The sequence below is a fragment of the Lynx rufus genome, unplaced genomic scaffold, assembly GCF_022079265.1.
Source record: "Lynx rufus isolate CCGP_SWC_20201006 ecotype Redwood Valley unplaced genomic scaffold, mLynRuf1.p SCAF_7, whole genome shotgun sequence".
NCBI lineage: Eukaryota > Metazoa > Chordata > Mammalia > Carnivora > Felidae > Lynx > Lynx rufus.
The window spans coordinates 16457467-16594843 of record NW_025814889.1 but is presented as its reverse complement, the minus strand read 5'-3'; the positions used below and the strand labels follow the sequence as shown (position 1 = coordinate 16594843).

The 137377-nt window shown below is 40.6% G+C and overlaps 1 protein-coding gene across 1 annotated transcript; it reads right to left on the bottom strand.

Annotated features, from left to right (window-relative positions):
* Positions 1-24822: 24822 nt before the first annotated feature.
* MRC1 (mannose receptor C-type 1) lies at positions 24823-116569 on the bottom strand. Its single transcript, XM_047066300.1, has 31 exons — positions 116333-116569; positions 111620-111779; positions 109385-109786; positions 105487-105660; positions 101281-101445; positions 93789-93902; positions 91245-91391; positions 86806-86991; positions 77836-77993; positions 75869-75979; positions 67542-67657; positions 65419-65567; positions 63083-63282; positions 60658-60785; positions 60054-60141; positions 57608-57752; positions 55750-55791; positions 54465-54628; positions 52738-52805; positions 50849-50949; positions 49782-49924; positions 49287-49401; positions 45014-45180; positions 42047-42149; positions 37764-37996; positions 34983-35148; positions 33861-34010; positions 29029-29142; positions 28184-28348; positions 26918-26959; positions 24823-25773 (listed from the first exon to the last, which is right to left on the bottom strand). The coding sequence occupies exons 1-31, from the start codon at positions 116567-116569 to the stop codon at positions 25523-25525; spliced, it is 4704 nt and encodes a 1567-aa protein (XP_046922256.1). The 3' UTR covers positions 24823-25522.
* Between the last annotated feature and the right edge of the window lie 20808 nt (positions 116570-137377).

The following is a 137377-nucleotide window of genomic DNA, read 5'->3' as shown; positions in this document are numbered from 1 at the left end:
TAAATGGATCCATTTTATAAGTCATTTCAAAAATTCACCTTCCCACTGGGCTTTGATGAATCCTCATTTATAGCTTGCTTTCCATGTCATTGGTGTCTTTCCATGATTCTCTCTGTGGGAACAAAGCTTTGAGGGGCAGACTTTGCTGGGCTCCCACCCTCTATCCATCCGCCTCCCTTTTCCAGGCTCCCGAGAAGTGAGGCACGTGACATAGCTGAAGTCCGCTGGGGACAGCAAAGGGAGCGTCCGGAAGGCAGAAACGACACTGCATGTGGCCCCAGGGACTTAAGGAGCCGGAGGCCAAGGGCTGGAGCCAGAAGCCCGAAGAAGGAGCCTAAACAGGAAAGTGATCAGCTGAGTCACGAGTCACGGTGGGAGCCCCCGGTGCCCTGTCCCTGCAGTTTGGATTGAGTGAAACCGCTAAGCCCCTACATCTGGATGTCTGTGAGGTCCCTTTTGCCAAGTCTTCCGTTCGTCTGTGCCAGATGCAAACACGGGTGCCCCTGGAGACAACAATGATCCGCGTTGTCATCTTTTTCTGCTTCGTGAAGTGACTTTTTCAGACACGGAAAAAGCTAACAGAAGCGGAGAGCGGGTTTGAGGAGGTCCAGTGACCACTTCATTTCACAACTCCTTTTCTGACTCACTCTGGGTGAATCACTGTGTCAGTAGGTGTATTAGTCATCTACTTCTGCATAACAGATTGACACAGATTTAGACCATAAACAGGACACATTCGTTACCTCACCATTTCTGTGGGGCAGGAGCCCCGACATGGCTGACGTGCGGTCTCTGTTTTCAAGCCTCGTCGGGCCGCGACCCAGGCATCGGGCAGGGCTGGGGTTTCTCTTGAAGACTTGCCCGGGAAGGATGGCCTGTCAAACGCGTGTGACTGTTGGCAATCTTACGAATTCTAATCGCAGAGGGACATTTCCTATTTCACTGGTCAGAAGGGAATCACATATCCCACCCACAGGGGGGCAGGGGAGACGGGTACCGTAAGGAGGTGAACACCGAGAAGTGGGGGTCATGGTGGGGCATGAGTTGTTGAAGGGAAGGGCACAGGCAGCTATGTAAGTAATTATGGCCACTTAACATTCCGAAAGGCTGTATTTTTCATCCATGTTCTTTGCTGGGGAAGTGGAGACACTGGAACTTCTTACAACATCTTTCTCGATCTTCTGGCCACACCCCAACTTTACTTGTTTCCAAGCCCTCCCGGGGTTAGCCACAAATATTACGCAGGATATATTCAACATTTAACATTTACTCAGCATCTTGAGCGCCAGTCTAAAACACGGAATTTTTTCCTTTTTAATTTCTTATTTGCTTGTTCCTAAAACGAAGCTCTAATCCTTTGTAATTTGAGACGAAAGGGTATTAAGGTACACAACCGTCGAATATATTTTTTACTCCACAAACCCAAACCGTTGCGGTTTCTAGAATATTTTTAGAAAAATAGCAGAATCCTTATTTAACATTTTATCCTGCTTTTTTTTAAGGTGTTTTTTTTTTGTTTTTTTTTGTTTTTTTTTTTTAGTTTATTTACTTGAGAGAAAACATAAGAGAGAGCAGGGGAGGGGCAGAGACAGAATCCCAAGTGTAGAGCCTGACATGGGGCTCAGTCTCACGAACTGTGAGATCATGACCTGAGTGGAGATCAAGAGTCATCTGGGGGCGCCTGGGTGGCTCAGTCGGTTAAGCGTCCGACTTCGGCTCAGGTCATGATCTCCCGGTCCGTGAGTTCGAGCCCCGCCTCGGGCTCTGTGCTGACAGCTCAGAGCCTGGAGCCTGCTTCGGATTCTGTGTCTCCCTCTCTCTCTGCCCCACCCACTCGCATTCTGTCTCCACCTCTCTCAAAAATAAACAAACATTAAAAAACTAAAAAGAGTCATCTGACTGAGCCACCCAGGGGCCCCTTTATCCTGCTCTCAAGATTAAGATGTTGGTGTTAAAGGATAGACATCAGAATTATGTGATGTGCTGAAATTTCTGTCTGTTGAATACCCTTTAAGTTAAAGACAAGTTTAAAAAGTTTTGAACTCAAATATTGCCAGAAAGGATGGTTCGACATTTATGTTGATTTAACTAATGGCATTCACAAGAATTCTACAAAATAAATTGTTCAGTACTTCTTACTTGGTGGATTTCCTTCTCGGTATGGAAAGAGAGCTTTCCAATATTTATCCCATCACTAGGCACATTGTATAACAAGAAAAGCTAGTTTTAAACATTTGTGTATAATGTTACATAGATCATAACTGTGTCATATGTCTATGGTAAGAATATTACTATAAATTAAGTATTAATAGTTCCCCACTGGTGGTAGGAATATATAGGTGATTTTTCCTTCTTTTTTCTAGATTTTCCACATTTTTATAGTAAATATGTGTAATTTTGCACAGGAGGGAAAAAATAGTCATTCTTAAAAGAGGATTGGAATAAATCAAAAATTTTCCTTTTCTAAATCATGCATTTGTTTCAGCGTCAAAGCTCTCTTGTAAAAAATTTGGGGGGGGGGGCGCCCGGGTGGCTCAATCAGTTGAATGTCTGACTCTCGATTCCGGGTCAGGTCATGATCTCACGTTCGTGAGATCGAGCCCCACGTCAAGCTCTGCAGTGACAGCACAGAGCCTGCTTGGGATTCTCTCCCTCCCTCTCTTTCTGCTGCCCCCCTCCCAAAATAAATCAATAAACTTTTAAAACTTTTCATTTAAAGGAGGGCATCCTAATACATAAATGCAAGAAGAGTAATGATTGTGTTTTGGTAGGATAGCATTTTTTAAATTATTATTATTAAGTAAAACTCTGCTCTCTAACATGGGGCTGAAACTCGCAACCCCAAGGTCAAGAGTCTCACGCTCTACTGACTGAGCCAGCCAGGCACCCCCTTGTTTGGGAAAGTACTTTTTATTGTTTGTGGAACTCCACAACAGCTGAGGGCTCTTTGCAATACTTTGAAAACTGCAAGCCAGGATGATTTCTAGAGTTAAAGCAGGCTGTGATGGTAACAGGAATCAGAGAGACATGGCGGGGGGGATGAATATTGGCCCCAGGTAGGATATTTTATGGATGCTTTGAGCCTTCTCCTAATTTTTTAAGATGGGGGTATCACCTGCTTTTCTTGCATTTTCGTACCGGGCACAGCTAGGAGCTCAGTAAATGGACCGTCATCAATCTGCAATTATTATGCAAGCTCTACAGTACAATTCCGTGAAAAGTTCCCCTCCAGTCCCTCTGTCTTCGGCTCCTTTTCCAGGACACTTTCCTTCACTTCTCTTGCCCTGAGCTTCTCTAGGTTCTAGTATTCAAGCTATTTTCTCAGGGCCGTCAGCGCCCTTTCTCCCCTCTACTGCCAAATCTATAATTTGTTTGGTTTGATTTTCCCTAAGACCCAGCTCAGATAACACGTTCTTTTACATTTTTTTTAATGTTTATTTATTTTTGGGAGAGAGAGAGAGAGAGAGAGAGAGACAGAGCGTGAGTGGGGGAGGGGCAGAGAGAGAGGGAGACGCAGAATGCGAAGCAGGCCCCAGGCGCTGAGCTGTCAGCACAGAGCCCGACGCAGGGCTCGAACTCAAAAACCGTGAGATCGGGACCTGAGCGGAAGCTGGACGCTCAACTGACTGAGCCACCCAGGCGCCCCAACTAACACGTTCTTTTAAATAAAGGCCCCACAATTCCCATGCGGTAGTAGTTTTGGCATCCTCTTTGCATTGTGAGACTTTGTTTTTATCCTACTGGTCCCAGGATGTGGTGATATATACGTCTGTCTTATCTCACCCATTACTGGGCCCGGGTCTTCATCATTTTTGTAGCCCTAGCATCAAGAACTGCATGCAATATGTAGCAAGCACCCGGGAATGGAAAATGGCCACCATCAGTGAGCTCTGACGTAGCCAGCAGCCACTTACCTGTGTTGGTTAGACCGAAGACAGCTACCATTTGAAAACAAGGAGGAGGGGAATCACCATTTTGGGAACCTATTGCTAAATGTACAATCATACAATGATCATGCATGAACCAAACTCCTATGTGAGAGAGAGGGCAGGCTCTGTGAACGGAAGATATCGGGAAGATACCAACTTCAAAAAAAACCTTTTTTTTTTTGACGTTTATCTATTTTTTGAGAGACAGACCCACAGAGCACAAGTGGGGGAGGGGCAGAGAGCGAGGGAGTCACAGATTCCGAAGCAGGCTCCAGGCTCTGAGCTGTCAGCCCAGGCCCGACACGGGGCTCAAACTCACCAACCGTGAGATCATGACCCGAACCAAAGTCGGATGCCCAAGCGACTGGGCCCCCCCCCCAGGCGCCCCAATACCAGCTTTTAAAGTGTTCATGAGTTCTGACGATGGGCACAAGGCACTTCAAACCCATCCAGAAATTTTTCCCACAGGATGTTAAAATGTAAACCATTGAGAAAAGAGAACTTAGTTTCCAGTGTATTTGTTAAACCTGTGTATCCAAGATTGAGGACAAGCATCACTTTTCCAAATGGTTTAAATCCATCCATCAATAATTACCCACAAAGCTGTTGACAGCTGGACAGAGGAGCACGCGTGCGCGTGAGACATACGGCTTCTCTTCATTTTCTCATGTCAACCTCGGTCTGACTCTGAGCCTCCAAGCATGCTGGCTGGAGGGAAATTCCATCCTCAGGTGGGGGAAAGGTCCCAGGTCAAACATCAGGGAACCCTTCCAGTCCTTGGGGTTCTCTGGTCATCGCTAAGAGTCTCCTTATCCCCACTCCCGTGGTCTGCTTCTATTTACTGCCTCTCTTGCTTCCACTCTGCATCCTTGCTGAGACTGGAAACCCCTCTGTCACTTCTAGGTGCTCCCCTGAAGTCGTGTCACCCAGAGCACCACAGCAGGGCCGTGAGCCAGGATCCGGTTCTCACCGGACCCGATGCACGAGTAGGCGACATTTCCCTTCTTTTTCTCCCTTCTCTCAAGAATGCTTTCTTCTCTTCCCTTATCCTCTGGGAACCCTGGCATACTCTTTTTTTCTTTTTTTCTTTTTAATGTTTGTTTATTTCTGAGAGAGAGACAGAGCATGAATGGGGGAGGGTCAGAGAGAGAGGGAGACGCAGAATCCGAAGCAGGCCAGGCTGTGAGCTGTCAGCACAGAGCCCGACTCGGGGCTCGAACTCACAGACCGCGAGACCACGACCTGAGCCGAAGTCGGACGCTCAACCAACTGAGCCACCCAGGTGCCCCCTGGCATACTCTTTTGGATGAAAGTTAGCTCTTATGAAAGATAAGAGGACCCTTTGATATCAAACAGGTCTGCCTTCTCCGTGCAAAACCCCTGAGGCCGAGAAGCACTAAGATCCCAACCTCTGGTTCAGAATAGGGCAGGACACATAAAGGGTTGATAGGGAAAATAATCCCAGAATAGTCAATGTGAGAAAGCAGAAGTTGTCCTTGCCATTTGTTGGAAAAAAAAAAAAAAAGGATTCCCTTCCGAGTAAATGTTCCAGAAATAATTTCCAGAAAACCTTTACATCAACACATAATAATGCAGTTCAGAGAGCACCCGTTCAGAACCTGCTCTGTGAGAGTTACTGTTACAGCTTACGCGCAACACGAAGACCTATACTGTCGGATCTTCCAGGCGCTAGTCCTGGTGGGAGACCTCGGCCCACCCCCAAACATCGATAATCCAAATTGGTTCAGGATACGTCCTGTGTTGTGTGTGTGGGTGGAGGAAAGTACTTCATTCTTAGTGGACCACCTCCGGTGAGAAAAATAACCCCATCCAGGGATTTCCTTTTTTTTTTTTTTTAAGTTTATTTATTTATTTGGAGAGAGAGAGAGAAAGAGAGAGATTGCACACACGAGTGGGAAGGGGCAGAGAGAGGGAGACAGAATCCCAATCGGACTCTGCACCATCAGTATGGAGCCCGATGCGGGGCTCAAACTCACAAACCAGAAGATCAGGCCTGAGCCAAAATCAAGAGCCCGACGCTTAACCGACTGAGCCACCAAGGTGCCCCTAGGGAATTCCTTTTTAATTAAATTTTGGAGAATTGAAAGGAAAATAAAAGAGATCGTCTCAACTAGGGGTTTGTAAAGACTGGGAGCTAAGAAACGGCGCAGGCTCACCCTAAGCAGTGGGCTCCCACCTTGCTTTTTTGCCTCCCTAACTGCTCCCCACACACTCTTTCCTGACCACCCAACCCTCCAATTAGCGATTTCTCTGAGCTTTGACTCATTCCATCCTTTTCAACTTTCTCAAGTCCCCTCTGACCTCAATACGTACCTTCACGTCTTCCTGTAAGTTTCTTCCATCGTGCTTCCTTCAATAACAATTAAAAGTTCTGTGTGAAATCATTTGTCTACTGATTTCTTTTCCTGGGTGCCTGGATGGCCTGCCTGGGATTCTCCCTTTCTCTCTGACCCTCCCCCAGCTTGTGCGCACGCGCACGCGCGCACACACACACACACACACACACACACACATTCACACACGCCTTCTCTCTCTCAAAATAAATAAACTTCAAGAAAAAATTCAGTCTTTCCTACAGGCCTCCAAGGTCCACAGGAGGAAGGACTGTGTCTTCCTGTCACTTCTGTATCCCCGTTTCCACACGGTGCCTTGCATATAGTGGATGCTGAATAAATACCTGATGAACGAATAAATGAATACTTGAATGACTGGCCCAGAGGAGGAGAGGTTGATTAGAACTCTGTGATCCCTGTGTGGATAAAAGAGAATGGGTGCGATCAGGGCACACTTGCTGCTGGGAAAAAGGGAGGACAGCTTAATAGAAAGTAGCTCAACCACTGAAAAAGAAATAGTCACAGTCAAGACGATAAAGTGCTAAACGGAGAAAATGATATCATGGGGAGCCACGCTCTGATCTCTTATTCTACTTAGCATCCTCCTCTTCTAAAGATGAAAAGATTAAAAAAAAAAACCCAAAACAAAAAACCTCCAGCTAATACACGGGCCTCACTTGCCAAACTGAGCACCTTTGTGCAAATAGTTGCTACGTTCCAGGATTCCTACTGTGAAAGGTACATTGCAAACACCTAGATCGGACCTTCCTTGAACTGGAGGGCATTTCTATATTACAAGGAGAACCCTTGTTGGGTCCCATAACTGCTGGTAAGAGCCCTGGATTCAGGAAAGTTGAAGCCTCAGCTTGACCTGGTATCATTCACATAGTCCATGATGTGAATGGTGCCCCCCAGGGGTGTGCAGTGCGGTGGCCCTATTCACTACATTTTGGAACTGCCGATTTAATTAATTTCCCAGAGAAACAGAACCAATAGGAGATATATAGATAAAGTTTAGATAGATAGATGATGGATAGATAGACACATACGTAATAGAAAGATAGGCAGACATTGACTGATTGATTCACTGGTTATGAGGACTTGGATCATATGATTATGGAAGTTGAGAAGTCCCAATACATCTAGTCCAAAGGCCTTAGAACCAGGGGACCTGGTGGTATAAGTTCCAGTGCAAGTCCAAAGGCAGGAGAAGACTGATGTCCCAGCTGAGAGATTCTCAAGTAGAGAGAGTGAATTCCTCCTTCACTTTTTTCTATTCAGACCCTCAGCTGACTAGACGAGGCCCACCCACATTTAGAAGGGCCATCTGTTTTACTCTGCCCACTGATTCAAATGCCAATTTCATCCAGAAACACCCCTCACCGACACTTTCAAAAACAATGTGGAACCAATTACCTGGGCAACCCATGGCCCTGTCAAGTTGACACATAATATGAACTCTCCTGTCAATATAATATTATTGAAACCCAATTTCCTGTCAAAGTAGAACTTCTGGAAACTCGGCTTCTCTCTGAAACTATATAGCATGTTCCATCTGAATTTCTTTAGATTTTAGAGTTGAAGAGAGTGTGAAAAGATTAAGGCTAAGCTAGGGGAATACCGGAGGTGAGGGTGCTTTGGGATTACGTCAGAAATCACAGATGGGGTGCCTTCATGTAGACCTAAAACTGGCTCTCATCACCCAGTTTCTAAGATAATACTGTTCTTATTTTTCAAATGTCATTTGAAAAGAACAACAGACTCTGGCAAACTTCGCTGAGAATATCTTGTCCTCATTGATATACATGCATTACCCAAACTGAAGTTCGATCCAATCTCCTCATGGTGGTCAGGAGTGAGTCAGAAGAGAATATAATGAGCAGCCCTGGGAGTTAAGAAAAAGGTTTCAGGCAGGTGTACATTCAAATTCCAGGCTCGGTCATTCATAAGATTCGTGAGCTTGGTCAGTTTACTGGATATCTCTGAACTCCGAAGTCCTAATCTCTGAAATGCAGACGATGATATAGTACCCATTTTGTGTGAGGATTAAATGAGAGAGAAAGCACATGTAAAGCCTAGCACCTGGCACTGAAAATGTCAGGTGAATATTACTGTTATTATTATAAAAGCCCGGGTTTTGTTAGAATCCTTCCTTCTCACTCAACTTCCCATAGATCGTCCGTGACTGCCCAATCCTGGATTGATTTCCAGCTGCTCTCCATCAATACCTTTTGTCAGGCTATCAATATATAACAAGACTTCTGGTTAAACATCGTGTATGTTCATCTCTGAGCTGTCCTCCAATGTAACTGTGATAATGTAATGCAATTATATTGACCATCGTAATGACAATAGAGGATTTTTTAATAAAAGAAGCACAACCCTTCAAATAAGGAGAACAGAGAAGGGATGAAAGTGTAAAAAAGAAAAGAAAAGAAAAGAAAAACTTTGGAAAGATGAAAATGGATGAATGGATATTCGTGTGTGTGTGTGTATACACAAAAAGTTTTTTGTGTATACACAAAAGTTTCTTGTATATTCTTCCAGAGAAATGCTGTGCGTATATGTGTGTGTATGCGTATGTATACACATTTGTGCGTGTATTTATAGCTTATCTCTAGAAGAATATACAAGAAACGTCCAACAGTACTTGCCAGCGGCTGAGGGATGGGGGTTGGAGCATGGGGAGTGTGGGGGTTCCCCATCCTCTTGAATCTTTTAATTTGTGCACCCTATATATGCATTATCTATTCATTCATGATGGTGACGATAAATGTAACAAATACAGTGAAATACCTCACTTGTTGTTCTCAGTGCTGATATTTGCAATTCAGCCTGAAATCCTGAAGATCACACCCCACCCCAATGCCCCAGGGAATAGTCATCCTGGAGAAGGAGGAGTGGGTAGTGCTGGGAAACAAGCTGTTCTTGCGCCCCCCCCCCCCCCCCCCGCACTATGATCCCCTGCTCTGGGTCGCTGTCTCTGGAAATACTTCATGCTTTGCTGATGGCGACTCGGAGTCATATTGACTCTCCCTTTGGTTTGAACCAGAATGCTACCTCATGGCCAGTTCCATTCCACCCTGATCTAGTCCACTTTTCATGACCTCTGCTCCCTCTTGCCCAGGGAGGGAGTTCAGACAGATAAAAGTCCTGTTGTCCCTACTTCCTTTCCTTTTTCATTTCTTTCAAAGTCAGCTTACGGACTCAAGAGCCAGACTGCCCAAGCTTCATTTTCACCTCAGCCACTTGCTGGCTGTGTGACCTTCCACGACTTTCCTAAACTTTCTTTCTTTTTTTGTTTGTTTTTAATATAATTTATTGTCAAATTGGCTAACATACAGAGTGTACCCTGTGCTCTTGGTTTGGGGGTAGTTTTGGTGGTTCATCGCTTCCATACAACACCCAGTGCTCATCCCAACAGGTGTCCTCCTCAATGCCCATCACCCATTTTCCCCTCTCACCCACCCCCCCCACCAACCCTCAATGTGTTCTCTGTATTTAAGAGTCTCTTACGGTTTGCCTCCCTCCCTCTCTGTTTGTAACTATTTTTTCCCCTTTCCTTCCCTCATCGTCTTCTGTTAAGTTTCTCAAGTTCCGCGCATGAGTGAAAACATATGATATCTGTCTTTTTCCTAAACTTTCTATCAGTTTTCTGTGATGAGAGGACAAAAATAGAAAACTTGCCTTCATAGAGCTGTTGTGAGAATTTACCCGAATTAAATTAAATAACAATACAATCAATGACTTGTCCATGTCATATTGGAAGTCTCAATGAGCGTTAGGTGTTACATGTATATTTACATAGTATCATACTCAGATATATATTGAGCATGCCTACATCACTATGTGCTGCTTATATAGTGATGAATGGAGCATGATCACTACCCACCATCACAGCTTGTCAGAGAAAAGCAAGCAGTCCAACAGAATGCAGCAGGAACGTCTATGAGAAAGGTGTATACACTGTCTTCTATGGGAATCCCTTACCCCATGGTAGGCCATGAAAGGCAAGTTGACTTGAGCACTATAGTAAAACAGAGAAGTCCGTGTGAAATCAAGTGAAGCAGGGAGGTTAGAAATATCCTTGAACAAAATGATTATCACTGAGCACAAATTGCCATCCAGCTTCCGCTCCCAAGGATGCCTCTGGTGACATATAAATAAGACCTTCAAGGTGATGCCATAAGGAGTCACGGCTTATTCTGGCTCGTTAGCAGCAGACAGAAGCCTTCAAGCACTTCCTTAGTCTAAGGGGGTGGAAAGTTGCTTAATAGGTTAGAGTTTTAGTTTTGCAACATGAAAGAGTTTTGGTTATACAACAATGTGAATATACTTACTACTGAACTATACCCATAAAAATGGTTACAATAGTACATTTTATGGTATGTGTTCTCTACCAAATTCTTAAAAATGAATGGAAGCATGGATTTAAAGCAATTCAACTGGGTAGAGGTGAAGGTACCCACTAATGTCTTCATATCTTCCTGCTGGCATCTATCCACTGCCCTAACTCAATGTTTGCCCAGCAAGGAAACTCCTCCCACCTGCAAAGTGCTCTTTCGATACACAAAAGAAAGAGAGGGGAAAACATTGAAGAGACTGCACACTGGAGGAAGCTGGATGCTTTATAAATATACTTTATCTATCTAGGCCCCATCCCTAGAGATCTGATTGAATTGGATTAGGGAAGGGGCAGGACACTGATGCTTTTAAAAGCACCCTTCCCTCCCCCCCAAGTGATTTTCACAGTGACTCTAGAAAACTCTTTTTCTTTCACTTGGGCTTTGGGTTCCATAAAAGTGGATCCCAGGGAGGCTGTATTTGGTTGAGTATAGGTGACTCCCTGCTGACTCTTACACTTTCGTTCTCTCCTAGGTCCGTTCATGTACTCAACTGTACTGAAATCTTTCCCTCCGGTAACTTGTGCCTGATCTCTCTTCTCCTTCACCAGTCTTCTTGAAACTGCTCTTACCAAGGTCACAAATGACTCTTAAAGCTAAATCCAGCAGACAGCTTTCCACCCTTGTCTCGGTTGACAAGTGGCAGCATTTGGTAGAGCCTACCCCTCACCCCCCTTCCTTCTTGAAGTGTGTCCTTTGATTGGCTTTCAGAATATTCTAGCAGAGTCCTCCCTCTCCTACTGCTTCTTTTGAGTTTCCTTGTAGGTTTGCATCCTGCTCCCCAATGTTGATATTAACATGCCCCTGGATTCTGCCTGACGCCCTCTTTTATTATTTTAGTATTTAAATCCTTCCATTGGTTCAATGGTGTTAACAAACGTTATTGGGCACCATCATGAGGCAAGGACTACTGAAAGTCCCAGAAACTCATCAATGAATCAAACTAGATATTGGTTCCTGCTTTCATTACACTGGGGTAGAAATAAAAGGGAAATATTAAAGAATTAGGAGTGTTTTGGAAACAAGCAGGAGGCTGGGTTGAAGAACAACAGGATGGGAGCCTAGCTTAATGAAAATGACTTGAAGGATCTAATGGGTCTAGCTCTTGAAGCTGGGAAGAAAGCACATTCCAAGTGGAGGGATTAGCAAAGTCCCTGAGGGAAGAGAGTGCTACTTTCTGACATGCTGAGAAAGGATTGGTGGGCTAGTGTGTGGGTGGTGAGCCTGTGGCAAGCCAGCGACAGATCATATGGGTCCTATCGGTCATGGTAAGAAGGTTGAGTAGTCTTCTAAATGAAATTAAAAGCTATTGAAAGGTATTGAGTTGTGGAGTGACATATGACCCACATTTTAATAAAGTCACTTGCTGCACACTGGAGGACAAATGGAGGACAACAGAAGCAGAAATATGGAGATCAGGTAGCAGGCTACTTTTGTATTTCAGGCAAGAGATAATGGTGGTTGGACTGGGGAGCAGCCATAGAAAGAGGGAGACATGGACGAGTCCAAGAGCTTATCTGGGGAGAATTGAATAGACATGGTGACAGATATAGAGCGTGAGTGAAAGAGACGAAGTAAGAATGGCTCCAAGTTGTCTAGACTGAACGACTGGATAGCTCATGTTGCCATTCACAAAATGGAGCACAGAGTGGTAACAGCATGGGGGGAAAGGCTGTGTTCTATTTGGTTAAATCCGAGGTATGTGTGAAATATTCAAGTAGACCAGTCAAGTAGACATGTTAAAAGTCCCAAGCGCAAGTTAAGGCTAAAGATACAAATTTGAGATTTATTAGCATGAACATGGTATTTATTCATTCTCATGCTTACTTCTTTTTCCAGGATCTTATTTTTCTTTTCATTAAATGACTATTTACAAAAACAAAATCAACTACTCACCATACATTTCACAGAAGTCCTAACTAGAATGGGTTATAAATACAACACTATATCAAAAGTCAAGATCCACAAGAATTCTCTCTTTAGAGCTGATCAAGTTGAACAATGACCTAATAAATTAAGTCCATGATCAACTTGGGATCACTTACACCTATGTTGACAGAGTTACTACCTTTTCCTGGCCTATAACATGATCTTTTTTTTATTTCAAAAAGAGGAGGAAGTTTTTTTTATTATTAAATTTTTTTAATGTTCACTTATTTTTGAGAGAGAGACAGAGTGTGAGCAGGGCAAGGGCAGAGAGAGGGAGACACAGAATCTGAAGCAGACTCCAGGCTGGGAGCTGTCAGCACAGAACCTGACGCGGGGCTCGAACTCACAGACCGCGAGATCAAGACCTGAACCGAAGTCAGACGCTTAACGGACAGAGCCACCCAGGCACCCCAAAGAGGAATAAGTTTTTAGTAATAAATTAATTTCAAAACAAATGTACTAAGCATCTGGCATTTCTCTCAAATTGCATCAAAATAACGTACAAAATAATACCTTATTTGGACTTAAAAGAACAATGAAGAAGGAGAAATGTCCCCCAGATTTCCAAGCACACTTAATATAGAAGTAGTTCTTTGTGTAAATGTCCTTCCAATAATGCCTTCTTAATCTGTCTAAAGTCCATTAATTAAGTACTTTGCTGGGTGTAGTGCTACTTGTAGCCTTTAAAGGTAAATATGGTAAGAGAAGTTAAAAGGGTCACAAAAGGTGGGATCTGCTTACCATTTGGAAGCTTTGTGACAACAAGCAAATATTGCCCAGTGGATCTGGGCTATCTTGAATTTGTTGTTGGTATCTTCCGTATTTTTACAATCTGTCAAGACAGTACTGACTGTGGCCTCAACTCTAGATTTTTCTGTCTTCAGTCATCAGTATAATATCTCAACCTCCTTCCTTCAAAATTGTAAGCTCATAACGTGCACGCGATTTGGGGTGTGGCCTTCAGCTGCATGGTCAGCACGGATGGTGCCTTCATTTCTGACTCAGCTCTTCATGCCCTGATGCGATCACTGATGCCAGAGACATGAATCCTTAGGGGTGATGGTGTTGGTCATCCCTGTGGAGGTTGTTTTGGCCTCAAAACATAGCTTTGGCTCTTGAGTTCATAGTTTACACAGTTGTCACTTTTCTCTTTGGCTTTTTACAGCATTTTACTACTGGATGCATTACTATCAGATACAATGGAAACTGAAATACCATTAAGTGAAGAGAACAAAGTGAGAGCTAAAAAAAAACACCCCAACAAACCCCCAGCACGATCACGGATGTTGAAGGCTACCCAGGTATCCCTAGCGGTCCTTGAAGCACTACGTTGCCTTAGTCTTTTTGAGTGCCTTAGGGTCGGTGGTGGCCACTAAAGCAGCTTAGGTTGGCCGATCGCGAGAACTCTTGGAGGAAGAGTGACAGTGTTCTTTCCACCAAGAACATAGTCTCATTCTCCTTAGGCATTTTTTAAAACATCTGTTCCTTTTTTGTGTGTGTCTAGGTCCATGTGATATGTATTGGCAGAACTATCCTCTTAGCTAAATCGTTTCTTACGAGAGAGAGAGAGAGAGAGAGAGAGTATTTTGTAAGCGTTTCTTTGATATCCTGAGGCTTGGCAACTGTGGAATATGTTCGGTTGAAGACAGTCCAAAAGGACACAGCGGCTTGGATACTCGAAAGGTCAACTTCAGGAGGGGTTACCTGATGCCACCCTGGCCTCCCCAGACCTGTTCTCCTGCCTCCTCTCGGCCCTCATAGAAACCCATGAGTGCTGAGATGTTGCTGTGTGTCGGGAAGGCGTTCTGACTTTTAAACAAAAACAGGGAGGAAGCGAAACAAGCACGATGACTGCACACATCTTGAGGGGGAGCTCGGAGGAAAGCTGTGGCTTCCGAAGTTCCAGTTGGCTGAGGCTCTTTGGAGATGATGCCAGATTCTCTGTTGCTCGGCAGGGGAGTCTCTGTCAGCTGCTCAGGCAGAGCCCCCAACTGGATCTGCTTCCTTCGTTATGCCCTGCAAGCTTGGCCTAGGGGGTCCTCCCGGGGTGAGGAGTGGCCCCGTGGGTGGTGGAGGCGGGAGTCCCGCCACCTCTGTGGGACACACGCCGCACGTGCTGGAGCCAGACGGTTGTTCCCGGCAGGGCTGCGGTCCAGCTGGGGAGGCGGCCCACAGCAGAGTCACGGCCCCCGTGGGGTCCACGGGGTATGGAAACTTGACTCTTCTGACGAAAGCAATTCTTGCACAACCCGTGTCTAGTCACAGCCTATTGATACGCGGGAGCAAAGGCCCAGAGAGAAGTCCGGACGCTCCAAGGAAAAAAATCAAGACTTCTTATGGAGACCCAAGATCAACAACACGGAACGCAGAGGGACTGTAGAGATTTTGCTCATCTCTTAATCTAGTATTTCCCGAAAGGAGTCAAATCTTGCCTGATGGACAAACTGCCATTTTCAGAGAAGTGGATGCCTGGAGACTGTCAACCCCAATCCTTCCTTCTTCTCTGTTAGAAACTCCAAGTCTCCTCCTCTCTCCCCATAGCTCAAGAGCCAGGACCTCTGGGTTTTGGAATTAACCCCTAGGGTGGCACATAGCAATCGGCCGAACACACTTCAGGACTATCTGGAATTCATCTGGATTACATGCCATTGTGTCCAGCATGACAGGAACTTAACCGGTTTCCCTATCACCTTCAGAGCCAAGAGTTTCTCTGATTTCCAGAAAATTGAGGGGAAAGAAGAGACAGAACCCTCTTTGAAATATTTCTTGCAATTTTTATCAAAGAAACTGATGAGGTTTCTTTTCCCTTTTAGTTCTCAAGGAGCTAAAGGTGAATTACAGAGCTATGATGGTCATAGCATCTGAAGATTTTCATTTACTTCCTTTTCTAACGTGAGCAAGCCCTGACCCACGACAACTGACCTTTCCATGAGCTGGGAGTCTCTATAGGGATAATTTTCAGTTATCACCCATAGCAAAGGTAAATGGTTCTTTTCACAAAGATCTAGGGTTCCGTCTAGGACCCCACAGTAGTTTTTCCCTTCCTTGAGCTTAGACCATAAGACTGGATAAGAGAGACAAATCGTCAACTCATACATATTCATTAAGGGTGATTGTGAAGGGGGTGTAGGAATTGTAAAAGGGGATGCAGTGGGGGCATGTCTCAGACCATTCGGGCTGCTCTAAGTTCTGGAGGCTGGGAAGTCCAAGATCAAGTTGCCAGAAGAGTGAGTGTTTGGTGAGAACCTGTTTCCTGGTTCACGGACAGTCGTCTGCTTTCTGTGTCCTCCCATGATGGAAGGGCCAGGGAGCTCTCTGGGGTCTCTCTTATAAGGGCGCTAATTCCATTCACAAGAGCTCCACCTTCATCACCTAATCACCTCCCCGAGGCCCCCCCTCACAACACCATCATATTGGGAATTTGGTCTCAACATCCGAATTTGGGGAGATGGGACGCAGACATTCAGCAGAGAGCAGAGAGTATGAGGGAGCTTATGAAAGGCAGTGCAGAGACGTTTTAGCATCTAGAGTTCCCGGTTAATTAGCAGAGAGAATAGAAAAAAATAGAGAGCTTCGGTGACCTCTCATGCTGTCGGGCTAGCCTGCTTCTGCCTCCCGGATTATGTGAGATTTCTAACAGCTTTGAGGAAATGCCATGTCAATGCAGAATGATTCTGAAATAGAATGCTCCTCAAAATTGTAGCACGAGGGCATCAGAGTCCCTTGGGATTCTTGCTGAAATGCAGATGCCAGGACTCGGATCGAGCTCTATTTAATCAGAATCATAAGCATGGGCCCAAAGGAATCCGTATTTTGAATCAACCCTCTAGGGGGGTTCTTAGGCCCATCAACGTTTGAGAACCCCCTGCCAAAACCCCACATCGGGAGCCAGCCCAGAGAGTCTTGAACTTTCTTGCCCTTAAAGAAGAAAAAGTTAAGTCTCCAGAAAAGGGAGCGTGAGAGCTTTGTGGCATTCTCTAAAACTCCTAGAGAATTGCCTGTATATGCGCTGTAATCAGACCCATGAGGAGAAAGCTGTGATAGGAAAGGTGTTTTCACTCAACCCACAGAGCGAGTTGAATGAGATCAATAATCGTTGCCAAAATCTAATCGTGCGGAGCCGCCATGAATAACGTTAATGTTTAAAAGCCCCCACAGCACAGCCAGGATCTCCGGCCAACTCAGGGGGCCTTTCCAATGTCAATGCCACCTTTTGATTAAAGCAACTGCCTGTCAGGGGGCCTTTCCAAATCCGAAACGTTATTTATAGAATGCTAAAGAAGTTCCAATACCAAAATATGTGTTGCACCAGTTTGCACAAAATCACCAGTGGAAGGAATCTCCTAAAACATTTTTATGATAATGTCTATTCAGGCTTGACCAAAAACAATGTTTTAAGGAAAGTTTCTTATTTGACACTTGGACACAACATAAATCCTCTAAGAAAAACCAGAAGTATGAAAGGGCAAATGACAATATTACTATTTTTGGTGATATCTTCTTTTTGGTTAAAAAAAAATTATATTAAGGGCAGCCATTCTCCATCAGGAAATTCACCCACTGCCCTCTGCTAATTTTGAGAAATATGTGTTCATGCTGTCAAGAATTTTGACCTACTAGGGAATCCTGAAGAATAACGAACAGCTTCAGGGGCGCCTGGGTGGCTCTGTTAAGCGGCCGACGTCGGCTCAGGTCATGATCTCACAGTTTGTGAGTTCGAGCCCTGCATCGGGCTCTGTGCTGACAGCTTAGAGCCTGGAGCCTGCTTCGGATTCTGGGTCTCCCTCTCTCTCTGCTCCTCCCCCATTCATGCTCTGTTTCTCTCTCCTTCAAAAATAAGTAAAAACATTAAAAAAATTAAAGAATAACGAACAGCTTCAAACGTGAACTATTTAACACGATTGCTTCATTTATCCAGTTCCTGAAGTCAGCTGGGGAGTTTTTGTTTGCCAAGGTCTTGTCAAGCTGCCAAAGCCTGAACACCACAGATGCTCATCTCATGGGTCTGAGACGAGGCCCAGCTGATTACAATGTGCAGCCAGGGTCGAGACGTCCATTTACAGCCAGCGCAGTAGGTTTTCCCTAAGACACCAGCGGAAAATAAATGCTCGCTAATATAGGTGACTTACATTCCTCACAATTCAAGCGTTTCTAAACTAAGGCAGGATTTTCCACCTCCAGTCTTGTTATGGAAACAAGCCAACTGTTCCAGGCCTCCCCGAGTTATCTGATCTAAGTCTCCACGAGTCTGTAAGCCTAATTCTTCCCGAGTCTACAACAGTAACTCTGAGTAAGAGGGAGTGTCATTTCTGAGGACCTCCTTAAGTTAGGCCACGTTACCTACGCAGCTTTGATTATGTGTGTTTAGGCAACGAAAGAGTAAGACGTGTTGTCCCCCTTGGTTAGGTCACCTGGGCCGAGCCTGACATATCAAGGTGCTGTGAACACACATGAAGTAAGGTGAGGACCAGCCAGAAGACTGCCTGCTGTGAGTATTTGAGGGCGTGATCCCTAAATTCTAGTTCCTTCTCACATTCATCCCGCTTTACTCCATATCTGCAACCAGTGGTTTCTCATCTCAGTGGTTTTGCTCAAGTTTTCCTCTGTCTGCCATCTGTTCCGACCTTCCCCCCTCCCCGCTGAGATACTTTTTTCTCATCTTTTTGGTTTTTTTTTGAGAGAGAGAGGGAGAGGGCATCCGCATGTGCTTACCCAGGGGAGGGGCGAAGGGAGAGAGAGAGAATCTTTAGTAGGCTCCACACCCAGTGTGCACCCCAACCCAGGGCTCCATCTGACGACCCCGAGATCATGACTTGAGCTGAAATCAAGAGCTGGATGCTTAACCAAACTGAGCCACCCATGCGTCCCTGCTCTTTTTTCTCGTCTTACCAGATTGCGTTCAGGTCTCCAGTCCAGTGACACCTCTCTCAGAAACTACTCCTGACATTCAGAATGGGTTCTCTAGTGAGGTTTTCAAATGAAGCCTAAGTTTGGGGGCCCTCACTTGCATGGTTCCCTGCCACGCCAGTGGACCAGGCCCTAGCAGCATTTTCACACTGAGGTTGTGTTTCTAAAATAAGATGGGTAGAAGTAAGATATTCTAACCCTAATTATTTCAGACTCTCCACTTCAACTACCCTTCCAATGACCTCTTCTCTTGTGTCCAGTAGCGTGGGAGTGACCTTGGGCATTTGGGGGAATCAGGGTAAAGGGACCTTGAGTTTGGGACACATTTGGTTGGTTTAATGGAATAATATATTTATGTGGTTGTCAGTATAGAAATGGTATATCAGTTAGGGTTCAGCCAAAGAAAGACAGCCAGTAGGAAACGTTAAGATGAGAGATAATGGACAGACAGATGGATGGATGGATGGATAGATAGTAGATAGGGAAACATCTACAGAGACAGAAGAATTGGCTCATGTAACTGCAGCAGACTGGATAAGCAAGTGTGAAGGCCACAGGGCAGGCCATCAGTAAGGGAAGGACAGGAGCAAGCTGGAACCCCATGGGCCAAAGCTGTCTTCTAAAAGCAGGAGTTTGCGCCCACCTCGTACCCCGGGGAAAGCCTAAGTCCAATTTTGAGACCATTTAACTGATTAAGTCAGGCCCGCACAACTGCAAGTCACCCGATCAGGGACTTTAACGACTTCTGCAAAATCCCTTCACAGAGCAGCTAGATCCATGCTTGATTAACTGAGTACTGTAACCAGTGAGGCCGCCGCGTCAAACAGCCGCCTCACAGATGGCTTCTAGGAACGTACCTACCATCCACTGTGCCCAGTCACCCTGCCTTGCCTGGAAGGTTGGAAACCAGAACTCATTCAGCAGCGTGAGCATAGCCTGGTGTACCCAGGACCCAATTAAGTGGATTTAGAGAAGAAACAATGTTTGAAATATTTGAAACCAGAAACCAGTCTGCAGAAATTCCTACAATTACCACAGGGCAAAAAATTGAAGTAGAATTTCATTTCTCATCAAAGCCAGATCAAAACGGAACACTAAAGGGGCGCCTGGGTGGCTCAGTTGGTTAAGCGGCCGACTTCGGCTCAGGTCACGATCTCACACTCCGTGAGTTGGAGCCCCGCGTCGGGCTCTGTGCTGACCGCTCAGAGCCTGGAGCCTGTTTCAGATTCTGTGTCTCCCTCTCTCTCTGACCCTCCCCCGTTCATGCTCTGTCTCTCTCTGTCTCAAAAATAAATAAACGTTAAAAAAAAAAAAAACGGAACACTAAAATAATGCAGCATGTACAATATGAAAGAAAGCACTACGCGGCTTTCCTTTTTTCTCCTCTTTTGCCGGGAATGTGGAGCACAGCTCTATCCAGTATACTATGTTACCTGTAACTTGGAAACACACTTTTGGAATATTCTCAAAGCAATTGAGAAATTCTTCCATAGGTACTGGCACATTTGCATGTATAGAAAATATACCTTATCTTGTCGTTTTAAAATTTGTTAAAGGATTAGAATAGAATGAAAGTCAAACGAATGGAAATGTGAAACAAAGAATCAACCAATAGAAAATTGAAATCGAGAAGTTTGAAAATTTCAAAATAAAACCAGTAGAAATTATTCTGACATCAGGATGGAAATACGAGCAAGAACATTTTCTGATTATTCCCAAAGCAATAATTTATTAACCGGAAGAGACTAATGTCAGGTTGAAGTAGTGAAGAGACTCTTAGGTTATATGGTAATTTAGTTAATGAAGAGAATGAAGAGAACTGAATCATATGAGCATATTAGAAAAAGATTTAAATTTTTAGCTGATTTGACACAAAATACCAACCTCCCCAAACCTTCATAATATGCCATTATAAAAAATGTCAACAAACTGATTAGTGATTATCATCAGATTCAAAGGTATTTACGACTACTTGTTGTGCACACACACACACACACACACACACAATAAATGCCCTGAAGTATTAGTGCTTGAATATAAATGAAATTCCAGAGGTTTTCCCATATTCGACTATAACCCTGAAGTTTATACTATATTATCAACAAGTTATATAAAGAAACCTCTTAAAACTATCAAAGAATTGTTTTAAATTCTGATCTATCATGCTGAAGACTTATCTTCTATTATCTTTCTATTCCTTACATAAAAAATATCACAAAACCATTGCCATATAAAGGGGTGTGATGGTTAATTTCATGTGTCCATTTGGCTGGGCCATGGTGCCCTGCTCAAGCATTACTCTGGATGTTCCTATGAAGGAGTTTTGAATGACATTAACATTGAAATCAGTGGACTTTAAGTAAAGCAGATTACCCTCCCTAGTGTGGGTGAGGCTTGTCTTATCAGTTGAAGGCCTTAATAGAACAAAGACTGACCTTCCTTGAATGAGAGGAATTCTGCCAGCAGACTGCCTTTGGACTCACACTGCAACTCTTCCCTGGGTCTTCAGCCTGCTGGCCTATCCAGTACATTTTGGACTTATCAGGCCTCCACAATTGCATGAGCCATTTCCTTAAACTTTCTCCATTTAGATAGATGATAGTTAAGTAGATAGATAGGTGATAGATGGATAGATAGATAGATAGATAGACAGACAGGAATATCCTATTGGCTCTGTTTCTCTGGAAAACCCTGAAAAATACAATGGACAATAAAAAAAATGTTATAGGCTAAAATAAGTCCCCACTACCCCCACCAAATTCAAATGTTGAAGGCTTAACCCCTTAGACCTCAAAATATGACTGTATTTGGAGATAGGATCTTTAAGGAGGGTATGAAGTTAAAATAAGGTCTTTATTGGGGCGCCTGGGTGGCCCAGTCAGTTAAGCATCCAGCTTCAGCTCAGGTCTAGATCCTGTGGTTGGTGGGTTCAAGCCCGGCTTCCGGCTCTGCTGAACAACTCAGAGTCTGGAGCCTGCTTTGGATTCTGTGTCTCCCTCTCCCTCTGACCCTCCCTCGCTCACACTCTGTCTCTCTCTCTCAAATAAACATTAAAAACAATTTTTTTTAAAATAAGGTATTTAAGGTGTGACCTAGTCCAATCTAGCTGGTATCTTTATAAGAAGAGGTAGGACACACATAGAAACAGCAGGGACTCCTGCACGTAGAGGGCCAGCCATCTGCAAGCCAGAGAGAGAGGCATCAGAGAAAACCACCCCACCAGGACTGTGAACTTGGACTTCCTGCATCCAGAACTGTAAGCTGTAGGAACTCTGAAAGAAAACAAACTACCAGTCTGTAGTACTTTCTCGGGGTAGATCCTAGAAAACAAACACAAAGTAGATCAGCAGTTAATTATTAAAACTAAAGTACAATTATCCTGAATTTATGATGTTCGTTGTACGTGCCGACTTTTAAAAATTTGTAATTTCTCATGACTTCTTTTCTCATTTTGAATGATTTTTCCCTGTTGTACTACTTTTTTGTATTATTTTTCTTCAAAAGTGCCCCTCCCCACCCAAGGCAACTCCTCAGGCCCACGAAACCTGGCTGTCACACTGCTGAAACCACGTCTGCGTCCGTCACTGTTCCACTAATATCTTCCGTGTATTTCAAATTGTCATTATGTGAGGGGTTGGATGTGCTACCTAACCTTGAAGTCATCATTTTACAATATGTACATATATCAAGTTATTATGGTGTACATCTTAAACTTACACAATGTTGTATGTCAACTCTACCTCAATAAAGCTGAAAAAGTATCTTAGGCGTATTTCTACTAGCGCATTCCCACATCGCTGTAAAATGATCTGTGTCTACACCTCCGTTTGTGAACGGGCACTGGTCCTGACCCAGATCTGAATCCCCAGGAGTTAGCTCAATGCCTAGCACATGTAATAGATGCTCCAGAAATATCTGCCAAATGAACGGGCAGATACTCAGACAGATGCACTAGCGAATACGGAAAAGTGAATTAAAAGTCTCCTGGTGTCTACAAATCTCAGCTTTAGTTTTAGAGTTCAAGTTACAGACTATTCACATGGTATGAGCTCAACTGGGGAAAAACAATATCCTTAAGGATCTTCCACCTGCTGGATGCTGATGCAAACCTGAAGCAAGTGCAAAGCCATCGAGGAGAACGCTTAACCATTTACCGCCAGATAGAATTTCTGGTTAAGACGCACAGCTCAACTATAATAATCAAAACCAAAACTGCATACAACTACTCTTCTCCCCCCTATGTTTCTCTCCCCCACCCCCAAAATACCCTTGATAGTTTAGTATTGTGTTTGGATACATGCGTAGATACAAATGACCTAACAATTTATGTTTGAGGGGATAATGTGAGTGGGACGTATAAGGCTCAGCACTCTGCCAACTATGGAATGTTTCTTGCAAAGGTAAGACATTTAAGTCTGAGATACATGTTTGAAGCCCAAAATGTTTTCTGTGAAGATGCAGCTCTCAGTTATAATGAAAAGGACTTGTGTCAACAATGTTTAAATCATGCTCACTTAGGGGGTGCCTGGGTGGCGCAGTCGGTTAAGCGTCCGACTTCAGCCAGGTCACGATCTCACGGTCCGTGAGTTCGAACCCCGCGTCGGGCTCTGGGCTGATGGCTCAGAGCCTGGAGCCTGTTTCCCATTCTGTGTCTCCCTCTCTCTCTGGCCCTCCCCCGTTCATGCTCTGTCTCTCTCTCTGTCCCAAAAATAAATAAACATTGAAAAAAAAAATTTAAAAAAAAAAAAAAAAAAGAAAAAAAAAGAAAAAAAAAATCATGCTCACTTAGGTACTCCTCCTTATTCAACATTTCTAATGCTCTCTTGTATCTTGAGAGATACAAATATGTGTATTAGGAAAGGGCTATTATAAAGAGAGAATATGTAGTATATATATTAGGAATATATTAGTATATATATTAGAAATATATATAGCATTTCTATATATAGCATTATATATAGAGAATATATATTATATGTTAGGGGAATATATATAGCATTCCTAATATATATACTAATATATACACACACTAACATATATAGCTTATATATGTACTATATATATATATATATATGTATATTAGGAAAGGCATTTCTGTAGTACAGTTCACTACACACAGGTGTGACACTACAGCCATCATCTCCATTAGAACTTCTTCAAACTGAATATGGTTCATTCTCACAAGAAAGGAAAAGCAATTTGTTTTCTCGTGTTTCAGGGATGAAAGGGAATTGTGTGTGCTCAGCAACCTTTTCCACAATTGCCTCCCTCTCACTTCCTATTTCTTTCCACCTGTTACTCATCTGAGTTGGGGTATTAGAAAGTCCATCCTGTCCCTACCCAGTGTTCTGCTTCTTAATCTTTTTTGAACTACAGACTTACCTGAAAATCTATTTTCTTCCCAGAAAAAAAAAAAAAAAGGCACAAACACAAATTGGTACAATGTTTTGCATGCAATTTTTTGGACATTCATAGACCCCTTAATGGCATCCAAGGAGTCCCATCCAGAGACCCCAGGTAAGGAGCTCCCGCCTGTTGAGCAGTCCCTTGAGAAAGGGAAGGATGGGCTGATAGTGTAGTCCCTACGTGAGATGCAAAACATCCTGGTATTACACCATGTATGTGAAGCTTTATTTAGGGAAAATTTTTCTTTTTTCTTTTCTTTTCTTTTCTTTTCTTTTCTTTTCTTTTTTCTTTTTTTAGAAAGAGAGAGAGAGAGAGAGAGAGTGTGTGTGTGTGTGTGAGCCAGGAAGGGGCAGATGGGGTGGGGAGGGGGGCAGATGGGGTGGGGAGGGGGAGAGAGAGATTGAGAATCCCAAGGAGGCTCCATACTCAGCATAGAGCCTGACATGGGGCTCGATCCAATGACCCTGGGATCATGACAGGAGCTGCAATCAAGGGTTGGATGCTCAACCAGCTGAGCCACCCAGGTGACCCTAAGGTAAAATTTTTAAAAGCAAAAAGGAATTATTAAAGTGACAAAAAGATATTTAGAGATCCGATTCTCAGTAACAGTGCCTTTGGTTGTGGACTTCTGAGTGGCATCAATGTTATAGGTGAAGATCTGGGGAAATTATGTAAGTCACCATGAGAAAAAATTCATTTTGTACATAATGCTTTAGCAACACGTCTTTTCCAAACAGATGGAGGGTCTAGTTTAAAGAATTGATCGAGTAATAAATTGTTTATTTTCAGAGGAAAGACCAGTATAAAGAAAATAGATAAATAAGTCACACTTAAAAGAAAATTTACATTTACCAAGATCACCAAAACACAAATATATTATAAATAGACCTTGTCTTTGATGTTTATTTCACATTATCTAAGTACACCCAGTTATGCAAATTTACATTTTTATTTCACATCTTTGCATTCCTGATATACATATAACAGGACAAAGAACACATTTGCAATATTCCGCCTTGAAAACCCTGCTAGGGGAAAACAGGTTCCCAGCTGCCTCATTCTTTCTGCACATGTACAAATGCAATTCTAAATAACTGATGTAAAAGTCAGGATTGGTAAGAGGAAAATGTGACTAAATTTTTATGCTACCTGAAACAACAAAGAACAAGTTACGTGTACTTGATTTTCAAAATGTTTTTCTAATTACCGAATTATTATTCAATAGGTAACATTTCTTTGGGAGCACCTTAAACTATTTTCGGAAGCTTAGGTGTTTGGGGTTCTTCTAATCACTCTGTCACAGGCAGTCGACACTACCGACACACAAGTGAGGCTTAAATGTGTTGGCATTATGGTGTTGTGTGTTCACCTAACATATTTTTAGAAGTGGTCATCAATATCATTACCTCTCTTTCACGAAGATACCTTGCCAGACTAGAAAATGAGCGATTATTTCTTCAATTAGGCAAAGGAAAAGGACAGGCCAGTGCAATACAGTACTAATTGTAAAGGAGACAATCACATTGAATTAAAGAACCTTAACATTTTAGTATAATGTTATGAAATTCAAATATATCGAAATCACATTATGAGACTAGATGCCTGCATGTTCGTTCTGTTCGATGTTGCCCACGAGATCTTTTGTATCGCTAGTTCCTGGACTCAACCTACTGTTAAAATAGAGAGTGTTTTCAAAAGTGTTCTCTTGAGGTAAGTGCACACGTCTCTTCTTGTAAAAGAAATATGCAGCGAGGCCAGCACCTGTTACGATCAGGAGGACCACAATGACCACGACTCCTGCCATGTTGGAAGCTGGTTTGGAAGGGTCCATCCTCCTGGGGTCAGCTGGAAATAAACAAACTCATCAGGATAAAGATGGAGGGAGGCCAAAGGTAGAATGCTATGAAGAACAATACAACTTTCTTTTTGGAAAAACTAAACGAAGAATATATATTCTTTCATTTCAAATGTTCTTTGACATTTGTCAGAGAGAAATGCAGGACATGAACACAGGAGTCCAGGTAACATGAAGGATTATTTTAAACGTTAATATTAGTATTCGGTTGCAAGGATATTTCATCTCTTAGTTAATCAATGTTTTAAAATATTTATCGCTGTTTGAAAATAACTGAAGGCTGATGACAAATACATCATACGAAGATACATAGACTAGCAATAATAATGATGATTTTTAAAAAGCAAGAAAAGGGGCACCTGGGTGGCTCAGTCGGTTGAGCATCCGACTTCGGCTCAGGTCATGATCTCACGGTTTGTGAGTTCGAGCCCCGCATCAGGCTCTGTGCTGACCGCTCAGAGCCTGGAGCCTGCTTCGGATTCTGTGTCTCCCTCTCTCTCTGCCCCTCCCCTGCTCATGCTCTGTCTGTCTGTCTCTCTCAAAAATAAATAAACATTAAAAAAAATTAATAAACATTTAAAAAGAAAAAATAGGGAAAAGAGAAAATCGGAATAGTGGAAATTTGAAATCATGAGTATAATTAAACAAATAGCACCCGTAAGGCTAATAAGGAGGTGGCAGGCAAACCCTAAATCTCACTTTGAGTTTTTTTTAGCTGCTAACACAATAAGCGAAATAAATCAGTTGTCTATAAAATTGTAAAGAGCCTTAACGTTCAGGTTGTCTATAAACTTAAAATTTAAAAGGTTGCTTTAAAAAAAAAATGAAAAAAAAAAAACCCACAAAGATTCGAGAGAAATTTCCCCCGTGGGTTCCAAAAGGTAGCTCTGCAACACAGCAATGTCTTCAATAATATCTATGGTAAAAACCCCGACCTGACTCCAAGGCCTGCTTTTCTAGAGCATCATTCGAGGAAGGCTGATGACATAATGACAAAGGTTAATGTACCCCCAAGCAATTCTACTGCGAGTACAGGGGGGGTGTGGGAAGGGATTATCATGGTTGTTAAAACAAGCAAACTGTATTGATACATTACTAATACAGATCTTAAAATTTCATAATGAATGGTCTTACCTTTTGTGGTAATTAATGCATGAGTAGGTTCAGCATCAACAACTGTTTGTGAAATAAGAAATCAATTAAATACTTATAAAAACCCATAATAATTACATGTAGATAATGAGTATTATTTGGCTCGCAGATACATGGAGTCCTCCATATTTTGTTCATGGTGATATGATATGATGCGATATGATAGGATACGATATAGATGTATCGCATAGATACATGTATGTATAGATAGGATACAATATATATACGATATACGATATAGGATAGATGATAGAGGCTACAAGACTTATACGATATAGGATAGATGATAGAGGCTATAAGACTTATGCGTATGAATGTATGTAGGTATGTATGTATGTATGTATGTATCTATCTATCTATATATATATATACATACTATATCAGCATCCTACAGTTGTAGGGAGAGTTTGAATACAATGGAAATCCTGAAAATACGATCCAGTGAGTTGCATTTGAGCCACTGATACTGACGCTCAAAATCTATCCAATCTATCCAATAATCATGTATTCTTGGCTAGATCTTTTGAAATTGGCCCACTGAAGCCTAAGGTACCACAGCGTGTTGGAATGAAAAGTAAACTAAGATTTCAACACTGCATCAAAGAGTGTGGTGTCTCAGAACAGAGTTTTAACAGACTGAGGAACTACCTAATTCCAAAATAACAAGATGTATTGGGGAGAGAGTGTTAATTTACCTAATTCATTTATTTAAATAGATTCCCTAATTAATTTTATCTCTTCGGAAGGATGTTATATAAAGTGGACTGGTGTGAAAATATTAAAGTTTAGGTAGTACCATGTCGTGGGCATATCACACTATTAATTCCCCCAAACTGTGTCTTCACAGGGTCTGCCACTTAATCTCAGAAGGAGATTTCATTGGTCTTCCACGATTTATTCTATAACAAATTCTGAGAACTCTCTGGAACTTTGACCCCATCCCCTTGGTGGGGATGACTTTGTCAACTGGCTCTCCAAACCGCTTACAACTTGACAGTCCCTATGTGTGGGTATCCCATTAGAAATGCACTGATATACCAACATCATTATGTCAGCTGAGCAGGCAATTCTCTGCTCACTCAGAGCTGCGGATAGCTGAGCACCAGGGCAGAGTGGGTTTTTCACTTACACTGGGGTAGGGCTTGCGAGGGACGTAAAATCACATTATAATCCCACACATGACGTCTTGATATTTAAAAGAAATGATGGCCTGTGAACATACGGGCCACAAGGAACATTCTTACTTACTTTTTGGTCTTTTACAAATATACCCCTTGTAGGAAGAACAGTGAATATTATTCCAAAATCCAGAAGCTGCGGATAAAGCTACACAATCATTTCGTTCACCAGAAGGATCTCCTGTGTTCCAGTTGACAAAGGAAACTGGATTGTTGTTTATCCACATCCACATTCCTGGTTGTCAAATTAAGTCAATAAAAACAGAAGTTAAAAATCACCTTTGGGTTTTTTTGTTGTTTTTTTTTCGAATAGGCTTCAAGGCAGGGAGTGCAACCCGGGGCTTGAACTCACAACCCTGAGATCAAGACCTGAGCTGAGATCAAAAGTCAGACGCTTAACCAACTGGGTCACTTATGCAGCCCTCCAAATCACCCATCTTAAAATAAATTCTACCTATTCGTGCAAAATTTCTATACATATTAAACTATAATCAATAGTTGTTTACAACCAGACTTTTAGTTTGCAAGATTATAATGACCAATTATTATAGGGAAAAAAAACCTGAAAAGAATATGTCTCTTATACAGCTTTCGTTGAACATTTATTCCTAATTAGTACAAATACGTATACTTATCCTCCCCTAATTTTTTTCTGAAGATAGAAAATACTTTTTAAAGTTTCTTAAATTAACTTAGCTACAGAAAACACTCTTTTAATTGGCAGCTTCCAAGATAGCATACATAATACATGAGTCATTTAAAATTTCAGTTCTTATCGTAAGTGAAAATATGAGTTTGAATTTTCAAATTCTTCACCAATTAATCATTATTTAAGGCAAGACTTTCTGGAGCTGAAAACTTGTTTTGCAAACACCACTGTGAAATATCTGTGATTATCATGCCGCAAAAAATTACCTTCGACATTTCTGAACAATCCTATCCAAAAATTGGTTTTGCTTTGAAGTGGCTCAACTCGGTATGACAGAAAACTTGACTCAGCAGCACTTTCAATGGAAACCAAAGAAGAGCCTGCAATGTAGAAACACACACACACACACACACACACAATGATGGAACTATAGTTAAGCAGCTAAAAATATTTTTGTAATGACAGTATTGATCTTAGAAGTAATAAAAATCACCCCAACTTCTCCACTTAAGGGACAGAATTTCAAAGAACAGACATTTGACTTCTAAGAATTTCAGTTTCCATTCTGCAAATATGATGGTTTAAGCATCATGTGCGTTACAAACACCAAATGAGTTGCTGAAGGACATGAGAAGATGAGTAAGACAATGCGTCTTTTCTCTTTTCTTGAAAACTCTGCTTTAATGTTTCAGGGGCACATCAAGCTCAACATGTGCAAAACAAAACTCACAAAATCCTTTCCTAGAAATCTTATTCCTCCTTAACTGTTTCCATGTCGGTACGTAGCGTCATCATCTTCCCATTTGCTCGAGCCTGAACCTGAGAATCACTCTTGGCTTCCACCCTTTCTAACACCAATGCCTAATCTTATTGATTTTACTCTTTGTCAGTCACGTCTGTCTGCTATTAGTCCATAACTGGAGGCCTGTATCTCTCTCTCTCTCTCTCTCTCTCTCTCTCTCTCTCTCTCCTTCGCCCATTTTGCCCAACCTTCTACCTCCCTCCCCTCTGGCAGCCATCAGTTTGTTCTCTGTATTTATAATTCTGATTCTGCTATTCGTTTATTCTTTTTTTTTTTGATCCCATTTCTGCATAGGATAATATGGTATTTATCTTTCTTTAAATTATTTCACTTGGCAAAATGCCCTCTAGGTCCATCCATGTTGTCTCAAAAAAAGCACAATCTCATCCTTCTTATGGCTGTGAAATATTCCACTGTGTGTGTGTGTATGTGTGTGTGTGTGTGTACCACATTCTCCTTATCCACTCATCTACTGGACACTTCCACATCTTGATTATTATAAATAATGCTGCAAACAACATAAGGGTACATATATCTTTTTGAGGTAGTGTTTTTGTTTTCCCTGGGTAAATACCCAATAGTGGAATTATTGGCTGATATGGCACTTCTATTTTTAATTTTTTAAGGAATTTCCATACTGTTTTCCATAGTGGCTGTAGCTATTTGCATTCCCACCAACAGCACGTATGGGTTCCTTTTCCTCTACATCTTTGCCAACACTTATTTCTTTTCTTTTTGATTTTGGTCATTCTGACAGGTTTTGGCCATTCGCCATGTCATTATGGTTTTGATTTTTATTTCCACAATGATGAGTGACGTTGAGCATCTTTTCATGTGTTGCTGGCCATCTGCATGTCTTCTTTGGAAAAAATGTCTATTCAGGTTTTCATAGAGTTTGTCTCAACAAGGTTATGGTTCAGGAGACATTATAGACAGATAGACGGATGCATTAGAAGAGAAAATAAGTACGATATGTAACTGACATGTCAAACCGAAGATTTGTTTTAGGTGAAACAACTAAAGGGGAACATGGAAAAATAGAATTCAAGCTGTAGGAACCATAGGATTTCAAGTAGAAAGAATAGAAAACCATTCCAAGAAGAGAAGGAATAAGAGAAAAGACAGGGAGGAAAGCATAGTGCTTACTCAGGAACATGGCGCACAGATACACGGACTCTCCCATGTTTGGTTTGTGGTGAGAGGAGTTAGACAAAGGATAGATGGATAGATAGATTTATCTACTGGGAGGAGCCTAGAGTGCTAATAGATGGCTCCGTTTGGCCTGACTAATCTGACCAACAGGTGAAAAAAGACTTGGGTTGGGCCTCACTGCAGATGGCAAGAGATTGGTATTTAGGGTGGTGATAAAGAACACTTGGGTTTTTTTTCAGGCAGCAGAATGATGCAGTGCCCTAGAGGAGTATTGATCCTCTAGGTATGGGATTGTAGGAAGTAAAATGAGATAGGAAACTGACAGACTGGTTAGATTACTACGGCACCAACACCTTACACTACATTAGGGTTGATTCAGCGTCAGCATTAGAGTTTATAGTAAAATACTATAGCTTTCTAATAATAACCACTAATATATTTTAAGTACTCCATGCCAGACATTTGCCTTGTGCTTTACCAGTATGATCTCCCTAAACTTTTACAACAACCGTATCAAATGAGCACTATCCCCTCTTTATAGATAAGGAACCAAAAGTACAGAAGGTAAGTAATTTGTCAAGATCCTGAAGATAGGAGAGGGTAGGGTCATGGCATGATCCAGGCCTTCTGGATCTCAAAAACCTACACTTAGCCGTGTGCCTGCATCCCATGTTACTGGGTCCTGGATTATCCCCTTGATTAGTGTTTTTATTTCACAGTCACATATTCCATGGTTTAATATATTTCAGGGATGATAACCATTTCGAAATATTTATGACATATTTTGGTAAGTGAAAGTCATTCATTTTATTTACAGGAAAACGCAGTCCTCTAAAATTGGAAACAAAGTTTCTCCATCTTCATTGCAATTTTAAAATTTCATTATTTATGTATTTATATATGTATGTATTTATTTTTAAATACTTATTTATTTTTGAGAGTGAGAGAGAGAGAGAGAGAGAGAGAGTAAGTATCCACGGCAATCCTCTACAAAAGCATTAAGAACACTGACAAATTTTGGAACCCTAAAGATTAATAAGCAGCGTGTAACAATCCAGCGATACTTATCTTAAAAAATTCGGTTTTTGTGTTAAGAGTGAGCTTCATGATGTTTTAACTTGCTCTAATTTCACTGCATTACCCTCAGCTCTCTGTTTACCTTAAAAACGAACAGCTCCCAAATCACAGTGAAAACTAGCAGCCTAGAAACCACTAGAATAATCAGAATGGCGGTGGAGCTCTTGCAAAGTCCCACTTCAAAGAATTTCCATTATTTTATCTCTCTGACAGTTCCCTGGAAAGTCTGACTTGCAAAGCTTTGGCTTTATTTGCCCCAATTCAGAGCTCTTCCAAATGTAAACGGTCTTGTCTCTGAAGGTGTTCATGCAATTATCTAACATCACAGGTGCCTGAGGCAGGGATAACAGTTGAAGAAAAAAGAATAACAAAACAGCAGCAACAACAACAACAACAAAAGCTTAAAAGGAAAAATGGGAATAAGATGTCCCTAGTGAGCTCCAAAAAGCTTTGATCCATTCTTGAGAATCTAGAAGGCCACAGACATGCACTGGGGCGTGTACATGTGCATATTTACAAAAAATCTGAGAGATTTCTAAGCTCTCACTCTGGCTAACCTTGAGGATCTGCAAGAAGGAAGTGAGCACTAAGGCAGAGTTGTCAACTATTGTATGAGTGTGGAAGCTGTCATTAGCTGACCCCCTGAACTAACTAAGCAGTAACTACCATGATGACACATGAAAAAGAATATAAACTTTACAAAAATAGTTAAGGAAAATCACTGAACAAGAAAAAAAAACAGCAAAAACAACACACTCTGTGGAATGGAAAGAATCTTATTTCCAGAGTTGTGCATCATATTATTTAAAATGTCTAATTTTCAACAAAAAACACCACAGGAAATGCAAAAAAAAAAAAAAAAAAAAAAACAACCCAAGAAAGTATGGCCCATACGCAAGACAAGGAGTAAATACCAACTGTTCCTGAGAAAGTCACACCTTCGACTTACCAAAGACCAAATCATCTATGTTAAAGAACTAAAGGAAAACATGGCTAAAGTATGAGAAAAGAGTATGAGATATGTCTCACTAAATAGAGGATATCGAGAGAGAGATACAAATTATTTCTTAAAATTCTGGAGTTGAAAATCATAATGATTGAAAGGAAAAATTCACTAGAGTAGCTTAACAGCAGATTTGATTAAGCAAAAGAAGTAACCACAAAAACATGAAAATAGGTAAGTTGAAATTATCGCATCTGAATAATGGAGGAAAAATAAGAAAAATTTACAGAGCCTCAGAGATTTGTGGGACGTCACCAATTAGATCAAAATATACATAATGGATGTCCAAGAAGGAAAAGAAAGAGAAATGGGCAAAAAGAATACTTGAAGGAATAATGGCCCCCAAAATTCTGAAATTTGATGAAAAACATTAATGTATGCATCTAGCAAGCTCCACATCTATCCGAGCTCCAAGTAAGATAACCGCAAGGAAATCCACATCCCCGAGAAACTGTCAAAAGAAAGAGATTCTTAAAATCAGCAAGAGAGAAGTGACTCATCATGTACAAGAGATCCTCCCGAGAATCGACAGTGATTTCTCAACAGAAACCATGGAGGTCAGAAGGCAATGTATGACACTCTAGATAACTCAGAATGACAATCCTAACAATTCAGAATATTAGAGCAGGACGCCTGGGTAGCTCGGTCAGTTAAGTGTCTGATGCTTGATTTCACCTCAGGTCACCATCTCCTGGTTGTGGGATCAAGCCCCACATTGGCCTCCATGCTAAGCTGTCTGCCCCTCCCCTCTCTTTCTCAAAATAAATAAATATACATTAAAAAAAACCCTACAGAACAAAAGAATACTAGGGCAGAAAGTGAGAAAGACTTATTCGGCAAATGATTATTTTTCTACTGTAATTCTTTAAAATTTTGAGGCTGTAATGTTATAAATTACATTGGGGAGGCATGATGTGGACCATCCTGTCACAATAGAAATTAACAAGAAGAATAAGCTGGTGTGTTTACATTCCACAGGATTTTAATGTACAGTGTTTTTAAGTACCATAGTAATCCGGACTAGGTGATTATGAGATTTTTCTTACAGTAAACGTGGCACCTACCCATTCGGAGACATTCCAGAGAAGCCTGGCCCCAGTTTCTTGTGTATGAAGATTCGATATAGTAGCAGTGACCATGGAAGGGAATCCATGCTGTGTGCTCAGACTCTGGGCACCTGCCAGGCAGTTGTGGAGGTTCGGTGGCAGGGATTTCTGTTAATAAAAAGACATTTAAAACAAAGCGAAGCATGAAGTTTCTCTACTATGTAGAATAAAAGATTAGCAGCTCAGGAAAATTTCATCACCCATCACCATTTTTTAAAAAAGTTCTAACGGTAATCATTTGGATCTGCCATTTTTGTTATTGGGTGTTCTTTTTAGTGATCTTTTTCTTTTCTTCATTTTAAATGTATTTCAGTAGACGCTACTCTGGTAGAATAGAAATCAGTTGCCATCATAATGAAGAATGCGGATCTATAAATATTTACGAAGGTGTTAAGTTCCTAAAAAAAGTTACCAAAAAATAATTGGCAAAGGGAGTCCCCCTTCACTGTATTCTAGGAAAATTATCACCTTCATATCACTGACTCTCATTAATCGATATGTAGTCTGATAAAATTATATTGATACAGATGTGCTGTCAACATAAAAACCAGTCATAATTGCCTGACAAATCTGACATCACATAATCTCAAAAATAAAAATTCAAAAGTTTATAAAGTGCAAATAAACTCTAGCCATGAAGAAAATTTTCTGTCCCCATTATTTGGATCTATGTATATTTGCTTATTATCAAGTTAGTCTTCTGTTATGTGAAGGAAGATGTTTTATTATCTTGTTCTTTAAAGCTATTTTTTTAAGATTTATTTCTTTACTTTGAGAGAGTCAGACACAGCGAGAGTCAGGGAGGGGCACAAAGAGAGAGAGAGAGAGAGGGAGAGAGAATCCCAAGCAGGCTCCACACGGCCAGCACAGAGCCCAATGCGGGGCTTGAACCCATGAAGCCTTGGGATCATGACCTGAGCCACATCCAAGAGCCAATGCTTAGCCAACTGAGCCAGCCAGGTGCCCCTTATTATTTTATTAAGTTAACCAGGAGACGTTACTGTTTAATGTCAAAAGTCATGTGTATTCACTTATTGAGGAAATTTCAAATCCCTTGATTGTTTTTGTGTATTCAATTACCATCCGATCTTTTGCAGAGAAAATAAAAACTTTCATTGCAATATGCTGTCTTCCAGGAGCCATCAAGATCCATGTAAACACATGCTGATTTCAGTCTGGGCTCATCAGCAGCCCAGTTAGTGTACCTCATCCTCCATTTATCAGTCCAAGCGTACTCATTATTGGTCTGCAAAGACGAAAACAACAATTAACGTGCAGTCTTGCTTCATTTAGAAAACACCGAAAGAACCAAGTGAGAAGTAAAAGTATATTTTAGACTGTGATTTGACAAACAATCTTCAACATTTGGGAATAAATCGTTCCTACCAACTGAAATTCAGTAGAGAGAGCCCTTTCTTTTAGAGAGACTCTTGGAGTTCCCCATAAATACATCCTTGAAAGCTAATTTGAAAAACACTGACTTAAAAACCTATGTCTTAATTCTATGAAACGTTTTATTTGCAGGTTTTCAGGGTGAAATACAAATTTTGTCTTGAGGACCAATAAAATATTTATTATATCAACACTAAAATGACAATAAAATTAAGTAATTTTCATTGAATTTGTAGACCTTGGAGAGAAACACTAATCTCTTCTAATCGCCTCATTGTTCAGCTGTTGAAAAAGCACACGTGACAAATGACTTAGGCAAGATCCGACAGATAACAGAGGAGCCTAGGTGCCACGCTTTCCAGGAAGATGGTCTTTCAACTATAACAAATACTTCTGGGTATTTTTTAAAAAGCACACTGGGGGTGCCTGGGTGGCGCAGTCGGTTAAGCGTCCGACTTCAGCCAGGTCACGATCTCGCGGTCCGGGAGTTCGAGCCCCGCGTCGGGCTCTGGGCTGATGGCTCGGAGCCTGGAGCCTGTTTCCGATTCTGTGTCTCCCTCTCTCTCTGCCCCTCCCCCGTTCATGCTCTGTCTCTCTCTGTCCCAAAAATAAATAAACGTTGAAAAAAAAAATTTAAAAAGCAGATTGTTCTTTTCAACTTGCACACTTAACTTCTTACTGAATTTAGTGGAACAAAATTTATGATCGCATGTAAATTAATTAACCACATCAAAAACAGTACTTATCAATAATATCCTTTGACCAGTCTAAAAGATTTGACAGGCAATGTCTAACAACAGATGATATATAATATTAATGAAATAAATGCATTCTGAAACCGAACCATGGGTCCCATTTGAACTGCATTATTTAATTTCCCAAGCCAATTACCAAAGATTTAACGACAAAATCAAAACCATGTATTACCTCAAGTTGGAATTTTGTAGTATTCTACCACATTTAATCAAATAATGCTTACGTTGTCCTTAATTCTATAGATGTAAGGAAGATAATAGTACTGTTTTCGTTATAAATGTCGGTATAGTGGAAAAGCTACTTAATCTTTCTAAAAATAATAAAACCTTATGTTAAACTCATGAAAGAATTGTGACCCTGTGCGTAAGAAGGGAATGAGTGAACTAACAAGCAAATTAATTACTAAAAAATAGAGTCAACACAGACATAAAAATGTCTTGCCTAAGTTTACTCACAGAAATCAGCATGGAACTACTTACTTTTAAGTATTCACTTCCCTACTTAGGAAATACTCTTCGCATGAAGTGTGTATTTTGATCTCTGTAGCACAGCATTAGGAGATCTACAAAATCTGACGCCAACCTACTTTCCAGTTTTATCTCTTTCCGTCCATTTCTCTCTTCCTGGTACTCCCTTCCTTATGTTCCACCGTCCCAGGCCACATCAATAAAGTCCGCTTTCTCAGAAAAACCTGCTTGGCCCTCTCCCCTGACTCGACTGATCCCTTTTCTCTCTTGCAGCACTCTTAGATACCTCTCTTTAACATTTCTGGCTTTGTCTCCTAGTAACGTGTTGACATTTCTATTTCTTCTACTAGGAAGTTTGCTGGTTGACTAGCTAAATGGATGAAGATAGACGGATCACAGGGGCGCCTGGGTGGCTCAGTCGGGTGAGCGTCCGACTTTGGCTCAGGTCATGATCTCATAGTTCGTGGGTTCGAGGTCCGCATCGGGCTCTGTGCTGATGGCTCAGAGCCTGGAGCCTGCTTCGGATTCTGTGTCTCCCTCTCTCTCTGCCCCTCCCCCACTTGTGCTCTGTATCTCTCTCTCTCTCTCTCTCTCTCTCAAAAATAAACATTAAAAAAAAAAAGACAGATGCATCAGAGGGCATCAGGGAAGACTCATTTTAGGAATATTTTAGCAACTCCATCACCACTCTTAGTTCTGTGTCCCCCACCCCAATTCTCTGGCACTGGCAACCTGCCTTTTTCTATTATGGAATAAAAGAAACGACTGCAGTGACGTTCTTCGCACAGGGACAGAAGCTTCACAACTTCAGGACTCACAATTCTAGAATGACTGGCCACAGAAAAAAAAATAAAATAAAAAGTGTCCTCATTACCCAGGAACCATGCCCCTGATCAGCTTTCTTGATTCCCATAGTATAGCTGTTAAGCGTGACACTCTAGAGAGAAATAAGTTAATTCATGAGAGCGTTGAGCTGCAGAATCTAATTTTAATATTCAAAAGCAGTGTGAAAGTTAATCTACGTTACGTGAATTTAATTCGATCTCTGACATATATCACTAGCTTGCTAGATCCTTGAAGGCACTGGGTCCTTGAAATATGAGGTCTAGTTTATGTTAGTATCGTTCACATTGCCCAGCACAGTGTCTTCCATTTCATGAGTGCTCAGCAGAATGAACAGAAAGAGAATCCCGTTTCATCACAATTTATAAATCGTGTCGAGTTGCGCACGTTTCCAGCATCTTACCAAGTTACTGTTCAGGGCGATCCACACGGGTTCATTAACTTTTTGTGTTTGCATAAATGCAAATGCATTACTATAGGGGTCCAGAATGCTAGCAATAAGGGAAGTGTGGAGCTTGCAATAATTTTCCGCCTCTTGCCACTGTAACTTTAATTTCATGAGTGAATAGTTACTTTCACCATATTTAATAAAGCCATCTGTTGGAATTGTTGTTGGAGAACCAGGCAAGGAAGAGTCTGGAAGAAAAATATTATCTTTCATTAGCATTATCAATAAGCATTATTTAGAGTGTCAATGATATACTATATCTATTACCACATCTCATTCGATTATAAAAACAATCAGAATAGCATAAATCCAAACCATCAGGTGTTAAAAATATTTCCTAAGCCATTTCACACCAAAAACCAAAGCTCTGATTTTTAATCAGTATGCCTGGTTAACTTAAATAATTTCCAAACTGCATCCAGATCATTAATATAGATATGTAATCAAGTTTCTAAATTAAAAAAAAAAAGGCTCGTAAATTCAACGATATGTAGAATCTGAGCAGAAGAAATGACACAGTTTATTCCCATAAATTAAAGAGTATATATCGTCCTGTCATTACTAATTTTTACTTTACCATCTTGGTCAAATTTCAAGGTCACCAACAATCTTCCTTCCCCTCCTCCATCTGTCCCACCCTATCCATGAATTTGCATCTATTTGTGTCTATTTGGCTCCACCCGTTAGTAAGGCACCTTCAAGAGACTGATTTAAGTTCTGGCACGAAGCCAGATACTAGTCCCCGGTTCATTTAACCCCTATCACACCATCATGCTTTATCCCCACTGATGATTGCCTACGCCCTTCACCCAGGCACCCCCACGCCTTGACCAAACTGACTCAGTGGCTGGAGTTCTTCTAAGCCACAGTCACTCTGGCTTTCTGAAGCTTTTTCCTCAGTCTTCCAGCATGGATTTCTAAATGTTGTTGTTGTTTTTTTTTTTTGTTTGTTTGTTTTTTTTAAATTTTTTTTTTTTTTCAACGTTCATTCATTTTTGGGACAGAGAGAGACAGAGCATGAACGGGGGAGGGGCAGAGAGAGAGGGAGACACAGAATCGGAAACAGGCTCCAGGCTCTGAGCCATCAGCCCAGAGCCCGACGCGGGGCTCGAACTCACGGACCGCGAGATCGTGACCTGGCTGAAGCCGGACGCTTAACCGACTGCGCCACCCAGGCGCCCCTGTTGTTGTTGTTTTTAATGTTTATTTATTTTTGAGAGAGAAGGAGAGAGCAGGAGAGAGGCAGAGAGAGAGGGAGACAGAGAATCCCAAGCAGGCTCTGAGCTGTAAGCACAGAGCCGGACAGAGGGCTCAACCCTATGAACCATGAGATAACGACCTGAGCCAAAATCAAGAGTCAGACGCTTAACTGACTGAGCCACCCAGGGGCCCTTCCCAGCATGGATTTCTAATCGCTGTTTTAGGCCAACCTAGCCTTTGTGCCACTTACTGTATAGACCCCCCAAAGAGCTTCTTTCTGTGTCCCTTAACAGATGCCCTAGAGTTAGAGGTTAGCAAATGTCAGCCTGTTGTCTGTTTCTGTAGCCCATGAGCTAAGAATGGCTTTTAAATGGTTGACAAATTAAAAAAAAAAAAAAATCAAAGAATAATATTTTGTGACATGTAAACATTATATGAAATTCAGATTTGTATCCACAAATAAAGTTTTATTGGAACACAGTTATGTTCATTTGTTTACATGTTGTCTATGATCACCCAATATCACGGCAGAATGCTAGCAACAGAGAATGGATGTTTACAGCCTAAAATATTTACAATCTGTCTCTTTACAGAAAGCAAAAATTTGTCAACCCCTGGCTAGGGTTCTAGATGTCCTTGCCTACCAATTTTGTCTTGGCTAAATCTCAGATGTGTTCCACCGTATACCAACCTAATCCACCATCTGTCTTGTCCCGTCGCTATACAAATGCCGAACGTTCTTTTGATTACGCCTGGTATGGTGACAACTTTGTATCAGCAAGGGCAGTTTTCCCTTTCTTCTGCTGTTGCTGCCACCTTGTGTTGGTAAAAGAATATCCTTAAACCAAGCGACCCAGGCCAGCACCCTCCAATGGTACAGCCAGTAGGGACTGAACAATCTTACTGTTTCCCAACTTGGGGAGGTCTGGGTTTGTCTTTACAGCACCAGAAAATCGTAGGACCACTAAAAGTGGCAAATGAGGCTCGAGGGCAAGCTGAAAAAAACAGTTTCGTGGCGGAATGTATGCAGCTAGGAAACAGCTCATCTGTCCAACTTGCTTGTTTATGAAAACATTCATGAAACAATTATAAGGGAAAACTAAAATATTGAGAGGTTATTTTTAGGTGGTTGGATTGTGGGGAATTTTTTTCCCTTCTTTACGCCTTTCTGCATTTTCTAAATGTCAACAAAGAACAGGTGTTATGTGTTTTTTAAAACAGTGGGTTTTTGTTCATATATATGAATATACATATGCATAAAAACATGAATGTATATGTGAATAGGATTATAAATATTTTCTATTTTTTTAATAAGTTTTTATTGGGGGCAAATAGTCTATCACTTATGCTTATAAGAAGAAGAAAAAGATTGTTAAAAAGCTTGTAAACCGTCATTCACTCCCGGAAGGACAGTCCCTCCTTTCCTCGACACACAGACACAGATGGCATTGTTTGGCATTTCTCGTGGCCCAAGATTCTGGTGCCATAAGGACACAGCGGAGAGAGAAAAGCTCCTGAATTAGTGAACGCTTAGGATTCCCGCGGTACTTTCCAGTCATCTGAAAATATCTTAAGTGATTTTCACTCATTGCCATGAGCTGGTCGGAGTTCCCTGATCCCCCAGAAAGTGTGGAAAAACCCATCTGATGTAGGAGAACAAACACCTTCTAATTCAAACTCTAAGAATTGTTCTTAGGATGATAGCAGCCCACGCTATCCCCTCCCTCATCTCTAAACCACCTTTCATCGTTGGTCCTCTTTCTGTGGAGCTAGATAATTGTATTCTTGTTTCACTGGAAACAGCCATAAAGTGCATACAACCATCACCTGATTCTCAGTACATATGTACATTTTCTGTTTTATTTTCACTAAATGATAGTAGGGCTTCCTAGGATAAACAATGACACGCAAAGCAGATATCTACATTTTTAGGGGCTCCTGGATGGCTCAGTTTGTAATGAATTAACTCTTGATCTTGGGGGTGTGAGTTTGAGCCCCACATTCGGTGTAGAGATTCCTTAAAAATTACAGCTTTAAAAAGAGAGAGATCTATGTTTCTTTTAAAGTTTCTTTTATTTGAGAATGAGAGAGAGCGCGTGCAAGAGAGTGAGCAAGCATGAGCAGCAGGGGGACGGAAAGAAAAAGAGAGAGAGAATCCCAAGCAGACTGTGTGCTTTCAGTGCAGAGCCTGACATGGGGCTCGATCTCATGAACCATGAAATCATGACCTGAGCCAAGCCAAGAGTCAGACACTTAACCAAGTAAGCCACCCAGGCACCTCGAGATCTACATTTAAAAAAAAATTTTTTTTAACGTTTATTTATTTTTGAGATAGAGAGAGACAGAGCATGAACGGGGGAGGGTCAGAGAGAGAGGGAGACACAGAATCTGAAACAGGCTCCAGGCTCTGAGCTGTCAGCACAGAGCCTGACGCGGGGCTCGAACTCACGGACCGCGAGATCATGACCTGAGCCGAAGACAGACGCTTAACCGACTGAGCCACCCAGGCGCCCCGAGATCTACATTTTTAAAGGCAGAGAATATAGAACCAAGGAGGCATATATGATATTCTATGTCAATGCTTCTCAAATTATGCAAGCACGACTGAGGTATTCTTACTGTGACATTTTTAAAAAGGTACAGGGAGGCAAATACCCTAAAGTTCTAACCAAGTTTGAAAAAGTTCCAGCTCCAAGTGTAATCTGCATAAAACTTTTCGGATGGATGAAGGGGCACACTCATGAATAGTTTATAGAAAACGCCACCCTTTTCATCTGTCACGGGCATCCATGGATTGAGGTGAGAAACAAACCTGTCAAGGTGCCATTCTTTAAATAAATTTTAAATAAATTTATTTATTTATTTATTATAAATTTATTTATTCTTTAAATAAAATTTTATGTTTTTAGAGCAGTCTAGTGTTCACTGTAAAATTGAGAAGAAGGTTCTCAATTTTAATATTTTCAGGGTTTAATATTTTATAAGAAATATTAAATAACCCCAGCTCTCGTGGGCAGGTGAGGTTTGGTAGAACTTACCAGGAAGTGTTTGGCATATGTAGCCCCGCCTACTGTCACACGTGTCATCCATCCATTTTCCTGCATCCCTTGATTTCCCACCAATAATAACAACACAGTCAGCCTGTACATTTATGGAGAAAGGGGGGGAAAAAGGAGTGTGAAGCAGTAATTGTTAAATCAATTCATTAATGAGCCAGAAAAATCCATCATTCCTAACCTCCAAATTTAATCATCCTATTTTTTTATATATTTTTTGATGTTTCATTATTTATTTGGGGGGGGGAGGGGCAGAGAGAGGGGAGACACAGAATCCGAAGCAGCTCCAGGCTCTGAGCCATCAGCACAGAGCCCGATGCAGGGTTCGAACCCACAAGCCGTGAGATCATGACCTGAGCTGAAGTCAGACGCTTAACCAACTGAGCCACCCAGGCGCCCCTTCATCACCCTATTTCATTTACAGTATGTTCAATTGCTCCTTACTTTCCATGCACCTGCTCGCACTTTCCATGTGGATCTCTCACAGTGAACTCTTGCTATTTTTAATTAACAACCTGGTAGATTTGGGTAAGTTTAGAGACAGGTCTGAGAAATTTTGCTATCAGAAATTCTATTAATCTCTATCAAAATTTAGCAACCAAATGTTAGGAGAATACAATATCTTCTCCACATAAATTCCCCTGATTCAACCCCCAGAATAGGTGTCCTGCTGTTAAAGGGAAATAAGTATAATCTATATTTTTCATTGCTAATTTAATTTATAAAAGCATCATTATGGATTTAGAACAAATTGCCGGGGTAGAGCTAGAAAGTTCCACATCTTATTTGCGATCTTACAGGGAAGTACGCCAGGCTGGAAAGAGTTCTCTATTCTGTGTTGTGGATATGTTTGCACTATCTAGCTTCCATAGGATGGTCTATGAGCCAAAGCAAGTCATAAAGTCATGAAATCTGCACCTGCCAAAGTTTTCATCCCATGTCAGATGAAGATTTTGACTTATCACATGTTGGGCTTCTTGAATCTGTCAGTTCGAATAATGAGCTTCAACTCCCAGGAACTCCCCGTCTGACACGTAGATGGGCCATCATTATCATCCCCATCTTCCTCCTTAGCTCTTCTCATCTTTGTTACCCTGGCTTACAGCCTGTGCTCTGCTCCAGAAAGCCTGGACACAGCAAGCATGTTTCCGCCACAAAATGCGCACGAAGAGTTCTCTCCCACCCTCTCGATCACACTGTATTTAATCCTCTCAAGTTCCTGAAGTTGTAACAACACAGTCTGTGTGTTTTGATTCCATTTCCGTGCAATCGACTTTATATTTTGCGCTCAGAAAACGTCTAGAAACAAATTCGACGAAAGATGAACAGTGTTTTTTCCTGGGTGGTGAGATTACAAATTTTGTTTTTGTTGTTTCTGCTTGTCTTTAGGTTCCCAAGACAAAAAAAGAAACTTGGGCCGTAATGATTTGTGTGTGTGTGTGTGCTTTACACAAAATGCACCTCTCATCCAGAAATTGTTCCCCGCAAATCCCCTATCACTCCATTCTGCTTCATCTTCTTAAGTTTTTAGCCCTCATGTATGTAAATGAAGATTCAAGGAATTTCTCCACAGAAAATCACTAGGTACCCTACACAGAGCTACCAAATTAATAATCACAAACACACCATTTTGATCAGATCATTTTTCTCCTCTAACCTTTTCTTGCTGCCTGTCTGACAAAGCCAAACTCACTCCTGGGGCATTTAAATTTCTCTAAATTCTGCTTTCAACATTTCAAAGTTTTCTCCTACTTTTTTTTCTGTATAAAAGCCCTGCTCTACCAGAGCTATTTACTCCTGCCCAAACCCACGTGGTGCCTTTTTCTTGAAGAGTTAACTTGCTTCACTCACTTAGCATGGCCTTCCCCAACCCTCACCTAACTTCTGGATCATTGTCTCAAACCTCTTAAGGAAAAGAGCCCTCATTGATTCTTTCTCATGCTCCTTCTCTGCATCAAATGAAAGTCTCCCTATGGAAGTGTTTACTGATTAGATCACTCCATCCCATAGTAAGTTCTTTCCTGCTAACTACACAGGGCTTTATAAGGGATCCCGACATTATACACTTGCATTCCTTACTATCTTCTTTCCCATATAAGACTTGTGGTCTAAGGGGCACCTGGGTGGCTCAGTCGGTTAAGCATCTGACTTCGGCTCAGGTCATGATCTCACGGTTCGTGGGTTGGAGCCCCGCGTCCGGCTCTGTGCTGACAGCTCAGAGCCTGGAGCCTGCTTCGGATTCTGTGTCTCCCGCGCTTTCTGCCCCTCCCCCACTCGCGATCTGTCTCTGTCCCTCAAAAATGAAATGTTAAAAAAAATTAAAAAAAAAAAAGACTTGAGGTCTAACATAAGTGTAAGCTTCTTTAAGGTAAGAACACAGTCTTTTGCTCATGTTTTTCTCAATGCCTAGTGTGCTGTTTAATATTGACCAGTTGACTATTCAGTGATACAAGATTAAAAGCACTAAAATAAAGAAACAATCATCTGTATCTTAGGTTAACGTACAAGAGGGCCTAGGGCACTGTTTGGCACATAGCAAGCAGTCTACAAATGGCAGCTCAGTCATGACAATGATGAGGATGGGATCTTTAGTCGTAGTAGGTACTGGGCATAAACCCTCAACACTACAAGCATCAAGAATTTACAAGCAGCTGGTACAAATAAAGTTGATAACTCTGGGCTCAAGTGCACATCATGACTACAACAGAGACCCAGAGTGGAGCCGGCCTGGCCATCCCTTGGGATCCCCACCAGCTGCCCCACGAGCTGAAGAGTTCTGAATTGAATTTATACTCCTTCTCTCAAGGCTGGCTCAGTCTGAAACACTTAAAAACTGCAAGAATGAACCAGATCAGGGAGAACTCTGGTAGACTGTCAAAGAAGACTCATCACTAATATGATGAAGCAGGCTGACAGTATACGGAGAGGTGACCTGAAACGGATATTTACATCTTCGTAGGACAGACTGCTCCTTCTCCCACCAGGGTAGCCTTTCCCCCAGTTTGTATAATGAACTCCTCGACCATCCGTCCACAGGAATGTGTGCTCTGAATTCACATCATTCAGCCCAGTCCAGGCATTAAACTTGGAGTCCTTCATGTGATAGGTGAGAAATGCTGAAAGAAAAGTTGCACAAGATACTTTTAAAACCTGGGGGGAAAATACTCAACATATGGAAAGTATTCAAAATACAGAATTTTAAAATACTGAATCCATGATTAACATCTTTATTATTTAAAAGTACTTACCATGAAAACAAACACAGTCTAACCTTAAAATCACTTTATCATTTCAGTTTTGTACTTTGGCAAGTTTTGCGTCATACGGGTCTAGGTTCTTCTCTGGGCCAGGGCAGACAGCTGTCCGGGCTGTGTCCTGCCCAATGGCAGTGAGGAAAGTGTGGCTCAAGCCCATCCCATGCACGGCTCTCCGTTCCATACACCCCGATCTGGGGGTGACTGCCTGCCTTCTGCAGGAAGAGGTATTGTTTCTAATTCATACACAGTCATCTTATGAGTTATCGGGTGTCATGATTTTTTTAAATAAGATGATCTAATTATAATAACTAGGGGGCAAAGAGAGCTCTTAATCCAGAAAATTTCTGAAAATGAAAACTACTTGTCAAAACGAGAAGCGTGAGGCTGTCAAATTCTCGCTACTTTGGGTTTCCGAGCCCAAAGAACTACCCAATTGAAACTCCTTCTGGGCAGCAACTGCTAGGGGTCAGGGGCCATCCGCTAAGTGTGCTTGGACCCAGGGGGGTAACTGGATGCTAAGCACTCACGTCATTAGGAGAGAAGATCTAGAACAATTCAGAGAACGAAGAACAAATGTGGCCTTTTGCTTCTTTGCCAATTCTGTGGCAGTGAGAGAGGATGGGGGCAAATATTCAGAAGCTGGAAAAGGCTGAAAGGCACAGGTGCCCCAACCCCTGTCCACTTGCCCTTCCTCACGCCTCCCACACCGCGCGGCCACCTTCCACAGCTAGCAACCTCCCAGCCAGGAGTCATGGTTGCCCAGGTGGATGAACACCGACTCTCCAGAACAATTTCCACACCCTTACGCTTGAACACGACTGCTGAATGCAAAGAGGATACTGACTGACTGTGCACTGGGGTTTTACTAAAAAATGCAAAATAGAGAGAAGCCCAAAGAGACACAACGATCTGTTTATTCATGAACAAGTAATTCCATGGAAGGGCTACTATTCCATGGTTATTCTGCCGAGTAGCAGAGGCAGTGAGTACTCAGCTCAGAGATTTTTGCTTATTTCTCAACTAAAGGTAAAAAAAAAAAATTTTTTTTCTTCCAACATTTTTCAGAGAGAGAAGAGAGCATGGCAAGGTATTTACTTTGGTTTTATTTTATTTCCTAAACAAGATCATAACCTTTCCCAACCCCAACTTGAAATAATGTGGAAAAGAACTAACTACCTGCCAGTGTTTTAGCCCTGACTTCTTTTTCTGCCAACAACCACAAATAAGAATTCAACAACGTGTGCTTGCTTTGCCAGGAATAATGTTATTTTATCTGAAAATTGTTTCCTTCTGCACGTCTCTATTACCCAGGTTCTAATTCTGTTATGCCAGGAATCAGCACTTTGTGGTTAAGAGAAGAAGTCAATTATTGTGTTTCTCCGCCGGGTAGCTAAGCCCAAAATGTGGTAGGCCAGTTAGAGAAATATGAATATTATATTCTTAAAATGTTTTTATTGTGTGCTATGGTTTGACCCTTTTCTTTCCTTGTCTGGAAAGTTGCTGCACTTGACAAAGGTTCTCAGCGAAACCCTGGTTGATTTATCATATAATATGATAATATGTTCCAAGAGAGCACACGGCAGCCTTTATGGAATAAAGTAAACATTTGAGAGAGTGCCATTTGGGTTCCTGTGTCTTTCTTCTTTCTCATATTTTCTGAGATGTACCATGATTTTGGAAGTCAAAGGATTTCAGAACCAAGAGGGAACTTAGAAATTATCTAGTGCCTCATCTCCCCTTTAACAACCCACATAAATTCATTCATACAAACATTTATTAAACATCTTTCATGCTATGTACCAATCAATATGTAGACTATATGCTAGAGTCTATAGCATCCAAATAAGAACTTTCCAATGTAAGCATTTTCACAGTCCTTTAGAGAATTCGCAAAGCAGCCCATTTAATTAGTTCCTTTTTTTTTTTAATTTTTTTTTTCAACGTTTTATTTATTTTTGGGACAGAGAGAGACAGAGCATGAACGGGGGAGGAGCAGAGAGAGAGGGAGACACAGAATCGGAAACAGGCTCCAGGCTCTGAGCCATCAGCCCAGAGCCTGACGCGGGGCTCGAACTCCTGGACCGTGAGATCGTGACCTGGCTGAAGTCGGACGCTTAACCGACTGCGCCACCCAGGCGCCCCGAGTTCCTTTTTTTTTTTAATGTTCATTTATTTTTGAGAGACAGAGCGAGCAGGGGAGGGACAGAGGATCTGAAGCAGTGTGCCCAATGTGGGGCTCAAACCCACGAACCTTGAGATCGTGACCCAAGCCAAAGTCTGACACTCAACCAACTAAGCCACCCAGATGCCCCTAATCCGTTCTAATTCTTAGAACGGCCTCCCAATTTTGAGCCTAGGCCTATTTATTTATGATTGCCATTCATTGGTGTTAAATCTTCCTTCCAGAAGCACACGGGTCCATATCCTGTCTTTTTCAGGCTGTGAAAGATGAAGGTCTTTCAAACATGCCTCACTTGCTGCCTGCGGTGCCTTCCAAATCCTCCAGCAATTTGGTTTCTTCATCTGGCTGGCCTGTCAGTGGCCAGCATCCTCCTTAAAGTGGTGGCTCACTTATTTAACTTAGTATCTATTTCAGGTAAGGTGGCCATAAAGAGACCATGAGAAAGTAGTCAAGCGTCTTTCTCTTGCCAACAGTATAAGTTTTAACAATCCGCTCTATGGATATGACGCGTTTTTCCCTTCATTGTTCTTCAAAGCAGTTGTTCACCCTTATGTTTTATTAAAAATTTTTTCTCAATTTGTTCAAAGTTCATATCTAAAAATTAGTTTTAGTGCATTTTAAAATGTTTTTTATTGATGTTTATTTACCTATTTATTTGTTAAAAAGATGTTTTTAAGGTTTATTCATTTTTCAGAGACAGAGAGACAGAGCGTGAGCAGGGGAGGAGCAGAGAGAGAGAGACAGAATCCGAATTCAGACAGGCCTGGAGCCTGCTTCAGACTCTGTGTCTCCCTCTCTCTGCCCCTCCCCTGCCCGCACTCTGTCTCTCTCTGTCTCAAAAATAAATAAACGTCGGGGCGCCTGGGTGGCTCAGTCGGTTAGGCGTCCTACTTCAGCTCAGGTCATGATCTCACTGTCTGTGGGTTCAGGCCCCACATCGGGCTCTGTGCTGACAGCTCAGAGCCTGGAGCCTGTTTTGGATTCTGTCTCCCTCTCTCTCTGCTCCTCCTCTGCTCACGCTCTCTCTGTCTCTGAAAAATGAATAAACCTTAAAAAATTTTTTTTAAATAAATAAGTAAGTAAATAAACATCAATAAAAAAACATTATAATTTCCATTTACTGCTCTAGGGGTAGTTCTAGGAGTGAAAGTAGAGAGTAGTTCTAGGAGTGAACTCTCTAGGAGTTAATTTTAACAATTTTCCATTTCACTCCTAGAACTACTCTCTACTTTGGCTCTTTGGGGAACAAACTGGCTTGGTGGAAAAAGAATAGCGTCTAAGTGGGAATAGCCAGTTTGACTCCCAACCCCCCTGCTTACCAGCAGACTGCCTGAACACAAATCACAAACGGGCTGATGATAACCTACTTCACAGAGTTGCCATTAACACTGAAAAGGGACTTTTTTTGTTTTTAATTTGAGAGAGAGAGAGAGCATGCATGAGAGCAGGGGAGAGGGGCAGAGGAAGAGAGAAGGAAAGGGGATCTTAAGCAGGCTCCATGGTTAGTGTGCAGCCTGATCCGGGTCTCAACCCCACAACCCTGGGGTCACGACCCGAGCTAAAATCGAGAGTCAGAGGCTCAACCGACTGAGCCACCCAGGTGCCCCAAAAGGGACTTTCTATGTTAAATGCCCAGCAGGCTCCCTACAGCTGAAAAATAGTTCTCCATATGTGTTTGGGTTTTCTCCCCTGCCTCGTCAAAAACCAAAATATCATTTACTATCATCAGCGGGAAAATGTTACATATCGAAGCGCATCACTGATTGTACAATGGTCTGCATACCTTGTTCTTTGTCATTGCGGATCGATACCAGATTTCCCCCAAATCCTATGCAAGCTTTTCGTGCCTCTTGCCAATTTTTTCTTTCTTCTTCAACAAATCCAAAGATTTTGAAACACTTGGAGGGAAGAAAAAAATAGGGACTAAGTCAAGATAATAGTGTTTGCCCTAAAGAAATTTAAATTATTCATGCAGATCGACGCTAAATATACATTTTCTCATCACCCAACAGAGATCCAGAAGGTTAAGTTAGTTTCATCAGCCACGGACTTCCTTTGCAAAGTGTGTTTTCTTCCTTGTAACAAAGGGCACATCTATCTGGATCCTTCAAGTATACTCTCAATTTCCACAGGGAATTTGACACAGGAACCTTCATCTATTCTTGCCTAAAATTTTCTCAAGGGACTAGGTAAGCGGAAGTTAACTTTCAGCTGAAAAGTTTGCACTGTCACTCTCCACATCGATGGATGCCAAGACTACCGCTAATTGTGTTCGTACCTTGTTATTGTAAAAATTCCAGCCTTCCTTACAACCTCCTGGGACTGCAGGCACGGTAGGAATGACCGTGGCATTGATGCTGCTATTGTGCCGCTGGCAAATGAAGGCATTTGGATAACCACAATTAATGTCATTCCAAAACCCTGGCAGAGGACAAAATAGCTAAATTAGATTTGCATATTTGCATTTAAAAACACTCTTTTTTAAATAAAATGCCTTATGTTTTGTAAGGATTCTCAGAAATGGCTTAGATTACAACACCATTTTTACACAAGTAACTAGAAAGATCTATGCCGTACCCTTTTGTTCTTTCACTTAAACTAACAATAGTTCAGCTTTATTTTATTTTATTTTGTTGTTTTATTTTAGAGAGAGAGAGCACAAGCGGGAGAGAGGGGCCGAGGGAGAAAGAGAGACAAAGAATCTTAAGCAGGCTACCCGCTCAGCACGGAGCCTGATGTGGGGGCTTGATCCCACAACCCTGGGATCATGACCTGTGCCAAAATCAAGAGTCACACACTTAAATGACTGAGCCACCCAGGCGTCCCGATAATAGTTCAACTTTATGGAGAGCTTCCTACGAGCCCAGAATAAACTTGATGTTGCAGATATGTTACCTAAACAGCCATTAACAGCTAAAGATAATAATCTAATCGTATCTAAACTTAGAGATACCAGGCATTCGTTTCGTGGTTTAGAAATATCATATCTTTAATTATCTCAACAACACACAAGTTCTGGTCACTATTCTCATTTTACAGACAAAGATGTGGACAGAGATAATGGAGACAGATAAACCCTCTGGATATTCTGCTCAAATCAAAACATAAAAAAAAAAATGTTTCCTAAAATAAGTGACAAGATAGTGTTCTTTATTAGAACACATGTGAAGCACACATTCTCCTCGCCAACTAAGCCAACTAACAGTTACGTCGCCGAGACTTAAAGTATTTCTTCTGCTTTTCTTGCCCGATGTAAGGGCACAACTTGCTACTCTTAGGCCAGGGATGTAGCAAAAGACACATCCCACCATGAGGCAGATTCAAGACGATGGTTATGTTGTCTACCTGAATTTGAATACATGGTCACACAATTTTCATCGTCGTTTGCAAAATTCGGTTCACCTGTGGCCCAAGACACATAATCCACTTTGCTTCCGTCCATCCAACTGAAAGAGAAAATTCAGGCCCTTAGCAATAATAATCCAAACATCGGGATAATTGGGTACAGCCTAGCGTGAGGGAACACCTGACTCAGTGAAGATGCACAGAGCACAGGATTGGAAGCAAACAGAAGAGAGGATTCTAGAAAGACTAGCAGGAAACTCTGAGGAGCCGGTGATTCCCGAGCCATTGTGCTCCTCTGAGGCAACCCAGGGCTTTGGACAGTCTGTCTTCTTTTCCCTCCCTGGAAGAAGCTACCTTTAGTCTTGAAGCGAGAGAGGAAATGGAGGTCCCAGTTGCTCTGGAAGTAGCCAGAAGCAAACATCTCTCGCAGTGCTGATTAGACAGGATTCCCACAAAAGAAAACCACCCATAGAGAGAGACGGAGCATTGAGACTTTCTCGTTAAGGCCCATTCTGTGATTTTCGTGTTTATTCTAGGTTTCTCCCAGGGTATGCAGGCCAATGCTTATTTTATACAAATTACAGAAATTCAGACACTGTTAGCTGGGAAGAGAGCAAGAGATCATCGAATCCGACCCTCTCATTTTAGAGATGATTAAAACGGATGCTTGTCCAGGGGCACCTGGGTGGCTCAGTCGGTTAAGCGTCAGACTTCGGCTCAGGTCATGATCTCACGGTTTGTGAGTTCGAGCCCTGCATCGGGCTCTGTGCTGACAGCCTGGAGCCTGCTTCGGATTCTGTGTCTCCTTCTCTCTCTGCCCCTCTCCCACTTGTGCTCTCTCAAAATATAAATAAATGTAAAAAAAAAAACAAAAACAAAAACGGGGGCTTGTCCAAAGAAGCATCAAACATTTCTGATCTTTAAAATTAAGGAGTGTGAGTTTGGGTCTCTGTTTACTCAAAAATGGCAATAAGGGTCAAGCGGAACATATGTGGCTAACACGTCTGCACACGAGCCAGGAAGACATATCTGTTCTTCAAACTTAGAACATGTGTATTCATGAACAAGGAAAGAAACCCCAAAAATGTGCTAATTTCCTCCCTCTCGTAGCTTTTCCTGGCCCCTGTATCTAATGGAAAACAGTACAGTCATTCCTTTGAAAGGAAAGCATTTCATGCAGTTGAAAGGGTATTTCAAAGTAGGGCTGTTAAAGCAGTGAGTGGGGCGACATAGAAGGGCGGTTTAATTCTGTGCACCAAGGATGGTCCAAGTGGGAATCGTAATTTTAACGGTAAAGTCGGTATTCATATACGCGGCACGTATCTCCTTAGCAGGTGACTTACTAACATGTGATGACATCCTAAAACAAAAATAGGCGGAGTTTTGCACGATTAAATCAGACTTTGAATTGTTTACTTGAGAATTATGATGTTCAAAATATTTAACTGGATTTTAAGAAATTCTTTTGCTTTCTTTTTAAGACGCTTTTTAGATTGAGAGCTCAGCAGCATTTTTTTTATAGATATATATATATATCTATATATATATATATGTCCACATATATATATATCTATATATATACATATATATATATATGTCCACATATATATTTGTGCAATATTAGGAAATATCCTAAAAAGTTCAAACCAAAATATATATATATATATACATCTTTATTTTTTATTTTTTTTAATATATGAAATTTATTGTCAACTTGGTTTCCATACAACACCCGGTGCTCATCCCAAAATAAGCCCTCTTCAATGCCCATCACCTACTCAGCAGGATTTTTAAAAAAGTGTTCAGCAAAGCCGAAGTCTCAAAATAACTGTGAGATATTTATCAGATCCTCCTCTGAAGCAAAGTTGCTTTTATTTTGATGTACTTACATAAACTTTTTATCCAAGCTGATCAATAAGCCAATAAAATATGCTGGTTGTGCATCATTCCTGTTTACCTAAAAGATGGAAGTTGACATATAGTTCAATCCATACTTACGTAGTAAGAAAATTCTTAAACAAAACATACTTAGTAATGAGGCAACCCATTTGGGTTGTTTTCTAAGGAGGGATTCATGCAGAAATTTTGTGGTATATTCAAAGTTACGTTTTTCATAGAAATAGAAAGAAAAATATTGGGGCACTTGGCTGCCTCAGTCAGAAGAGCATGTGACTGACTCTTGATCTTGGGGTCCTGAGGTTGCACCCCAAACTGGGGGTAAAGATTACTTAAATAAACTTTTCTAGTTTTTTTTTTTACTTAAAATTTTTTTTAATGTTTATTTCTTTTTAAGAGACAGAGAGACAGAGCATGAGCAGGGGAGGGAGGGGCAGAGAAAGAGGGAGACACAGAATCCAAAGCAGGCTCCAGGCTCTGAGCTGTCAGCACAGAGCCCAGCATGGGGCTCGAACCCATGAACTGTGAGATCATGACACTAGTCAAAGTTGGACACCGAATGAGCCACCCAGGCGTTCCTTAAATTAACTTTTTTTAAAAAAAGAAAAAAGAAAGGGGCGCCTGGGTGGCTCAGTCAGTTGAGCGTCCAACTTTGGCTCAGGTCATGATCTCGCAGTTCATGGGTTTGAGCCCCACATCGGGCTCTGTGCTGACAGCTCAGAGCCTAGAGCCTGCTTCAGATTCTGTGTCCCCCACCCCTCTCTGCCCCACCCCTGCTTGTGCTCTGTGTCTCTCTGTCATTCAAACATGAATAAACATTAAAAATTTTTCTAAAAAAGAAAAAGAAAAATATGCATACTATATATGAACCTGAATGTATAAACCAAATACCTTCAGTCATTCTCTGCAATAGCAAATGCCTATAGCAATTAGGTTGTTGGAGATATTCTTTAAAACAAAGTAATCATTTGGTATTTTGCATCTAAGGAAAGACTTTGTCCACATATATATTTGTGCAATATTAGGAAATATCCTAAAAAGTTCAAACCAAAATATATCCACAAAGATAAAGATAGGTCAGGCTACACTGGAATACCTTTGTAAGCAAATGATTTTTCATTCTTTCATTATATTCAACTTATTTTTTTCTGCTTTCCCTCTTACCTCCTTTCTGGCAAGCAACAAGGATGCCATGATGATTTGTAAAGAGAAATATTAAGCCAATACCTTTGGAAAACAATAAGCTGTAGCTTCACTGTTATGTGATAATTTTGGAAGAACCAAGATTTTTATATGAATAATCAAGCTTTACGTTTAACAACAATTTGGTCCAACTAAGATAGATTTGTAAATTAGCAATCAACCTAAACTAAATCAGAGGGTCCAGAATTGATACATAACAACTAGTTAAGAATTCTAATCTCTGAAAATCCAGTTGGTGAACTCAAAGTCATCACATATGGGTCCTTACCAAGCCGAGACTAAAAACTGCTTCTGGATGCTATGATTCTGCATTGAATATCTAAGCAATGAGGTCATTCATTTCTGTTATGGCCACCACCCACCTCTCCTCTGGCATTCATGTCTTCCCCTGACCTTAGAAACTTGAAATTTAGCCCCTCATTTGAAATTGCACCACTGGGTACAATCCACAGGTAGTGGATATTATCTTTGCTTATCACATGTCACTGTTTCATTCTTAAATTAATCATATTCTTACATATTTCCATAGAAACTTCTTTTTACTTTCACTCTGAATAGAAACAAGATCACCGAAGTTCCTCCTGCAAAATGCTCGGGCGTTGTCCATGGTCTCCTTTTCTTTGCTAAAGTAATACTGGTAGTCTTTGTAGATAACCCACCCATCTTCGGTGACTGGCGGATCTGAAAAATGAATGGAAAAGGGTGATGAATTTTCCTGCAATAAATTCAAGAATCTGGTACGTGTGATGCACGAAAGTAAAAAGGGCAGAGTAGCTTTGTCAGAGGTATCAGCAAGTCTGAGAGCCCAGAATAAGCAGGATATTTATGCCCAACACAGACTGAATTACCTAAGGGCAGAGATCCACTCTGCACCAGATCTGGAACTCTATCTTCTCCATTAAGTCCTATGTATCATCATTGGGTAAAAGAACTCCCAGTGCTACTTTCATCAAAGGGATCACATAGCAAACACAACTTACATACCTGGACCTATGACGTTCGGAGTTCAAGAAGTGAAAGCTGTGAGAAATCAGTTGCATTCTTACACACCAATAATGAAGCAACAGAAAGAGAAATCAAGGAATCGGTCCCATTTACAGTTGCACCAAAACCCATAAAATACCTAGAAACAAATCTACCCAAAGAAGTGAAACATCTTGATTAAAATCGTGGTTGATCATGATTAAAATTCAGGGTCTTGAGATGGAGCCATTATCCTAGATTATCTGGGTGGGCCCTAATGTAATCGCAAGTATCCTTAAAGAGGGAGATCTGACTGCAGAAGAAGAAAGCCACGTGACAAAAGAAGCAAGATTGCTACATTGCTGGTTTTTCAGGGTGCAGGAGGGGGGACACAAGCTAACTTTAAGGGATGCAGTTCTAGAAGGTGGTAAAGACAAGGAATCAGATTCTCCCCTAGAACCACGGGAGGAAGCATGGCCTTGCCAATTTTGGCCCAGTGAAACTGAGCTCCTGTTTCTGACCTCCAGACCTGTAAGGGGGAATAAGTGTGCTTTGCTTGAAGCCACCAACTTTGTGGTAATTTGTTACAGCAGCCATGGGGAACTAATAGAGTACTAAAGAGAAAACCTGGGCCCTTGGGTTTGATTCAAGAGCCCTTGACACAGTGTATTAAAATGCTTTGCTTTTGTGCCTATGAGCATTTGTCTGGAGGAAAGGATCCATACTCCCACAAGGTTCTCAGAGATATTAAGAACTCTGTTCTTCCTGGGTGAAGGAAAGGAAAGGAAAGAGCAAAAAAGGCTATCAGCGTGGAGATCACGAAATAAGGAAACACCTACTGTCTTGAGGAGCTGGTGTTGGCTCAGGTTTTGGTGTTTGTCCTGGAAAACAAAAGAAAACCAGATTATAAAGTGTGCATGAACTTCCGCAATCATATCTCCTTCTAATTTTCCTATTTTCGTGGGTCAAAACAGCTTAAAATGTAGCTCTTCCTTCTCTCCCTCTCTTCTACTCCTCAATTGCCCTAGCATGTTGTAGAGGAGAAGAATGAAGGCTAAGAGAATTAGTACAGTAATAGCCACTAGAAATTGGAAGACACTTTTTTTTAAAAAATATTTTTTTCAACGTTTTTTATTTATTTTTGGGACAGAGAGAGACAGAGCATGAACGGGGGAGGGGCAGAGAGAGAGGGAGACACAGAATCAGAAACAGTCTCCAGGCTCTGAGCCATCAGCCCAGAGCCTGACGCGGGGCTCAAACTCACGGACCGCGAGATCGTGACCTGGCTGAAGTCGGACGCTTAACCGACTGCGCCACCCAGGCGCCCCTGGAAGACACTTTTCAGACCCAACAAATAGTGTCATCAAAAGGGAAGAAAGGAACATGAGTTTTAGAATCAGAAAGCCTAGTTTCAAATCAAACTGGGGTTTAAATTGCCTACCTTCAACTCTGTCAACTGCTAAAAGGAGTTAGTAGTATGTGTAAAGAGGTAGGATAAATTATGTGCATTATTGGTATGTAGAAGATATTTAATAAATGTCAGGGTGACAATTACACATCTTATAATGAGCTGTGGACTTACTTAGAATTTCATTATTTGAAACCATTAAAGATACACTATTTACTTATAAAATGTTTTTTTTTCCAAAGAATATTATGTTTATTAAATGTATCTTATCCCAAAAGTTAAATGAAATATTTTTCTTTCCAAGGAGTTAATGATATATCTGGACTTCATTGGAATCTGATAAAAGGAATCAGGTTACCCAGCTTTTGGCTTAATGTAGTTAACATCTGGAAGAACAGAGTTACTAATAACATGTAAGGAAACTTACGTAGTCATTGGTAGCTAGGAGACTTCTAAAGAAAAACTGGCCACTCTTTATTCCTCTACTCTGAAAACTTTGAAAGCACTCATCTATGCAGGAGTGAGGAAAACAAGCAGACAGCACGAGAGCAACCCAGGGTCTCTAGCAGTGGAGTTGGGACAGTAGCCAAGGTTCTCCAACAGCAGAGGGCAATGTGGTTCCACAAACTGTTTTAAAATGAGGAAGATTATGTATATTGTGGTTCAAGGGAAGGTCTGTTTGTTCCTTTATCTTAACAGAAGAACCTGGATCCTCTGACCTCAATGCCTGACTTTGGATATGTGGAACTTTCTGAGTCCCAGATCATGAGTTAAAGTATACACTGATACTTTTTGACAATCATAAACATAGTGGCTATAATAGCATCAGGGCCCCAAAATGGTGTTTGTTCTTTGTGTTGAATATTTATTTAAGAAATCAACATTTAGAATATTCGGATGTTGGGAAACTTTTACCTACTGGATGGCTAACATAGGTCAGAGGGTGAATATACCAAAGAAGAAACAGCATGCGTATTACTCTACTTACAGAGTAGAACACCCACCAACTCCCACCCCTGTAGAACCTGAGCCAGAATCACAGCTCGTGGGAACTATTCTAGAGGACGTGACTGTCATCCAGGATTCCCGGGTGGCCTTTTGATCTTCTGTTCCTTTGGAACATTTATCTGTGCTCAGTGACTTCATTCTTATCCTGTGAAATGATGGCCCCTGCCAGTTCCCTTATTTGGTTATTTTGTCTGTTTGGTTCTGCTAATAAAAGGAAAACACTGGGATATCAGGAGGTTAGTTCTCCAACGTGAGATAGAATAGAGGACAGGTTACCATACCTTTTTGTATCTGGCAAATCCAGTTGTTAAGATGTTCACAGTTAATATCATTCCAGGACATACCAGAGTCACCTTTCAACTCGCCACAGTATTCAACATTTTGATAATTATTAGGTTCTCCATAAGCCCAATTTTCATATGAAACCTATGTCAGAAACATTACATTGCAATCATTAATTACGTACGTCATTTAAATCGGGCCTTTGACAATCATTTATCTAAACAAAAGAAAGAAAGGGAAGGTATATTAACATTTTTTAATCCATCCACTTTTTTTGCAATAGCTTTGTTTTGAAAGCAAGGTTTATGAAAATGGATTGGAAAGAAATAGCTTTCACTACACGGAAACTTTCAAAGATGAATAGAATATGCTATTATTATAACATTTTCTTTGGTCTTATTGATAGAATGGATCCAGGGCCTTGAAAGTGGGATTTCTATATAGGAAAAACCCAGCAAAAAAGCTCCACTTGTCAGTATTGGGTGTTCCTAAATCTCTAACCCATTCTTAAGTGGTAATATTTCAGTGTGACGTTGGAAACTTTCTCTTTATAGGTAGGATAGGGAAATATAATTAGTTTTTATAATAAAAGAAAAAGACTTACGAAATGCTGTTAACAAAGCTACATAACTCCGCCTAAAAGAACAGTGGAAACAAATGGAGGGCTGGGTGTAGAACCCCTTGCAGGTTTCAGTGTAGAATCATACCCAACAGAGTTTTAGGCTAAGCATTTTCCAGAAATATCAATATGAAATCCAAGTGTCAGTGGAGTTATCAAAGAAATCACCTTACTCAAGTGCCTTGAAAAGTTGCTGATGGGTTATAAGAGGAGGTAGAACTGAAATTACACAAAATCACTTCCTTGGATGACCAGACCACTAAATACTGCCAACACGTGTCACAGCCTCACACTTCCCCATTCTTAGGAATGGGGAAGGCTGACAAGGCCCAATGGTTATTAATGGATTCTCAAAAATTGTTTCCAGATCTCTTGCTCTATAAGAAGCTATAAAACACTCAACTTTTTATATTAAGTTTTAAATTTTAATTCCAGTATAGTTAACATACAGTGTTATATTTGTTTAGGGTATACAATATAGTGACTCAACAGTTCTATACATTATTCAGTGCTCATCATGGTAAGTGCACTCTTAATCCCCTTCACCTATCTCACCCACCTCCCTCCCCTCTAGAAACCATCAGTTTGTTCTCTATAGTTAAGAGTCCATTTCTTGATTTGCCTCTCTCTTTTTTCCTTTGCTCATTTGTTTTGTTTCTTGAATTCCACATATGAGTGAAATCATATGATATTTGTCTTTCTCTGACTGACTTATTTCAGCCAGAATTATATTCTCTAGCTCCATTCATGTTGTTACAGATGGCAAGATTTCATTCGTTTTTATGGCTGAATAATATTCTGGAATTTTATGGCTGAATAAACATAAATGTTGATGGGCACTTGGGCTGCTTCCATAGTTTAGCTATTGTAAATAATGCTGCAAAAAACACAGGGGTACAGGCACACTTATGAATTAGTGTTTTTGTGTTTTGGGGTTAAATACCCAGTAGTGCAATTACTGAATTATATGGTAGTTCTATTTTTAAGTTTCTTAAAAAGTATTTATTTTTTGGGAGAGCACAAGCCACGGGGGGGCAGAGAGAGGGGGACAGAGAATCCAAAGCAGGCTCTGTGCTGACGGGAGGGAACCTGATGTGGGGCTCAAACTCAAAAAATGCAAGATCATGACCTGAGCCAAAGTCTGACACTCAACTGACTGAGCCACCCAGGTACCCCTATTTTTAGCTTTTTGAGGATCGTCCATACTGTTTTCCACAGTGGCTGTATCAGTTTGCATTCCTACCAACAGTGCACAAGGGTTCCTTTTTCTCTGCATCCTCACCAACACTTGTTTAAAACTCAATTTCTGGGGCACTTGGGTGGCTCAGTTGGTTGAGTGTCTGACTTTTGACTCTGGCTCAGGTCATAATCCCAGGGTCGTGAGATCAGACCCCATATCAGGCTCCATGCTCAGCTTGCTTAAGATTCTCTGTCTTTCTCCCCCTGCCCCTCTCCCCCACCCACGCTCTCACTAAAAAATAAAAATAAAATAAAAATTTAAAAATACCAAACTTTTAAGAAGTTTAACTACTTGCACACCAATTTTGCATGATAGAATGAAAGCATTATTTTATTCAAGCTACCTAAATGAGTTTTCTAAAATTTTTTTTTAATCCAGCCAGTTATGCTTATACCTTGGGTGAACAGAAGTAAATTAGGGCAGGGGCAGAATAATGATCCTAGAATTGGATTTATTTTTGCATAGAAAAATGTTACTAGCTATCATAAAAACACGTTTCACCAAAGACTTGGATTAAGCCAAAGGGTAACATCGAAATAAATACATGATAAAGTGAGAAAACAATGTATCAAATCATATTACTCACAGGAGAACCATCGCTCCAAACAAAGCCCTCTGAAGGACTTCCATACGTAAGTCCCAACCAAAACAGTTCATGGTACGTCCCGGTAGCCCTGCAATTTGCAAGACATAAAGAGAGCTCATACTATTGGATGAAACAAGTCTGGTTACTTAACGAGATTTCTATGGTTACCTAATGAGACAAATATGAGAGCTAATCAAATTTGAAAGTTGTCTTTGAAACCTAAATTAGTACACAGGTAAAAAGACTCAATGACCATAAGCAGTATGCAACTGTGTGTTTGGGTACAGCCCATGAATATCCTCAAAAGGAGCCACCACTTGAGAATATATCATTATAAAGCACTGTAAGAAAGTAATTCATTTATTCACTTAATAACATGTATTGAGTGTCTTGTACTTTCATAGAGTAACTCATCACAGGATTTATATCGATAAAATTAAAGCATTTGTAAGTGAAACTAGATTAAAAAAGGTCCTATGGATTTGGGATATAATACAGCCACTCAAGGTCGCATTATGAGTCAACAATTTCAGAAATGTAAGACTTTTCTCAACATCAGAGCATCAAATAGGTAAAAGGAATATTATATACAAAAGACACTTACGCTATTAATCGCCATATTGCTTGCTGTTCCTCTTTATTATTGATACTAGCTAGATCACCACCCAGAGCTTTACAAAAATCTCGAGATTCAAACCATGTTTTCTTCTCATGTTTTCCTTTTGCAAACAGCTAAAGATGATATAGTTTCAGAAGTTATTTTATACTTCATAGCTTATCAAATCAAGAGAAATAATTATTTACTTTTGATGAGATTTCATTTTATAGAAAGACACTGCTATGGTGTAAAACAATGTAATTCTCTTGGTTGAAAATCAATGTAGGAGTACGTATTTGGGTAACAAAACATGTGGGGTGGTTTGGTTGAGAAAACCTTAGAAAATAAAAATACTTCATAGCACAGAAGAAATTAGATTAAAGTCTTAGAAGTTTGATGCATTTGGCAGAATTAATTTGGTTAGATGGGAAAAGTAGCATTGAAATGAGAAAGAAAAAAACACTTTTGATATAGGAAAAGTAAGGAAGGAAAACTTCAAAAAACAAAAATTGTGGCATAGTTTGTTATCCTGCCTAGCTTGAACAAACACCTGACAGTCTCAATATTTCATTGCTGGTGTCTTTTACAATGGCCTTGTCTTTTTTTCCTTACAGCTGCATTAAATTTTAATAGATTATATAAGTTAGGGAATATCTTGTATTATCCAGAGGGCTACAGTGAAATGGAATTTCAGACTAAGAAATACCTATCAGTACGCAAATACTATAGGAGTCTGTTGTATCCATCAACTTTTATAATTTTCATTCACTATTTCTCATGAGTCATGCTCCCCACCATTACAGGCTTGTGGGAAATGGGGTTGGCTTCCAATGGACTAGGGCTGCCCAGCCATCACCAAGCAACCCAAGGCAATCTTCACCTTGACCCTAACTTGAGCTATCTGGACAAAAGTGCCTTGAGCAAGCTTTCACATCATTAACTTCCAAGACTGTGGGCACTGCAACCTGCTAGACTATGATATAAGACTTCGTTTTCTTAAATAAATTTACTGCCACCTGAATTTTATTAATAGCTCCCACATCTTAATGTGTACAAAGATGGTCTATATATTTCTGAACAAACCTACGCAAGCACCTCTAAAACTGTATAATTTTCTAATGAAGCACATATTTCAATGTGTTGAATATCCACCAGGATAGCATCTCTACCAGAACCCTCATTCACTTCCCGGCTCTGGAGAATTCTGCCACTTCTCGCAAAATCCTGCTACAAATCTCCATAGCCTACCGCCCCCAGGTGAATGGCTGTGTATAGGACAAGCCTGGCCTTTGTGTAGTAAACCAAAAGTTTCCAGATGCAACAATGAACACCTGATTTGCTTTGTATTAGTCCTCAATTAACCCATTTCCAAAATCCTCTCTTGTCTTGGCCCAATGCATCCCCTTCTATGTAAATTATGCATTTAGCCCTGACCTGCTAATCAGGATTGAACAAGTATTTAGCAATCTCCACTGCCAGTAGTGGGAATGACTAACCCAACTACCCACACCCCTTGAGTTACAGAAGACTAAACAGCCTCATTCTGATACACATTAGTAACTCAAGTTTTCCCTCAGCCTTACCTAACTGTCTTACAAGGCACACCATGGCCACATGCGACCAAAGGGTCTGAATAAAAGAGGTCCTGGGAGTGGGACGCTAAAGAACAATATCATTAAGGGGTAGAAAAGCACATTTCTGTATGTGACCAAATCTAACTTTCTCAAGAAAGGATATGACTTACAAGAGTGAAAAAAAAAAAAAAAGACCCAAATGCATAATTCACTGAGGTTTTTGTCTGTTTGTTTTGGTCAACTTGAGTGCATAACGAGAAAATGGACAGTGTGAACTTGGAAGGTATAAAATGAGAGCAGGATATCAACTCGTCATTTAAAGGACACTGAACAGCCACGTGCCCCTACTTAGTAACGCTCTCATCGCCCATCGGGCATAACAACCTGGGGGGGGGGGCTAAATCACAACAATGGAGCATCACCTCCTAGATGACCATTTGGCATTAATGTAGACTCATTTATCAGTGCAATTACCTAAAAGCTTGGGCTCTGAGACCAGGGCAAAATGGGACGTGATGGGATAGCATGAGGGGAAACAGACATTTTCATGAAAAGTGCAAGCTCAGAGGAGGGCAAGGCAGCCTGGGGGGGACAGTGGGAGGGTGACGAAGCAGAGCACGTGAAGAAAGCTGCTGTGAGTCGTGTTTGCAGCTCTAAATGCAACCGGTCATTAGCATGTACCCGAGGAGAGCTTTTGAAAACACAGAAGCCCAGCTCCCCTTCCAGATTCAGAGAATTAGACTTTCTACAGGTAGAGCCTGAGCCCTGCGGTTTGGGGTTCCGTTTTAATTCCTCGCGTGACTTTTGAGGCTGAAACACAGTCCACGTTCTTTCTTAGCTTAGCAGATGACAGTCACCTTGAAACACAAGCTCGTTTTACTGCTGGCGCCCCATTCCTCCGGACATTTGGGTTCGGGAGTTGTTGTGGGCTCTGGTGGGCGAGTTACTCCCTCGGCCCAGTGTTTGCACACAAATTTTGCTTTCTCTTCGCATCTCAAAACATCCCACAAGCCCCCTGCAACTCCAGTTCTCATGGCGACACATCCTGCTTTTCGCCCTGTATTCAATACATAAAGGAAAATTCACTTAGCAGGAGCTACTGACGGCCGGCCCCGCTCGCAGGTCAAACCCGAGGGTCACCCAGGGCCACACACTCCTCAGGTGAAGAGAAAATATAGAGGAGAAATTACGGCCGCATTTGGCAACTCCTTTCTACTATTTTGAACTGTTGGTGACCTTTCATTTGTGTGGTCAAAATCCCTAACAGAATTATGAGCTCAGACGTCAGGGTTTTGATAGCATTTCGTGTTTCTAACATCGGGCAGGGTGCCCCCCACGTAGATACTTAATGATACAATAATTTTAGTAGAACAAAATTTACCATAATGGCAAAAACAGGGGGTTCGTGGGGTTTTTTTTCTTTTTTTAAGAAAACGTTTGTAAGAGTCCCCTCCTCCGCCCCACAGGCCTTGGAGGTCTCTCGGGACAGAAATTCATCACACACTTCAAAGGGAGACACAAGTGAGCTAGAGATTTTCATTATTCGTTGAATACTCAACTACCCTTGAACTTGCTTCCTTATCTCACAAGGCAAATATCACCACCTACTTTACAGAGTAGTGATGAGTGCCAGCTTTCAAGGATAAAAAAAAGCATAGACAATGGGGACTATAATCAGCTTAATACTTTATAAATCTGTTTTACAGGTGTGATCATTTCCAAATAGTAATTCATTCAGAAAGAACTTTGAACATAGTAGGAGTCTTTGCTGGAGTGAGATGTTCTCTTACTGTTCTTTTAACGGACATTAAGCGTCTAGAGAGAAATCTCAAAGTTCTGGGGAGGCGCATCTTTTTCAAAACATTTTCTCTAAGATCTCTGATTCCCTATGGCTCTGATTTCATCCATTTTTATTCCCTAGGGACATTCCAGGATTAAGCTTTCAGAGTCCCACTGCTGAAGGAGCAACACGAGGAAAATTAAAGAGTAGGGCCTAGAAGTAAAAATTACCATTACCACTCCGACCGATACTTAACAACAACAACAACAACAACAACAACAACAAAAGTGTATAGTCAGCTCTTATTCTCCTGCCCAGTTAATTTAAAAATAAACTGAAATCGTTGGGGCTCCTGGGTAGCTCAGTCAGTTAAGCATCTGAGTTCAGCTCAGGTCATGATCTCCCATTCGTGAGCTTGAGCCCCGTATCAGGCTTTGTGCTGACAGCTCGGAGCCTGGAGCCTGCTTCGGATTCTGTGTCTCCCTCTCTCCGCTCCTTCCCCCACTTGCACTCTCTCTCTCAAAAATAAATGAAGATTACAAAAAAAAAATTTTTTTTAATAAAAATAAACTGAAATCGTATTGTTTTCAGAACATTCAAGAACTCACCAAGAATCACACTATCCAAATTACTGTCCTATTTTCCTTATTTGTCAATAATTTGAGAATACAAATTAAAAGAACTTCTGGAGATCAGGACTTATGAAGCCACGTAGTAAATCCAGGCACTTGAGCGAACAGTCTTGCTTTAGCATTTAGCCCAGACACAACAAAACATTTGCTCTGGAGGATGTGGCATTTCTGCGCGGTGTCATGCCCCTGAAACATACTAATATTTCCACTCATCTCTGCAAGGCCAAATTTTAAATCTCTTTAATATAGCTTTAAGTTTACAAACATAAGTTAACTGTCTGGAACATCTGTGGTTATTTAGGATTTCATAAATATTTTTCAAACAGACCAATACCAGACAACTACTAGTTTTACTTCCCTGTTTTCTTAGACGACTGTGAACTAATTAGAAAATTTTAGGGGCGCCTGGGTGGCTCAGTCAGTTAAGCGTCTGACTTCAGCTCAGGTCATGATCTCACGGTCAGTGAGTTCGAGCCCTGTGTTGGGCTCTGCGCCGACAACTCAGAGCCTGGAGCCTGTTTCAGATTCTGTGTCTCCCTCTCTCTCTGGTCCTCCCCTGTTCATGCTGTCTCTCTTGGTTTCAAAAATAAATAAACGTTAAAAAAATTTTTTTTAAGAAAATTTTAAGAAAGAAAGAAAAAGCAAAGAGAATGAAATACAAAATGCCGCAAGCACAACTAATCTACGTAGTATATTTGGAAAACTACATGGAGGGCTAAGAGGCTTTGCCCAATGGACTTGTAGGGTGAATGAAAACCTCACCTCCAAGCAATGCTCATACCTGGCATATCTGAATTCCAGTGGGTGAACTGAACCTTTTCCTCAATGGTCCATTGAAAGGTGCCTTTGTTTTGTACATCTGAAAGTCCTGTCCAAAAATATCTTTCAGGCCTCAATCCAACCAAACTAGTCAGAAACGCTTGTTCATATCTTAAAAGAAAAAAATTAACTAAAATTTAGAAATGTGAATTTTTCCAAACAGCAACACGAAAAGCATGTCAATTACATGTGTGAGCTATGATTTAGTTGGTACTTCAAACATATTGTGTTTTAAGTTATATGCCATTTAAATTATGCAAATTTCTACTAAGGAAATGAGGGGGGACTATCACGGAGCTGAGTGAATAAAATCAAATATACTCAAATCATTTCTGTCCACTCCTCACCAGCCCCTCGGCCCCTCCTCAAAATCTAAGAGAATTCTGCAAAGGCAAAGGAGAAAACTATAGCATTCTTAGATACACTGTTTAAAAAAGTAGTCCACTTTCCAACTATTTCAAATGCCCGACACAGTTTCTTGGGTAAGTAAATCCCGAGATCGTAACGTTATCAAAGATGATACAGACAGAAAAATCCGTGTGGATTACCCCTCAAATTTTATTCTCTTCCCTCAGGTCTGAAACAGAAGAGAAAATTACTGAGGAATACGGAGAAGCAGAGATTCGATCTGTAGAAAGAAGTAGGAGAAGAATCACAATTTCCAAAGGTTTTCTTTGGATCTCATCTCTTTGGCATCATCTAATGACCCAATTTGGTTCGTAAAGCAACCAAAGTTGATCTTAACAGATAAAACATTAAATAATGAGGCAGCAATGTAGGCAAAAATTTTTCTTCGGAGCAAAAGAGAAGTGAAAAAAGTGGTGTTCACAGTTTCCAGGATAACGGAATGTTTACTTTTCACAATTGAATAATTTCATTCTCACAACTGTACAAAGAAAAAATGTTTAAAGTCCTCAACCCAATTTCTCCCAAAAGTCTAGAAACAAAATTTAAGCACAGAGTTACTGAGCTCCCGAATAGAAATGTAGACAATACAAAGGAAAACAAACCTAAAATATAGGGAAATTTCTGCTCCAATAAACCAAAAGATCAATAAACCAACTCATCAATTGATCAGTCAGGATCAATGTGCACTCAGTGAAGATCAGAACAGTAGCATTCTTTACCTTTTATCAGGTGTGCCTTAAGAAGCAATGAATAAAACTTATTGTATTAAAACTATGTCTTGACCTTTTTATAACAAATCAAATGCACATTTTTAAATTTCGTGGGGCGCCTGAGTGGCTCAGTCGGTTGAGCGTCCCACTTCGGCTCAGGTCATGACCTTACGGTTTGTGAGTTCGAGCCCCGCGTCGGGCTCTGTGCTGACAGCTCGGAGCCTGGAGCCTGCTTCGGATTCTGTGTCTCCCCCTCTCTCTACCCCTCCTCCTCTCATGCTCTGTTTCTCTCTCTTTCCCTCTCAAAAATAAGTAAACATTAAAAGAAAATTCTTTAAGTTTCTTCTGTGTCTAATCCAGTGCTTTGTGAAGATTAAGGGAAAAATAAATAAAAACTAAAACCTCAAAGATGTTTGGTACAGAGGTCAAAAGTTATATAAAATCTTCTACATTCATGTGATTTTTCTGGACCTATCAGTCTAGCAACACTAGCAAAGAAAATGAACAGAAGAATGTAAAGGAATAATAAAATATTCAGTGAATCTCTCTACCCTTTTTTTGGCGGAGACAGTGGTAAAGATAGAAAGTGGCATTTTTGAACCAATAAATTTTACTTTTTCTGCTTTAAAAAATTTGGTATATACTAGATCAGAAAAAAAGTTAGGCCCATAAACTATGTTCGCTAGAACATTACTTTTCTGAAATGAAATTATATGATTCATATAATAACATAATGAATGTTTGTTACTGAATATTGCTTTCAAGTTCTAAAAGGAGCAAAATATTTTATAGCACTTACAATGAAGAATCCAAATTAAGATATGATTTTCAATGCTACTCCTTCTGCAAATCATACCTCAAGATCATATGTAATTTACAGAAATTTAGAGCATGGTGATACTTAGGCTTCTGTGAAACCATTTCATTATTTGACATGCATTAAAATAGAGTTAAAATAGTTGCATACCTGTCTTCAACAGTTGTTAAGTAAGCCTTCTCATTTACGCAGGTTTGGTTTGCTTCTGCAAATGTTGAAAGTGTGTGTCCAATCAAATAGCAGTAGAAGCCGTGTCTTTTCCAGCCCTATTAATGTTATCAAGCAGATTATCGTGGATATTTATTCAATAATATTATTTTAATAATTCCTCTATCATGAAATGTAAATTGCTAAATAACAGAGGTATCTGAAGAACACAAATCTGAAAAGTTTGAAATGCAAGGACAATTACTCATGTGAATAAAACAACAGTAGAATGTTGTGCGTCATACGACAAATCAGGACACAAAACTGGGGACAGGGCATGCATTCTCTCCGTTTCTGATACCTCTTCTAACAACAGCGATGTGTGAAGTCCTCACTGGGGAAACGGAACAGAATGCGTAAGATCTCAGTATTAGAATGAGTAACCACAGGAAATAATTGGCAGAATAGCAAGCTCATTTGCCCACTGACGTCAAAAGTAGATGATGACCATGAAACTGTATCATCTGGTCCTGGGAGAATACTTATCAAACTACTGGCAGCACCATTTGGCGTGGTTCCTCTCCCATCCTTAAAACACCCAGAAATGCTACATAAAAGCATTACAATAGGGGCACCCGGGTGGCTCAGCGGGTTAAGCGTCCCAACTCTTGATTTGGGCTCAGGTCGCAATCTCACGGTTTGTGAGACTGAGCCCCGCTTCCAGCTCTGTGCTGACAGCACAGAGCCTGCGTGGGATTCTCTCTCTCTCTCTCTCTCTCTCGCTCTCTCCCCCACCCTGTGCCTCTCTCAAAAATAAATAAATAAACTTAAAAGATAACAATAAAGAAAAAAATTCCATACTTGAGCTCAAGAGAAAGAAGAGGTTGTCTCCAGTTACCGAAAATACATCGAAAACTAAAACCTAGAATGGGAAATACTCAAGCTGAGACTGTAGTTGCCCCATGGTGCACGAACCTCAGATTATGGTACTAGGGCAGGGGTACTAATCTCCATACAAATGAGCATATCAGCTCACTTGAGGCAGGGGAATGGAACTGAAGTCCTTACACGAAGATGGTACCCACTAATGGGAGCCCCTCCGAAAAAGGAGAGCGAAAAACTCTACTCACAGAACAGGGAAGTGACAGTTTCTTATCATCTGCCTGGGGTTCTAGGTGCAGGGAGAAAAGTTCTTCCATTAAAAATAAATACCAATTCTGTGCCAGGGATGGGTGCTGGTCCCGACTTGATGCCATTCGCATTGTATTAGCACGCGCAGCCAAAAACATAAAATAAATCTCAGACTACGAAAGGAGAGACTCTTAGATACTCAGGGAAGTCAAATGCAGAAACACACAATAGAAATATTTCTACAACACAGGTAATGTGAGACTAAGACATTTGAGGCTTAGGTTGGGGATGGGACGGGGACTGGTTGAATCAAAAATTGCAAACCACGTGAGGCTCACATTCAAGGAAAGTCAGTAATCGCCTTTCTGGGAAAAAAACATAAAAATAAGCATGCTTCAGATGATTTAACAAAAGAAGACAAAGGAAGAAGCAGAATCAATAATTAAAGAACAAAATGTTATCAACAAAGAACAAGAGGATGTGAACACACAACAGAATTTGTAGAAAAGAAAACCATGAAGTTAAAAACTCAATGGCCAAATAAAATATAGAAATGCAGTTTTGGAAAGATTAGTCAACTGAATGAATGTAGCAGAGTAAGGAGCACATGAAAAGACATTTAAAGAACACGGACAGAAAACACAAAATAGAATGAGAAGGTTGAAAATCAAAGTAAGAAATGTTTCAGAATCACCAAATAAAATTAATGACTGAGAATCTTCAAGATTTTAATTTTTTTTAATGTTTTTACTTATTTGTGAAGGAGAAACAGAGACAGAGCATGAGCGGGGGAGGAACAGAGCGAGAGGGAGACACAGAATCCGAAACAGGCTCCAGGCTCTAAGCTTTCAGCACAGAGCCCGACGCGGGGCTCGAACCCACGGACCGCGAGATCATGACCTGAGCCGAAGCTGGATGCTCAACGGACTAAGCCACCCAGGCACCCCATATAATTAAAATTTTTTTTTAACATTTATTCACGTTTGAGAGACAGAGAGAGACAGAACGTGAGTGGTGGAGGGGCTGAGACGGAGGGAGACACCGAATCCAAAGGAGACTCCAGGCTCTGAGCTGTCAGCACAGAGCCTGACGCGGGGCTCGAGCCCACAAACCGCGAGATCATGACCGGAGCCAAAGTCGGACGCTCAACCGACTGAGCCACCCAGGTGCCCCAATAATTTTCAAGATTTAAAAAGAAAGATACATTCTGAAAATGAAGAAGCACACTGAGTACCAAAGAGAAGAAAATTAATCCAAAGCTCAACATATTGTACTAAAAGCCTGCAGAATGGCAAAGACAATGAGTAGATCTTAAACTCAATCAGAGAGAAAATACAAGTAGCCACTTTTTAAAAAGAAGAGTTAGGGACGTGTGGGTGGCTGAGTCGGTTAAGCATCCCAGCTCTTGGGGCGCATGGATAGCTCAGTTGGTTAAGTGTCTGACTTTCAGTTTCCGCTCAGGTCATAATCTCACTGTTCTGTGAGTTCGATCCCCAATCAGGCTCCTCACTGACAGTGCAGAGCCTGCTTGAGATTCTCTGTCTCTCTCTTGCTCACACTTCTCTGTCTTTCTCAAAAATAAGTAAATAACATTAGAAAAAAATTTTTTAAAAAGCATCCCAACTCTTGATTTTTGCTCAGGTCATTATCTCACTGTTCATGAGTTCCAGCCCCATGTTGGGCTCTGTGCTGACAGTGTGGAGCCTGCTTGGAGTTCTCTCTCTCTCTCCCTCTCTCTCTGCCCCACCTCCTTCACTCTGTCTCTCTCTAAAATAAATAAGTAAACTTTTTTTTAAAGTACGGGTGCCTGGGTGGCTCAGTCGGTTAAGGGTCCGACTTCAGTTCAGGTCATGATCTTGCAGTTCGTGGGTTCGAACCCCTCACTGGGCTTTGTGCTGACAGATGGGATCCTGGAGCCTCCTTCAAATTCTATGTCTCCCTCTCTCTCTGCTCCTCCCCCACTTGTGTTCTGTCTGTCTGTCTCTCTCAAAACTGAATAAACATTAACAATTTTTTTTAAAAGAAGGATAAAAAGAAGAATTAGTCTAATAACAGGGGAATTCCAATGGCAAAAATAAAGGCCAGGAGAAAACGAAACAATATGTACACAGCACTGAGGCGCCTGAGCGGTTCAGTCAGTTAAGCATCTGACTCTTGATCTCGGCTCAGGTCACGAGTTCCAACCCTACGTTGGGCTCCATGCCAGGTGTGAAGCCTACTTTAAAATATATCATATCACACACACACACACACACACACACACGCACATACATACAGACAGCATTTTAAAACAACCTACCTAAATTATTAGGCAAGGTAAGGGTGGATCAAGACATTTTCAGATAAAGACAGAGTTTTCCACTCCGAAATCACCAGTGAAGGAATCACTAAAAGTTTTACTTTGTCAAGTAAGAATTTTAAATCAGGAGGAATAAGAGAGCTGAAAGTCTACACTGAGCAAAGGAACCAATAAATGTGTGTGTGAATCCAGGTCTAAATGCCTGTGCAAACAGCAAAGATAACTAATTGCAGGTGGGAAGTTAAAGAATGGGAAATTAACGAGATGTGTGGTTTAAGCAAAATAAGTCAGTGGAAGAAAGATCAGTATCCTATGACTTCACTCATATGTGGAACTTAAGAAACAAAACAGATGAACATAGGGCAAAGGAAGGGAAAATAAGATCAAAACGGGGAGGGAGGCAAACCATAAGAGACTCTTAAATACAGAGAACAAACTGAGGCTTGCTGGAGGGGAGGTGGGGGGAGGGGCTACATGGATGATGGGCATTAAGGAAGGCACTTGTTGGGATGAGCACTGGGTGTTATATGTAGGGGATGAATCACTAAATTCTACTCCTGAAACCATTATTGCACTGTATGTTAACTGACTTGGATTGAAATAAAATTTTTAAAAAAATACTCTAAAAAAAAATCATAAAATAAAATTAGAGATAGACTTTAAAAATAGAGGTTTATCAGTATTACATATTTAATTCTTACAAGAATCCTGTGAGATAAATAAACCTTAATGTCCCTATTTGAAACAAAACAAAACAAAAAAACGGAAGATGTGCAGTTTAGTTAATATATTGTATCCATGTAATTACCTAGCTGTGATACTATAGGCCTCACATGAGAAGTTCTCACCAAAGGTGTGGGAGTGGATGGCACAGGGGAATTGTCTGTACTCTCTTTCTCAATTTTTTGACAGTCTAACGTGATTTCCAAGTTAAAAAAAAATGTTTTAATGTTTAGGTGGAATAATAAACTTCATTTTGTTCAGGAAGCAGAGAGATGTTGATTAACTTCAAGTCAGACATGCATGTTAAAAACATAAGGTTAACTACTGAAAAAAAAAAAAAAAAGAAATAGAATCATTCCCAAACCTGTAGAGGGGGAAAATGGGATAAAAATATTCCAGAGAACTAGTGGAATGCAGGAAAAGACAAACAAGATAGAAAGAAAACAGAACAGTAAATGAAATAAAGCTCAAAATGGTAAAACAAATACAAATATATAAATGTGCAAAAAAAAATGTACACTCACATTTGCCAGTAAAAAGCCAAGAGTTCCTCAAATGAGATAAAAAATAAAAATGCAGATATATTTTTACAAGAGCCATTCGATGACATAGAACTATTAAAAAGCTAACAGGCATTTCTAGGGAAATGCCAAGCAAAAGATAGCTTCTGTGGCAATTAATTTAAAATTGACTTTCTGGTCAAAAAAGGATTAGTATGAATAAGGAAAATAATTACACTATCAAGGACTGATGCATCAGGAAGATATAATGCAGTTCAAAGCACATAAAACAAACATTGACAGAACTGTAAAGAGAATATTTCATCAAGGAGACAAAATACTAGGAATGCAGAACATCCGAATTATACAAATTGTTAAAGTTTATCTAGTCACCATATAAAGATCCCTGAACCGAACAATCAAAGATCGTTCTGTTCAAGCACACACTGAATATTTACAAAATCTGACTATTAACTAGACCATAAAGAAAGTCTCGGCAAGTAACAACAACCAAAACTGTATATAATCACAATGCAGTGAAATTAAAATCAGTTTCTAATTATTGAGAAACTAAAAATCAAACAAAATCCCCATCATAACCACCAAAACCACTCTCTCTCTCTCTCTCTCTCTCTCTCTCCCCTCTCTCTCTCTCTTCTAAATAATTCGAGGATAAAATAAATCTTAATGGAAATAAAAAATATTTGGAAGTGAATCATAATGAAAGCACTAGATAACAAAACTTGGTTTGGTTGGTCCACAGTTTTAAATTCACCTTTTATTTCTGCAAATATTTAAACACACATTCATAGTCGGTTAAGCACCTGACTCTTGATTTTGGCTCAGGTTATGATCTCATGGTTCATGGAAGGAAGTCCTGTGTCAGGCTCTGTGCTGACAGCACGGAGCCTGCTTGGGATTCTCTCTCCTTCTCTCTGCCCCTGCCCTCACCCCTGTCTGTCTGTCTGTCTGTCTCTCTCTCGCTCTCAAAATAAATAAATACACATTAAAAGAAAAACACATTCACTGGAATGTCATGTCCATTAATTCCACCATCTAAAGCACCCAGTAGTAGATTTTATAATTTTGGGTTTCAAACTCATCTGAGAGATTCCTCGTCAGCCTGGAAAAGGGAAATTCTGTGTACAGAGTCTTCACATTTGCCTCTGTCTGACATCCAGGCATATCAGCGACTCAGGACCACTTTGTACTAGATTTCCCACAAAGGTAACAACAAAGTGAAAAATGAACCTGAAATCAGGCCTGTGGTTTTGAATTCTCCAAAAGATCACGTCATCGTGTGCCCAGGCCCAGACCAAAAAAGAAATAAAAAAAATTTTTAAGTCTTGTTATCTTTCTTTACCGGTAAGTGGATTTTTTTCCTAGTCTTCCTAGCTCTCTGAAGAAGTCATGCCTACAGCAGGTATTTTTAAACTGGCCAAATTATTTAACGTCTCTGGGCTTTCATTTTCCCTTCTAATTAGGAACATAGCATTTATCCTTGAAGGTCATTGGTGGCATAATAACCACACTCAACAAACACTTGTGGATATTTTTTTTAATATTTCATATTACTACCCTAATGATTAAATTGGATTTTATCACATGTTGTAGATATGACAATGACTGGGCTATGTATATGTATACATATATAAACTATATATATATGTTACACATATATATACATATATACATATATATACATATATACATATATATACATACATATATGGATACATATATAAACTTTGATTAATTGTATAGAAGTCATAAAATTTAAGGACTATTTATTATTTCTAGAAAATTACAATAATACACACATAAACACATATGCATATGATTAGGCAAAGGATACATAAGTGCATTGGTAGAAAAACCAGTGGTCTGGGGCGCCTGGATGGCGCAGTCGGTTAAGCGTCCGACTTCAGCCAGGTCACGATCTCGCGGTCCGGGAGTTCGAGCCCCGCGTCAGGCTCTGGGCTGATGGCTCAGAGCCTGGAGCCTGTTTCCCATTCTGTGTCTCCCTCTCTCTCTGGCCCTCCCCCGTTCATGCTCTGTCTCTCTCTCTGTCCCAAAAATAAATAAACGTTGAAAAAAAAAAAATTAAAAAAAAAAAAAAAAAAAAAAAAAAGAAAAACCAGTGGTCTAAGTGTAGAGACCTGGGGTCAGGATGCTGGGGTTCTAGCCTTGCTTCGGTACCCTAAGAAAGTCCAAGCTTCTCTGGGCTGAATTTCCAGAACGTAAAAATTAAAGGGAGGATTTTGATCATCACAAAAATCCTTGATGTCTCTAACAGTCTCTGATTTTCTGTATCTGCTCAATGTTTCTTTTTTCTTAAATTTGTTAATGTTTATTTACTTTTGAGAGCAGAGAGGAAAGACACAGAATCTGATGTAGGTTCCAGGCTCTGAGCTGTCAGCACAGAGCCCAACACGGGGCTCGAACTCACCAATGATGAGATCGTGACTCGAGCCCAAATCAGACGATTTACTGACTGAGCCACCCAGGCGCTCCTGCTCAATGTTTCCTTCTAGTTTATTTGGACAGTACTGAATTGTGTTTCATGAACTCTCAGCTTTCTGGTGTTTGTTATAAGATGATCTGATCACAACATGACATGCTTGGAAAGAAAATTGGTTTCTACTTTATTTTTATCCAAGAGAAGTGAGAAAGGAAGAAAAGAGGAAGACGAGCAATTCAGCAGTTAAACAGGAAAATGAGAACCCAACACCCTGTCTTCTGTAGTTTCTTTATGCGTTTAGAAACTGCTTCACTGGGGCGCCTGGGTGGCGCAGTCGGTTAAGCGTCCGACTTCAGCCAGGTCACGATCTCGCGGTCCGTGAGTTCGAGCCCCGCGTCAGGCTCTGGGCTGATGGCTCAGAGCCTGGAGCCTGTTTCAGATTCTGTGTCTCCCTCTCTCTCTGCCCCTCCCCCGTTCATGCTCTGTCTCTCTCTGTCTCAAAAATAAATAAACGTTGAAAAAAAAATTAAAAAAAAAAAAAGAAACTGCTTCACAGAGGCCATTTGCTTCAACCTCAAAGAACTAGAAGAATTACAGGGAGGTAGAATGCCAAGTGTGATACAGGTGAGGGGGATGGGCAGTAAGATGGCGAAGCTTTATCCACTTTAACTGATGGCTGCCGGCTACTACCAGCTCGTGGGATCTCTCCCCTCCCAATGCAGCGATCTACTGAGAAGTATCCCTGTCAGACGTAGCCTTCTCAAAAATATTATAAATGGAGAAAAATGACAGGAGAGTTGGCTATCTGAAATTCATGGTTATCTTCTGGAAATGTTCCTACCACCTATGGGATCATCGACCACCAATAATACCTCAGTGACCCTTCTTTCCAGGACCATAACCCATCTGACTCTCATTACCCTCACGAGGTTCCACGGGTGTGTGGTTTTATTCTCTGTTCTAGCTCCCCCATTTGGGGTGGGAGAATTCCCCCGACGTTCTGAATCACATGCACCCATATTAGCTGTAGAGGGCACCTGAAGAAGACTTCAGGGAGAACAAATACCAAATACTACCAACAAACAGTTGAACATTTAAAAAGTTAGAACATCTGACTACCTATGACAATGATACAACACTTTCCCAGGCAAAAGTAAAGCCAAGATATCACAGAATATTTGCTGGTCTGAAATGATTGCGTATGTTCTATACTCACTTTCCGGCAGCCGCTTTCTACTTCTACTGTTCCTGAAGGTTGGGTTTGAGATTTCATCTTACAGATGTAGTCAAGAGGCCGCTCACAAGCCCTATCCGCCCAGTACCCGTCCTACGGAAAGCAAAGAGAAAAAAAATGAATGATTATCAGCTGTTTCACTCTGAGGCCATTTTCTTGTAATGGTGTCTCAGGAAAGGAAAACGAAGATTCGAGGTTCTTAAGAGAAAAATGGCATCTGTGAAAAGGAAAGGTGAATTGACACTTTATAAGTAAACAGCAAATTTGACTCCGGCTGCAAAGACGTGAAAAGCTATTGGGGTCCCAATATGTTTTGATACTATGGCTATCCATGCCACTGTGTAGAAGGATCTAGAGAGAAACTAAAAATGCTTGTAAACCCCTAAGTGATTATACCAACAGAAGGTCTACATGCAGCCTCTCCCATCAGCTGTTTTCAAGTTGACCAAGTACAGAGAAAGCCTTCCAGAAAAACTCCCTCACCCCACACACCAAACTTGAAAACGCACCTTGAAACCAGTCATCTCTCCTCCCTTTTCCAATTTGTACTGAGGAGTGTCCGCCTGGGTCTACGACTCTGCCTCCCAGCCTTCTTCAGATTCCACCTTCTCCCCCTTCCTCAACGACTGCACATCAAAATGGCCTCTCCTCTCCTTCAGTCTCCTGCAGACTCCTTCTGTATTGTCTGCCTCTGGTTCCTCGTTTCTCACTCAGTTGCAACCCACTGCCATCTGGTCCTCAATCTTCAGCCAGAGTGACAGCTATACATTGAAAAGTTGGTTTAGCCACTCCTCAGCTAAGGCATGTTTTCTCAACACTTGCCAGCTTTCCCACCTGTCCGTCCACCTCTAACTCCGTGCTTTCAGCCATATTGTCCTTCAGTTCTTTATAAGAAGGATGTTTTCTGGTTTCTTCTTCCCAGGACACACTTCTGCCTACCCTTTCAATAGTTTATACCTGCTCTTTTCTTAAGCTTTCAATTAATCACAATGAGGGGCACCTGGGTGGTTCAGTTGGTTGAGCATCTGACTGCGGCCATGATCTCATAGTTCGTGAATTTGAGCCCCGCATGGGGCTCTATGTGACAGGTCATGATCTCATAGTTCGTGAATTTGAGCCCCGCATGGGGCTCTATGTGACAGGTCACAGCCTGAAGCCTGTTTCGGATTCTCTGTCTCCCTCTCTGTCTGCCCCTCCCCTGCTCGGACTCTGTCTGTCTCTCTCTCTCAAAAGTAAATAAACATTAAAAAAAAAACAATTAATCACAACAAAAACAACCACAATGATGAAACAGCAGCTAATACTTATTGAACAACTGGTTTGGGGCAGTCACAGTACTTGTTATACACATTAACCCATTCAATCCTTACACTCACTGTTAAGCTGGGTACAATTAGTATGCCCTTTTCATAAATGAGAAAATAAGCCAGGCATCCAGACCCAGCCTCTTAACCACCGCGTTCGTCGTCCATTAATAAAAGATAACCTGATGATACTCTTCTGTCACTAAACTCCTATTTAGGCCGTGGAAGCAATCTTTTCATATTTGACATCTCCACGTAACCTACAAGAGCAAACGTAGCTCTCCAGGGACAGATGGCAGACAGTGAAACCCAGAAGAGATCTAAGTGCATCTGCTCAGAGCAACCAGTCAAAAGTTGAACCAAAGCTCTAATGTGATCAGTCACGTTGTACGTATTGCCATTTAGAACCCAGCACAGGAACAAGACGAATATGTTGGTTACTGGTTAATTTCATCCCTGCACCAAATGTTTCTGTTTCTGCGGCTTTTCTCTTCCCCTTGAAAATGTGACTTCGCCAAACAATAGAAACACAGATAGATCACCTAGACTAGAAGGAACCTAAACAATAACAATATGTAATAAGTGAGGCAGAACGGAACATACCCTGTGGCTTTTGCTAGGCATCAGCAAATAAAGTTGCCTTACCTTGCCTTTCATTACAACGCAATCTTCCTGCCTGTTGTTTTCATGGCTTGGTTCCCCCCGCAGCCATTTAGTAAATGTTACTGGGGTGCCATCGCTCCACTCAAAATACATTTGGATCTTGATGTCATTTAAGCCAATCCATAACTCATCATCTGGCTCTAAAGAGGAAGAAAAACACAAAATCAATGTACACATGTTTTCTTTCCTAAAATCAGGAGGTTATCGGGAAAGGAAGGCTCCCTGCTTTATTAACAAAAGTTCGACTCCCTTAAGATTATAACAAATAAAAGACCATTCTCTTGAGTGTTAATCTGACGTGTCAAGTACACTTTATGTTGTCAATATTAGTTTCATTGAGCAACATATTCTTTACATTGTGAAGGCAACTGTATTCTTTTATTGTACAAGTGTAACTTGTATCTCCTGGGAGTTGCTAAAATGAGGCTGAGGTTGGTCCATCATTACCCCCTGTTTTGTGAAGCTACTCTTTTGTTATAAATAACTTTCCATACAAACTGTACTCATTGTGTTGGAAATATAACAGTTTACTTATACATTAATCTATTTGACTATCATTAAATCTCATGAATGTTTTAAAGTACTATTAAAAACCACTTCTAGTTTACTTACTATGTTATTATTAAGAACATTCCAGATATTAAAGCTTAATAACTGCACTAGGAGTGAGAAGATACATAAACAAAGAAGTTGAGCTGTCTCTCCCGACATTTAGGACTTATTTATTGGTCTATAAATATAAATGAATCTGTAATCATGTTCACCATAAAATACCAGACAAACTCAACTAAGTAACAAATAAACATTAAAACAAAAATAACCAGGTACAGATACAAAATGTCATCATTTTGTTTTAAAGTTCTATGAAGAACATTATTGACCTTATCTGTAGTTATAATTCCAAAAATATTACAACTAAAATGGAACAAAATGTAAGGCCTAAGTCTTCATGCCTAGAAACATACATTTGCAAATTAAAAAAATTAATGAATATCTAATTTATTCTCTTGGAAATTTCATCATGAATGCTTGACTTCTGTCCTTTAAATGGCAAAAATAGGGGCGTCTGGGTGGCTCAGTCGGTTAAGCGGCCGACTTCGGCTCGGGTCATGATCTCGCGGTCCGTGAGTTCGAGCCCCGCGTCGGGCTCTGTGCTGACAGCTCAGAGCCTGGAGCCTGTTTCAGATTCTGTGTCTCCCTCTCTCTGACCCTTCCCTGTTCATGCTCTGTCTCTCCCTGTCTCAAAAATAAATAAAACGTTAAAAAAAAATTAAATGGCAAAAATAAAATTACTTGCCAAAGGACTATAAAGATGATGTTGTAGTAGAAAATGAGAAAAATGCCACACTAAATAGGAATCTCCCTAAATGGTTTAATCTGTTCCTCCTAAACGTTGTCTCCCAACTTGCTTTTGGAGAAGTCTCTGATTGGCCCATTGCCAGCCCCAGCAGATGTTTCCAGCACCATGAGGCATGAATGAGGGTGCCAGGATGAAACCCTTTTCCTTTCACTTAATTTGGCAGCTCATGATCTTTTGGGCAGCAAATGTAGGCTTCAAAATGACCTCATATGCCCTTTCAGGATTTAGGTTCAAAGCTAATAAAAACCTAAACTCTCCCCTCGCCCCCGCAATAAGTAAATAAAATAAAAATAAAACCCGAAACTCCCAACGCCCACAGTTAAAATAAAGTGTTAAGAGTTCCCTATAACATTTTTTCTTACTACATTGTGCACCCCCATCTAGCTTTTGTAATTCCTAAACACAGCCTACACTCTATAAAAATATATAATACACAAGTGGAAAAAGCCGTTAAACCAATTGTTACGAGTCTGTTAGGGAAGCTGTCTTAGTTGATGTAGTCATAACCTAGGTGTGCAAGTCCCAATTTCTCCACTGTATTTCCACAATCAGTATAAAAAATATCCAAAAAAAAAAAAAAAGATAATTATCTCAACTAGCTAGAAAAATTTTTCTAGGCTTTTGATCCAGAAACAATAATTTTACAACTTTTCTTTACCTTTATCCATATTATTTTCACTGTTTTAAATAAAGAAGTCTTATCCATGACAAAAAAGGGAAGGTTTCCCTAGTAAAAATTTATTAATTCCTCTTCTGAATTGAAAAGCAACCTCTGGGGCGCCTGGGTGGCTCAGTCGGTTGAGCTTCTGACTTTGGCTCAGGTCATGGTCTTACTGTTTGTGAGTTTGAGCCCCGCGTCGGGCTCTGCGCTGACAGCTCAGAACACGGAGCCTGCTTCAGAGTCTGTGTCTCCCTCTCTGTCTCTGACCCTCCCCCGTTCATGCTCTGTCTCTCTCTGTCTCAAAAATAAACAAACATTAAAAAAAACAAATTTTAAGAAAAGCAACCTTTGCCAGAGGCAGTTCAAGATGGCAGCATGGAAGGATCCTGAACTAACGTCCTCCCATGCAGACAACAAATCTATAGCTACATATGGAACAATTCCCTCTGAAAGGAGCCTGAGAACCAGCTGAACAACTACAGTACAACAAAAACTGAAATACGGGTAGGAGAAACAGAGACCTCGTCTTGCCAAAAACTCCACCAGGGTGTAGCCACCCACCCACCATCAGGAGGGTCTCACAAATATGGAACTTCTCCTCAGGGAGTAATGGGTTTGTGTCTCACACCAGGCACCCCCCACTCTCAGGATGTGTACTGGAGAGATAATGCCCCCAAATGTCTGGATTTGAAAACCAATGGGGCTTAAATCCAAGAGAACCATAGGGCTGTAGGGAACAGAGAATCCACTCGTGAAGATCTCACATGTGGACTTACTCACCCCAGGGCCCGGGGAAAAAGTAGAGCCTAGACCACATGCAAAGGAGATTCACTTGAGAATCTTAAAACTTCTGCCAGAGGGGCAAAAGCCTGTTGGAACTCTCTCCAGAGAAAGATGTTGACAGGCACCATTTACCTTCCTCCTCTACCTTGCTTGTGCTGGCACTGGTTGCCACCATTTTTGCCCTATCAATCTGATCCACTATTGCCCACCCCACCACACTGATGCTGCAGCCCTTCCGGAGGCAGGGGCAAGGGCCCCATGCCCCATGCCACTACTGCAGCCCCAGAAACAGCAGGTACCATTCTGCTTCCTCACAGCGTTTCCATGCACAGCCAGCACAAAGGATGCCCATCGAATCTTGGGCTCCGGTAGCCAGGAGGGACTGTACGTCTGGGCCCCATAAGTCTGAAACAATTGCAAGAACAGTTCAAGAAACGAGTAATGAGCAGAGCAAAGTTAAATGGTAAGATGATGCTCACACAGGGCCACCACTTTAAGACTGAGAGAGATTACTGTTTCACATAGAGAGGAAACAAAATGAAGAAACAGAGGGGGTGCCTGGGTGGCTCAGTCAGTTGAGCATCCAACTTGGGGCTCAGGTCATGATCTCACAGTCCGTGAGTTCGAGTCCTGCATCAGGCTCTGTGCTGACGGCTTGGAGCCTGGAACCTGCTTCAGATTCTGTGTCCCCCTTCTTTCTCTCCCCGTCCCCCACTTATGCTCTGTCTCACTTTGTCTCTCAAAAATAAATAAATTAAAAAAAATTTTTAAACCAGAAGAATATATTCCAAATAATTAAAAAAAGAAAAAAGAAACAAGATAAAACCCAAGAAAAAAACTTAAAGAAATGGAGATAAATAATTTACACACCCACAACATTCCATCCAAAAACAGCAGAATATGCATTCTCTTCAAGTACACAAGGAACACTCTCCAAGACAGACCACATGCTAGACCACAAAATAAGTGTCAATAAATATACGAAGATGGTATGAAACCAGAGATCAACTACAAAAAGAAAACTAAACATCTAACTTTATACCTAACGGAACTAGAAAAAGAACAAATAAAACCCAAAGTTAGTAGAAGGAATGAAATAAAAAAGATCAAAACAAAAATAAATGAAAGAGAGACTAAAAAGATAACAAAAAAGATCAATGAAACTAATAGCTGGTTCTTTGAAAAGATCAACAAAACTGACAAACCTTTAGCTAGACTCAATCATATAAAAGGAGAGAAGGTGCAAATAAATAAAAATGGCAATGAAAGAGAAGAAATTACAACTGATACCAAAGAAATACAAAGTATCATAAGATACTACTATGTGCAATTATATTCCCACAAATTGGACAAACTAGAAGAACTTGATAAACTCCGAGATATATACAATCTTCTAAGACTGGATCTTAAAGAAATACAAAATCTGAACAGACCAATTAATAGTAAGGAGAAGTAATCAGTAATCAACTTCCCCCCCAAAAAAAGTTTAGGGTCAGATGACTTCACCAATGAATTCTACCAAACATTCAAAGAAAACTTAAAACCTACTTTTCTCAACTTTTCCAAAAAATTGGACAGGAAGGAAAGCTCCAAAAGTCATTTTATGAGTGTAATATTGCCTCAATACCAAAAGCAGACAAAGATAACACACACACACACACACACACACACACACACACACACACAAAATTATAGGCCAATATCCCTCATGAACATAGATGAAAAAATCCTCAATAAAATGTAGCAAACAGAATTCAACAATGCATTAAAAGGATCATGACCTTTGGGATTTATTCCAGGGATGCAGGGATGGTTCAATATCTGAGAATCAATTAATGCAATGCACTACACTAACAAAATGAAAATACAAATCATATCATCATCTCAAAGGAGGCAGAAAAAGCAGTTGACAAAATTCAACATCCATTTATGATAAAATCTCTCAGCCAATTGGGAATAGACAGAATGTACAGTAACATAATAAAGGCATATATTGTGAGCCCACAGCTAACATACTGAATGTGAAAAGCTGAAAGTTTTTCCCTTAAGAACAGGAAAAAGACAAGGATGGCACTTTTGCCACTTTTATTCAACATACTATTGGAAGTCCTAGCCAAAGCAATTAGGTAAGAATAAAAAATAAAGGGCATCTAAATTAGAAAGGAATAAGTAAAACTATCAGGATTTGTGATGACATGATTTTACAGACAACCCCAAAGACTCCACCAAAAGAAAAAAAAATGTCAAAACGAATAAATTGAATAAAGTTGCAGGATACAAATAAATTTAATAAAAAATCTGTTGCCTTTTCATACACTAACAATGAACTATAAGAAAGAGAAATTAAGAAAACAATCGCATTTTTAATTGCATCAAAAAGAATAAAATACCAAGGAATAATTTAACCAAGAAGGTAAAAGAAAATTCTAAGACACAAATGAGAGAAATTGAAGAAGACACAAATAAAAAGATAGTCCATGCTCATGGATTGGAGAAAGGACAGTCTCTTCAGTAAATGTTGTTAGGAAAACTGGAAGCCACTTACAAAAGAATGAAACAGGGCCACTACCTTATACCATACACAAAAATTAATTCAAAATAAAGACTTACATATAAGTCTGGAAACCATAAAACTCCTTGAAGAAAATGTTAGCAGTAAGCTCTTTGACAATGCTCTTTGTAATACTTTTTTGGCTCTGACTCCAAAGGCAATGGCAACAAAAGCAAAAATAAACAAATGGGACATCAAACTAAAAAGCTTCTACACAGCAAAGGAAATTATCAACAAAATGAAAAAGCAACTATACTGAATGGAAAAAGACATTTGAAAATCACATATTCATTAATGGTTTACATATAAACTATATAAAGAATTCATATAGTTCAATAACAAAAAACAATCTGATTTTAAAATAGGCAGAGGATCTGAATAGAAATTTTTCCAAAAAATACATATAGATGGCCAACAGACACGTAATAAAAGATGCTCAAAATCACCAACCATCAGGGAAATGCAAATTAAAGCCATATGAGATATTACCCGACACCTATCACAATGACTGTTCTCACAAGGACAAGAATAACGAGTGTCTGCGAGGATGTGGAGAGAAGGGAACCCTCATGCATTCTTAGTGGGAAAGTAAATTGTTGCAGCCACTGTGGAAAACAGTATGGAGGTTCTTCAACAAATTAAAAGTAGGACTACCAGATGATACAGCAGTTTCACTTCTGGGTATTTTTCAAAAAAAAATCACAAACACTAACTCAAAAAAATATATGCACCCCCATGTTCATTGCAGCACTATCTACAATAGCCACGATATAGAAATGCCTAGGTATCTATCAATGGATGAATAAAGAAGATATGGTATGTATATATATATATGTTCCATTGCATGTATACACACACACACACACACATACACACACACTGGAATACTATTAAAGCCATAAAAAAAGAATAAAAACTTTCTAGGGGCACCTGGGTGGCTCAGTCAGTTAAACATCTGACTCTTGATTTCGGCTCAGGTCATGATCTCACAGTTCATGAGATCGAGCGCTCCTTCGGGTTCTGCGTTGACAGGGCAGAGCCTACTTGAAATTCTTATTCTCCATCTCTCTCTGCACCCTCCTCCTCTCTCTCAAAAGTAAATAAAATAAACATTCAAAAATTTGTTTCAAAAAAAGAATAAAATCTTCCCATTTACGACAACAGACAACACGGATGGACCTTGAGGGCATTATGCTAAGTGAAATAAATCAGACACAGACAAATACCATTTGCTCTCACCTATATGTAAATTTAAGAAGCAAAACAAATGAGGGGCGCCTGGGCGGCTCAGTTGGTTGAGCATCGGACTTTGGCTCGGGTCATGATCTCACGGCTAGTGAGTTCCAGCCCCACATTGTGCTCTGTGCTGGCAGCTCAGAGCCTGGAACCTGCTTCCGATTCTGTGTCTCCTTCTCTCTGCCCCTTCCCCCTCTTGCGCTCTGTCACTCTTTCTCTCCAAAGTAAATAAGCATTTTAAAAAGCCTTGTTTTTTAAAATAAAAAGCAAAACAAATGTACGGACAAAACAAAGCTCAGATACAGAGAATAGATTTGTGGTTGCCAGAAGTAAAGGCAGGGGGTTGGGGGGAGATGGGTGAGGGCACTAAGAGGTTCAAACTTCCAGTTATGAAATTCAAAAATCAGGAAGTGTAATGCACAGCACGGTGACCAGAGTCAATGCAGGTAACCAGGTTTAGTGCAGTGATCATGATGCAATGAACACACATGTGCAATCAAGGTTGTACACCTGAAACTGATAAAAAGTATGTCAATTATACTTCAATAAGAAACTAATAAATAAGTAAATAAATAGAAGCAACCTTTGCCACCAGCTTCGCTACATAACTATAGCAATAAACATATCAGCTTCTGCTATTACTGCATCATGTTATAGAAAGTAGAGCAAAATTTGCTCTTTGGGCCTACGGATTCATTTGTAACACTTTATCACCTGCTATACGTATCGTGACTTGTAGGTCGTGATATTATTCAGACCTATCAGTCTTGATCCCATTATTACCATCTAGTCTGATTTCTCCAGAATGAGTAAATATAAAATCGAGAAATGGCGCCCAGGCGGCAGTAGGCTACCATCAGGGCCTAGTGAGCGCAGGAACATAGGCGCAGGGGAAAGAATCCCATCTGGCACCGGTGTAGGAGTCCTAGTGCTTTGGGGTCTTTGCAGTCTCTCTCTGGGACGACTTTACCAATTCCTGTCTATTTGTCAACTGTTTGGTCTTTTCCCCTCGCCACGGACTCCTATCAACGTTCAGGCTCTACGAGTCAGGAAGCAGCCCTCACCATCGTCACCAGCCATTTCCTCTTGTTTTGCTGGCTGGAAATGGACAGCTGCAGCTATTTAGAAGTCCCACGGGTAGAAGCAGAAAATGACAAACATTTAATCAGCAGGTATCGCCGAACGCCCGTTACCGTGAGGTTCCTCCCCACCCACCTCCCCTTCACAGTGAGTGTCCCCAGCTCCTTCTCCCCAGTGTTTTGTTTGTTGGTTTGTTGACAGAACCAGTTTTTGAAAGCTTTGCAATATTTTGTTTAGTACATGTTCTATATAATCTTTAAATTACATCCCTAACAATGGAGGCATAAATTTCTTTAAAAGATTTAGGCCAACACCCAACCACCCCAATAAAATATCCTGGTTGTTTTGTTTTGTTTTTTTGCTGCTCAACACTGTGACAGCACTAGCTAGGTTAACAAAGAAAATAAAGGCACCTGGGTGGCTCAGTGGGTTGAGAGTTCGACTGTTGATTTCAACTCAGTTCATGATCTCACAGTTGGTGGGTTCCAGCCCTGCATCGGGCTCCGCACTGGTGGTGCAGAGCCTGCTTGGAATTCTTTCTTTCTCCCCTCTCTCCCTCTGCCTCTCCCCTGCTTGCTCTCTCTTTCCCTCAAAATAAATACACAGACTTAAAAAAGAAAGGAAAATCCAGACTATGAGATTTAGAGATGTTTCTGCTGAGAGAAAACATGGGCACAAAGAAAGAAAATACAGGGGCGCCTGGGTGGCTCAGTCGGTTAAAGCATCCAATTTCGGCTCAGGTCACGATCTCACCGTTCCTGAGTTCAAGCCCCATGTCACGCTCTGTGCCAACAGCTCAGAGCTTGGAGCCTGCTTCCGATTCTGTGTCTCCTCTCTCTCTGCCCCCCCCCCACCACTCATGCTCTGTCTCTGTCTCTCTCTCTCTCTCTCCCCAAAATAAACATCTAAAAAAGAGAGATAAGGATCTTTTAAAAAAGAAAGAAAATACATATACACAAATACTTCCAATAAATGAAATATTATTGACAAATTTAAGGTAGGCTGCTCTGAATCTGGATTATACAGGGAAAAACAGTATTTTTTAAACTACCTATTAATTGGTTACATATCAAAAGAAAAATAAGTCAAATTCTCTCTTTGTGATACAAACTCTTTAAATTTCTAAACAATGTTTTACTTTCATGCATGATTAATATTTATTGTATAAAATAATCTAACTATTAATTTTAAATCACCAAGTTTAACATTTATGATTAAATTTTCTAGTGATGGGAGGAGAGCGGGAGGAGCAAAACATATTACAGATTTAAAGGTTCTCACCATATCCCAGCTGGGAGAAGATAAAGTCAAATTCCTCGATGCTGTGGATACTGGCTAGATCACCACCTTCCTTCCTACATGCAGTCAAGGCATCTCTTTGGATTTTCTTCTCCTCTCTGTAAATCTTGTAACAGTGGCCTGCATATGGCCACCACTGGCTTGGACAGTTAGTGGGCACATCACTTTCTAGAGAAAAAAGAGTTTGGAAAACATGTAAGAGGGAAGGTTGTTCTTGTTATAACAAAATTTTCCATCATTCTATATAAAAAAACAGTTCATAGTTATAAGCAACTAAAGGTAATATTTGTTTTTCATCTTTGGCATACATATTCACAAAAGATAAACCAGGTTGGGTTTGCTTTTCAACTAAAAACTATACGAATCCATCTTTCATTTTAAAATGAAACTACAGGTACCTGAGTGGCTCAGTCGGTTAATTGTATGACCTCGGCACAAGGATCTCATGATTCGCGGGATCGAGCCCCACACCAGGCTTTGCGCTGACAGCTCAGAGCCTGCTTCAGATTCTCTGTCTCCTCCTCTCTCTGACTCTCCCCTACTCACACTGTCTCACTCTCTCTCAAAAATAAACATTTAAAAAATAATAATAAAATAAAATAAAGCTACATGTGAAACCTTTTAAAAAAAAATTATACCTACAAAGCCACACTAAGATGCAACAGATCGTCTCATTTTATCGTCAGCAAACCTGTACTAAGCATGTTATGTAAATGTTGGAGGCACAAAAGATTTGACATACAATACGTTCCTTAAAAGATTTCAATTTACTTTAATTTTGTGGACACTAGGGAGCCAATCATTCCTCAGAAGAAGGGCAATACTCAGAAAACAAGCACAAAAACTGGGTTAAAATGGGGAATAGAATGGGTGGGGGCAGAAGGGCCAACAATGAGGCACAGAGACCAACCACAGCAGCGTGAGCTGGCCACCTGTGCCTCTGCCCCAGCCCATTGCCTCTGGCTTGCTCCCACAAGATGGCATGTGATCCTGTGGTGGTCACAGGGAATTAGATTCAGAAGTCTTTCAGGCAACACCTGAGTTTGCCACAAGTTGTGTGACCTTGGGCAAGTCACATCACATGAACCAAAGTAACCATATATAATATAACCATATTAACCATACTAATATTAAACTACCCATCCTCACTGTGTTCTTCTGAACTACAGAGCATCTGAGATAACGTTCCTATAAACTGCAAATACCACACAATTATTATTTAAGTCAATAGGTCATAGTGGCCAACATCCTAATTATTACTACTAACAGTTACGGCCAAATTTCATAAATCTTGATTTCGCATTGCAAAAAAATGTACTGTAATAGTCATGAGCTGGGGAAAGTGAAGGGAAAGATGTGTGGGGGCAGAGACTCATATTATTCATCCTTGTATGCCCTAGAACCGGCATGGGCCTGCCATATGGCAGGGGTGATGAATGTTGGTCAAGAAAAAGAACGGAAGATATATGTGCTACACGGCAGCTTCGCATTACCATTTACAGAAACGATTTCAAACTGCAGTTTAGCAATGCACCTTGCTTACAGAGGGACCGTATTACCAAATGAACGTTAATTAGTATATGTGTTTGGTAGTACATGTTCTCAGATGTGCTGCCTTAGTAAATGTTCAATACAGTGAATGTTTGTTATTCATTTCATGAATCCCTTAAAGCCATTTTTCCTTAAGACTGGGACTGTCTGCCACATCTTTGTTTGAGTCCAAGATGCAGTTTACAGTAGTCATTTAAGTAAACGGTCACCCACGATGACTGCATCACTGTAACAGTAAAAAATGCACATACTTAAAAATTCTAGCCCCTCAATACAATTGAGATATTGCACACTGTCACGTTACAAAAAAAAAGAAAGAAAAGAAAAGGAAAGGAAGGGAAAGGAAAGGAAAGGAAGAAAGGAAGAGAAAGAGAAAGAAAGAAAGAAAGAAAGAAAGAGAGAGAGAAAGAAAGAAAGAAAGAAAGAAAGAAAGAAAGAAAAAGAAAAAGAAAGAAGGAAGGAAAGAAAGAAAAAAACTTAGTATAACTCTGGAGCCCTCTGGTGGGATATTTTGATTTTGCTACCTAGGAAGCTGAAAATGCAGCAAATGCTGAGGACCTCAAAAACTGAACGGATAACCTTAAAAAACATCTTAAAACATGAAGATAACCAATGAAAAGGAGTTCCATGGGACAGCCACAAAAGATCACCCGTTCCTGTAGAGCAACACCGTCCAACAGAGATATAATGTAAGCCACAAATGAGAGCCACATACATAGTTTTAGATTTGCTAGTAGCCACGTTAAATAAAAGTAAATAGAAATGGGTAAATTTAATGTTAATAATATATTTTATTTAACGCAAAATATTTTCATTTCAACGTGTAATCGATAAAAAATAAATAATGAGATATTTTATGTTTTCGCATGCTAAGTCTTGGAAATGCAGTATGTATTTTACACTTAGGGCACATCTCAATTCAAACTAGCCAGGCTTCATGCTCTCAACGGCCACTTGTGGTTAAGTGGCTACCGAACGGGGCAGTTCAGGTTTAGAGACCCAGGATTTGTGAACAAACAGGGTAGCATTGGAAGGACCAACAAGGTACAAGGTAGAACTCTTGCCCAAGAGGGTCACCAATCATGGGTACTGTGTCATTTTCACTCTCATATGCTTTTCCAAGCTCTGGTTTATTTGAATTTATAGATAAGACAGAACGCTTAACCCAGGAAATACAGAGAAATTAAAAAACCAATGTCAAAGTGAACGTTAGCAGGTGAAACAAGGCAGGTATTGTAGAGAGATAAGAATAACTTACTGAAGTCTTGACAGTATGAATGAATTTTCACAGAAAGAACAGGTATTAATATTTCCCCTTACAGATGAGGAACCTACAACTGGGGAGTTAAGAACAAGGCTAAATTCCAGAATTCTGCTTCCTGTACCAGGGAAGCATAAAACAACTATTCTCCTCTTCCCCAAAGTGGCAATTCCAAATCTTCTGAAGAACTGTATGAGCTTTTCCAAGAAGAAAGAATCATACTATTTCTCCTATGGGAGGAAGAGACGATATGAAGTACAAAGGCGACTGAGGTCTCCTGGACAATGCCTGCAGTCAAAATGGTGCCTCTGTAAATATCAAACCCAAGAACCATGACCCTTATCTGGAGATCTCGACCATATCTCTATCTATTAAAATTGCAAACACACCCACTCTCTGATCCAGCAACTCCACTGTGAGGAATGATCACATGCGTGAAATGGCACGTGTAAAAAGTCAGTCAGTCTAAGATTGTTTGTAATAATAAAAAGTTGGAAGTAAATTGAAGGTCCATTAATAGGTGACTGGTGAAAAAGTCTACATGGTCTCTCTCTGCAATGGCTATGGTGCAGCCATAGAAACAAAGAGGCTATTTATGTATCATATGGAAAGATGTCCAAAATTTTTAAGTGGAAAAAAGTCGAGAATATACGTACAGGACGCTTCCTTTTGCATAAAACAGAAAAAAATAATTATCAGCATATTTTTTTATATATTTATTGAGTAACCAGGTGAGGATAAACACCCAGGAACAGTTCTTTACCAGGGAGGAGAAATGGGTGTTAGAGGTAAGAGGTGGAAGGAAAATACTATTATTTTCTATCACTTTGTGCCTTTTGACTTTACAGCCAGGCAATGAAATTGACTTTAAAAGTCCAGGAGAAAAGTCAAGAACGCCACACTGTCCAGTTTCTCCAGCAGAATCCATCCAGCCATACATCCAGCCATACAGCCCTTTAGAGCATTAAGTGTCTCTCCAAAAACAGCTTATAGTGAAAAAAGTGTAGATTGTTTGCTTTTCGTCAAGGCAAAAATGCCTTAGTAATTTAATTCTTCTATACAAGTATAAGAGAGAGCATAATTGGATTCTTTTCCCAGAGTCTATCCTAAATGTAAAAGTAAGTTAGTACTTTTGGGATGTTTTATCCCATTTCTGTGAAGACTTCCATCTGAGATGCTAAACTTACAGCATTAGAGCCTATACGGTGCCTTAAACAGTGAGAATATAATAAAAACATCCCTTTCAGATATTTATTTCCTCGCTTGGATTCCAGTTTTGTCACATGTGCAAGTTTTATATATCCTCTTAATATCCTTTTCCTCATCTAGAATGTGTGAATAATCAGGCCTACCTCACAGGGCTGCTGTGAGGACAGAATTCTGATTTCTGTTCTTTCAAAGGCTTTGTGCATACCCGAACACCACAGCACACCCTGGAAATGTTACTGCCCATCACCAGTAACCAACAAAAAGAAATTCTGTAGGAACATCATTATATTTACTCCATAAGTTATCAACAAAACCTCTCATTTCACGCAGTTATGTAAGCTATGATTTTCTTCTTTCAGTGATAATATTTTATATACTTCAGATCAAATGGATCACTCACCAGAGGGAATCACAAAAGAATTCAAAGTTGTGTTGCCTTTTTTGCAAATATAGCCTAGCTTCTGAACACATTCCAGATTTTCCCATTTAGCATTTTTCCCAGGATTTAATGACACACAGCTTTTTCCAGGTTCTGTTGATGGACTTCCTTTGGGGAAAAGGAAAAATCACAGTGGGATTATCATAGGTAATACAAGTAAATAGCCCCCCAAAACCTCACGTCTTCATCCTTGGGATTTAATGGATCTCCATTCTGTCATCTGCTGCAAATTCACCAAGAAAGCTTTTACTGACTGACTGCAGAGCAAAAGACATGTTGCGTGTCTATTTCTTTACTTGTTGTTGGACCATTTCAATGACTTCTCTGAAATAACTTTTTCCCCCCAGAATTTCAACAAGAAAAGCTAGGGCTTATAATCCTGAACAGCCTTCACACTGGGTTTGGTTATGTATAACAGAGAGGTACTGAACAAAATACAAGAGACGTGATGCTCTAAAGCAGCCATATTTTAAAAAGGTGGACACCTACCTACCAAACAGCTAAGTAAGGCTAACTGTGAAGAGCAAACGAGAGAATTTCTGAACATGGGAAAACTTTCTCCAACTACGGAGAGGAGACAGAGAGGACGACAGTGAAGAGGAGAAAGACAAGAGGAGGAAAGCTTGGGAAGCAACATGACACAGGAAACGCCAATCAAGTAAACGCGAAACTAAGATTGTTTCTCAAGATTTTCAACCCAGTCTACCAAAGAGTTTTAACTGCTAACCCCTCATCCCCTATCTTACTGAAAACTGATAAAAGAACCAGATAAAGTCAACGTCGGGAAGGCAACGGATACAGACAATGATACCCACATCTCTCGTGCGTTTTTGCTCGTTCACGTAGGATTTTAAAACCAGTACTCTGAAAACTAGTTCTGTCTCACACCTGAAGCCAAGGTGATGAGCCACAATTTATTAATGACTCTGCTTTGTGACCTGTGACATGTATATAACCCGGACCTGGACCTCACTTTCCTTTCCTGCAAGATGAGAATCACATCACCTGCTCCGTAAAGCTTTTGTCAGAAATTTTTAGAAGTAGTGAAATAGCACACAAAGTGAACCACTGTTAGTGATAAGGACTTTAATACAGCAATTAATTGTCTGTAAATGGCTACCATGGTTATGTTGCTTGATCAAAATTTTATGCAATGACCATTGCTGATATTCCACAAGGTTTCTAATTTTAGTTGGAAGAAACTCTCCTATTATTTCAGAAGGTGATTTGATCTTGTGCCTACTACTTCTCAGGAATTTGGTGTAATTTCTTTTCCTTTCTCATTAATATTCCAGTTTCATCCCTCACTTTCACTGAAGTTATACCCCCTCTTTTCTCACTGAACTCTGGGAATGCAAGTGCAATGCAAATTAAATATTACAGTCATCACTCCAAAACTTTAAGGTAAATAAAGTGACTTGCCCAACATACAATAACTAAGCAACAAAGAGTAAACTCTATTTCCTGGAAAAAAAAATGATCGTTATTGATTGATCTGATTGAGCCCAACTGCCATTCTCCCATTTAATTGGACTTTAATCCTCACCCACAAAACTGACATCTGATATTGCCTTACAATGTTGATTTCCCATGTTGTACAGGCAAATAGAGATGACTCTAGTGACAGTCCCATAACTATGCATGGAAGGAATGCACTGGAAATGGAATTTCAGAGTTAAAAGCAAATCAATTTAAACCAATGATTAGTTGGTTAGTTCTGAGCATTTTCTGTCCTCCAAAAAATTAGAATGCTGTTAAAGTCTTGATCATCACCCAAGTGTGTTTGTGTGTGTGTGTGTGCGCACACGTGTGTGTGTTTGTTTAACAATTAAACTAAAAATTGCCAACAAAAGTGCTAATAAATTATTGTGCTAGTATAGAATATCATCATCTGTGGCTGAAATATTGTTTTAATCCAACTCTATTAGATTAACAACAGGAGAAAATGATGTTAATATAGACCTTAAGATCATTATGACAATGACAGATATGTTGCAAATATCTCAAGGCTCACAGTGAGAAATTGTCCAGCCCCAAATAATTTATATTTGCTTAATTTCATACTTTTTGTGTGTATAAATATAAATACATATAAAATCTTTGAATACACTATATAGCATTACATAGTATATATATCTCATAAGTATACATTTTATACATATGCACTTTCAATTGGAACACTGTAAAATTCAAAAATTTGATTTTGAATATAATACCTAGCAAATCAAGGATACTCAGAAAATATATACTTTCACAGAATCCTGTATTGATTTGTGTGATTATCCTCTCAGACAAATCCCTATCCTGGGAAGCAGGTATAACCGTAAGGTTTTAGTATCCACAAATCACGTTGGCAGATTTCAAAGCAACATGAGAAATGGTCTAAATTTGGTAAAGTTTCCCAATTCCTTTCTTTGAGCTCTATATGTGAGATGAAGAAGATCTCCATGGTATCCAGATAAATTGAATTTAGATGAGTTTATCCACAGGCAAGCTGAACTCTACCTGGTAACCAGTTCAAATACCGGAATGGACTCCCACCACTCCACTGCCAGCCACTGTTGAAACTCAGGCTGTTAAGTCCAATCCAGAGGCCGGAAGTCAAGGAACTGGTTAATCCTATAGAATAAAAGCAAAAACAAAAACCAGACTGACATTTGGAAAAGACAATGAAATCAAATGCACAATTAAGCACTTGACTCAAAATGTATTTGAAGGAAGTCATAAAAAACCATGCCTAACATTTCTCCTTTGATTCTCCTAACAACCTGAGGTAAGCACAGCTACTGTCTCCATTGGCAGATACAGAAATGGAGATGAGAGTGTAAGATTCTTAGTAAGATCTATTAAGATTCCTGCTGAACTTCTAGCCCAGATCTGACCAGGCTTCAATCCACCGCCTTGAATACGCCTATACGCCAGTATGAACGTGCTTTTCATTTCTCTATCATCAAACATTAACGTTTTTACTTCATTTTAGAGCACAAGGTTTATTTTGGATAAAATTCAGAGTTTTCTACTATAAAAATGTTTTTTTAATGATTGCTTCAAACTCTGTGCCAGGCCTGATCTGGGATTAAAAAAACAAGCCACAAGGACCTCAGCCCTCCAGGGTCAAATACTCTCATCTGTTACTACCTGAACGTTTTTAAAAACCACAGTTCTCTGTTCTGTCTATATTCCTTTTAGTTCGTTGAAGAGTTCATCAAACACAAAACTGTCCTTTGTCTTTAATAAAATACCAAACTCAGGTGGGTATTCTTGTCAATGGTGAGAATTACCACTTACTCTATTTAGAGCGCTGTACTTGTTCATTCAATCCTCACAAACCATGATAGTGTCTCATGACACCAAAGCCCACACTCTCCAGTTCTGATGTAACCAGCTGAACTCTCTGAAAGTCGCTACCATTTTCCCCAATTTTTCATTAGCTTAATATAGGCACACATTCGTGTGACCAATTCAAGTGAATGGAAGTTACAGCGACTCAGTGGCAAATAATCATATCTCACATTTATTACACCCACTTCCATAAGAGTGCAAATGGCTGTCTTAGAGGTCATGTGACCTGAACATTGCACTCAGTTGACTTAGCATCTGGCGGAGAGGTACTTGCAAAGGGAGGTGAAAATACCCACTTGAGGACATTGATTAGGTTGTGATTAGGTGGACTGAGGCTTAACAAACCAAACTGAATTCAATACTGGAGTTACTGAAAAGTAAACCCTATTGTGTGATTTCTTTAAATAAGAAAATAACAGCGGGATGAAATTAAACTCTGGAATGTAAAAATCAGTGAAGATTAATGCAGATTCACTCATTTATATCAAGCGTTCTGGAAACAAAGTTTGAGTTAGCACAGCTCTTGTATGCTGGTACTTTATGTACCTTGGGAGGTATCTAACCCAATTCCTTCATTTTACAGAGGAAGAACGTAGAGACAGAAAGATTAAGACACTCGGGGAGGATTAGTGGATCAGGACTGGAACCTAGGGTTCAGTGTGGTTTCTCCAGCGGATTCAATTCCTGTTTAAATTAAACTTACCTGTGAGTTACTACCCCTTCTAGATATATTACCCTTTCTAGATAACTCTAAATGTTAGGACACCTTCAAATACACAATAATGACCTAGACAGATATTTCTGATACGTGTCCTTCCTTCCCAAACAACAGCCCATGCCAGAACTCACTCTCGTCACCTGCGAAGACTCAACTTTTGGTTCTCCAAAGTTGAAATCTTACCAAAAACTAGAAATGTTTACTGTAAACTATACCAAGGAGACGACATTATCAAAAGGGGAAGTCTTTATATTTCTTTAGTCTTAAATCTCTGGGATGAGTGGCACCAAATATGACTGCTTTCACTTAAAACATAATAATAAAGCGAGAAAAATTTACTCATATTAAATCAATTTTATAATTAGTCATCTTATCAATGGCTTCCTTTTAGTTTAGTAATTATGTTTTGTGTATAGTAAAAATACAGTTATTAAAACTATTTTGAGTACCATATGATTGCTTAGATCACTTTAGGGTAAGTTAGAGAAGAAACCAACTAAAAAATAGTGTCCTACCTCATTTACCTAACAGGTAACTTATAATGTGTCAAGAGGAAATACTCGTCTACCAGACTGTGCCTTAGAAATGTCCTTCAAGGGGCGCCTGGGTGGCTCGGTCGGTTAAGCATCCGACTTCAGCTCAGGTCATGATCTCGCGGTCCGTGAGTTCGAGCCCCGCATCGGGCTCTGTGCTGACAGCTCAGAGCCTGGAGCCTGTTTCAGATTCTGTGTCTCTCTCTCTCTCTAAACCTCCCCGTTCATGCTCTGTCTCTCTGTGTCTCAAAAATAAATAAATGTTAAAAAAAAATTAAAAAAAAAAAAGAAATGTCCTTCTAGGGTTGGATACTACATTATATGTTAATGATCACTCCATGAAATACTATTGAACCCTGAATGGCTTTTTTCATAAATGATTTACAATTGCAGTGACTTGAATAATAATTCTCTCTGTACCTACAGAGGCGTATGCTAGAGGAAACGATGCCAAAAGTAGCATTTCACAAATGTTAAAGACAGCTATTTCCCGAAGTCAAATCCCCTGGCATTGTAAACAATTTATTAGTTAAGAATATAAGCATATGTAACTTTTCAAAACTGTAAAGAATTCACTGCCTATAGGAAAAAGTAAAGTAGATTTTCATCTGACATTGCTGTGTTTGGCATACTGAGAAAAGGTGATAGCTTCTTCAGGGAATTATCTATCCTCTGACGTCCCGCACCTGCTCTAGGTACTGGTAGGCTTATTTTCAAGAGCGAAATTCATAAATACCTCTCAAACCAGGGCCTAACATGTAACAAGTGCCCAATAACTGTAAGCTGTCTGACTATTATTTTAACTCCTTATTGAATCACGATCGGCAAGAAGTGTGTTCAGAAACAAAATTCAAATTTTGTGTTAAGTAGGTCACTTAAAGAAGATGGTCGTCATCCACACATTTCGTTCTCGAATGTGCTTTTGTAATTTCATAGAGAGACCAAGGCTTCGCTAGCGTTACTACACAGAGGATCACTTCCGCACGCTGAACATTTCAATTCTTGATTTTTCTGCACACTAGTCTGAAACGGTTATACGCCTGCTTTTGCGCTTAGGTATAATAGATGATGTGTTCGTGTCCAGTGTTACACTTTGTTTTCATCTTTTCTGTATCATGGTCCAGTTCTTTTTCCAGCCAGCCCCCAAAACAATCAGGGTAATGAGCCAGCTTTCAGTTCCTACATCTTATTTCGGTTCTGCAAATCTTAACCCTGCACATATGTGGTTAGAACTCTGGTTCGGGCATTGAGGATTACATAGCGTCCCAGCATTTTGGGGGTAGAGACGGAAGTGAGGATATAATGCAACGTGTGTGGGTGATGTAAGAAGGTGCCACCGGGCGGAGCGGTAAACCCTGCAGGCAAAGGGAAATCAGACTGTTAGTTTAGGTTAAGTTCACTGAAACAGGGAGCTGTTCACACCTAAATTAGGGTTCTCTGTAGTGCTTTGGGGACCACCAGATCCTTGCTCACTTTGTGAGAAGGACCCAGGCAGAGTGAAATGGAAAGACAGTACCTGGTTCCAATGCAACTATTTTCTGAACAGGAGGCACTGGGCAAGTTTCAACCTTCTCCCCCCTAGTCTGTTATTTCATCTATAAAGCGGAGACAATAATATTCATTTAGGAGGTAGGCGTGAGGTTTAGAAACAAAGCCCAGCGTCTGGCACACAGGAGCCGATCAATACATGACAGCTAATTGGATCTGAGCGTCATAAAAAGGACTTGGACTGTTTTGTTTTGTTTTGAATGTTTATTTACTTTTGAGAGAGACAGAGACAGAATGCAAGTGGGTTAGGGGCAGAGAGAGAGAGCGAGACACAGACTTGGAGGCAGGTTCCAGGCTCTGAGCCGTCAGCACAGAGCCCGACGCGGGGCTCGAACCTACAAACCATGAGATCATGACCTGAGCTGAAGTTGGCCTCTCAACGGACTGAGCCACCCAGGCGCCCCTACTTAGACTGTTTTTTTTTTTTTTAATTATATTTACTGCTCACAATCCTCACACAGAATAAGCCTTAAGAGTGTAACTATTTGTGGGTATTTTTGTTTTGTTTTGTTTAGTTTTTAGTGACCTGTTGCCCCAAATAGATCACAGTCCTTCACTCACACCATTGTTTTCCAGATTCTTCCCCCAATACATCCCAGTAAATCCTGAATGTCGTGAATATCTTCCCTCCAGAAAACAAAATGCTGTTTATTTCATGAACTCCCCTTCAGACTTTTTCCCCCCAATCCATGATATTTTTGACTTAAAGAAAAGCAGGAAGTACTCCAAATTTCATTGGAGAAGTCATTCTTATCCAGATTTCAGTTAAAATTTGCTGACTAAAATTCCGGAGGCTTGGATAAGATTCAAACAAGTATCTGAGGTGAACTGAGCCTCTGAATCTCTTCAGGCTTGTTGGCTCTCCTGAGGGACACAATAATAGCTCTGGCTGATTAGGAAAGCATTTCCTGCCGCAGCTGCTGTCCCTCCCGCCAGCATTACCCCTTTCCTCTAGGCAGCTGGGGAAGGCAGTGAAAACGTAACCTGTGTTCAGTCCCTTGGCTTCCAGAAAGCCAAAAATCCAGTAAAACTCGGATGAGTCAAGATAATACAACCCACAGATTCCCCTAAAAAAAAAAAAAAAAAAAAAAAAAGCCAATTGAAACCATTTCAACTTCTTTGTAAAGTTGTTATTTTAATTCCAGAATACCTCACCCAATTTTCCTCACAAGTGCCTTCCTTAATCCCATCACCTATTTCACCCATCCCCCACCCGCCTCCCCTCGGGTAACCATCATCATTGTGTTCTCCATGGTTAAGAGTCTCTTTCTTTGGTTTCTCTCTCTCTCTCTTTTCCCCTTTGCCCTTTTGTTTTGTTTCTTAAATTCCACATACAAGTTCAATCATACGGTATTTGTCTTTCACTGACTCAGAAACCATTTCAACTCTCAGAGAGTTCTTCTCTCACCCACGCCAGTGTGCACAGATAACACCAGGGTTGTCTTAAATCATCCCTTCTCTCCCTGGATCATCTACGTGAAATTAGTTGTGTCTCTTTCTGGGCTTTCTGCCCTTAATTTTATGCATGGGTGTAAGTATTAATCACCCTGATACTATGTCTCAACACTGGGAAGGCCGAATAACTGAGCGGACTGAGGCACGATTCCTTCTCTGAGCTTCTGAATACACAGCGAGGTCAGATTGCTTTTCTGTTGTCAGTCTCGTGAATATGCCCCACAATCAGCCGGATGGTTGATAATATGCCGATTCCTGGGCCCCACCTACTGATCCAGCATCTCTGGAGTTTGTGCCCACACGTCTTTGTTTTAACAAAGTTCCCCGGTGATTTAAGCAACTTCACATTTAAGAACCACCGAACTTACTGTCTCCTTGCCGTAAGCTGACCGCCCATCCAAGCACGAGGCTGGATTTCTAGATAATTATTTTTTTTGTGTGCTGCACCATCATTTGTCAGTCACCAGACATTCATTGAGACTCTCTTCCTTGGAAGGTTCTGTGTGAATCTCTTTGGGGTTTGGGGGGCATAAATATTCATGAGACATTCCTCATATCAGCCATTTGCTCGTATAATCCATTCTCCACATAGCATTCAGTTTGCTTTCTTCGCGGCACTTCTGTGGCACGTGTATTTATCTGTTGTTTATGTCTGTTTTCCCCACTGGACTTTAAGCTCCATGTAGAGAGGACATGACTGGCTTCGATCACCATTGTGTCCCTATGACCTAGCATAATACCTCACACACAGATACCAGCCCCCTTGTTGAATAAATGAATGAAAAATAACAAATAAATGTATTTCTAATCTTGTAGGGGAAGTGGGACATATAGGTAAGTAGCTATTATAAAAGCAGTAAACAGGGGCACCTGGGTGGCTCAGTTGGTTAAGCGTCCAACTCTTGGTATGGGCTCAGGTCATGATCTCACAGTTTGTGGGTATGAGCCCCGAGTTGGGCTCTGAGGTGACAACACGGAGCCTGCTGGGATTCTCTCTCTCCCTCTCTCTCTTTCTCTGCACCTCCCCGATGCGTGTGCACATGCTCACTCTCTCACTCCCTCAAAATAAATGAATAAACTTTAAAAAATAAATAAAAGCACTAAACAAATAAAGGAAATGCAGATGGAAATGGATAAGATTGCATTTCAGCTGTATAAAATTTTGGCAATTCCAGGTACGAGAAATGGCATGAGATTTAAAGATGTGGTGGTGAGAAAGTACGAGATAAAGATGAGAAACTCAGAGGCTCTTGGGTGGCTAAGTCGGTTAAAGCATCCCACTTCGGCTCAGGTCAGGATCTCACGGTTCATGAGTTCGAGCCCCGTGTCAGGCTCTGTGCTGACAGCTCAGAGCCTGGAGCCTGCTTCAGATTCTGTGTTTCCCTCTCTGTCTGCCCCTCCCTGCTCCCACTCTGTCTCTCTCTCAAAAATAAATAAACAATAAAAAAAAAAAAAAAGATGAGAAACCCAAACCCTTCTGTCGAGACTGCAAAATGCATCTGTCGGGGGCAGATGACAGCTTTGAATGCCAGGCAAAGGTGTTTTGTTAATTACTTGGTAGAAAATAAGAAGTCACTAAGGGCTTTTCGAACACAGGAGTCATAGGCTCAGGGATATATTAATCCGGTAGCAGAGAAAGGGGGACCTGGAGGGAGGGGATTCTGGAACAGGGGATTGAGGATGCTTATTCTCAATTGAGAATTATTCTCAATTCTCAAGTGCTTATTCTCCCCACTCCTTTCCACTCCTAATCTCTCTCTGTTCCCCAAGTGTGGGTCTCAGAAGCTAGAACAAATACTTTCATCTCAAGCAAACATTGGCTCTTTTCATCTTCATAATCCTACAAGAACAAATGCTTCAAAAGCAAACACCTTGAGGACAGAATGCCAATAAAGCCTGAAAACCAGTAGGGTCAGGGAGTTTGAGAGACAGGAAGCAAAAAGGACGCAGGGTTTCAGAGCCGCTCTTGACTGGTCCCTGCTTGTGGCGGGAGCGTTTACTTCATTTTATCCTTTTGAATGCCATGATGCTGACAGAAAACCTTGGGCTTCAGGTTGGACCTGGAACGTTTGACCAGCATAGCAGCCCTACTGTGTCCAAGAACATCCCCTAGCGACGGAGACGTCTTCTACTCTGAACCCAGAGTAACTCTCGGAATCCTTCTCAACGCAGGTTCTAGAGAGACTGTCGCAACGGATGGAAGAGGGTTGGCTGAGGAGACAAAAGCCATTTGCCATCCCAGGGGCCAGTGGGTCATACCCTGGGATGGCACCTGTTCAGGACTGACTCCATCATGATGTCCGTCTATAATCCCCTATGCTGGCTGCTCTCAGGCTCCAGCGGATAGAAGTGGAACCATCATGAACTTACTTACAACTTCCTTTCCTTTTCCTGCCATTACCTGTCAGGTACGTTTGCTCGTGGATTTCCGTGATACTCAAGAGCTCGGCACTTTGTTGTTGGCAGCTCCTCCTTGCCTGATGCCAAGTTAAAGCCGATTTGGAGTTTATCTGGTAGGAAATGCCAGTCAACGGGTCTTTGTTCCATAAGCTTTCACTGCCCTCAACTGTAAAAGAAGTCAAATGGAATTGGCTGCATTAGGCGGAGAAAAGACTTTCGGGGAACAATGTTTTGTACACAATTCTAATAGTAGCATTATTTCCTGCAGCTTATTTCTTTTCCTTTCTTTCCTTTTCCTTAAAGTGCCTATGAGATTTTCTTCAGTCCCTTAATGAAGAGGGGAGTTTTCAAAAGATGAGCCACATCCAATTTTTGTCATATGCCTAAGCAAGGAAAGAGGGGCATCATCTCCCTACTTGTCCGTCAGGAGGTTTGGGATCAGGTGAGTTGGGGAGTGGGGCAATTGCAAATACTAGGCAAGAATAGAGATGCCGGTCCGCGCTCCTTAATCTAAAAAAAAAAACATAAGGAAAAAAGAAAATATATGTCTTTTCTCAGCAAGTGGATATTCTGCCTGCACGTCCTAGTTGGGTCTTTTTAGACCAAAGTCACAGGCATTAGAAGGCAAAGTCATGGATGCCACCGCCAGGCTGAAATGGACGTGCATTCAGGCAATGTCACCTCACTAGTGGTTTGTCCTTAAATTGCAAACCTCTCAAGTCTCATTTTCCTATCTCTAGGATATATTAAATCGAGGCAGCTCCAGGCAATAATAGATGCAGATTGTTAATTTTTCTTCCTTCAGGGCAAAAAATAATACTTGTAGTTTATTTTTTCCTTTGTTATTTTATGATTCCCAATATACTCTATAAACTTAGTTATACCTTATAAAAGGTCAATAGTAGAGATAAATATTGTTTACAGTGTGTTACATATAAGATGTTGGGGAAATTAGTCAACAAATGAAATATTTCTGTGTGCTTCATGTTATGAAACTTTCCCTCTTGTCTTTTTAATAATACAAATTTCTACCTACAAATCATAGGCAGTAATAATTTCTTCACTTGTTTGTAAGAAAGAGAAGGAATTATGTAACTTCTCAAATTTTCTAAGAGGTGTTCAACCTGCCATGACGTCGGCCAGTTTCCAATAAGCATGTAGCCCTATGCTGCCATGAATCTTTGTATGTGACAAGGAAGTGACCTTTTTCATATGCATACCACACAGTATGACATGAAACTTGGGGTTCCTTTGCACACCAAAGAGGAAGAAAAATATATCAAAATTCCATTCAGGCAACAACACAGAAATTTCTAAGAAGCTTTCATTATAAAATTATTATATATTTAGATAAAAATAAATTGGAGGGGCGCCTGATTGGCTCAGTTGGTTGAGTGTCCGACTCTTGATTTTGACTCAGGTCACGATCTTGGAGTTTATAGGCTCGAGCCCCGCACTGGGCTCTGCGTTGACCGTGTAGAGCCTGCTTGGGATTCCCTCTCTCTCTCTCTCTCTCTTTCTCTCTCTCAAAAATAAGTAAGGAAGGAAGTAAATAAATACACTTCAAAAAGATACATAAAATAAAATAAATTTGAATTGGTGACGTTAAATTTAAATGATCACGTAGTTCCATATCCAAATGGAGTCTTGTCCACGTAAGCGAGACCATTCGTATCAGAATGGTTTGGAGTTCATCTGAAGATGGAGATGTTTTAAACCCCTATTTTTAGAAATTGGAGGCCTGTAGAAAATGTGAGACATCCAAAGAAAGTGGGGGGGGGGTGTTATTTTCATGTCTGGGGATATACATAACCAAAGAAGGGAATGCAGTATGACTCCTCATTTAAAAGAAAGTATGTTTGGCTCTTGAGGTCAAGGAATTGAAATCTATTTCTCACTGCTTGCATAGGTTTGCTGACACTACATCCCCCCTCACGTTCAAATTCCCGCAGTGAACCAGCACAAGCGATGAAGCAAGCTCAAGTTGCAAGCTACGGAGGATCGAGAGAAAGGGTCTTTTCCTTTTCCGGTTCTCACGATGCTTTAAAATAGATGTCTAAACAGAAGGGAAACACTGTAATAAACAATGCGATGGACAAAGAAGAAGAGCACATATGAAAGTGTCACGAGGTCAAAAGCCAGTACCTCATCTTCCTGTATTAAACCTTAACCTTAAGGTTTAAATTAAGGCTAATGTAAAATCAAATGTTCTTTTGAAAGGAACGCAAAGCAAGGAAAATGAAGTAGACTGGGAAATTGCAAAGCCCTTTAAGAAAGGCATGGGATGCCTAAAATGTGCTTTATGGGTTGAATGCGTGTTGAAATCAGACACTTTGATTTCCTAGAGTTATCTTATTTTTACATTGAACAAGAAAAAAGATGTATGCATAGGTTTTGAAGGCATAAATTACAAGGACGCGAGAGAATACTCAGGACGCCCATCCAACACACATCTATCCCAAGGTTGTGAGGTTTTTGTGGGGTTTTTTTCATGTGTGTGTGATTAGTGATTAACCATCTGTCTTCCATTTAACGATTGATTAAATCATACATACATCTAACAACTCCTTCATCAATACCACTTAAGTCCAAGATGCTGTAGTCAGACCTGGGAAATCTACATCCCCAAGAGACTCCATGATAACAGATTTAGAAAATACCATTCCTACTAAGTAAAGGTGAGAGACGCTCCTTACCTTTGGAAAACAAGTCTTGCTTTATCTTAGGGGAAAAAATAGCTCGATTCAGACGAAAACACTTCTAATACAGAGATCAGACATCTATAAACCTTTCATGGGAATCAAACCTCTAAAGTGGTTCTAAGAGACGTGAATACAGTTACTTCCCCCTAAGAACGGGAGAGCAGAGTCACTCTGAATGGGAAGCCTGTGAGTTTTTGTCGATATTCACCCAGGACATAGGGACTGCACCGAGTATAGGATTATGATAATATGCGAGGCTGAGAAATCACACTCATTTTAAGTGGGATTGTGTATCGAGAGAGATAAACAAGTATTTTTCTTAGAATTCTGGCTTTAACTTGAGAAACTACAATATTTTTTTTTTGTGAATTACTTCCCCATATTGCTCAGAATAATGCGATCGTTGGGTGGGTGCATGGTTCCCAAACTTCAGCTGTAAGCAATGCTCTTGCAGCTGACGTGGGCTTACGGCCATGCCAGGCTGCTAGTGTACCCAGATTCTACCCTGGATCCCACCCCTTTGCAGGCCAGCAGGAGGAAGAGTTCTGGGTAACAGCATAGAATGGGAGCTACTGCGACCCAGAAAGCCTGAAGGAGCAAGGGGGGCAGGGAGTAAGACATTTAGGGAGTAAAAAGGAAGGGGGTAGCTAGCAGGAGACAGAGGAGGTGGGGTAAAAGGGAAAGTGGAGCAAAGAACCCCTCGCTCACTGGCTCCGTCAGCCCCAGTCCCGCCTCCCCACTTGAGGCCCCTCCCCCCATCCCACCTAAACCTGCTCCCCTGTTTCTTCACAGATTCTTGAGTATGGAAAGACTACCCAGGACTCATGTTCTGGCTGCTTCCCATCAATATCAAGCAAAGCCACTTGTTCTTGTATTCTTGCGATAATACTTACGTTTTCATTTTAAAAAATCCTTCGAGCATGAAAATAATCCTCTTCCATTTGATTCATAGCTATGTTGAATTAAATGATACTCTTTTTAAATGAAATTAAAGTTACTGTCATTACTATTCATTACTATCATTTTCACAGAACGGAGACACAAAAGTGAGGAGCCCCTCACATGTCTCTGTCTCCACCAGACGACATGCTCATGGCATTAAGTTTTATTTTGGGGCTATCGTTTAATAAAGGCAAATCCCTGGGAGGGCAGTTTTAAGTAGACATGGCAACGTGTACAGTATAATTTGCCCTAAAGTCTTAGCAAATAACCTACACGAACAGGAGAAGGTGAAGGAAAGAAGCAGTTGGTGGAAATAAAGCGATCATGTGATGCAGCCCAGGGCTGAGAGTCAGAAGATCTGTGTTCTGGTCTTCAGCCAATATGGATCACTTTCTCCATTGTAAACGGGGACAATGACACCCGTACAGGGGTGTGGTGGAGGGTGACGAGATAATAAGTGGGAAAGAACTTTGGAAGGGAAAACGTTCTCAACAAACTCAACATGTGCTTGTTACGCTGACGTGGGAAATGTGTCAAATTTTCTTGGTGGGAACGTTACTTACATTTCAATGGACAATATCCAAATAGCTTGTCTGTGTCATAATCTGGGGTGGTTCCACACCAGAGCCATCCATCCGATCGCCCAGCGCTCGTGCAATCTGCATACCACTTGTTTTCAAACTTGAATGGAAATGCACAGGTTGCCCCATTGGCATTGCCCAGCAGCGTGTACATGTCTAGAAGAGACATATCGACGTGCACTTAGAATGTCAGTCAATCTTCTCAAGGTTGACTTTCCGATAAGAAGGATGTCGAAAGAGGATCACACCTGAGGTCCCCACCCAGGGAATCCCTTTTTCTTTCCCTTCTGTCTCTACCCCAGTCTTTTTCTGAGTACACACAGCAGTCTCTAACAGGAACAATTCTAGGACCACTTCATTTCCACTGTCTTTTAGGACAGATTTGCCTCCTGCCTCACGTGAGGCAAAAGTAGTCAGCTATACTGACACCTGCTTGGACTTCTGCATTTCCTCCAAAACAGGGAAGAGCCCATCCTTCCTCTTGCTTGGAATCACAGAATTATTGAATCTCTAGATTAAAAAATAACCTTATAGCTGTATAACTCAAAGCACAGTCAAAACTTAAATCCCCGCCTACTTAAATCCTGTCAAGCCAGCCTCCACTGGAGTCCCTCAACAACTCTGAGAAAGAGTCAGAAGTTGGGCATAACTCTCTAATCCACATCACGGAAAGAAAGCACCGAAAACCATTTACGATTAATATCTGCTTTCTTTTTTTTTTTTTTTTTATTTAAAAAAAAATTTTTTTTTTCAAAGTTTATTTATTTTTGGGACAGAGAGAGACAGAGCATGAACGGGGGAGGGGCAGAGAGAGAGGGAGACACAGAATCGGAAACAGGCTCCAGGCTCTGAGCCATCAGCCCAGAGCCCGACGCGGGGCTCGAACTCACGGACCGCGAGATCGTGACCTGGCTGAAGTCGGACGCTTAACCGACTGCGCCACCCAGGCGCCCCTATCTGCTTTCTTAAAACTGAATTCAAACACAAGAGACAGAGGAAATAACAATTTGGGGAAATAACAACCTTCTATAGCAACGTACTTAGCCTCTTGCCACCAGCTGATATTCAGAATTTGTCCTAGATTAAAATACTCTTTTCCTAATTAAGTTTTGCAGATCCTATGCCTTTAAACAGTTCTTAAAAGATATCTCAGGGCACCTAGGTGGCTCAGTCGGTTAAGCATCTGACTCTTGATCAGGTCATGATCTCACAGTTTGTGGGTTCAAGCCCAACTTCAGTCTCCACACTGATGGCACGGAACCTGCTTGGGATTCTCTCTCTCTCCCTCTCTGTCTGCCCCTCCCCTGCTTGTTCTCTCTCTCTCTCTCTCTCTTTTTCTCTCAATAAATAAACTTTAAAAAAAGACATCTCAAAATTCATTTAGACAATATAAAGCTTGTAAAACATGTAGCACAATACCCAACATATCTTAAAATCAAAACGCATGTTAAGCTCCTTACCCTCCTTCCTTCCCCCTTAATGCACTTATCCCGTCCTCCTGACAAAGCCAGCTTTATTTTCATTTACCTCAAAATTACTTTTTTGCCAATTAGCTAGTAGTTAGTCACTTCAAAACGCAATTCTGGCTTCTGTGCCACTAAGTTACAGGACTAGTTTTCCAAATCATATCTCAGATAGGGGACAGGCTAGATTTAGATATGATTATGCCACTCGTAACCGCTGGGGTTCCTGTTCTTTCGTATGAGGAAAATCTGTTAAGACCACTTCAGGGCTAGTTGTACTGTTCATTAAATTAGCCAAGAAATTGTCGACACTGGATTTATAGATATCAATCAGAAATGGGCTTTTCAGGACTAACCTGATGTATTTTTTTTTTTAACGTTTATTTATTATTGAGAGAGAGACACAGAGGGTGAGCAGGGGAGGGGTAGAGAGAGGGGGAGACATAGAATCTGAGGTAGGCTCCAGGCTCTGAGCTGTCAGCACAGAGCCCGACGCGGGGCTCGAACTCACAAACTGCGAGATCATGACCTGAGCCGAAGTCGGTCGCTTAAACGACTGAGCCACCCAGGCGCCCCAAACCTGATGTATTTAACAACGCCCTGACGAAGCCAAAAGAACGACATTCTAGTCCAGCCACTTTCACTGGCAAGCCATGTAATCGCAGTCAGTTTCTCTTCCACTGTGGTCCAAACTCCCAGACAATACTTAGATTCTTCTAAGTCTGTAATTCTGATTCTGTTATTCTAAAATAGTCCCTGACCTCGGCCAGTTGTCTCCCCCAGGTTTTCTTTAGAGAGACAGGCTCTACATATACCCTCTCTGTATTGTCTTCAGATAAATGTGTACTCTACAGTGAGCAGATACCAAGATCACTCTGAAAGCCTAGATCTTCCAGCAGGAATATCTTAAGTACTGAGAAAGACTTGGAGAGCAGCAAGTGTGGTCAATGGACCATCTTCATCCAAGCACCCAGGTGTTCATAAAAATAATTCAATAGATTCTTGGACTTTCCCCTCATGTGCTGATTTAGAGTCCGGGTAGGAGGGGAACCTTGGTATCTTCACTTGTAACAAGCTTTCCTGGTGATTCTTAAGCATATTTAAAGTTTGAGAACCACTATGCTAAACCCTCTGCATACTTGTCTCAAAGAATCCAAAGCAGGCTCCAGGCTCTGAGCTATCAGCACAGAGCCTGATGCGGAGCTCGAGCCCAGGAACCATGAGATCATGACCTGAGCCAAAGTCCGGTGTCCAACCAACTAAGCCACCCAGGCACCCCCCCAGTGATGTATTTTTAAATGAAATAAGAAGCCCCATGTCTTAGCACCAATCTTCGTGTTTTGAATCCCTCAGGACTATTTTACGATCTGTGGAATTTAACTCATTCAACTTTGGTTCACTCTTGCCCGGCTATAGTTTTCAATCAAGTTTCTCTTGAAATGTTATCTCTCCTATAACTTCTAAACCTTCATTATGTTCAATAAATGCTCCCAAATAGTCTCTTTCTGAACACTTTCTCTCTCTCTCTCTTTCTTCTCTCCCTATTCTTTATAAAGAAGGAAAATGGATGGGGCACCGGGGTGGTTCAGTTAAGCGTCTGACTTCAGCTCAGGTCACGATCTCACAGTTCCTGAGTTTGAGCCCCACATCGAGCTCTGTGTTGACAGCTCAGAGCCTGGAGCCTGTTTCAGATTCCATGTCTCCCTGTCCCTCTGTCCCTCGACCCCCACCTCTCTCTCTTAAAAATAAATAAACACTTTAAAATTTCAAAAAAGAAGAAGGAAAATGGAAAGTTGACATGTTACGGCCTCACAAAGACTGAACTCTGGTGCTCTGATTAGCTATGATAACCAGGTTCAAGCAATCTTTGCAGCCCCAGTAACATAGTAATTTTGGAAACAGGTAATCTCTTATCCCAAAAGGCAGGCTCTTCCTCTGACCTTGAGGGTGTTGTAGATAACACTCCCAAATAATCAAGTGTCCAAACCTGGAATGTGGTGATAACATCATCTGACTCAAGAAAGCTTTGTAAAAGGCTTCAAGTTCTGCTTTATCTTTGTTTTGTTGTTTCTGTGCACAGCCACCAGAGGAATGAAATTTGGCTAAGATCAGAGAAAACGAAATACTCTGATTTTATTTAACCTTCAAGAGCTTAGGGAACCAACCTCACATAAAAGCCTTTTCTTAAAAAAAACCAGTCTTTCCATTAATTATAAATTGCTAAAGCATCATTCAGGACTTTTTACCATGTATTCACTGTCAGGTTTTCATAGAAGATAGTTCAAAATGCAAACATCATCAGTTACTAATTCTACCACAGATTAAATAAGAATATGCCTATTTTCTCCAATTAGGTTCCAACTAAGAAGATGAGAAAAATGTGACAGAAGGAAGGCAAGACGGTCCATGCTTCCTACCTTCATAACCCCTGGCGCATAAGTCATCTGTGGTTCCATAGATTTTCCACCTGCTCCATAAGCCGGAGCCCTTGTAAAGCATAACATTCTTTTCTTGTTTATTGCCATAGTTAAAAAATAAATCTTCTCCCTTGATCCCCAAAAGCGTGTCATTTTTGCACTCCCATTTCTGAAATTCGCTCTTCGGATCACAGGCATACAGAGTGACAGCGACCCAATCCGTCTTTGATGGTACCCCCAGACATAATTTAAACGCCACACTCATAATCCGCGAGTCAGACACCCATCGGAACTTCTGTGCTTCGTTGTCTTGATTACAAACGGCTGTTTGGACCGCGCTGGGACTTAATGCTTCCACGCAGCGCTTGTGATCTTCATTATATATTAAAAATTGCCTCGTGTCTGTTTAAAAAGAAAGAAAGAAAGAAAGAAAGAAAAGATGTTAAAGGGGATACATGTGACAAAGAATAGTTTATGTCAAAATTCCTAATATCTCCTCCGTAAAACTGATCTGGGAGAAGGGGTGATATGAATTCTGCCTGAGACAGCTCATTTCCCTTGAAGGGGGTAGGGGGTCCATGAAGCTAAAGAGAGAGAGAGACAGGGGGGAAGGGCCAGTCGCATGGCCCCCAGCAATCAGCTGGAAATCCTCAAGACCTGCGAGTTCACTCCTATAGCGTTAGGAAAAGGCCTGCCTTAAATGCACACAAAGGGTAGTGGAGTAAACATAAAAATTAAATAACCGAGAAAGAAATAATATCCATCTGAGAAAAGAAAAGTTAGATATGAATATAATAAGCTATAAAATTAGGTGCATGTGTTCCCCGGAATAGAATTTTGAAGACTGATTCACCTCTACTCTCTTTGAGATAGAGGAAACTCTATTCGAATTCTTTTTTTTTATTTTTTTTTATTTTTTTTTTATATTTAAAAAAAATTTTTTTTTTCAACGTTTATTTATTTTTGGGACAGAGAGAGACAGAGCATGAACGGGGGAGGGGCAGAGAGAGAGGGAGACACAGAATCAGAAACAGGCTCCAGGCTCTGAGCCATCAGCCCAGAGCCTGACGCGGGGCTCGAACTCCCGGACCGCGAGATCGTGACCTGGCTGAAGTCGGACGCTTAACCGACTGCGCCACCCAGGCGCCCCTCTATTCGAATTCTAACATTAGGGAGGTTTTTGAAAATAACTGATTTTATTTTAGGAAGTGTTTGCCTTTATAACCAGCACATTTTTGAATGAAGTGCTTTCTGGATAGCCCTACTAGAGAAGACTTTTGTTTTGTTTTGTTTTGTTTTCCCTTACAACAATAGGTAACTTAGAGATCTAGCATCTAGAGGTAAGTTAGTATCTATTATATAGTTTAACTTTCATTTTATTGGCATACTCAAGATAGCCTTTGCATAACAAAAAGATGCAAAAATGTACCTGTAAGTGTAACAATGTGTCAAGTTTGCAGTAAAGGTTAAATAAATGCAAGTTCTTATACCATTTGAGGGGATATTTATGAGAATAACTACATAAACGGTGTTGTTTTATTCTCGTAATTTGGGGCTGATGATTTAAATTAGTATGTGGAGATGGCTTATACTTATAGTACAGAGCTGCTAGCTGGCAAAAGTGAACTTCCTCTTGCCAAAAAGAAGAAGGAGGAGGAGAAGGAGGAGGAGGAGGAGGAGAAGAAGAAGAAGAAGAAGAAGAAGAAGAAGAAGGAGAAGAAGAAGAAGAAGAAGAAGAAGAAGAAGAAGAAGGAGGAGGAGGAGGAGGAGGAGGGGGAGGAGAAAAAGAAGGAGGAGGAGAAAAAAAGGATCTGGTAAGCATATTTTTTCCCCTTACATCAAAACTGAATTCATGTAAAGGGTTTTCTTTTTTGTTTCTCTTTTTAAGAATAGACTAATGAAAAGAACTGACTTTTCATTTTATGACCTAAATATCAAACACTACTTCTGGAGTGTTACTAAATTCCTCCTACTTAAGTGGTCTTTCGAAATGAGCCAGTAGTATTGCAGATGTTTGAGGGTCTGACTAAATTAGCTCATTATTTTTAATCAAACCATCAGTGAAATACAGCAAAGGAATAAAAGTGCCACTAGCAGAGTCCTTTCACAGTTTACAAAACATTTTCACAAGCCATATTCTGTTTACTGTCCTCAACACCCCTGTGGGGTTAGCACCACTTACATTCTGAGGTCAGTTCTTGGACCATCAATTTAGGCCTTACAATGGACGTTTGCCTTGAAAGATTATTTTCCCCTGCCTCGCTCCCATCTCCGTTCTCGTCCCACACTTGCGAGAGACCTCCTGCCTGTAATCCGTCTGGGCTCCTAATTTGGTGCCACTTTGAACCTTAGCCGGGTTCCTCGGCTGGGTTTCTCGTTTCTGCTGGTTTGATTTCTTGGAATTGGGACTCAATAGAGTCTCAATTCAGAACACCTGCTCCTTTTGGCTTCTCCGGAGTTGACATCTGTCAACGGAACATGCGATGCCCAAGCCGCAGCTCCTCCCAAGTAGCTGAACTCCTTCCCAGACTTGATCTCATCTTATTACTGCCTATGTCCTCATGTGACAAGATGAGGAATTTTCTGCGTTGGCAATAAAATGAAAATACTCATGATATGGTGTTTTGTTCATGATAAAACACAGGAGATAGGAAAACAAAAAGTTTAGAAGTCAATTACTATGATAATTTGCCACACACAAATGTAAATCTAGGCTCCTCTAATAGAATATGATAATGAAGTCTGGGGGCGCCCGGGTGGCCCAGTCAGTTGAGCGTCCAACTTTGGCTCAGGTCATGATCTCGCGGTTGATGAGTTCGAGCCCCGCATCGGGCTCTGTGCTGATGGCTCACAGCCTGGAGCCTGTCTCAGATTCTGTGTCTCCCTGTCTCTCTGCCCCTCCCCTGCTTGCACTCTGTCTCTCTCTCTCTCTCTCTCTTTCTCTCAAAAATAAATAAACATTAACAATTTTTCAATAAAAAATTAAATGGTAATGAAGTCTAGAAATTTTGTCATATAGATCTTTGAATTCATCTCTAAGCCCTTTACCTTTAGTTTGTGTTTTCTATCCCAACTGTTGTTTTTTCTATCTTCACATACCTTCCACTTTTCAGATAGTTTTGCTGAGTAACATCTATCTCATCAACAATAATATCTTCCATCTCATACTTTGGCATCACTGCAAGGCCAGCATTTATAAACCACTCAGATTCAGTCACGCAACCAGCTCATAGCCAGCTGTTTAAGGTAAGGTGCTTGAATGTCTTTGGGAACAGTTAGTGTTCTTCCTTCAGAGGTTTTTATACTTATTTGACTTGTAATTTATGTAACTAATTTTCATCTGTGGCTCCATCTTAATTTTTCTCTGCATATGATGGCACTTAATGACCAAATATCCAATCTTCTGTTTTTCATTAATGGCACCATCATCCATTCATATCCATAAGCCAAAAACCTAGGACTCATCATGGATTCTCAGCTTTCCTTCACTTTCTAGAACAAAAGCAGAATCTATTGGCTCTACCCAAAAATACACCGTGATAGGTAATTTTATGTATCAGCTTGGCTAGGTCACAGTACCTAGAAATTTGGTCAAACCCCAGTCTGGATGTTGCTGGAAGGTTTGTTTGTTTGATTGATAAGATTAACATTTGAATCGCTAGACTTTGGGTAAAGCAGATTACCCTCCAGACTGTGGCTGGGCCTCATCCAGTCAGCTGAAAAGCTTTAGAGATAACAGACTGAGGTCCCTGAAAAAGAAAAAATTCTCCAGACTGCCTTTGGACTTGACCTGCAATGTCAACTCTTTGTTGAGTTTCCCGTCTGCCAGGCTACCCGTGTAGATTTTGGACTTGTCAGCCTTCACAACTGCATGAGCTAATTCCTTAAATATTTCTCAAAAGATAGGTAGAAGATGATGATGATAGATAGACAGATGATAGATAGATAGACAGACAGATAGTAGATGATAGGTGGGTAGGTAGATAGATATATGATAGGTAGATAGATAGATAGATACATAGACAGAGAGAGAGAGAGAGAGAGAGAGAGAGGAGATACACACACATCCTATTGGTTCTGTTTCTCCAGAGAACCCTGACTAATACATACACTCTAATCCATTCTTTTCTGTCTGTCTCCATGGCCACTGCCCTAGACCATGCCACCATAGTCTTAACTCTTTCGTCTTCTCTTTGAAATGCAATTATCAAAGAAGATAACACCTGCACCCAGAACCATGATAAAAGCAGAACTCCGTGTTGACCACTTGGTGAGAAGAATAACATATGACTGTGAAATCATGAAGTGATAATTTTAAGTTTCCTTATATTGCCTAGCAATATAAGGAGTTTCCTGGGTGAGATGGGCCTAATTTGCCACCTGACTCCGAATTTCAAATCCTACCTAATGTAATGGGTTGTTCCCACTTAACGGTATAATACAGTCAGATTTCTGTCTGTCTTTGCAGTCTCTCTAGCAGATTGCCCGTGATGTGCATTGCATTCCGGTTGAATGCTCATTCAATAATCAGATTGTTTTCTTTTTCTTCTACCTTTGTGGAGAGGTTTTCCAGGTTGAGAGGAGATTTTGTTTTTAACGGTATTTTCCCAACAGTGTCAACCCTTCGAGAGTGCACGGCTGCACAAAGGAGAAAAATATCCAGCTTCCACATCGTAGCTCACTAGGAGAGGCATGATCCAGCCGGCCGTCCCTGCTGTCACCCACCACCTTCCAGCCACAGGCCTTTCTGTTCCTCAAACGCTCCGCTTCTACTTTGGAAACTTCGTATTTTGAGTTCCCTATTCTTGGGATGCTCGTGAAGGTCCAAGGTCAAGTGTCAACTCCTTAGTGAGTAGACTATCCTAATTGTGCTCTTTTATTTTCTATATAATATTCATAACCATCTTAAAATATGTTCTTTTTTAAAAATCCCTTCAGTTATCAGGGTGCCTTGGTGGCTCAGTCGGTTAAGCGTCTAGCTCTTGTTTGGGGCTCAAGTCATGATCTCACAGTTCACGAGTTCAAGCCCCACATCAGCAGGCTCTGTGCTGAAGCCTGCTTGGGCTTCTCTCTCTCCCCCCCTCTCTCTGCCCTGCCCACACGTGCTCTCTTTCTCAAAATAAATAAATAAACTTAAAAAAATCCATTTAATTATATTTTGTCTGTGTCCTTCTACTGAAATGCAAATTCTACAAGTAGAAAGAGCTAGCCTTTCTGGCTCAGTACTCTCTCCTCTCTTTTTGGAGCACACTAGCCTCTCAACAAATATTAGTTGAATGCATGAAAGAATATTAATTAAGTCTGAAGCATTTTGACTAGTAACCCAGATACATTATTTTATTTAGTAATTGACTGAGGAGGATGAATATATTTAATGTTACTTTTCCCCCTGAACATTTATTTTTACTGAGGAGCAATTTATAAACTTTTATAAAAGGTGTATTTGGAGGGGTGTCTGGGTAGCTCAGTTGGTTAAGTGTCTGACTTTGGCTCAGGTCATGATTTCACAGTTCATGGGTTTGAGCCCCGCGTCAGGCTCTGTGCTGACAGCTCAGAGCCTGGAGCCTGCTTCGGATTCTGTGTCTCCCTCTCTGTCTGCCCCTCCCCTGCTCTCTCTCTCTCTCTCAAAAATAAATAAGCATTAAAAAAATATTTTTAAGGAGTACTTGCAAATGAAAAGCTGCTATTTCGATTCAAACGTATCTATTCTGATTTCCTTTATTTATCTTTGACAGTAAGGAGCAGTGTAAGTTTGATATTGTCATTGTTAAACAATATAAGGAAATGTAAAATTATCACTTTATGATTTCACAGTCATACATTATTCCTCTCCCCAGCTATCAACATGGAGTTCTGCTTTTATCATGGTTCTATGCACAATGTCTCTGATTTAAAAGGTCACATTTCTTCTGCTGAAAGTGATTCAAGGCCTTGACCAAAAGGCATTTTGTGCCATTCTTGCCACTATCAACCCCACCAATGTTTTATATGTACAAACATTCTATTTTTTTTTTTTTTTTTTTTTTGTCTAGAGTAATCCTGATATCGTAAGCACTGCAAAGCTAACACATGAAGACAGCTGAATCAATGGATTCATTTCTTTGCCATCTCAATTATGGGATTGAATGAGTATTTTTCTTTCTTTTTGCTTTTTATTTTTTTTAATGTTTATTCATTTTTGAGAGCGAGAGAGAGAGAGAGAGAGAGAGAAACAAGCCGGGAAGGGGCAGACAGAGAGACACGGAATCCGAGGCAGGCTCCAGGCTCTGAGCTGTCAGCCCAGAGCCTGACGCAGGGCACAAATCCACGGACTGCAAGATGATGACCTGAGCTGAAGTTGGATGCTCAACCGACTGAGCCACCCAGACGCCCCTCTTTTTGCTTTTTAAATACTTACACATCAGAAATTTCTTTGCAGAATTGAAGAGACCCTCCTTCCATCTTAACTCGATCTGCCTAATCTCATATTAATTCTTCAACACATATGTGCCAGGCACTGTGCTGGTGACATTGTAAAGGACAAACCAGAGACAAGTTCCCTGCCACTAAGCTCACACCGCCTGATGTTAATTCAAAGGCAGAAACCTCAAAGGTCAAAATACACTTAGGAAAGAAGCGCTAAGTTTCAATTCAATATCTCAAGTCAACATAACCGAAGAGGAGATATCCAGTAACATGAGTGTGAGTATTCTTTCAAGCATGTTTTAACAGTTTTAAAATTTTCCATAACATTGAGCAAATAAATTAGATTTCTGAATTTACAAGCAAAGAAAGTTAGGTTATTAAATGGGACTATCTAGAGATATGACTATTATATGCTATGTTTCCTTAGACATTTGCAGACTTTCCCCAGTATCAAGAAATAAGACGCTGACATGCAAACACGAAAAGCAATCTTTTGCAAGATAGAGAAGCTGGCAAAGAAGAAAATAAGTGGAATCCACTTACTTCTTCTTGCCTTTTGCCATTTCGGTGCATGGCAGCCCCACTCCCCAACGCCAGCACAACATCTGTGAGCCTGGGGGACGTTTTCTGGTCATCAGAGCTCCCTGCCCCACTGTGCCTACACACTGCAAAGACAAAGGTCAGAGAACTAAGGCCCCCCAGGAGGACCCCTTCATCAGTGACTGATAGCAATCGATGAATAAACGCCCCAAATCCCTGGCATGGTGGGCTAAGACACATACTCTACACTGTCCCCCAGAGTGCCCCAGCAGGGCTGAACCCCAGTTGTCCACAGTGGTCACTGGCGCCTTCCCTTCTGGTCTCAGCTCCCCACTCCTCTGCTGGTGTTTCCTGGGACTGTCTCCCAAGTAAACTAGTTCACTCAAATCACCATCAGAGACAGCGTCTTGAGCAACCCAAAGAAATCTGTTCATAAGCCTCAGTAAATGAACGTAAAACCTACATATGCGTCCTCCCAGAACTGAAGTTAGGCGAAAAGCAAATACTTATCATGCACGTAGTATATGCAAAAAAACTCTATGTCAAGTGCTGGGGGCAGGGAGAAGACTAAGGATTAAAGTGTTAGGTTTAGGAAGATTGAACAAAAGAATAAAGGAGGGATGCCTGGGTGGCTCTGTCAGTCAGAAGTCTGACTCCTGATCTCGGCTCAGGTCATGGTACCCCCGTGTTGGGCTCTGTGCTGACAGCACGGAGCCTACTTGGGATTTTCTCTCTCCCTTTCTCTCTGCCCCTCCCCCTCTCATATGCATGCATGTGTGCACTCTCTCTTGCTAAATAAATGAATAAACATTAAAAATTTGTTTAATTTTTTTTAATGTTTATTTTTGAGAGGGAGACAGAGACAGAGACAGAGCACAAGTCAGGGAGAGGCAGAGAGAGAGGGAACACAGAATCTGAAGCAGGCTCCAGGCTCCGAGCTGTCAGCACAGAGCCCGACGCGGGGCTCGAACTCATGAACCCCGAGATCATGACCTGAGCCAAAGTCAGACGCTCAACCGACTGAGCCACCCAGGCGCCCCCCAAATTTGTTTTAAATAAATAAATAATAAATAAAAAAAGATAGAGGAAAAATTGAGAATTATTTTATTTTTCATTTTCCTCCTTCATTTATTCACCGAATATTCAGAGAACCCAATAATTTAAGTCACTGCGTTCGGCTATTTGGGGAGGTACAGCTATGAATCCAATATGGGTTATGACCTCGAGGAGAAAGGAGAGGTCAGGAGCTAGACATTCCTCCAACTTCCTGTCTCCTTTCCTAAAGATATGAATATCTCTACCCTTCCTGGGCTAGTTCATTCTTGTCTCAGCAGGTCTCCCTCGGTCTGCTGATCTCTCTACCCGTATCCTGGATTCTATCGCCTTCTGTCTCTCCACACGTTCTCCTTTCCTTTCTCTCCTGGATCTTCAACCCCAGGATGCCAGCCTCTCCCCCAATTCTCAGACAGACAAGCAAAATCTGTAGGTAAGGTGTTGACACTATGCCACTCTATCTTCTTCCCCTCGCAGCCGTGCTAATTAATCCTTAGGTATCTCGGCGCTCTGATCATGACACGATCAGAGCTCTGATGCTCACTGGCTGTATGTGACTTTGGTCAAGTTCCTAAGCCACCCTGTGCTTCCTTTTCCCCATCTGAAAAATGAGGGGAGAATAACAAGATCTGCTGGTTGTTGCGAGAATTCAGTGAGATCATCTAAATGAAGCACCGAGAACAGTTCCTGACACAGAAATTGCTAGAAACGTGGCAACTGTTCTCATTGACTTGGGGGAAATCAGTCTTGAAGACAGCGTGAAGTGGTTCAGAACAGGATGCGACTAGAGCAGATAGAGATGTTGCAGCGGCCCAGAGACAGGGACAGAAGAACAGAAATGGTGGAGACTCCAGAGTTTCCAAGCTCAAGAGACACGTGATGTGGTGGAGAAAGGTATATTCTTTGGGGTCAGTAAACTTGTTATCAAATTCTGGCTCCACCATTCCCTCGTTGTGTTGCCTCAGTTAAATTAATCATTCCAGCCTCGATTTCCTCATCTGTAAAATAGGGATAATAATGTTCCCTGAGAGAGTTGCTATGAACTTCTAAATGAGATAATTGAGGTAAGACACCCAGCATGTCCTTTTGCATGTAGTAAACACTCCAGTGTTAATGCCCTCCTTCCCCTCCCCAAGTGAAAAGTCTAAACAATTGGTACAAACAGAAGGACTAAGCCCTTCTTTGACATACTGTTGTTTTGAGCACATGTACGTCTTTCCTGGTCAACACACTCTGGCTGGTAACTTCTGTCTACTTCTTAGCCTCAGAGTCAGAAGACACTGGCAGAGAGTCGGCTCTGGTCCCTCCTGGCTAGCAGACTTCTGAGCCCGTTTTCTCCTGTAGTAAAAGCCGGCTACTACCCCTTACCCGTCTTACCGCACGGGCTGTTGTAAGGATCTGATTAAAGACCTGAAAGTGATTAATTAATGTGATAAAGGATCTGAAAGTGCTCTTAGCTTGAATGACCTTAACTTGGTTTGTAACTGGGCAAATTTGTCTTAGAATGCATTATTTTTTCCATGTCAGTTTCAATTCTTTTTGAAAGGGCACTTGCTTTCTTACCTTCTTTACTCTCGCTTTTGGTCGGTCTGATTTCCACTACACTCTTCTAGATCAAACTAACCACACGACTTTTCCATCCAACAATGCTTGACGGTGGCCAAGAGGAAAGAGGACACAACTGTTCTCATTTCCACATCAGTTTGACTCCCTCTTTGCTATGTAGAGACACATAGGAAGTAGAAACTACTTTCCTTTCGTTCAACTCCTTTTGTGGCCTCTGTGACTTCCTAGTTCTCCCTTAGCTGCTTGGGATTCAGTCTCAGAGACCAGATGTGAGGGTCAAAGGATGCCTGTGATCTCTAGTTCCTTTTTTTTTTTTTATTTTTTAATGTTTATTTATTTCTGAGAGAGTGCAGGCAGTGGAGGGGCAGAGAGAGGCAGACAGAGGATCTAAAGCAGGCTCTGAGCTGACGGGCTGACAGCAGCGAGCCCAATGTGGGGCTTGAACTCACGAACCACGAGATCATGATCTGAGCCGAAGTCAGATGCTCAACTGACTGAGCCACCCAGGTGCCCCTGTAGTTCCTTTCTGAAGACAGGTGTCTTTTGTCTTTAACTGAGATTGAGCACATTTGACTCTGTGAAGTTCACATCTAGCCAATGATGACTCTTCCTACCTAGAAATTTGGTTCAACACCCTCCTCAGGCACTGAATTGTCATGTAACAAGGTAATTGCCATCTTACCTATATCTGCAATATCTTACACACCCAGGTCTCCATCTCTCAATTTCAGAAAAATCAGAGGAAGTTTGGAACACTAGCAGGAAAAATAGACAAATACAACAAGAACGGAAAAATGAAAGATGCTAAGGACTTGGTTTTGCCCAGTAACTTCAGAAAGTATGTCTTAAATCTGGCGTCTAAAAGAAGTCACAAGTAAAGGAAGAAACGACGGGGCTAGAAATCAAGAAAAGTAGAAATATTATAAAGAAAATTTTATGAAAATTAAAATGACCAAGGGAACAGCAGTGGGGAATAGTTTCTTGAAGAAATCCTAGATTGGTATTAAACCAATCATTCATTCAGGAAAAAAAAAAATTGCTTCTGTTTAATAGAAAGAATGTTCCATTAGGAGTCAGGAGTCTTAAGCACTAAACAGGTTGTGCCAGTAACTAGTTGTGAGACTCTGGAAAGATCACCTAACATGTCAGGACTTCAGTTTTCTTACCTATAAAACAAGGAGGTTGGACGCAGCACAAGACCACCGGAGATCAAATTCACTGTATTTTTTCACACTCATTGGCTAGTGAGATCTATTATTGGCATCTTTTCCAGCTCGGCCTCCAGGGCCATCACATCGGTAGTTTGAAATCAACCATGGCAGGAATGTTCCACCATGGCAATTAGTTAAGTGCCCCACATCAGTGCTTTTCTTCTGAGAACCAATTGTTAAGTTTACCAACACACCATTGCTTATGAGTCAGACCATCCCATTTTGAGCTAAGCCTCTCTGCTGAGGTCCAACCATCGTGTCTGAGCATCTCTCACTGTGTCTGACTGTGACGACATCCCCACTGAGATCTAAACGTTGGTGCCGAATGCGATTCCTCCTGCCGAATGGGTAGCAGGGCAAGAAGGGTAAGAACTTGCCCCCCCTCGAGCTTCGTCTCCTGGCCCCTCAAGGTATGGTGTGGATGTTCATTCTTAAGCTCCAAGAATCTTTCTCAGCATTGGTTTCTTGGGAAATCTCTCGCTTAAATGTTTAATATACTGCTTTTATTGGTGCTGATGATGTGGGATGCTCTCAGGAAGGTGGGACAAAGGGTTCTGGGTTGAAAAAAAGAATACACCACAGACAGTAGGGAGACCTTTCCATGGATTTTCTTAATGGGTAGGGAGCCAGGGAAGAGGCTGCAGGGGGTGCAGGGAATTGATACAACCTTTGGTCTATTGCTAACGCAGCAGCAACTAACCTCTGTTCACGTGCTGCCTGAGCCAAAAAAAGGTAAAATCAGAATTATAGGTTCTCAAGTTGAAAAAAAAAATTGGGGAAGGAGCTCCCTTACCCATGTTTTTGTTTGCTTTTTATTCTCTGAGTAATCACCCTCAGCACCTCCCTGCTTCCCCTGTATTTGTGCCTCTGAAGAGGAAGACATTCATCAGAGTAAGGCATCCTGCTGTCTCAAGGAGGGGAAAATTCCTAAGCAAGTTGAGAAACATTTCTTGCCCCAAAGCACTAAGAGTCAGTATAAAGAAAATTAGTAGCCAGACTGCCCAATATGGTAGCCCTTGGCCCCAAGGGTCTATTGTACAGTTGAATGAGGCCAGTCTGAACTGATGCATGGCTGTAAGTATAAAATACTGTGTTTTGAAAATGTAACTTTTAAAAAATGAGTGTGAAACTATTCCAATGTTTTATTGTCATTCATGCTCACTGACAATATTTTGGATATATTGGGTTAAATTAAATATCTTTGTAAAATCAAGGTCACCTGTTTCTCTTTTACTTTTTTTTTTTTTTTTTTTTTGAGTGTGGCTCCATAATGTGGCCAATGATGTTTCTGTTGGACTGCCCTGGGTTAGAAATTCAGGTCACACACAGAACCCTAGAATTGTTCGTCCAGGTTCCAACTGAAGACCTTCAGAGACAGGGAACTTACTCCTAAGCAGACTATTCTATTTGAGACAGGGCAACTCTTAAAAGCTTTTCACTGGCTTTAGTTTTAACCTTTGGGGCCCATGAAGAATATATGAACTCCCTTCCATGAGACAGATTTGCAACACGAATACTGTGATGATGTCTAAACCTCTAAACCCACCCCATGGCGTTCTTTCGCTTACGTTAAGCATCTCCTCTCCAGCCCCCCTTACACACTGAGAGATAAGCTTTGTAGCCAGGAATAAGGCCAAATATCTTCTTAAGCTCCAAGAATCTTTCTCAGCATTGGCTTCTTGGGAAATCTCTCGCTTAAATGTTTAATATACTGCTTTTATTGGATAGTTAATGATTACTGTGGGAACCAGAAATCCCTGCTTTTAATAGCTAGCACTTGCCAAGCAATTCCTATGGGCCATCCTATGTTCTACACATTTTAGGGGTGCCTGGGTGGCTCAGTTGGTTGAGCATCCAACTTTTGATTTTGGCTCAGGTCATGATCCCAGGGTTGTGGGACTGAGCCCTGCATTGGCTCCATGCGTAGAGCTTGCTTGAGATTCTCTCTCTCTCTCTTCCTCCTGCTTCCCCCCACTTTCTCTCTCAAAAATAAATAAATAAATAAATAAACAAACAAACAAACAAATTACATTTTGCAACTCACAGAATCCTTGCAAAAACAAGGGGTATACAGGGGCTCCCGGCTAGCTCAGTCAACAAAGCATAGGACTCTTGATCTTGGGGTCATGGTTTTGAGCCCCACATTGGGTGTACAGATTACTTAAACAAATAAATAAATTTAAAAACAACAACAACAACAGGCGCTTGGGTGGCTCAGTCATTGGAGCGTCCAACTCTTGATTTCAGCTCAGGGCACGATCGCAGAGTCGTGGGACTGATCCCTACATCAGGTTCCATGCTGAGCATGAAGACCACTTAAGATTCTCCCCCTCTGTCTTTCTGTCTCTCCCTCTCCCTTTGCCCCTTTCCCCCACTTGTGTATGCATTCTCTCTAAAGTAAAAAATCAATTAATATTAAAAAAATGTTGAATGAATTAAAAAAGAAAACAAAACACAGGGCCAAATAACATCATGCTCCCCATTTTAAAAACAAGGAAATGAAAACACAGAGTAATTAAGTCGTTTCCCGGCAGGGGCAGGGTGCCTTGGCTTGTGTTTTTATAATCACTGCAACTTAATGCTCGTCATGATTTCACATTTTCTGTGGTCAGCACTCTCCCCGGGCAGTCTCCTGGTGGTTGGGGTTTCTGTGTTATCTGTGTGGTCCCAGTTGTGCCCCCACAGTTACATGGAAAACACAAAGTGCCGTTGGCACAGAAGGGGCACAGACAGCGTGTGCTGATTTGGGAGAAAACGGGGGGATCAGGAACCAGAATTTCAAAGGTGAAGCCCTTTCGGTCTCATTTCCAAAGGGAACTGAGGATGCAAATTCGAACTGGCACCCTCTTTCTGAAGTTTAAGCAGGTTGAGTCTAGAGAGACAGAAAAGAGAGACTTGATAATGTCTTTGAGGATTTGAAAAGCTGTGAATCTGTTCCTCCTAAGTAATCGCCAGTCTCCAGAAAAAAAAAAAAAAAGGAAGAAAACAAGTACAAATCAGTTTGAACAACTTAGAAAACTGACAAGGGTGAAATTTGTAGCTATAAAAACTATGGACGATTAAAAGGTTTGCTCACAGGCAAAAAGCAGCATGGTGAAAATCTCATGGAATCCCTCCTTGGAGGATGATCTACGATCCTGTCCTTAAACCCACCACGAGGAAAGACACCAGGACCCGCCCTCCTTGTGGCCCAAAACACTCACAAGATTATTTCTTGCAGGTTAGACAGAAATACTGTGAACTGAAAGCGAGAATGCACAAACCGCAGAGGAAATCCCTCGGAGAACAGACCAGGGAAGGAACGATGGGAACTGGGGGGTGTCAGGAGGAGACAGGGGTTCTGCGGGACCAGGTGGCACATCTGGCCTGAGAAGCAGCCTCTGGGCTCAAGGTCCCCAGCTTCCAGGCCCGGCAGCCAGGAGGAGGCGACCAGGTTCCCCCAGAGCTGGTGGCGCAGAGGACTTTTGCTTTCCTCCTCACCGCAAGCGTTGAAAGGACCCCACTAACCTTGACCCAAAGAGGAAGGTGCGCCTCCAGGCCCCAAGTCAGAAAGCCGTCACCTCGGTCAACTTACCCAACAGCTGCACAGCCACCGGAATGAGACAGACGAAAACCAGGAGCAGGGACAGCCTCATGGCCCAGAGTTTATCCTTTCCTTCCACTGATGGAGAGGAGGGGGTAAGCAGGAAGCCAGACAACGCAGGCACCCAGTCACCCCTTCCCCTACTGTGTTCTCAGAGCTGCCCTGCTGAAAAGAAGTGTGGAGGAAGCTCTCACTTTTAAAGGGCTTCTGAAATTAGGGAAAACCTCCAATAAGGAGATATCCTGTCACATGAGGGTAGTTGGAAAAACAGGAATTCAAAGTTACAACTTTGCTTTGTAAGCTAACTTCTGAGAAGAGCAGACACAGAGGAAGGGAAGAAAGAGACACATGGGGGAGAGGGGTGAGGAAGGGGGGGCGGTGAAAGGGTGATGGTGAGAAACGCGGGGCCAGGCTGGGCGAGCTGGGAAGGGGAGAAGTGAAACAGCTCTGTGCCTCAGGGCCGGCTCAGATGGGGCTGGTGAAGAGCCAGCTGGAGGCCATTACCTGGGCCGGAGAGCCGGGGTTCCCTGTGAGAAGCAGCTGAACCAGCGGTGCCTCAGCAGCCCTGAAGGGACAGAAATGACAGGCACTGAAAAGGACAGTTTGACGCTGGAGACATTTTCTTAAGGGCTGAAACAGATACCCCTCATTCTCTATATTCACTGCTTAGAGTCCCCTTTTTTCTTAGCTTCAAAAGACACAGTTCTCACAGAGCTTTGGTGCTTCGGCCAGAGGAAAAGTGAGAGGTTAAACCTAAGAGGGAATCTCAGCAGGGCTAGGAGGGGGAAAGTTCTAGAAGGCTTGCTCTAGAAAAACAGAGAAAACAGTGACACAAGGTTTGTGATAAAGCCTTGATGCCCTGTCTCAATCATGCTGGTTCTTCAACTTTGGAAGGGACCTCTTGGCACGAGAAACTCTGCTCATTTGGCCAAAAGAATGTATATTCATTACATGATGGGTGGAATTCTTTCTTGAAGAACAAAAATGTTCATTAGACACAATATTAATCCCTAAGCATCTATCTTTGTTACTTTTCACAAGTAAAACATGAATTAAGAATATCTTGATGCAGGGGCGCCTGGGTGGCTCAGTTGGTTAAGCTTCCGACTTCAGCTCAGGTCATGATCTCGCAGTTCATAAGTTCGAGCCCCGTGTCGGGCTCTGTGCTGACAGCTCAGAGCCTGGGGCCTGTTTCAGATTCTGTGTCTCTCCCTCTCTCTCTGCCCCTCCCCTGCTCATGTTCTGTCTGTCTCTCAAAAATAAATAAATGTTAAAAAAATTAAAAATAAATAAAAAAGAATATCTTGATGCAGATATCAGTAATTAGAGAGCCAACCCACACCTGGAGTGTGTTAAAGATTAGCAATTCGAAAACGAAGGCTGCTGGAAACATTGCATTTTTTCTTTAATTTTAAACGAATAGTTCATCTTCAAGTGGAAAGCCCCAAGATTGATCATCTTTGTGATAAAGTTATAAACTGCTTCCTAATAAGAAATGTGATATAGTCCTGTTACTGATTATTTTAAAAACATTCTAAATTTAAGATTATTCTAACAGAATGCAAAAGGTGCTAAGAATGTAGGACACAGGACAAGGTCCCCCCCCCCCCATTAGGCTAAGACCTGACTGACAAAAAAAGTTTGTTATGAAACAGTACAGATGAAACAAAAATGTTTCTTTCTAAAACATTGTTTCATTAACTTATCATGAAAAAAAGATATTTTAAATGAGTCCTTCATGGCTTTTAAATGTAAACAATTTCTATAAATTTAAAAAAATTTGGCCTAATTTGGATTTATATCAATTTGAGAAGCAAAGAAAACGTAATTGAATGCTCTCTACACTCACCCTTCAGGTTTTTTGATTTACATAAAAGTGCCACAGAGCCAACCAAGATCAGTGATAAGGCTGTGACTTTGAAACAAAAGGAAACCAACTGTCCCACAGAGAATTTACCCCAAGACCTTGACCTTATTGAAACAAAGATTTATCAGGCTAGAAGGAGTGCACAGGCAAGAAAAAGAAATCCAACTTTTGGGAGAGCGACATCACCGAGGATAGCAAAACAGGAAGCTCTAGGACTCCATCATTTCACTTCAACGACTGTTGAACTGGCAGGAACGGTCTGCAGTAACTATTTTGGAACCCCAGACTCTAGTAGGAACCTTCCCTGGTGGCACTGGCTACCACGTTCATCCCCACTCTTTGCGGCTGGCAGCATGAGGGCGCAGACTGAGTTTCTGGTGCGACGTGCTAGAGCCTGGGCCTTGTCCTCCAGAATATCCGAATTGTGGGTTCTGAAGGCTGACTGCCGCTTTTATTTGCTTTCACCACTTTTACTCAACATAGTAGTAGACATTCTAGCTGGAGCAATTAGGTGAAGAAAAAAAAAAAAGAAACAAAAACAATTAAAAGTACCAAACCGGAAAAGAAGTAATACTATCTCTCAAGAAGAGGTAAAACTATCTCTTTTCACAGATGGCATGATTTTATATGTAGAAAACCATAAAGCTTATACACACACACACACACACACACACACACACACACACACATCCTGTTAGAGCTAATAAACAAATGCAACAAAGTTGAAAGATACAAAATCAGAACACAAAAACCAGTTGCAACTCTATATACTATTAACGAAAACTTTGAAAAAAATTCAGAAAACATTTCCATTTCCGGTAGCCTCAAAAAGAATAAAATACTTAGGAATCAACTTAATTAAGGAGACAAAAGACTTGTACAATGAAAGCCACATAATATTGCTAAAAGAAATTAAAGAAGAGCTAAATAAATGGGAACCTATCCCATGTTCACAGAATGGAAGACTTAATATCATTAAGATGACAACACTATCCAAAGAGTTCTATAGATTCAATGCAATTTCTATAAAAATCCCAATGACATTTTTGTATAAATTAAAAAAAAAGAAACTTCATAAAATCACGTGAAATCCAAAGAGATCCTATATAGGCAAAACAATCTTGAAAAAGAATAAAGTTGGAGAACTCAATTCATACTTCCTGATTTCAGAATTTACCATAAAGCTGTAGTAATCAAAATAATGTGGTGCTGGCAGAGGGGAGACATAAAGACCAATAGAATGGAATAGAAAGCCCAGAAATAAACTCTTACACATGCGATCAACTGACTTTTTACAAGGGTGCCAAGAGTATTCAATGGAGAAAGAACAGTGTTTTCAAGAAATGGTGCTGGGAAAACTGGGTATCCGCATTACAAAAGAATGAAATTGGACTTTTACCTTAAACCATATGCAAAAAGTAACTCAAAATGAATCAAAACCCTAAACTTAAGAGCTAAAACTATAAAACTTTTAGAAGAAAACATCAGGAAACATCTTCACGCCATTGGATTTGGCAATGGTTTGTGGGGGGTAGGGTGGGGTGGATAAGACACTAAAAGCATAGACAATGAGAGAAAATATACACAAATTGGGCTTCCCCCAAATTTAAAAATTTTGTACATCAAAGGGCACAGACAAAAGAGTGAAAAGACAATCCACAAAATGGGAGAAAATATTTGTAAATAATATATCCAATAAGGGATTAACATCCATAAAATATAAAGTACGACTCAACAGCAACAAAAGACAATCAATTTAAAAAATGGGCAATGAACATGAGCAGACAGTTCTCCAAAAAAGATACACAAATAGCCAATAAGCACATGAGAAGACGTTCAGCATCACTAGTCATTAGGGAAGTGCAAACAAAACCACAATGCTGTATCACTTCACACCCATTAGGAAGGCTACGATCAGGAAACAAAAACAGAAGATAACAAATATTGGCGAGGTTGTGGAGAAACTGGAACCCTTGTGCACCGTTGGAGGGAATGTCAAATGATATAACCACTGTGGAAAATAGTTTGGCTGTTCCTCAAAAAGTTAAACATATAGTTGCCATATGATCCAGCAATTCTACTTCTAGGTATATGCCCAAAAGAACGGAAAGCAGACACTCAAACAAATATTTGTACTCCAATGTTCATAGCAACATTATTCATAGTAGTCAAAAGGTAAAGGCAAGCCCAGTGTCTATCAGCAGATGAGTGGATAAGCAAAATATAGTGAGTGTCACACACACACACACACACACACACACACACACACAGGAATATTATTCAGTCATAAAAAGGAATCTGATTCCTGCTACATATATAAACTTGCAAACATGCTAAGTGAAATACTCCGGACACAAAAGGGCATATATTGTATGATTCCACTTACATGATGTACATATTCATAGAGACTGAAAGAATAGAAGTTACAAAGTGCTGGTGAGGACGGGACGACGATGTTATTATTTAGTGGGTACAGAGTCTCTGTTTGAGATGATGAAAAGTTCTAAAAATAGATAGTGGTGATAGTTCCACAATATCATGAACATACTTGAAGCTAGTGAATTGTACACATGAGAATGGTTAAAGTGGGAAATTTTTATGTTACGTATATAGTACCACATTAAAATGAAATCCAACTGCTAACCATATACTAGTAAGTTTTGGTTCTGGTTTTTGCTTAGCTGTTGATGGTGTAACTTTTAACTAGCAGTGCCTTCAGGCTAAAACTAAGGAAACCTTTACTTTTTAATTGGAAAGATAATCACTGAACTATTTCATTTCCTCCCAGACATTGTCTTTCTCAAGCATCACACACTTCACACCCACTCAATTCCATGAAACATGAACTTGGTGACTCTTCTGCTCTGAAGCAATTCCAAGAAAATCAGCTCAACACATTTTTTTTGTAGCCTGTTCTATCATTTCTCATGGTTAAAACCGGCGACCAGTTCAGAAGCCTGTTCTGCTTAATCAAGCGTATCCCTTGATGGGCAAGTTTGTTCAAGGGAATCACAATAGTTTCGGCCCAGAAGAAAAAAGACGAGGATGCCATTGAATACAAACTTAAAAACCTAAAAGGATGAAACACTGTTTCTTCACGTTCTTATTCTTCACATTTTCCAATCTTTACCAAAATATGTCAAAACACCAGTAATGCATTTGCAGTTTAATAGAAAACAATTGACTTATGGAAATAAAACAATCTTTGTATTGGGTTATTTACCAAAAAAGTCTGATTGGGATTCTCTTTCTCTCTGCCCGTCCCCTGATCACGCTGTCTCTATCTCTTTCAAAATAAATAAATAAACCTAAAACAAACTTTTTTTAAATTTGACTTTAATGGTAATTCTCTTCAGATAGAATATTTAGATTGACTGTAATTTATAGTATATACATGCAGACTATGTGGGGGGCCTACGAAGTTTCCAGTTCTCCAATCAGTGTTATGTTTTGTTTTGTTTGGCACTGCTCATGTCTTTATAATATCCTTGTTTAGCTTTGCTGAATAATTTAATTAGAAGGTTATATGACCCATTTAATAATTGAAAAAAATTTTAAGATGAAAAACATACTTTCATGTTACTTTCATGTTACTCGGAAGATGACCGAGACTATAGATGGAAGTCAAGACACAAAAACCTTAGATTTCTTCTCTGTAACTACAAACTATGTAATGTTACCTATAAATTTTAGCAACAGAATGTAAATGTTGTATCTATTCACTGAAATACTCTGGAAACCCTATTCTCTAAGGTAACTAAATCTTAAAAGAAAAAAAAAAAAGAAAAGAAATACATTGGAGAGAAAGAAGGCATTTCTGAAAAATCCATTAATATTTTAATTTCAATGCATGAGAAATTAAGATTTGTGTATGTATAAATGCAAACTTTCACATAAAATATTACTATAGTAAATATTATTCCCAGAGCATATCAAATCATTTTTGATATATTTAAGACTACACTAACTTTTTTAAAAGATTATTTTTTAGAACACTTCTAAGTTTACAATAAACTTGAGAGGAAGGTACAGAAATTTTGCATATACTCCCCTGCCCCCACATGTGCATGGCCTTCTCCATTATAATCATCCTCTGTGCTCCGACTGTTCATCTTTTTTATTGTCTCTGTAGTTTTGCATTTTCTAGAATGTCATATAGCTTGAATCATACAATAGGTAGTCTTTTCAAAATGGCTTTTTACACTTAGTAATATTCAGAGAAGCTTCCTCCATGTTTTTGATGGCTTGCTAGCTCATTTCTTTTTAGTGCTGAATAATATTCCATTGCCAGAATTACCACTGTTTATTTATCTGTTTACCCACAGAAGGACATCTTTCTTGGTTCTAAGTTTTGACAAGTATGAATGAAGTTGCTAAAAGCAACCATTTTCAAGCTTTTGTGTTGATGTAAGTTTCCAACTCCTTTGAATAAATGCCAAGGATCATGATTGCTGGATGGGATGGTAGGAGTATGTTTAGTTTTGTAAGAAACCATCTTTCTGTCTTCAAAGGGGCTATACAGGGCGCCTGGGTGGCTCAGATGGTTAAACGTTTGACTTCAGCCCAGGTCATAATCTCACAGTTCACGAATTCGGGCTCCACGTGGGGCTAGCGGCTGTCAGCACAGAGCCCACTTCAGATCCTCTGTCCCCCTCTCTCATTGTCCCACCCCAACTTGTGTGCACGTGCTTTCTCTCTCTCCCCAGAAGTAAATAAACAATACCCCCAAAAAAATGTGTCTATACCATTTTGCATTCCCACCAGTAATGAATGAGAATTTCTTCTGCTCACCAGTATTTGGTGTTGCCAGTGTTTTGATTTGTTTCATTCTAACTGATATGTAGTGGTATCTCACTGTTGTTTTAATCTGCATTTCCCTGATGACATATGATCTGGACATTTCTTTGTATGCTAACTTGTCATGTGTGAGGTGTCTGTTCATTTGGTGAGGTCGTTTGTCCATTTTTAAATTGGGTTGCTTGTTTTCTTAGTGTTGAGTTTTATGTTCTTTGTATATTTTGGATAACAGTCTTTATCAGATATGTCTTTTGCAAATATTTTCTCCTAGTCTGTGGCTTGTCTTCTAATTTTGATATTGTCTTTCACAAAGAAGTCTTTTTAATTTAATTGAATCAAGTTTGTCAATTATTTCTGTATGGATCATGTCTTTGGTGTTATACCTAAAAAGGCATCACTATACCCAGATGACTCAAGGTCATCTAGGTTTTCTCCTATTTTATCTTCTAGGAGTTTTATAGTTTTGTATTTTCCATTTAGATCTATGATCCATCTTATCATATGACTTCACTCATATGAGGAATTTAAGATACAAAACAGATGAGCATAAGGGGAGGGAAGCACAAATAATATAAAAACAGGGAGGGGGACAAAACATAAGAGATTCTTAAATACAGAGAACAAACTGAGGGTTGCTGGAGCATTGGGGGTGGGCGGGGTGGGCTGAAGGGTAAGGAGCATTAAGGAAGACACTTGTTGGGATGAGTCTTGAGTATTATACCTAGGGGATGAATCACTGGAATCCACTTCTGAAATCATTATTCCACTATATTCTAACTTGGATGTAAATAAAAATAAATAAACAGATCAATCTGTGATCCATCTTGACTTAATTTATGAAGGGTGTAAGTTCTAGGTACAGATTTATGTTTTTTGCATGTGGATGTCTAGTAGTTCCTACACCATTTGTTGAAAAGATCGTCTTTTCTCCATTTTATTAATTTTATTCCTTTCTCGAAGATCAGTTGACTTTTTTTTTTATGTGGGTTTATGCCTGGTCTCTCTATTCTGTTTTTTTTTTCTTCAATATATGAAGTTTCTTGTCCAGTTGGTTTCCATACAAAACCCAGTGCTCATCCCAACAGGTGCCCTCCTCAATACCCATCACCCACCCTCCCCTCCCTCCCACCCCCCATCAACCCTCAGTTTGTTCTCAGTTTTTAAGAGTCTCTTATGCTTTTTGCTCTCTCCCACTCTAACCTCCTTTTTTTCCCCCTCTCTATTCTGTTCTATTGATATGTTTGTCTGTTGTTTTGTCAATACTATACTGTAGCTTTATAGTAAGTCTTGAAGTCAGGTAACATCCATTCTCCAACTTTGCTCCTTCTTCTTCAATATTGTGTTGTCTATTCTGGACCTTTTATCTCTCCATGTAAACTATAGAATAAGTTTGTCAATATCCACAAAACAACTTGTTAAAACTCTGACTGGATTGCATTGAATCTCTAGATCTAGTTGTGAAGAAGTGACATCTTGACAATACTGAGTCTTCCTATTCATGAACATGAAATATCTCTCCATTTATTGAGTTCTCCTTTGGCATCTTTTATCTGACTCTGCAGTTTTTCCTCAGATCTTGTACATATTTTGTTAAATTCATATCTAAGTATTTCATTTTGGGGGTGCCAATGTAAATATTAATTTTTTTTAATTTTTTTTTAACGTTTATTTATTTTTGAGACAGAGAGAGACAGAGCATGAATGGGGGAGGGGCAGAGAGAGAGGGAGACACAGAATCAGAAGCAGGCTCCAGGCTCTGAGCCATCAGCCCAGAGCCCGACGCGGGGCTCGAACCCACAGACCGTGACCTGAGCTGAAGTCGGACGCTTAACTGACTGAGCCACCCAGGCGCCCCAATATTAATGTGTTTTTAATTTTAAATTTCACTTGTTTGTTCCTGATATATAAGAAAGCAATTGAATTTTTGTATATTAACTTTGTATCCTGCAAGCTTGCTATAATCAATTATCTCCAGGGTTGTTTTGTTTTTGTTTTTTATCGATTCTTATGGGTTTTCTACATAGATGATCGCATTATCTGTGAACAAAGACATTTTTATGTCTTTCTTCCTAATCTGTATACCTATTATTTCCTTTACTTGTCTTATTGAATTGACAAGGGATTCCAATATGATGTTGAAAAGTAGTGAAAACATCACTCCCTTGTACCTGATGTTCAAAAGTAGAGGGGCCATCCTTGCCTTACACTTGATCTCAGTGGGAAAGCTCTTGAATTTATCATCACTAAGTATGATGTTAGTTGTAGATTCTTGTAGATAATATTTATCTGGTTGAGAAAGTTCCCATCCATTCCTAATTTTCTGAGTTTTTTTTTTTAAATTTTCATTATTCCTGAGAGAGAGCGAGACAGCATGAGCAGGGGAGGGGCGGGGCAAGAGAGGGACACAGAATCCGAAGCAGGCTCCAGGCTCTGAGCTGTCAGCACAGAGCCCCACGCAGGAGTCAAACTCACAAGCCGTGAGATCATGACCTGAGCCGAAGTCAGACGTTTCACCGACTGAGCCACCTGGGAACCCCCTGAGATTTTTTTTTTTTAATCATGAATGGGTGTTGGATTTTTTTTCAAATGCCTGTCTCATTTGATCTGATCATGTGATTTTTCTTCTTAGTTTATCAATGTCATGGATTATATTAATTGATTTTTGAATGTTGGACAAGGTTTGCATACCTGGGATGAATTCAAGTTAATTATGGGGTATGATTCTTTTTATACTTTCTTAGATTTGTTATGCTAATATTTTCTTGATGAATTTTACATCAATGTTATGCTAGATACTGATCTGTAGTTTTCTTCCTTTTTCCTTTTTTTTTTTTTATAACGTGTTTGGTTTTATATTAAGGTAATGCATCATGGAATTACTTTTAAAGTATTGTTTTCTTCTGTTCTCTTTTTAAAATTTATTTATTTGATTTGAGAGACACAGAGAGTACAAGCAGGGGAAGGACAGACAGAGAGAGGGAGAGAGGGAGAATCCCAAGCAGGCCCCAAACAGCCAGTGCACAGAGCCTGATGCAGGGCTTGAACCCATGAAACTGTAAGACCATGATCCGAGCAGAAATCAAGGGTTGGATGCTCAATTGACTGAACCACCCAGGGACCTCTCTTTTCTTCTATTCTCTTAAAGAGAAATTATACCAATTATCTGCAATCTCTTTCATTTCTTCCTTAAATGTTTGGTAGAATTCACCAATGAACCTATCAGTGCCTCATGCTTTCAGTTTTGGAAAATTATTATTTTTTTTTTTAGTAAAATTTTTTTTTTCACATTTATTCATTTTTGAGAGACAGAGCACAAGCAGGGAAGGGACAGAGAGAGAGGGAGATACAGAATCCAAAGCAGGCTCCAGGCTCCGAGCTGTCAGCCCAGAGCCCATGCCCCCTCAGGGCTCAAACCCATGAACTGTGAGATCATGACCTGAGTGGAAGTCGGACACTCAACCAACCGAGTCACCCAGGCACCCCTCAGTTTTAGAAGATTATTAGTTATAGATTTGATTTCTTTGATATGGGCCTATTGAGATCATTTATTTCTTCTTGTGTGAGTTTTGACAGATTGTTTTTTTCAAGGAATTGGACTGTTTCATCTAGGTTATCAACTGTGTGGGTATAGAGTTGTTCATAGTACTCTTTTATTTTCATTGGGATCAGTAATGTCCTCACTTTTACTTCTGAAATTACTAATTTGCGCCTTCGCTCTCTCTCTTTTTTTTTTTTAAATTAGCCTGGCTACAGGCTTATCAAATTTATTGATTTTTTTCAAAAATAGCATTTTATTTTTTCCATTGATTTCCTGTTTACAATTTCATTGATTTCTGCTCTAATTCTTATTATTTCTTCTCTTCTGCTCACTTGGGACTTAACATGCCCTTCTTTTTCTAGTTTCCTAAGGTGAAAACTGAGGTTATCAATTTTAGATCTTTCTTCTCTTCTAATAGATGCATTCAATGCTATAAATTTTCCTCTAAACGCTGCCTTTGCTGCATCCTACAAATTTTGATAAGTTGTTTTCATTTTTATTTACTCCAAAATATTTTATCTTGACATTTCTTTTTTGACCTATGTGTTATTTAGAAGTGTGTTTAATGTCTGTGTGCTGTGGGATTTTCCTATTATTCTTCTGTTACTGATTTCTAGTTTAATTCCATTTGTGTTATGAGAACAGACATTTTATGATTTTTATGCCTTTGAATTTGTTAAAGTGTGTTTTATGGCCCAGAATGTGGTTTATCTTGGTGAATGTTTCATGTGAGCTTGAGAAGAATGTGCATTATACTGTTGTTGGATGAAATAGTCTATAGATGTCAATCATATCCAGTTCACTGATAGTGTTGTTGAGTTCAACTACATCCTTACTGATCTTCTGCCTGCTGGGATTGTCTATTTCTGAGAGGGGGTGTTGAAGTCTTTGACTATAATAGGGGATCCATTTATTTCTCTTTGCAGTTCTATCATATGTATTACTGTTTTCTTTGTTGCTATTTTTGTGTTTCACTCTTCTTCTGTCTTCTATGGTATTGAGCATTTTATATGAGTCCGTTTTGTCTCCTTTCTCAGCATATGTTATACTTCCTTTTTTAATCTTTTAGAGGTTGTCCTAGAGTTTGCAACATACATTTACAGCTAATCCAAGTACAGTTTCAAATAATGCTATACCACTTTACAGGAATGTATCTTATAATAAAAAAAATCCTAATTCCTTCCTCTCACCATTTATATCCTTGCTGTCATTCATTTCACTTATGTATAATTGTATAACATGTATGTATATGCTATACACATAAGCATACATAATAATTATTTTGTTATCTATTAGATCAGTTAAGAATTTTTTTACAGTTTTTAATTACCTTTATCTAGTCATTTGCTTTCTATATGTATCCTAGTTTCTGGCCTATATGTTTTGTTTTTTTTTCCTTCTCCCTGAGGAACTTCTTTAAACATTTCTTTTAAGACAGGTCTACAGGCAAAAAACTTCTTCCAATTTTTATAAGTCTGAGAAAGTCTTTATTTCTCCTCACCTTGGAAGAATGATTTCACAGAGTACAGAATTCTAGGTTGATAGTTTTTCTCTTAACCCTTTAAACATTTCACTGCTCTCTTTTCTTGCTTGCATGGTTTATGAGAAGTTAGGCCTTACAGGTGAGCTGCTTTTCTCCTCTGGCTTCTTTTGGGATATTTCGTCTGTAATTTGAAAATGATATGCGGAGGTGTAATTCTTTTGCCACTTATCCTGCTTGGTGTTTTCTGAGCTTCCTGAATCTGTGGGTTTGGTGTCTGACATTAATTTGGGGGAAATTCTTAGTCATCATTGTGGCAAATATTTCTTCTGTTCCTTTCTCTCTTTCTTCTTCTTCTAGCATTCCTAATACTCAGGACTTATGCCTTCTGCAGTAGTCCCAAAGTTCTTGGGTATTCTGTTCCATTTTTTTCAGCCTTTGCTTTCAAATATTCTATTACTATATCCTTTAATGCAGACATTCTTTCCTCAGCTGTATCTGGTCTACTAATAAGCCCAATGAATACAGTCTTCATTTCTGCTACATGGTTCTTTCTAGAACCTCTTTTTGGTTCCTTCTTGGGATTTCCATTTCTCTGTTTATATTACCCACCTGTTCATGCATGCTGTATACTGTATACATTTGATCCATCATATTAACCCTAGTTGTCTTAAATTCCTGGCCTGATGATTCCAACATCCCTGACATATCTGGTTTTGATTGTTCTATCTCTTAACATCTTTTTTTTTTTTTTTTGCCTTTTGATATGCCTTGTAATTTTTTCTTAATAGCTGGGCATGATATACCAGGTAAAAGGAACTTCTGTAAATAAGCCTTTAGTAATATGGTAGTGAAGTGTGGGGGAGGAGGAAGGGAAAGCCTTTTATAATTTATGACCAAGTATCGGTCTTTAGTAAGCCTATGTCTCCAGGCTGTGAACTTCACAAGAGTTTCTGTATTATATTCTTCCCTTATTGTTGACAAGGTTGACAAGACAGAGTGGGCTGGAATTGGGTACTTCCCTTCCCCCAGGTCAGCTAGGCTCTGATAATACCCCAGCATATTGGGCTCTGGTTAACTAGTTCCTCCTGAAGACAGACTTTATTTAGATGCATAGAGTGCTCCGCTAATTTCAACATAGTTCCTTTTCCCCTCCCCCTGGTGGAAACATGAGGGGATTTTTCTCCAATATTTACTATAGAAACTTGGTCAAGCTCCTGGAGGTACTCTTAAAATATTATGGGAAACCCCCCATAACTGGGTCCTTCAGGAGTTTTAACTCAGTTATCTACACAGAGCCTCCAACGAGTCATCATTTACAGTTGAGGTTTTCCTGCCTGGGTGCTGGTGAGCCTCTCCTCTGGGAAGCTGTGACTCCCTGTCTTTCCAGTTTGGGGGCAGTGGTTGGCCAGGTATCTTGTCTTCCCTTATGAATCCCAGAAGAGCTGCTTTTTCCAGTCTGTTTATCTTTTTACTTGTTGTTAGGACAGAGGGGGCAACTTCCAAGCTCCTTGCATGCAGAACTGGAAATGGGAAGTAGCCTAAACTACTCTTAAATTTTGTCAGTTTCACCAAGGCTTTTGGTGTGTGTGTGTGTGTGTGTGTGTGTGTGTGTGTATTACTTAATCATAAAAAACATATTATATATAATATAGTAGGTACTCCAATTTGTTAAATGAGTCAATTAAGTAAATGTTTTGTTTTTTTTTAAATTTTTTTTTTCCAACGTTTATTTATTTTTGGGACAGAGAGAGACAGAGCATGAACGGGGGAGGGGCAGAGAGAGAGGGAGACACAGAATCGGAAACAGGCTCCAGGCTCTGAGCCATCAGCCCAGAGCCCGACGCGGGGCTCGAACTCACGGACCGTGAGATCGTGACCTGGCTGAAGTCGGACGCTTAACCGACTGCGCCACCCAGGCGCCCCAATTAAGTAAATGTTAAAAAGATAACC

Bases quoted from the DNA above. Each gene is read 5' to 3' on its own strand.
- MRC1 (XM_047066300.1), bottom strand. From the start codon at position 116,569: ATGTGTCTTAGCCCACCATGCCAGGGATTTGGGGCGTTTATTCATCGA. The intron at 111,780-116,332 runs GTAAGTGGATTC...CCCAATTCCAAG, and splicing joins ATGGCAAAAGGCAAGAAGAA to AAATCAAACCAGCAGAAACG. The intron at 28,349-29,028 runs GTAATTTTTTGC...TTTGACAACCAG, and splicing joins ATTGTTCAGAAATGTCGAAG to GAATGTGGATGTGGATAAAC.